Source organism: Pyrus communis, chromosome 10, assembly GCF_963583255.1.
Source record: "Pyrus communis chromosome 10, drPyrComm1.1, whole genome shotgun sequence".
NCBI lineage: Eukaryota > Viridiplantae > Streptophyta > Magnoliopsida > Rosales > Rosaceae > Pyrus > Pyrus communis.
Window position 1 is genome coordinate 7,328,328 of NC_084812.1, and position 139,189 is coordinate 7,467,516.

The 139,189-nt window shown below is 38.8% G+C and overlaps 17 protein-coding genes, 1 non-coding gene and 1 pseudogene across 21 annotated transcripts in view; 8 read left to right on the top strand and 11 right to left on the bottom strand.

The window, feature by feature from the left end:
- Positions 1-14,421: 14,421 nt before the first annotated feature.
- Positions 14,422-16,807, top strand: LOC137748267 (GDSL esterase/lipase EXL3-like). Its single transcript, XM_068488394.1, has 5 exons — positions 14,422-14,710; positions 14,924-15,054; positions 15,127-15,360; positions 15,876-16,131; positions 16,403-16,807. The coding sequence occupies exons 1-5, from the start codon at positions 14,422-14,424 to the stop codon at positions 16,594-16,596; spliced, it is 1,104 nt and encodes a 367-aa protein (XP_068344495.1). The 3' UTR covers positions 16,597-16,807.
- A 3,786-nt stretch (positions 16,808-20,593) lies between these two features.
- Positions 20,594-22,755, top strand: LOC137746526 (GDSL esterase/lipase EXL3-like; annotated as a pseudogene).
- A 2,092-nt stretch (positions 22,756-24,847) lies between these two features.
- LOC137747635 (translation factor GUF1 homolog, chloroplastic) lies at positions 24,848-27,145 on the top strand. The gene has a single exon (XM_068487778.1). It carries the CDS (start codon positions 24,871-24,873, stop codon positions 26,917-26,919), a length of 2,049 nt encoding a protein of 682 aa, XP_068343879.1. The 5' UTR covers positions 24,848-24,870; the 3' UTR covers positions 26,920-27,145.
- A 116-nt stretch (positions 27,146-27,261) lies between these two features.
- On the bottom strand, positions 27,262-29,906 carry LOC137748923 (F-box protein At4g35930-like). Its single transcript, XM_068489115.1, has 5 exons — positions 29,774-29,906; positions 28,992-29,465; positions 28,076-28,150; positions 27,868-27,977; positions 27,262-27,783 (listed from the first exon to the last, which is right to left on the bottom strand). Exons 2-5 carry the CDS (start codon positions 29,340-29,342, stop codon positions 27,534-27,536), a joined length of 786 nt encoding a protein of 261 aa, XP_068345216.1. The 5' UTR covers positions 29,343-29,465; positions 29,774-29,906; the 3' UTR covers positions 27,262-27,533.
- A 10,728-nt stretch (positions 29,907-40,634) lies between these two features.
- LOC137747708 (protein MID1-COMPLEMENTING ACTIVITY 1-like) lies at positions 40,635-45,909 on the top strand. Of its 2 annotated transcripts, none has more exons than XM_068487868.1 (8): positions 40,635-40,857; positions 40,973-41,438; positions 42,301-42,701; positions 42,980-43,089; positions 43,824-43,895; positions 44,795-44,901; positions 45,126-45,222; positions 45,523-45,909. In XM_068487868.1, the coding sequence occupies exons 2-8, from the start codon at positions 41,040-41,042 to the stop codon at positions 45,573-45,575; spliced, it is 1,239 nt and encodes a 412-aa protein (XP_068343969.1). In that variant the 5' UTR covers positions 40,635-40,857; positions 40,973-41,039; the 3' UTR covers positions 45,576-45,909. The 2 variants fall into 2 exon arrangements, with proteins under 2 accessions (XP_068343969.1, XP_068343968.1); XM_068487867.1 differs by having other exon boundaries at positions 40,636-40,884.
- A 1,656-nt stretch (positions 45,910-47,565) lies between these two features.
- On the bottom strand, positions 47,566-50,024 carry LOC137747709 (oleoyl-acyl carrier protein thioesterase 1, chloroplastic-like). Its single transcript, XM_068487869.1, has 7 exons — positions 49,414-50,024; positions 49,020-49,153; positions 48,825-48,938; positions 48,509-48,604; positions 48,318-48,405; positions 48,175-48,243; positions 47,566-48,079 (listed from the first exon to the last, which is right to left on the bottom strand). The coding sequence occupies exons 1-7, from the start codon at positions 49,774-49,776 to the stop codon at positions 47,804-47,806; spliced, it is 1,140 nt and encodes a 379-aa protein (XP_068343970.1). The 5' UTR covers positions 49,777-50,024; the 3' UTR covers positions 47,566-47,803.
- A 14,330-nt stretch (positions 50,025-64,354) lies between these two features.
- Positions 64,355-67,175, bottom strand: LOC137748423 (transcription termination factor MTERF5, chloroplastic-like). Its single transcript, XM_068488571.1, has 2 exons — positions 67,081-67,175; positions 64,355-66,195 (listed from the first exon to the last, which is right to left on the bottom strand). Exon 2 carries the CDS (start codon positions 65,871-65,873, stop codon positions 64,686-64,688), a length of 1,188 nt encoding a protein of 395 aa, XP_068344672.1. The 5' UTR covers positions 65,874-66,195; positions 67,081-67,175; the 3' UTR covers positions 64,355-64,685.
- Positions 67,176-69,977: 2,802 nt separating this feature from the next.
- On the top strand, positions 69,978-71,963 carry LOC137748368 (L10-interacting MYB domain-containing protein-like). The gene is made up of 3 exons (XM_068488515.1): positions 69,978-70,071; positions 70,887-71,243; positions 71,321-71,963. The coding sequence occupies exons 1-3, from the start codon at positions 70,069-70,071 to the stop codon at positions 71,843-71,845; spliced, it is 885 nt and encodes a 294-aa protein (XP_068344616.1). The 5' UTR covers positions 69,978-70,068; the 3' UTR covers positions 71,846-71,963.
- Positions 71,964-72,031: 68 nt separating this feature from the next.
- Positions 72,032-76,128, bottom strand: LOC137748367 (protein ALTERED PHOSPHATE STARVATION RESPONSE 1-like). Of its 2 annotated transcripts, none has more exons than XM_068488514.1 (4): positions 74,959-76,128; positions 74,312-74,529; positions 73,612-73,835; positions 72,032-73,221 (listed from the first exon to the last, which is right to left on the bottom strand). In XM_068488514.1, the coding sequence occupies exons 1-4, from the start codon at positions 75,677-75,679 to the stop codon at positions 72,441-72,443; spliced, it is 1,944 nt and encodes a 647-aa protein (XP_068344615.1). In that variant the 5' UTR covers positions 75,680-76,128; the 3' UTR covers positions 72,032-72,440. The 2 variants fall into 2 exon arrangements, with proteins under 2 accessions (XP_068344615.1, XP_068344614.1); XM_068488513.1 differs by having other exon boundaries at positions 74,312-74,523; positions 74,953-76,128.
- A 4,857-nt stretch (positions 76,129-80,985) lies between these two features.
- Positions 80,986-82,776, top strand: LOC137748283 (L-ascorbate peroxidase 3-like). The gene is made up of 9 exons (XM_068488411.1): positions 80,986-81,121; positions 81,249-81,382; positions 81,460-81,509; positions 81,651-81,716; positions 81,793-81,841; positions 81,922-82,004; positions 82,105-82,181; positions 82,282-82,384; positions 82,487-82,776. The coding sequence occupies exons 1-9, from the start codon at positions 81,009-81,011 to the stop codon at positions 82,664-82,666; spliced, it is 855 nt and encodes a 284-aa protein (XP_068344512.1). The 5' UTR covers positions 80,986-81,008; the 3' UTR covers positions 82,667-82,776.
- Positions 82,777-82,986: 210 nt separating this feature from the next.
- Positions 82,987-85,116, bottom strand: LOC137748729 (protein POLLENLESS 3-LIKE 2-like). 2 transcript variants are annotated; one of them, XM_068488904.1, is made up of 4 exons: positions 84,803-85,116; positions 84,472-84,684; positions 84,229-84,384; positions 82,987-84,106 (listed from the first exon to the last, which is right to left on the bottom strand). In XM_068488904.1, the coding sequence occupies exons 1-4, from the start codon at positions 84,977-84,979 to the stop codon at positions 83,219-83,221; spliced, it is 1,434 nt and encodes a 477-aa protein (XP_068345005.1). In that variant the 5' UTR covers positions 84,980-85,116; the 3' UTR covers positions 82,987-83,218. The 2 variants fall into 2 exon arrangements, with proteins under 2 accessions (XP_068345005.1, XP_068345004.1); XM_068488903.1 differs by having other exon boundaries at positions 82,987-84,133.
- Positions 85,117-87,865: 2,749 nt separating this feature from the next.
- LOC137748790 (uncharacterized) lies at positions 87,866-89,346 on the bottom strand. The gene is made up of 3 exons (XM_068488976.1): positions 89,212-89,346; positions 88,378-88,491; positions 87,866-88,153 (listed from the first exon to the last, which is right to left on the bottom strand). Exons 1-3 carry the CDS (start codon positions 89,227-89,229, stop codon positions 88,016-88,018), a joined length of 270 nt encoding a protein of 89 aa, XP_068345077.1. The 5' UTR covers positions 89,230-89,346; the 3' UTR covers positions 87,866-88,015.
- An 18-nt stretch (positions 89,347-89,364) lies between these two features.
- TRNAI-AAU (transfer RNA isoleucine (anticodon AAU)) lies at positions 89,365-89,438 on the top strand. Its single transcript has one exon. It is a non-coding gene; the product is annotated as a tRNA-Ile (tRNA).
- Positions 89,439-89,923: 485 nt separating this feature from the next.
- On the bottom strand, positions 89,924-92,448 carry LOC137747077 (proteasome subunit alpha type-7). The gene is made up of 3 exons (XM_068487085.1): positions 92,179-92,448; positions 91,036-91,450; positions 89,924-90,305 (listed from the first exon to the last, which is right to left on the bottom strand). Exons 1-3 carry the CDS (start codon positions 92,349-92,351, stop codon positions 90,144-90,146), a joined length of 750 nt encoding a protein of 249 aa, XP_068343186.1. The 5' UTR covers positions 92,352-92,448; the 3' UTR covers positions 89,924-90,143.
- A 2,160-nt stretch (positions 92,449-94,608) lies between these two features.
- On the bottom strand, positions 94,609-100,363 carry LOC137747593 (histidine kinase 1-like). Its single transcript, XM_068487728.1, has 13 exons — positions 100,047-100,363; positions 99,543-99,785; positions 98,647-99,444; positions 98,200-98,447; positions 97,802-97,961; positions 97,600-97,726; positions 97,419-97,508; positions 97,128-97,322; positions 96,952-97,021; positions 96,836-96,878; positions 96,450-96,590; positions 95,170-96,336; positions 94,609-94,933 (listed from the first exon to the last, which is right to left on the bottom strand). The coding sequence occupies exons 1-13, from the start codon at positions 100,236-100,238 to the stop codon at positions 94,718-94,720; spliced, it is 3,690 nt and encodes a 1,229-aa protein (XP_068343829.1). The 5' UTR covers positions 100,239-100,363; the 3' UTR covers positions 94,609-94,717.
- Positions 100,364-106,961: 6,598 nt separating this feature from the next.
- LOC137748822 (protein EARLY-RESPONSIVE TO DEHYDRATION 7, chloroplastic-like) lies at positions 106,962-114,947 on the bottom strand. Its single transcript, XM_068489011.1, has 4 exons — positions 113,989-114,947; positions 108,310-108,476; positions 107,736-107,820; positions 106,962-107,405 (listed from the first exon to the last, which is right to left on the bottom strand). The coding sequence occupies exons 1-4, from the start codon at positions 114,945-114,947 to the stop codon at positions 107,216-107,218; spliced, it is 1,401 nt and encodes a 466-aa protein (XP_068345112.1). The 3' UTR covers positions 106,962-107,215.
- Positions 114,948-117,176: 2,229 nt separating this feature from the next.
- Positions 117,177-123,767, bottom strand: LOC137747783 (alpha-mannosidase-like). The gene is made up of 29 exons (XM_068487928.1): positions 123,543-123,767; positions 123,233-123,316; positions 123,055-123,143; positions 122,784-122,958; positions 122,536-122,655; positions 122,340-122,423; positions 122,166-122,237; positions 121,910-122,023; positions 121,728-121,828; positions 121,547-121,640; positions 121,265-121,432; positions 121,050-121,139; positions 120,891-120,956; positions 120,747-120,803; positions 120,447-120,666; positions 120,188-120,324; positions 119,991-120,056; positions 119,828-119,890; positions 119,620-119,691; positions 119,343-119,390; positions 119,053-119,172; positions 118,848-118,913; positions 118,608-118,720; positions 118,420-118,507; positions 118,221-118,331; positions 118,044-118,139; positions 117,907-117,954; positions 117,736-117,804; positions 117,177-117,643 (listed from the first exon to the last, which is right to left on the bottom strand). The coding sequence occupies exons 1-29, from the start codon at positions 123,765-123,767 to the stop codon at positions 117,455-117,457; spliced, it is 3,045 nt and encodes a 1,014-aa protein (XP_068344029.1). The 3' UTR covers positions 117,177-117,454.
- Positions 123,768-126,580: 2,813 nt separating this feature from the next.
- Positions 126,581-133,947, top strand: LOC137747784 (probable alpha-mannosidase At5g66150). The gene is made up of 11 exons (XM_068487929.1): positions 126,581-126,646; positions 126,732-126,788; positions 126,911-127,045; positions 128,530-128,724; positions 128,862-128,973; positions 132,728-132,786; positions 132,908-133,015; positions 133,328-133,393; positions 133,479-133,591; positions 133,665-133,716; positions 133,831-133,947. The coding sequence occupies exons 1-11, from the start codon at positions 126,581-126,583 to the stop codon at positions 133,945-133,947; spliced, it is 1,080 nt and encodes a 359-aa protein (XP_068344030.1).
- An 835-nt stretch (positions 133,948-134,782) lies between these two features.
- LOC137747785 (alpha-mannosidase-like) overlaps positions 134,783-139,189 on the bottom strand; it is a 6,349-nt gene continuing 1,942 nt past the window's right edge. The window contains exons 9-29 of the mRNA XM_068487930.1: positions 139,067-139,167; positions 138,886-138,979; positions 138,604-138,771; positions 138,388-138,477; positions 138,226-138,291; positions 138,083-138,139; positions 137,783-138,002; positions 137,507-137,643; positions 137,312-137,377; positions 137,149-137,211; positions 136,941-137,012; positions 136,664-136,711; positions 136,377-136,496; positions 136,166-136,231; positions 135,928-136,040; positions 135,741-135,828; positions 135,542-135,652; positions 135,366-135,461; positions 135,231-135,278; positions 135,062-135,130; positions 134,783-134,968 (exon numbers count right to left, since the gene is read on the bottom strand). Coding sequence (XP_068344031.1) covers positions 134,783-134,968; positions 135,062-135,130; positions 135,231-135,278; positions 135,366-135,461; positions 135,542-135,652; positions 135,741-135,828; positions 135,928-136,040; positions 136,166-136,231; positions 136,377-136,496; positions 136,664-136,711; positions 136,941-137,012; positions 137,149-137,211; positions 137,312-137,377; positions 137,507-137,643; positions 137,783-138,002; positions 138,083-138,139; positions 138,226-138,291; positions 138,388-138,477; positions 138,604-138,771; positions 138,886-138,979; positions 139,067-139,167 — 2,079 coding nt within the window. The remainder of the gene's footprint in view (positions 134,969-135,061; positions 135,131-135,230; positions 135,279-135,365; positions 135,462-135,541; positions 135,653-135,740; positions 135,829-135,927; positions 136,041-136,165; positions 136,232-136,376; positions 136,497-136,663; positions 136,712-136,940; positions 137,013-137,148; positions 137,212-137,311; positions 137,378-137,506; positions 137,644-137,782; positions 138,003-138,082; positions 138,140-138,225; positions 138,292-138,387; positions 138,478-138,603; positions 138,772-138,885; positions 138,980-139,066; positions 139,168-139,189) is intronic.

Here is a 139,189-nt window from a genome sequence, read left to right on the forward strand (position 1 = left end):
GGCCGAGTAACTAATAAGCTAACTACGTCCTTCGGTCGAATGCGGGGCGTGCCAACTCGTCGGCCGAGCCTGGCCGAGGAGTAAAATCTGTTGATGTAGCTTTGAGCGCGTTGCTGACTTCTTTAACTTGCGATTGCGACCGAGGAAGGAACACTCTCGGTCTCTGGGTTCTACAGCCTGAAGACAAGGCTGCTACTTCTGCGGAGTTCACAAATCGTCCGAGCCCGATTCGGTCACTGTGATTATATTCGTGAGAGTATAAGCACGTCGAATCGAGACCAAGGTGTATGGGCACAGGTACTCGAACGTGATATATGTCTTGATGGTAAACGTAGTTCGGCCGTCGGAATGCCGAACCCTGAAACTCGCCTGTGAGTATCCAATCATAAAACCACTCGGCAACCAGTACGCCGAGCAATGTAATTCGTAACACCTAACTATGCCGAGAAAGCTTAGTAAGGTGACCTCTGCCAACAAAGGTTCGAAAACCTTCCTCGACCGAGACTTGGATAGATAATCGGTCGGCCTCGACGCAGTGCTGTTTATCCAAACTGAAGATGCTTCTTGGTCGGCTGATTCTGCGGCAGCAGTGCTGTTTATCCAAACTGAAGGTGCTCGCCGGTTGCTTCCACAGTGCTGTTTATCCAAACTGAAGGTGTGTCGGCAGGAAAAAGAAAAGGAAAAATCTCAAGGTGATTGAGAGGTTTTGCGCAGGGCAATTGTATGCTGAGTTGAAGGTCCCTTGAATGTTGCATGATCTCGTGTATTTATAGTACCCCATTCCTTGAAACCTCCTCTGATTTGGATTGGGAGTCCTTGTCCCATTTCGATTCTGGTTCGAACAAACCTACTCCCACTGGGATTCTGAATCTTCCTCCCTTTGAGGCTTTATTTCTTGCTGGTCGAGAATCCTGGTCGCACCAGGATTTCCTCAATCCTTCCTATTTATCTGGACCTCTTGAGATAGGATTCGGCTGACCCTGCCAGCTGGCCCGGGTTTTATTATCCGGCCCATAGCATCTGTTATTACCTTGGGCCGAACACATATGACTGCCCGGCCTGCCCAAGATATTTTGGGCCCAAACATTGCCCCCTCGCTTCTGAGGTCGCCGACTGTCACCTCTTGGTCGGGCCTCGACCTTGAAGAAGCGAAGACATTTATTGCTTTTTTAACTTTACTCCCTTAATGATCATTATTCCTGCATATTTATGAGACATGATTGCACTTTCCTCGTCGCCCCCAACGCGTGGCCACGTGTCGATTCTCCGCCGTTCTTAAAAGCTTCACTCATGGGCCTCGAAACCATGAACTAATTGAACCGTCTCATCCTTATTAAATGCATTGAACCTGTCGCCACACGCCATCGTGCGTCCTGGATTTTCGACTCCTCGATCCCATTTTCGCAGGTTCCCAAAATATCCGAAATGATTGCAGACTTTCCCGGTTACATTTCCCCCCAATCTGAACCAGCGCTTTTGAATTCCAGACGTTTGATATTCATTCTGAAAAGCCTATAAATACCCACATTTCTGCTATTCGCCTCTTACGCCCTCAGAAACTCCAGAATCTCTAATTTCTCATCTTTGTTTGCTCAAATCAAACCTTCCAGACCTTCTGCAATTTTTTAGTTCTTCCTTCTGCAAATGGCCTCCTTTATTTCGAAGCTTTCCGATGAGATCAATAAGTGCAAGTCATTCATCGATCGCAGTGCCGTCAAGACGCTGCGATTTCAAGAGGATATGGCCACCACCCACCAGATTCTGGGTCCCCTCTTCAAAGACGCAGTGCCGTCGTCTGTCACCAACTTGCTCAAGGAGCAATGTCTAACCCCCCTTCTTCAAGGGTTTGACTGGTCGAAATGGTGCTTGGCTCGTCCTCAAGGAGCTTGGCCCTCGACCACCACGGCCTGGGCCGCCTGGGTCGACCGAATGAGCTCCTTCTTCTCCAAGGAGTGGAAGGCTCTCGGCATCTACGATGCCATTATTCTGTCAACCATGGAGATTGCCATGGATAAGGAGCTGCTCATGGCGGCCCTGAGTTTATGGTGTTCGGCCACCAACACCATGGTCCTGCCTTTCGGCCCTCTCGGCCCCACCATCCTCGACGTCTCGGCCATCCTTGGGACTTCCTCGATCGGCCTTCCTATTGACGCCGCCCTTTCCGGATACCCTTCTCCTCTCGACCTGAAGGCACTATTCGACGAAAGGGCTGTCGAGACGCTAAGCCGGGGTGATCGGGAGCCCTCAAGGGAAGAAGTTCAAAAGCTCCACAAGAACTTCTTCAACTATAACACTCTCATTCTTCATTTCGCCGGCCGAGGCGAGGAAAGCCTTAGGAAGGGAGAGCACGAGGCCTTCCTCTTCTACTGGTACAACAAATTCATTTGTTGTACTCGGTCGAACAAATGCCTGGTGGAGAACATGCCGGTGGCCCAGGCACTGGCTAATGGTCGCTTGCTGGCGCTCAGTCCAGCCATACTCGCCAATCTCTACCGTTGCCTGGCCGAGGCGACCATTGGCAAGATCGACCCGCATCAGAACGGACCCCTCTGGGTGTTCCAACTCTGGTTGCAGGTTTACTTCTCTACTCTTCGACCGGAGGTCCCTGCCTTCCAGCGAACGGCCGCCCTCGGTCTTCAACTGGCATCTCGACCGGCACCACCTCACCGGGCCGACGAGGTTTTCAAACACTTCCTCGGCCTAGATGTCCTCTCGGATGACGAGTTCCTGGTGTGCCGGCGCCAGGAGTACCCTTCCTCGCTCAAGCTTCCTACGGCCGCGTGGGCCGCGTCCGAGGATGCGGACATTCGTCAGCGCTGGGGGTCGTTGGTTTTGGCTCGCGACCTTCCACTGGGTTGCGATGCCCGCCGAGCTGGCTGGGAGGTCTACCACCCCCATTTTGTCGCCCGGCAGCTCGGCTATATTCAAGGCAGCCCCGTCCCCCTGCTCGCTTCTCGGTCACTCCTAAGTCGGGGGCGTCTTACCGGTTCCTCTGAGAGGGAGTGCAAGACGTCCGACCAGGAGTTCCTAGAGAAGTGCAGGAAATTCAGGATTCGGCCGGCGGTCCCTGAATCTCTGGGAACTGATACCTTCGGGGACTGGTGGGAGGAGTACACCGGCAACTTCTTCGGCGCCCCGGCCGAAGAGCTGGCGATGAAGATCTTCGGCGACCGCCCTAGGTCAACATCCTCGACACAGCCTAAGGAGTCGACCCAAGGTAGTCTTTTCGTTCTTCTTTCCTCCTTTGTTTTACAACTTGATCCTCGTTGCTAATTACTTCTTTTCAGGGGTTCGCGTGCCGAGGACGGTGGAGGTGGTCGCCGCGGTGGCAAAGGCGAAGAAAGCGCCTATGAAGAGGACCCTTGTCACCGAGCGGTCGATCCCTGCCAAACGCCCCCACCAAGGGGCCGAGCCGGCGGAAGAGGCCCCTCGTCCTTCTAAGCGCGTCAAGAAATTGGCGAAGAAAGGCGACCGGGAGATTCATGTCGTCCCCAGTGACACTACTGGGACGCCCGCTCCTGCCGGCTCTCCATCTGTGCCGGCTGCCCAGGCACCTCCAACCTCGAATCCTCCAGCCGTCTCTCAAGCCGACCCAATCGTCGCACCCGCATCTGCTCATACTTCAGAGCCGGTCGTGGCGCCCAAAATGGGGAAATCGGCTGCTCCTGCCGAAACACCCCCGACTCCAACGGTCGTTTTGGAGGTATAATTCTGCTTCTACTCTTGTTCCTTCAGGTTTCTTGGTCGTAAAATAATCTCTTTTTGTCCAGGATGTCGAGAGCGAGAGCGAAGAGGTCCCCCTGGAACGCCGTCGCCGACCAGTCAGTTCTCCTCCCGTCTGTCCTTCTCCGGTTGTGGAGGCGGCCACTCGACCGACTCCTCCAGTGGCGGATCGTGGCAAGAGACCCATGGTCGACCCTGAGGCCACGGCCGAGTCGCCGATTCATCCGCAGGATGCAGATCTCCCCATTCCTCCGCAGGAAGTCTCTTCGGCCTTTGTAAGTCTTTCTTCTTTTGTGTTGATTCTCTTTTGATACATGTTTTTAAGACCATTACATGTCAGGTGCCCGAACTTTCATTTCACCGGCAATTTTATGCGCCGAGGGGCGTTGTTTATATTTCCTGGCCGCCATCGTGGCCATCAAATGTAGATGACCTCCATCGGCCGCGTGAATTGCGTAGCGGTCTGAGGCACTGGGCTCGGCCATTAAGTTCCCTGGGTTCGAGCAATGACCCAGAGGGCATGGCCGAAGTCTCTTCTCGGCAGGTCTCAAACATTCTCCTTTTTCCTTTATGCACTACATCACGTCTTTACTGTTCTTCACCAAATTTTCCTCTTATGTGCAGCCGTCCTGGGAAATGGAGCTTGACGCTCTACTCCAGAGCACGACCGGTGAGGCCGGCTCTTCTGCTGCTCCGGCCGAATCGGTGGGAGCCACGCCCGCCGAAGTCTTCGTGAAGCTGCACGAAGTCTTGTCTCTGACTGCTTCTCAAGCTCTCCGGTGCAAAGGCATCGACTCTGTTGGAGAGTGTCTCAATGACCTCGCCAGCGGTGGTCATCTGAGCCCGGAGGGTATCTCTTTCCTTACCGACCTCTTGGAGCGAACTCGGCAACACTTTCTTGTCTTCGAGCGAGCCTTGCAGGCCGAGGACGACTTGAAGGTGGCCAAGGTCGCGCATGAGGCCGGCCGAGTGGAGATGGAGGCACTCAAGGCGAAGAAAGCCAAGCTGTCCGAGTTCGATCGCCAGATCTCTGACCTCCAACGTCAGATTTCTGACCTTCAACGGCAAAGGTCGGCCGCTGCCTCTGAGCTTGAGAAGGACTTTGAGGCCAACAAGACTCGGCTAACGGCCTTCGCTGCCGGTGCACGGCGTATCCAGCAACTGCAATGCAACAAGAAGACCCGGCAGGCTGAGATAATTTTGAGCGAAGCCAAGTGGCTGGAGCTAAAAGCTGCCCTCGAGACCTTCCTCCCTTCGACCCCTTAGGAATTTAATCATTGTATTTGTTCTCTTGTAATGAATCTTTTGTTATCAATACAATGGTTATTTTGCCATTAATACAATGGTCGTTTTGCTGTCAGTATAATGGACTTACTCTTGCATTTCCCATGTAATTGGGTAGTACTTCTTTAAAAACTTTCCATTAATCGGCAATTTGTGAACTGAACCCGTCCGATCTCGTAAATGATATGCCCCCTTGCCGAGGACTTTGTGAACGATGAATGGCCCTTCCCAATTTGGCGACCACTTACCAAACCTGGGGTCTTTGATTCCAATAGGCAACACAGTTTGCCAAACCAATTCTCCTTCGCCGAACGTTTTTTGTCTTACACGCTGGTTATATGCTCGTTCGACAATTTTCTTTTGCGCAATCAACAAGTTACCTGCGTCGATTCGACTTTCTTCTAAGTCTTCCAACTCTTGTCGCATCGCTTGACTGTATTCAATACTGCACAAATCATTCTGCTTGATTACTCGCAACGAGCTTATACTCAACTCGACCGGTAACATAGCATCGTGTCCATAAGTTAACGCATAAGGAGTGGTTCCAGTGGCCGACCGGGGTGAAGTTCGGTATGCCCATAATGCTTCATATAACTTTAAATGCCACAAACCAAGTTTCTCTTTTACCATTTTTTCAAGGATGCCGATCAACACTTTGTTGCTTGCCTCGGCCTGTCCGTTTGCCTGTGGGTAGTACGGCGTAGATTGCTCGAGTCGGATATTCAAACTTGCCGCGTATTCCCTAAATCTATCGGCCGTGAATATAGTGCCATTATCAGTTATGATTGTTTCTGGCACGCCGAATCTAGTCACAATATTCTCCTCTACGAAGTTGCATACCTCTTTAGCAGTTAATTCGGCGTATGACCTTGCCTCGACCCACTTAGTGAAATAGTCGGTTGCTACAATTATCCATGCGTGCTTCGCTGCCCCTGATGACGGCGTGATTTTGCCAATTACATCCATTGCCCAACCCCTGAACGGCCATGGTTTAGTAACCGAGTGTAGCAATACGGCCGGGGCTCTTTGCACGGGTCCATGAATTTGGCATGATACGCATCTCCGTGCATATTCGATGCAATCCTTTAATATATTGGGCCAAAAATAACCGTGTCGTCGGAGCAACCAGCGCATCTTTCGTCCAGATTGGTGTGCTCCGCAAATTCCTTCATGTACCTCGGCCATTACTTGGGCAGCCTCGTGTGGGCCGAGGCACAATAGTAGTAAACCATCCTCGCCCTTGCGATATAATTCATTTTGATACGACACATAATTCGTGGTGAGCACCTTCGTTCTTCGTTCGTGTTTCCCATTGGGGTTATCGAGGTACCGTAACATCGTCTTTCTCCAATCATCTGGTTCTACTTCGACGGCACATACTTCCATGGGATCTCCTCGTTCTAGTAGGGATGGGAGCGACATTACCCTTGTACGTATTACGTGCGCGCGTTGGAGAGTTTGCTGATTGATCAAGGCGGGGTACGATCGTTGACCCGTGGTCGCAATTCCCACAATTCGACCTAGCTTGCCCCCCATGAGTTGTGCTCCGGAGGCGATCTGGGCGAGTTCGTCGGCGTCAGTATTGTGAATACGTGAAATGTGTTCAAATGTGATTCGTTCGAATGACTCGGCCAGGTAGGTGGCGACCATGTGATAGGGAGCTAAAGTACAACTCATGCAGCGAAACACGCCGTTCAGCTGGTTAATCACAAGTTCAGAATCACCAAGGACGAGAATGCGGGGGGCCCGCAGATCGTGTAAAACATGGAGGCCGATAATGAGGGCTTCATACTCGGCCTGATTATTGGTGCAGCTGAAATCTAACTTGAGAGAAAAATACCATCGGCAGTGGTCCGGCGACTGAATTGCGATACCGACCCCGGCCGAGGTCGAAGTACTGGAACCATCAAAATGCATAGTCCAATGGTTATCGCGTGTGGTGACGAAACCGATGTCGACGTCGTCCCCCTCAAAACCATAAGGGGATGGGTGTTGTGCCAGGAAGTCGGCGAGGGCTTGTCCCTTGACGGCCTTTTGTGGTACATACTGAAGGCTGAACTCGGATAAGGCGAGTGTCCATTTCCCGATTCGGCCTTTGACCATAGGCCGAGTCAGCATGTATCGAATTACGTCGGTTTGGGCGATGACCTGCGTAACTGTGGGGAGCATGTAATGCCGAAGTTTGGATGCGGCAAAAAACAGCGCTAAGCAAAGTTTTTCGACAGGTGCATAATTAATCTCTGGGGAATTCAGGTTTCGGCTAAGGTAAAAGATAGCTTGTTCACGCCCGACATTATTATCTTGCGCGAGGAGGCAACCAATGGATTCGTCGGCTGCCGAAATGTATAACTTAAGGGGTTTGTTGCGACAAGGTGGAACGAGCACTGGTGGAGTGGAAAGGGCCACCTTGATCTGCGTAAACGCAGTTTGATGCTCTTCGCGCCATTCAAATCGGTCGGTCTCCTTCAGTTTAAGGAGCGTAGAGAATGCCTTCATTTTACCGGCCGAATTGGCGATGAAACGCCGGAGGAAATTTATCTGCCCGAGTAACGACTGGAGCTGTTTCTTTGTCGTCGGAGGTGGGGCGCTGATGATGGCGCGGGCTTTATTTTTATCGACCTCGATGCCACGATGGTGTACCAAAAATCCTAGGAAATTACCGGCCGAAACACCGAAAGCACACTTGGCCGGGTTCATCTTGAGGTTGTTTTTGCGCATGCGAAGGAACGCTTGCCTTAGGTCGTCCAGGTGTGTTTGACGACGTTTGGATTTTACGACCACATCATCGATATAAACTTCGACGATTGTACCGATTAAGTCGTGGAAGATCATATTCATGGCTCGTTGGTATGTGGCGCCGGCATTCTTGAGGCCGAAAGGCATGACTACCCATTCGTAAGTACCAAGTGCCCCCGGGCAATGGAAAGCCGTCTTGTGGACGTCAGCTTCGGCGATGAAAATCTGGTTGTAACCCGCATGACCGTCCATAAAAGATAGCAGTTCATGATTAGCTGCGGCATCAATTAATAAATCTGAAATCGGCATCGTATATTCATCCTTGGGAGTAGCCAGATTTAGATTACGGAAATCGATGCAAATGCGAAGGGCACCGTTTTTCTTTAAAACGGGGACGATATTGGCCAACCATTCGACATACCGAGCGGTCCTAATAAACCCGGCTTTCAGAAGCCGAACTAATTCTTCCTTAATGCCGAGTTGTACTTCGTTTGAAAATCGGCGAGGAGGTTGTCGAAAAGGCTTACACCCCTCCTTGATGCGTAGCTCATGTTCTACAAGGTTTCGGTCGAGGCCAGGCATTTCATGATAACTCCACGCAAAGCAATCTTTAAACTCATGGAGTAGCTTACGGAGTTCGACCTTCATGGACGGTGGGAGTAACGCACTAATAAATAATGTTCGAGGATCCTCGGCCGTGCCTACGTTAACTTCCTCTAACGGGTCCTTGACTTGAGGTCGATGGTCTTCGAGTTCGGCCGGCGCAGCCTGAACTTTATCGAACGATAGAACGGGGCCGTTATCTGCTTCGGCCAGAAATTCGATCAAATTGATGCCAGAATGTGGTTGCTTGGTAATGGCGTACCAATGGGCCAGCAGACGTTCCATTGTAGACGAAACCGCGGCCTGACGCCGTTCTTGCGTGGTGTGCTCAATCATCGGCACTGATGACCAAGTTCGCCAAGCCAAGTCTCGCCGAATCCTGTTGGACAGTCTCGGCGCCGACCTCAATCACTTTTTGTACCGAAATTCTCGTCGGCCGCCCATCCTCGTTAAGGCCTTGGAGGGTGATGTAGCCGACGTGATCATCATAATAGCGAGCCTGAATCATGTTGGTTTCAAATGGTTGGTTATCGGCTGGGTGGACTACGACCGATTTGCCATCCCAAAAGATGAGGACTTGGTATAGTGAGGAAGGAATGCAACTGGTTTGGTGGATCCAGTCGCGGCCAAGTAATGCGTTATAATCGGTCTTGGAATCAATGATAAAGAATGCCGTCATGTGTTGACGGCCGGCAATGCTAACTTCCAACGGGAGCACCCCTTTGGTCTGAGATTTGTCACCAACAAAGCTGCTCATAGTGATTCCTGATGGAATGAGTTCATTATCAGAACGACGTAAAGCCTTCATGACGGATATCGGCATAATGTTGACTGTGGCTCCACAGTCGACAAACACTTTAGAAATGGGAAATCCTTCGATGTGAGCTGTGACGTACAACGGCTTCAGGTGTTGGAGATTAACCGAGGGGGAGCGGGGAAATAGCTCGGCCAAAACGGCTTTAAGGTTGTCCCCGCTCTGGTTTTCTCTATCGTCGTCGTTTGCGACGAAGTCTACTTGTGTTGCTTCCTCGGCAACTACGTCCCCGTCCAAGAAACTTGACTGGTGGGTACTCGGTTGGAATTCAGCCGGTAGGACGTGGACCATACTGATCTCCATATGTTCGAGGACCGAAGGGCCCATGGGGTCATGGTCGTCGTCTTCCGGAGAACTATCCTCTGTAGCAGTCGTCGGAAAATCTTCGATCAAACTTTTGAGTTCCTCGGTAAAAGCCGGTATCCGAGACGTGGGAACCAAATCGAGTGCGGGTGAGCCATTTCCTTCGGCGATGTGTACTGCCGAAGATTTTCGTTGGTCCTTTGTTACACGGGCTCGTTCTTCATATGCAATACGGGCGTTTCTTGTGTCTAAATAGGTATCCAATCGTGCTATCCGTTTTTCCTCGTCGGCCGTGAGGCCGAAGAGCGATACAGCCGAGAAGACTTCGAAATGATATCGTAAGTGCTGAAGGTCTTCGAGCGAAAAGGGTAATTCGGCGGCGTCGATATCTGTATAAGGATCGACCTCAAAACCAAGGACCCGAGCCTCCCGGATATGTTGAAACCTAGCTTTAATGGCTGGATCAGAAGTTTTCTGGATAATTTGCTCGGCATCAGGGCAAGTTAGCGCCAAGTCGAGGGCTTCCTGACATGCCTTGGGGAGTCCGTACAAGTCATTTGCGGAGTACTTCTTATGAAATTCTCGCATGTATTCCATGGATGCACCGAGGAACGGAGGGTGTAAGTTGCGCCGTATTTTGATAAGCGGCTCGCGCGGTGGTAACGGAGAAAGTTTCCTTTCGGCCTCTTTTGTAAAGTACTCTAGACGAGCTCTCGTTTCCCCAGGCCGGAGAAGGATCTTAATACGTTTCTCAGCCTCCTCAATGGTGGTTTCGAAATCAGCCTCCGCTACTTTCTTCCCTTCGGCTAACTCGGTCATGATAGTCGGGGTTGGTCGTTCGCTACTATCTTCCACGGCCTGTTTTGGTTGCCATTGATTGGCCGGGCTGGCCTGCGCTCCTCGTCGCCGAGCCATGCAATCTATCCGTTGACGACGACGTTTTTGGGATTTGGACAGTGCCGTATACAAACCAGTCGGAGAATTGTAACTGTACCAGCGTTGATCCGATGTCCTTGGTGGTTTGAAAGTTTTGCGATTGGCCGGTGAGGCCGAACTATTAGCATTGCGCGAGTAATAATCCTCATTGTAGAAAGGTGCGTCGAAATCCAGACGCCGCCTGACCGAGGTCTGGTCTTTCGGCCGTACTTGTGGGCCGAGTCGATCAAACACTTGATGCCGTGGACTTAACCCTGTCGACGATGTTGTAGGGGCCGCAGGTGGTGTTGAAGATATCTTCCTTCCAGGCTCCACTGGTGTTTTACAATGGTCACATAACACCTTCGATCCACAAGTTCCGTCGGATTTTGACCTTGTCATCGGCTCATCGGCGGGTTGCGCCGATTGTTCCGTTGGTGGTGCATTTGAAAAGATATCAAGCTTTAGTCTTGTTTGACCATTTGGTCGACGGATATGCTGCACCGGGACATATTCGGCCTTCCCTTTGTTTTTGGGAAGGTGAGCATCCACCATACCAATCGTTGTTGAAGGGAAAGGATTAACGTCGACCGCCATCTTTTCCGGAAATTTCAACTTTCCTTTTTCAATCCAGCTTTGAATTGTGTCCCGGAACACAACACAATTATTGGTTGCATGCTTATTAGAATTATGATATTTGCAGTATATCTTTCCTTTTAATTCATCGGCCTTAGGGATAGTATGCCCCGGCCGAAGCTTGATGATTTTTGCTGCCAATAATTGATCGAAAATTGCGTCAGCTTTGGTGATATCAAAAGTGTATACTTTTGATGACTTAGCCGTTTCCTCGGCGGTCAAACGTGTTTTGGCGTCTTTGGTATTTACTTGTGCCAAAGCCTTGCAAACATAGGGTTTGTCTATTATTATCTCGGCTGCATCCACGCTAGCGTACTGAGGGTCTTCACTTTCGGCCGATGCATAGCTCACCGTGGGGTTCTTATACAACGTCCCCCGGGATGGTGACTTTGATATCTTCTCTTCTCGGAGCAGATACTCATATTGTTCGACGTGTTGAGCAAGTTCGTACATATCTCGAATATTTGCCCCCAGAAACTTCTTTTTGTATTCCACGTCTAATCCGTTGAGGGCGATCCTGACGAATTCGACTTCGGGGAGTGGCACTCGGCACCAATTCCTGGCCGATTTAAACCTTGTTAGGTATTCCATTGGAGATTCATCAGATGCTTGAGCCATCCTGGCCAAGGAGGATACGGACATCTCCATCCCTGGCCGATAAAATTGTTCATGGAACTTTTCGACCAACTCTTCCCAACTCTGCACGGAGTTGGGTGGAAGATTAATGTACCAGGCGAAAGCTGAGCCTGTCAGTGAAAAGTTAAACAGTCGTAGTTTGTAAAAATCACTATTGACGTCCCCACACTGCGCTGTGAACCGAGCCACATGTTCTAGTGAGGATAATGATGATTCCCCGGCGAAGAGGCTGAAATCGGGGATCTTAAATCCTCGTGGGTATTCAAACCTTTCCACATAAGCCGGGTACGGGTGAATGAATTTTGGAAACTTCGGCCCTTTTTTTAGGGCCGAATCAATCATTCTCTGGACTTCGATCACGTTTATGGAGGCGACTTCTTCTCCCTGGCTTGGTCCCTCGGCTCTATTCCCTGGTCCTCTTCTTTCTAAGGGGACTGGTTGTGGCCGAGCGGACCCTCTCTCGGCTGGTATGGGCACATTCGTCGGGAGCTGCCGCGGTTGGCCGACCTGGCCATCTTCGAAAGCTTTACTGACTAGTAGTTCAAGCATTCTGGTCTGTGTATCGCTATTACTACGTATTGCGTCTAGCAAATCATTCATCTTCTGACCAATCGACTGCTCGACCTGACGATATTGTTCATCCAGTCGTCTCCGAAGGAATGTCCTAGTTGGTGGATCGGAACCTTCTCCACCATCGTCATCACAATCTTCTACAATCCCTTCCATGAACATTCCAGCTGTTTGATTCGGGACTGTGGGGTTGTAAGGTTGTCCGCCGAGACAGACTTCACTCTCCCGGCGTGTTATACTAGTGGCCTCGGGCGGCGCAATTATGATCGGATTTTTTGTAGAATGCAAATCCTGCCCAAGGCCTTGCACTGGCAAGTCAGTTGTTGACTTTCCCATGGTTGTTTTCTGCTTCGTAGACCGTGTCTCAATGGTCATGAACTCCGAAGGTTTAGCACAATGGTCCCACTGGGCGTGCCAAAATGTTGATCCTAAAAATTACAAAAACCTACGTGGCGCGCAGGCCGAGTAACTAATAAGCTAACTACGTCCTTCGGTCGAATGCGGGGCGTGCCAACTCGTCGGCCGAGCCTGGCCGAGGAGTAAAATCTGTTGATGTAGCTTTGAGCGCGTTGCTGACTTCTTTAACTTGCGATTGCGACCGAGGAAGGAACACTCTCGGTCTCTGGGTTCTACAGCCTGAAGACAAGGCTGCTACTTCTGCGGAGTTCACAAATCGTCCGAGCCCGATTCGGTCACTGTGATTATATTCGTGAGAGTATAAGCACGTCGAATCGAGACCAAGGTGTATGGGCACAGGTACTCGAACGTGATATATGTCTTGATGGTAAACGTAGTTCGGCCGTCGGAATGCCGAACCCTGAAACTCGCCTGTGAGTATCCAATCATAAAACCACTCGGCAACCAGTACGCCGAGCAATGTAATTCGTAACACCTAACTATGCCGAGAAAGCTTAGTAAGGTGACCTCTGCCAACAAAGGTTCGAAAACCTTCCTCGACCGAGACTTGGATAGATAATCGGTCGGCCTCGACGCAGTGCTGTTTATCCAAACTGAAGATGCTTCTTGGTCGGCTGATTCTGCGGCAGCAGTGCTGTTTATCCAAACTGAAGGTGCTCGCCGGTTGCTTCCACAGTGCTGTTTATCCAAACTGAAGGTGTGTCGGCAGGAAAAAGAAAAGGAAAAATCTCAAGGTGATTGAGAGGTTTTGCGCAGGGCAATTGTATGCTGAGTTGAAGGTCCCTTGAATGTTGCATGATCTCGTGTATTTATAGTACCCCATTCCTTGAAACCTCCTCTGATTTGGATTGGGAGTCCTTGTCCCATTTCGATTCTGGTTCGAACAAACCTACTCCCACTGGGATTCTGAATCTTCCTCCCTTTGAGGCTTTATTTCTTGCTGGTCGAGAATCCTGGTCGCACCAGGATTTCCTCAATCCTTCCTATTTATCTGGACCTCTTGAGATAGGATTCGGCTGACCCTGCCAGCTGGCCCGGGTTTTATTATCCGGCCCATAGCATCTGTTATTACCTTGGGCCGAACACATATGACTGCCCGGCCTGCCCAAGATATTTTGGGCCCAAACAATTACATAACATTAAGTAACATGAAACAACATTAAACAATATTAAATAATATTAAATAACATTAAATAACATTAAACAACATAAAAATTATGTTTTACCCTATGGCCGTTGGAGATGATTTTTTATGACAAGGCTAAAACGAGCCCTTTGGCCCTCGGTTAGAGATGGTAAAAAATATGGTCTTCCATTGTTCATTAAAATATTAATTTCTTGTAGGACCAGAGGGTTAAAATGAGTCATCTAGCTAGCCTTTGGTTGAAGATGACCTTATTTCTTTCTTTTTGGACCATCTGAAGCCTTGACTTTGAAAATGCGAGTTATACAGCAGACGCGTTTGCAACATGAAAGAAGTTTATAACTATTAGTCTAGTAATATTTCACGGAATTTCTCTTTTGAATTATCAGACTCTTAGTTTGCAATGCCGTGAGGAAATTTTGCATCTGTTGCCTATGAGACAACAGTTGAAAGAAGTAGATTTCTAGCTCACCCAATTAATACGTCCCCTCGAATTAAACCGAACCCTAACTAACAACTACTAAAAGCTAAAATGTACATCTTTTGAGCCAATTATTGCGCTAGCCACATACTTACACAAATGCTTAAAAACACCTATGAAAACTTAAACATGCAGAGTATATTTTCACCCACCAAGGCAATGAACTTCCTCTCCCCAAAACTTCTTCCTTCATCATCTAAATCTTCTCTCGAACTTATAACAATCACCATAGTCTTATTCTTGTACCGCAATGCAGCTGCTGTAGACCTACCAAACAACGAAAAGATTCCGGCAGTGATTGTTTTTGGAGATTCAATAGTGGATCCGGGAAACAACAACAATATTGGCACGATAGTCAAATGCAATTTCCCACCTTATGGGAGGGACTTTGTAGGAAAAAGGCCTACTGGAAGGTTTAGCAATGGCAGAGTCCCCTCAGACTTGATAGGTAATCTAACTATTGTCGCTGTTGTTTCTTACTTTTTACTAGCTCTACTGGCTCAACCAACAACAACAACAACCAGCCGTATCCCACTAAATGGGGTCGGCTGTATGAATCCTAAAATGCGATTGTGCACGGTTTTGTGCTAAGTCTTCAGTTAGATCCAAGTATTGGCTCAACAAAACTGTGAAAATGATTAACCCTTCAAAAATATTTCAGCTGAATCAGTTGGAGTGAAGAAGATTTTGCCAGCTTATTTGGACTCAAATCTGAAGATTCAAGACCTACTTACTGGTGTAAGTTTTGCCTCAGGTGGCTCAGGATATGATCCCCTCACTCCCAAAATCGTGGTAAATAAATATAACCCCCTCTTTTCTATTTACTATTTCATCCTTTCTTTCTGTTAATTTTGTTTCTATCAGTCTGTCTTATCTCTATCAGATCAACTAGACTTGTTCAAAAAATACATAAGCAAGATAAATGCAGCCGTTGGGAAGGAGAGAACGGCGACTATAGTATCGAAAAGCATATACATTGTGTGCACAGGGAGTAACGACATTGCGAATACTTATTTATCTACACCACTAAGAAGACCTCACTATGACATTCCAGCGTATACCGATCTCATGGTTAAATCGGCTTCAAGTTTCTTTCAGGTAAACATCGAACAATTGCAATTCGTGAATGTCAGCACTAGAAAAATAAGTGGTTTGGTAGTCGTGCATTACCACTTATGTAGCCATGAAGTACTAAATTTGCAATGCCCTGCATCCTGAGATGCACATAAGCTTGGGATCCATCAGAATTTCAGACCTAGCTAAACGTAGTCCAGTTTGTTAGAGCAAAGTGCTTACCCCTTTTGCACCCAAGTTTGAATCCCCCTCCCTGTAGTGTAGATTAGACTAGAATATTGCTCAAACAAAAATACAAAATTTTCATCAGAACTAGCCACCTCAGAAGAGTAACAATTGTCAATCTGCCGCATATTTCGGTATCCCAAGTTCCATAGATGAGCTCACCCATGCGTATCTTTTCCATTCTTGAATCTTGGGTGCCAAGTAATTGGGATTGTATGAAGAAGCTGCTCTGAGTTGTAGCAGAGATGGTTAAAGCGTGACACACTACGTCGTACCTTGCTATTTTTTAATGTGGGGAAAAAATGGAACTGCAGGAACTATATGGACTCGGAGCAAGAAGAATTGGAGTTGTAAGTCTGCCAGCCATCGGGTGTGTACCGTCACAGAGAACACTGAGTGGAGGCATAGACAGAGGGTGCTCGGAGACTGCCAACCAAGCAGCAAGTCTCTTCAACTCCAAGCTCTCTGCCCAAATAGATGCCTTCAATAGGAGGCTGCCAGAAGCAAGGCTTGTCTACCTCGATATCTACAACACATTGCTTTCCCTCATCCAAAACCCTACTCAATATGGTAAATCACCATCTTGGTCAATTTCGGAAATAGTAATTTGCAAAAATACATCAATTTCTCATATATGAGTTACCAACAATATTCTCTTACCACGCAAAGATTTAAGTTGTCATACTGTGAATCTAAGACCAAACATTTTGAATGTGAACCAAACAAGATCGATAGTCTAAAATTCACTTTTTTAGTCATCGTCATAGTCTCGGAAAAAACAAAAATTCCATAACGCATATGGATCATAAGGTTGGTACAATGATTTTCTATATGGTTTCAGGATTTGAAGTGATCAATCGAGGATGCTGTGGGACGGGAAACGTTGAGGTTAGCATTCTGTGTACACGTTACTCTCCGGGAACCTGCAATGATTCGTCGAAATACATATTCTGGGACAGCTACCATCCTTCAGAGAAAGGATATGAAGTCATCACCCCTCTGGCTTTCGATTCGCAATTTCATAAGTTTTTCTGAAGCCCCTCTCTCTCTCAAGTCTCAACAATCAATAAATTTCCAAGCCAGTTTTGATGTATTTCTCTTTCAGAAGTTTGAGCCTCAAATTGTTAGAAATTGATGTCTGTCACTTTTTAACTTTTTATCACTATTTTGTATTTTTTTTTAAAGGAATAGCTGGTGTCAAACCACGGTTATCTACTATTTTTGAGCTCAGAGATGCTATGGTGAATTTCACCCCTTTGAAAAATCAATGTGACATGAAATTAACTATTTATGCTTCATCCTAAACAAAGTATAAACTTTGATGGTTTCATATCAGTTGTTTTCAATAGAAATTATGAGAATTTGCACACACATCATAAAAGGGGAAAAACAAGTTGCAAAGCACCAAAAGCAATATGTAGAACAATAATATTTGGATAGTTTGTTCCACTAATAGATGCTTAGAGACTAAAGTTAAAAATCACACATTTCTTTATAATTATATGACAAAATTGGATCACTAATTTCTAAACTTTAGTCGAACTTGAGCTTTAGTTCTTGAACTAAAAATGCATGAGTATTGAATATGGAGAGAGGATCCTCGCCGAATCCTCAAATTACATTCGTTCATTGATTATCGTACGGTCAGAAATCATTGTAATTTTTTTATTTAAAATTGATTATAAACAGTACCTGACGAAAACTGGTTGCACGATGTATGATGAACGAATGCGATTGGAGGATTTCGGAATCCTCCCAAAGAGAATCCGGCGAGGATCCTCTCTCTTGAATATGGATGGATGCAAAACATTGCAGCAGTACTATGTGCTGATGGTAAAAAAGCAGTTGGATATATACATTGTTCAAAAAGTGATTAAGCACTAAACACTAATTAGCCAAACCATATACATAATATACAATGAAGGTTAGATGATTTCTGATCACAATACGGTGTGAAAATTTGACTGCAAACCGGCGAAGTAGGAAATGAGAAGCATCATTTTTTCTTCTTCTGATAAGATAGAATTTATGCAGCTGCGGGAACTTTTGACTGTTTTATTTCTTTCTTTTTGGGCTTCTGAAGCCCTGACTTTGAAAATGCGATTTACACAAAAGAAGCGTTTGCAATATGAAAGAAGTTTATAGCTAGCTATTAGTCAAGAACCAATCAGGATACAAATTTGGGGTCTTCCTGGATGGATTAACCTACGACTGATTTACTCAGGCCCTTTCCCACCGACTTCTTCCTTCATTTGGAGAAGTCATCAGGAATGGGACCAGTGGAAAGTTGTATGCAAGAGAAGTGCAAAATGGGCAAAGACAAAGACTTTGGAAGCGAAGGACGCACTGATTGACGCTCTTCCAGCCCAGCTGCTGTTTATAGAGCTCAGTAATAATTTCACGGAATTTCTCTTTTGAATTATCAAACTCTTAGTTTGCAATGCCGTGCCATGAGGAAATTTTGCATGTGCTGCATATGAGACAACAGTTGAAAGAAGTTGATTTCCAGCTCACCCAATTAATACGTCCCTTCGAATTAAACCGAACCCTAACTAACAACTACTAAAAGCTAAAATGTACATCTCTTGAGCCAATTATTGAGCTAGGGTTTTTTTTAACTTTAATTCTTTAAGAAGATTAAAATTTAAAATAAACCTAATGTTAGGTTACATATTGATTATAATCCCTTAATATATCCTTAATCGAAATAATTAATGTGCATTTTATTTAATCTCACATTAAATATTTAAATTTGTTAATACACAAATTTTAATTTATTTTTTTACCAAAAAAAAGTTTTTTAATTTATTAATTTTATTTAGCATTCTTCAAACTTGAAAGACTCAATTAATGTACCTAAATGTGTGTACCGAAATGGATTATATTGAACTAATGTATTGAAATGTTAGTACCGAAATAAATGCACCGAAATGTATTATATTAAATTAATGTACCTAAATATGTGTACCGAAATGTATGCACCAAAATGTATTATATTGAATTAATGTACCTAAATGTTTGTATCGAAATGTTTTTACCAAAATGTGTGTACCTAAATGTGTGCACTGAAATGCCTTATAATGAATTTAATGTACCTAAATAAAGAAGATAAAGTGCATCGAAATATATTGTATAACAAAAATTAATTTATCTAAATGTTTACAACAAAATATATTACGATAAATGAAATGAAAATGAAAATTATAATGAAATAAAATTAATACATTAAAAATTAGGAAGAAAAAGAGAAATAATTAAAAAATTAAAATATAATTAATAAATGAGGTTATTAATGTATCAAGGAACTGAAATTAGATTTTGATCTTACTTATGGTTTTAATCTAAAGGGTTCTTTAGAGAAAGACCCTTGAAATTGTATTTTTCAAACAAAAACCCAACTAATATTGAACAAAAACCCAATTATTACAACATATTTACAACTTATGCCACAAAACCCTAATTATGTTAATAAATATTATTGCTCATCCTAATTATGGTTAGCAATTAACCCCAAATGGAAATTTTACCCTTTTTGTTTTATAAATATTATTAATATATATATATATATATATATATATATTAATTTACCCATATTCATAAACAATTATAGGCACATTTTTTCGTATGAAAATAAGGATTCTTTGTAAAATCAGTTATTTTGCATCAAATAATATTGTTTGATAAAAAAAAAAAAACAAGAATCAATTGATATTCTTTTATTTTGTAGGTAAATTGTTTTACACATATTATTGCATACATTAGCCATTTTGATTTGTTATTATATATGCGTGCCAAAAATAACTTATCTATTTTTATATGTAAAGTATAAGTAAATTAATTTTTTATAAGAATTAAACAATAGGTAAATTATAAGTACATTATTTACTTATAAGAATTAAACAATAGGTAAATTATATTGTAGGTACATTATGTTTCTAAAAAAAAAAGGAAAATTGAAATTCATAAACAAAAAGTAGTAGATATATTATCTTTTCAATCAAATTACATTCCTTTATTTTGTAGGTAAATTTTTTTAAAGCATTATTACATATACCGGGCACATTTTACTACTAATATATATATATATATATATATGTGTGTGTGTGTGTGTGTGTGTGTGTGTGTGTGTGTGCAAATGTATATTAGTTTTAGTAGGAATTATGTATTGTAGGTACATTATGTTTGTACAAAGAAAAAACAATAGGTAAATTAAAATTCATAACCAAAAAGTAGTAGATATATTAATTTTTAATCAACTTACAGACCTTTATTTTGTAGGTAAATAATTTTACATGCATTAGTACATATATTGGACACATTTTATATATGTGCAATTATATTTTATTATACCAAATGTAGCTAAATTAATATTCAATCAAATAACATTTTTTTATTTTGTAGGTAAATTATTTTGCATGTATTATTACATATACTACGAATATTTTATTACTAACACATATGTCCAAATAATTTACCTATGTTTTTATGTAAATTACTCCATAGTTCCCTTTCAGTTTCCATGTTTGGTAAGAAAATGGCAAGATTAAATTAAAATTGTCTAATTTTATGCAAATTTGGAAAACAATTACGAAATCTGAAGGAAAGTATAACATTAATATTTATTTTTTATTTTTTTTCCAGAAGCATTAACATACAATTTGTTATGATATATTAATATGCAATGAATTTAAACATTAATACATTTTTTTTTCATTAATCCCTCCCTTTAATCTGCATAGAATTAACTGTATAAATTAAAATTGTAATTAGGGGTATTTTAGGCATCTGAACATTGCAGAATGTGTAAAGTCAAACAGAATAAATAAATTTGCTTACGTGGAGCCTAGTCATTGGGTTTTATTCAAGTAAAAAAACTATGTCAGGTTTTATGTAAAGAAACTTGAGTTTCAAAGACTAAAATCATATTTTCAGTAATCTAAAAATCATCTTTACTAAGAATTAAAATGAAGTTTCCTATTGAGCTAGCCACATACTTGCACAAATGCTTAAAAACACCTATGAAAACTTAAACATGCAGTGTATATTTTCACCCACCAAGGCAATGAACTTCCTCTCCCCAAAACTTCTTCCTTCATAATCTAAATCTTCTCTCAAACTTATAACGATCGCCATAGTCTTGTTCTTGTACCGCAATGCTGTTGCTGTAGAGCTACCAAACAACGAAAAGATTCCGGCAGTGATTGTTTTTGGAGATTCAATAGTGGATCCGGGAAACAACAACAATATTGGCACGATAGTCAAATGCAATTTCCCACCTTATGGGAGGGACTTCGTAGGAAAAAGGCCTACTGGAAGGTTTAGCAATGGCAGAGTCCCCTCGGACTTGATAGGTAATCTACCTATTGTCGCTGTTGTTTCTTACTTTTTACTAGCTCTACTGGCTCAACCAACAACAACAACCATCCAACCGTATCCCACTAAATGGAGTCGGCTGCATGAATTCTAAAACACCATTACGCACAGTTTTATGCTAAGTCTTCAGTTAGATTCAAGTACTGGCTCAACAAAACTGTGAAAATGATTAACCCTTTACAAATATTTCAGCTGAATCAGTTGGAGTGAAGAAGATTTTGCCAGCTTATATGGACTCAAATCTGAAGATTCAAGACCTACTTACTGGTGTAAGTTTTGCCTCAGGTGGCTCAGGATATGATCCCCTCACTCCCAAAATAGTGGTAAATAAATATAACCCCCTCTTTTCTATTTACTATTTCATCCTTTCTTTCTGTTAATTTTGTTTCTATCAGTCTGTCTTATCTCTATCAGATCAACTAGACTTGTTCAAAAAATACATAAGCAAGATAAATGCAGCCGTTGGGAAATAGAGAACGGTGACTTTAGTATCGAAAAGCATATACATTGTGTGCACAGGGAGTAACGACATTGCGAATACTTATTTATCTACACCAGCGTATACCGATCTCATGGTTAAATCGGCTTCAAGTTTCTTTCAGGTAAACATCGAACAATTGCAATTCGTGAATGTCAGCACTAGAAAAATAAATGGTTTAGTAGTCGTGCATTACCACTTATGTAGCCATGAAGTACTAAATTTGCAATGCCCATAAGCTTGGGATCCATCAGAATTTCAGACCTAGCTAAACGTAGTCCGGTTTGTTAGAGCAATGTGCTTCCCCCTTTTGCACCCAAGTTTGAATCCCCCTCCCCCCGTAGTGTAGATTAGACTAGAATATTGCTCAAACAAAAATACAAAACTTTCATCAGAACTAGCCACCTCAGAAGAGTAACAATTGTCAATCTGCCGCATATTTCGGTATCCCAAGTTCCATAGATGAGCTCACCCATGCGTATCTTTTTCATTCTTGAATATTGGGTGCCAAGTAATTGGGATTGTATGAAGAAGCTGCTCTGAGTGGTAGCAGAGATGGTTAAAGCGTGACACACTACGTCGTACCTTGCTATTTTTTAATGTGGGGAAAAAATGGAACTGCAGGAACTATATGGACTCGGAGCAAGAAGAATTGGAGTTGTAAGTCTGCCAGCCATCGGGTGTGTACCGTCACAGAGAACGCTGAGCGGAGGCATAGACAGAGGGTGCTCGGAGACTGCCAACCAAGCAGCAAGTCTCTTCAACTCCAAGCTCTCTGCCCAAATAGATGCCTTCAATAGGAGGCTGCCAGAAGCAAGGCTTGTCTACCTCGATATCTATACCACATTGCTTTCCCTCGTCCAAAACCCTACTCAATATGGTAAATCACCATCTTGGTTAATTTCGGAATAGTAATTTGCAAAAATACATCAATTTCTCATATATGAGTTACCAACAATGTTCTCTTACCACGCAAAGATTTAAGTTGTCATACTGTGAATCTAAGACCAAACATTTTGAATGTGAACCAAACAAGATCGATAGTCTAAATTCACTTTTTTAGTCATCGTCATAGTCTCGGAAAAAACAAAAATTCCACAACGCATATGGATCATAAGGTTGGTACAATGATTTTCTATATGGTTTCAGGATTTGAAGTGATCAATCGAGGATGCTGTGGGACGGGAAAATTTGAGGTTAGCATTCTGTGTACACGTTACTCTCCGTGAACCTGCAATGATTCTTCGAAATACATATTCTGGGACAGCTACCATCCTTCAGAGAAAGGATATGAAGTCATCACCTCTCTGGTTTTCGATTCGCAAGTTCATAAGTTCTTCTGAAGCCTCTCTCTCTCTCAAGTATCAGTAATCAATAAATTTCCAAACCAGTTTTGGTGTATTTCCCTTTCAAAAGTCTGAGCCTCAAATTGTTAGAAATTGATGTCTGTCACCTTTTGACCCTTGTTACGCTTTTGTATTTATTTATTTTTTAAATGGACAACTAATGGCTAATCATGGTTGTCCATTCTTTTTGTGTCCGGAGAGGCTATGGGGATTTCACCCCATTGAAAAATCAATGTGACATGAAATTAACTAATTATACTTCATCCTAAACAAAGTATAGAAGTGATGTCTTCATATCGGTTGTTTTCGATAGAAATGATAGAAATTTGTTCAAAAACGTGAAAATTTAGAATGAAACATTGGGGAATGTCAAACATGATTTAAACAAAATATGAGAGTTTCTCTGATGTTTAACTGATATATCAGAAATATAGAAGAAGCCTGTCAATTTTAATCGAAATTTAAGTGTTTTTCTGATATGGGTGAAGTCTAAACCAAGTGCCATAATACAATTTTTCCAAGCTTCTAGCCAATTGTATTATGACACTTGTTGTACCGGGCCATGAACCAAGATAGAGGTGGCATATCAATCCATTGTGTTATCAAAGAGTACCTATCATGACTCATTTAGTTTGTTTTCACCTTACACCTTTATCACCAATACCAATCTCATCCCAATATTATAGTGATATTAAATCAAACGGGTTTTAACGTGTACCCACTAATAACCAATGGGTTGATTTATCACCTCTATTCCCAACACAATGAAAAATTTCTTGTGTCCGTGATGGCTTTATATTAGTCATGACTTCTTTTTTAACTTGATAACCAAGTCCAAGTTGAGAACATTGTCCAAAGTTTACAAGGCATTACTAAATATTACCCTTTAATTTTTAATTTATTAGTCGAAATGCCCATTGAAGCTGCCATTGAGTCTCAGTTTACCCTCTAAAACTAATTTTATCTCACTTTGCCCCTTGAAACTGACATTTTCAACTCTTTTGTCTTACTTTACCCACTTCCGTCAATGAATTGTTAAATTTAAGGGTATTTTAAACACTTCAATTTTTACACATTTATTTACCTCTAGCCCCACACTAAACAAGTCTCAATTTTATTTTTGACAACTCTAATTCAAATGCATAAATTTTGGACATCTTAAAAATAAATTATTCAATCAACAGAAAAAATTTCGAGCAACAAAATCATTGTATCAACCAAAATAAAGGTTACATTTGTTCGTGGAGTCATTTCACTTGTAAAGCATTCATGTATTGGCTCGAAACTTTGCAATTGAAAAACATTCATTACAACAAAATCATTATACCATTAAGCTATACTATCCAAATTAAATACTTCCCAAACCCAAAAAAATCATTTAAACCAAATGTGCACAGTTTGAACAAGCTCATGCCTCGTGGAATCAGTGCTCAACAATGTGAAATTTTTTGTTTCAAACTGTGCACATTTGCTTTAAATGATTTTTTTTTTTTTTTGGTTCGGGAGGTATTTTGGGCAGGATAGTTTAATGGTATAATGATTTTGTTGCAATGAATATTTTTCAATTGCAAAGTTTTGAGCCAATACATGGATGTCTTGCAAGTGAAAAGACTCTATGAACAAATAACCCTTACTTTTGGTTGATAAAATGATTTTGTTGCTTGAAAATTTTCTATTGATTGAATAATCTATTTTCAAAAATGCCCAAAATTGATGTGTTTGAATTAGATTTGTCAAAAATAAAATTGAGACTTATTTAGTGTAAGGGCTAAAGGTAAATAAATGTGTAAAAACTGAAATGTCTAAAATAACCTTAAATTTAACAGTCCATTAACGAAAGTGGGTAAAGTGAGACAAAAGAATTGAAAATGTTAGTTTCAATGGGTAAAGTAAGACAAAACTTGTTTTATGGGGTAAAATGAGACTCAATGACAGTATTAAAGGACATTTCAATTAATAAGCCTTAATTTTTTTTATTTATTTCTCATTAAAAAAATAAAAAATAAAATAGTTTTTACATGGGCCACACCATTGGTCAAAAAATCCAATCCAAAACAAGCTCTTAGCCCAAGGCATTCATACAATTCAATCCAACGCCATAGCTTCTCCGCCATGGCTGCAGACCTCTCTGCTCAAACCTTCCTCCTATCCACAACCACCACCACACCCCAACGCTCCCAGCCCAGGACCACCACCTCGTTCTTGCCTTCCTCCTCTCTCTACTCTCACTCCAAACCCCTCCTCCACCTCTCCAAAACCTCCCGCCCCCGCCGTCACAGCCTCCACCAAGTGCTCTGCCAGTCCACCGGCACCCAACCCATTTTCCAGCTCGGCCATGACCGCCTCTCTAAGGTCCCCATTTCCCACATCAGGAACTTCTGCATCATCGCCCACATAGACCATGGCAAGTCGACTTTGGCCGATAAGCTGCTCGAAACCACCGGCACTGTGCAGAAGCGCGAGATGAAGGAGCAGTTTCTCGACAACATGGACTTGGAGAGAGAAAGGGGCATCACCATCAAGCTCCAGATTGCCCGAATGCGATATGGGTTCAAAAATGGTGAGCCCTATTGTTTGAATTTGATTGACACTCCTGGGCATGTCGATTTTTCTTATGAGGTTTCTAGATCGCTTGCTGCTTGTGAAGGCGCTCTGCTTGTCGTCGATGCTTCGCAGGGTGTCGAAGCGCAGACTTTGGCGAATGTGTACCTGGCATTGGAGAACAACTTGGAGATTATCCCTGTATTGAATAAAATTGACCTCCCGGGGGCTGACCCGGATAGTGTGATCAAGGAGATTGAGGAGGTTATTGGGTTGGATTGCAGCAATGCCATACTCTGTTCTGCCAAGGAGGGAATTGGGATCACTGAGATTCTCGATGCGATCGTCGAAAGAGTTCCTCCTCCGGCAGAGAATGCTGATAAGCCATTGCGGGCTCTGATTTTTGATAGTTATTATGACCCTTATAGGGGTGTTATTGTGTATTTTAGGGTGATTGATGGGAGGATTAAGAAGGGGGATAGGGTTTATTTCATGGCTAGTGGCAAGGATTATTTTGCTGATGAGATTGGGGTTTTGTCTCCAACTCAGCAGCAAGTTGAGGAACTTTATGCCGGCGAGGTGGGTTATCTTTCGGCTTCTATAAGATCAGTGGCTGATGCTAGGGTTGGGGATACAATCACTCATCATAGTCGAAAGGCGGAAAGTTCATTGCCCGGTTATGAGGAAGCTACCCCAATGGTGTTCTGTGGCATGTTTCCTGTGGATGCAGACCAGTTTCCTGAGCTGAGGGATGCACTTGAGAAACTGCAGCTTAATGATGCTGCTCTGAAGTTTGAGCCCGAGACTTCTAGCGCTATGGGTTTTGGGTTTAGGTGTGGATTCTTGGGGCTCCTCCACATGGAAATTGTTCAGGAGAGGCTGGAGAGGGAGTACAATCTGAGTCTGATAACTACTGCCCCGAGCGTTGTGTATAAAGTGAATTGTGTAAGTGGTGAGGTTGTTGAATGCTCAAATCCATCTGCTCTTCCCGAGCCTGGAAAAAGGAAGTCGATTGAGGAGCCTCTTGTGAAAATTGAGATGCTTACGCCGAAGGAGTACATTGGTCCTCTTATGGAGTTGGCACAGGACAGAAGAGCAGTGTTTAAAGAAATGAAGTTTATTGCTGAGAATAGAGCATCACTCACATATGAATTACCCTTGGCTGAGATGGTAGGCGACTTTTTCGACCAGCTCAAGTCCAGAAGCAAAGGTTATGCAAGCATGGAATACACTTTTATCGGATACCAAGAAAGCGATCTAATAAGACTCGATATTCAGATTAACGGCGAACCTGTAGAACCGTTGGCAACCATTGTACACAAGGACAAGGCATATGGTGTAGGGAGGGCTTTGACACAAAAGCTGAAGGAGCTCATACCAAGGCAGATGTTTAAAGTGCCCATTCAAGCATGCATAGGATCAAAAGTGATTGCTAGTGAAGCTTTATCAGCAATCCGAAAGGATGTTTTAGCGAAATGCTACGGCGGAGATATCACAAGGAAGAAGAAGCTGCTCAAAAAACAGGCTGAGGGAAAGAAACGAATGAAGGCAATCGGTAAAGTCGATGTGCCTCAAGAAGCCTTCATGGCCGTGTTGAAACTCGAAAAGGAGGTATTGTGATACAAGAAGCATTTAAGGCTTCTAACATTGTTGTGTAAATGATAACTGTTTTTGTCGAATGTATGAAAAACTTGTGCATTTTCCATCTTATCTTCGCAAAGTTGGTTTCCGACAACATTTAGGGTTTTCAAAAAGAAAGAATGACAATCACAGACTCCAAATCAAATGTAAACATATGTAATGACAGTAATAAATCTGATGTTTCGTGTTAAATGTTGGACTTCAATATGTTGCTTCCCAAGAAATGAGCATGCTCACAGTGTTGTCTTTAGATTTACAGATTTAGGAGCATCCAAATGTTCATAAAACGTACGAGAAATAATGAAGCTCTTTGCACAGAAATCAAATTTAGCATAAAATAGAAACAATATTTTGCTCGGAATACAACTAGCCATTGTTCCGAAACATGGAAATATACAAGTGACCAGTTTTAAAACTACTACTCTCACACCGTAATCTGAATTCTTTCGACTCCTGATTCAAATATGAGGTTCCATATCTCCTGAATTTCCCCCAGCAAACTCTACAAAATTGCATACTCCCTACCCTGATCACGCCACCTATAGATACGAGAAAGAAACTATATATACATATGGAAACATGAGGCAACGAGTTCAAAGAAGTTTGTTCTGAGCAACAGCCTGGCATAACTCGTCCTCGTAGAACAGAACTCGATTTTTGCACAGGGGCTTTGGTATGGCAGATGGCACCATGCATCTTGAGGGGAAATTTGACTCCTGGAAGAGAACTGCAGCAACCTGCCTCATTTCAGAGACTTTGAGGCGGGATGGTGGTCGGGGACCATGCTTCGGTGCTTTTGGAGTGTGGGGGCTCCGAATCCATACACCATTCCCATCTCCCTTGCTGCAAAAACCATGTAAAACTCAGAAAAAGAAGAAACATATTGGACAGAATAAACAGTGACAAAACATAGTTTAGAACACGTACTTTAGAAAAGGCCAGTGCTCTGCGGGATGGGGTGTCATTGTATTCAACATCTCCTGTCTAGAGCGATCTGGAGTTGTATAATTAAAGTAGAACTGCCTCGCAATTACAACCTGTATCCAATAGTATAAACATTTTATTGTGTTGATATGCATATATAAATATATGTAAGTATATACATAAATATATGGACAGAGAGAGAGGGCCTTACAGCTTTTCTAACCCGCTGAGAAACGTGAAAAAGTGCCTTCAGTTGGTCATGGTGCAGGTGACACAATAACTTAACCTTGAATTGCAAAAAGAGGAATCAGTACAAAAAGTACATGGATATATCAAACTGAAAAAATCCAAACCTACGTCTGTGAGCGCACAAAAGAAGCAAGCAGTTACACATCCTGATCTATAACATGGAGAGTAGTCATGCAATGTCTTTTGTATATCTAAGCAACACCATAACATGTATCAGACTTAATATCCAGTTTCAAGTCAAAACTTAAGCACTGCACAAATTTGGTCCAAAATACTCATCAAAAGGAGAAAAAAGTAGAATCTATCTCAAGAAGGGATTAAAGGCTACGACAACTAATAATTTAGAGTCATAGATCAAAGACCTAACAGCTCTACTAGACATTCCAAAGCAATTTTGCGTAACTAATCAATATCCAAAACAAAAACAAAAAAAATCAATTTCTTTCGGCAAAAATGTTAACACCAATATGAAAAGCAAGAAACAAAGCAGAAACATTACAGATCTCAATTCAACTAAAACACAAGTACGCTCGAACACATTAAAATTAAAAACCCCAACCTACTACAATATTGTCTACGTTCATGGATAGTTTTTCCTCAAACCAATACCCTGATCAAAAAGTGGCACAACAAGATGTTGGTAAACCCAAGTAAACACAAATAAATCACAAAACAACCACCCTCTCCTAGACTCTGACTGCCGAATGTTCAGAAGTTGTGGGATGTCACGCTTACAAAGAGAAGTGATTTATGATTTATACCAACATACAAAACATTTCTACAAGCACAAATGATGCTATCATATTTAACACAAACAAAAACATAGTCAACATAAAAACTGAACACTGGAACAAAGGTTTAGTGATAGTAAACAATACCAGCAAATCCATGGGAAGGGACTCAAGCCGGGACTCTGACTTGCAGTCTTCAAAGCGAGGAGTCCTCGGAGTTTTCAACAAACTATTCTGCCGAGCCAAATTCACAAGGGATAACATCAATGGGCTCTTATCAATAGCCTTATCTTCGAGCACCATGTCACCCTCAACCTTCTTGCTCTCAAACACAGCCACCCTTTTCCTCCCCAGATCAGTACAAGACTTACCTGAAGACACCTTATTGTACTTAAGCTGGGCAAGAGCACCCGGCTTCAGATACTTACTGCTGGAACCCCGCCGCTTCTTCTGTTTCGGATTCTTCGAATTCCTCTCCTTTGGAGACACTTTCCCCATCTTCCCCTCTTCTTGTTTCACCCCCAAATTATTTTGACCCAAATGCGCAATTTTTACCCAATAAATAAATCTTCAATCTCTCAATTCAATCAGAAAAACCTAAGCAGCCACAAACTATCAAATCTGAAACATAAGAATTCAATCTTTAGCTTCCGAAACATGGCAGACATTAAAGCTGAAAAAAAAAACAGTAAAACAGAAAAAAATTGCTAAACAATTATCGAATTCTAACTAACTATACATTTTTACGGTTTGAAATCACCTCCAGCCCTTTTCTAATTGCAATCCGGAAAAACCAAAATCACAAACAGAAAACTCGTCAGAAACCCTAGATTATTCAAATTCGAACAGACTCATAGTCCCTAGCTCGTCCAATCCACCAAAAAAAAAAAAAATCATAAAACAAGCAAAAAATTAAAGAAATTTCATACCTTCCATAAAAAATCAAACCGAAACCCAGAGCAGCGCGAGCATCGTGGCCACAGAATTTGGGAGAAAATCCAAAAATAAAAAATAAATCATAGGTAGCAGAGCAAACGCAGAGGCGGGGGAGGGAGGGAGGGAGAGGGAAAATGGGGCCGCTAGGGTTTACTCGATTTGAAATTGATGCAAATGCCCGCGAAAGTTTCACAGCAGCAGTTTTTTTACAAAATAAAAGCCGTAGAAAGTGAATTGTGTAATAATCTAGGTTACTATTACGTGGCTCTCTGTTATTGGTCGTGGTTAACTGCAGAGAGTTGTCGGACGGCGCAGATTGCGTGTTAGATACTAAGAATCCGGATCTTTGACGTGATAATCTCATGATTCATAAATCATGTATATTCATCGTATATCGTACGATTAAAAATTATTTTAAATTATTTTATTTAAAATTAAACACAAATAATACCTGATAAAAACTGATCATATGATATACGATTAACGAACACGATTCATGAATTCTCTGAATCCTCACGAAAAAGATCCAAAGAGGATTCTGTTGGAGATACTAACACTTTGGCTTATTTCCTACTAACACATCATTGTTACCGCCATTGCTACTACCACTACTAGCACATTTCATACTATTACCACACATCATCGTTACCGCCATTGCTACTACCACTACTAGCACATTTCATACTATTATCTTTCATTTATATATTAATGTATCTACACATACATTAAATTTTGTATTTAAAATTCATTGTCCTTTTCGAGTTAACTAAACACAAAAATCATATATTCTAAAAAATAGAATTCCGTCATTTTATTTTTGCTATTTTAAAATATCTTGGTGATTTTAAATTTTCTCGTTATTTTGAAATTTATTATTGAATTTAAGTTTTCTCATCTAAACACAGTTGCACAGTTTAAAAGTTTGAGATGGAAAGCGAAATATTTTTTGTGTTGACTAATATGCCCTTGGAATTTTTTCTTGACGGAGGCCGTTATGGGAAACTTGGTTTGTGAGAACGTCGATGCTTTTGGTATTTAGATTGTTTCGAGAGCTGGAGAGTAGTGGAAAAATGTTGAGCTCTTACATAAGGGCGTTGGTTTGAACCACGTTGGTGATGTACTAATCTCACATCCAATCTTACAAAATTCATTGTTTGACAAAAATAAAAAATAAAAACACTGGGGAGTGAGCCTGGATCAAATGCTGAAGGGGAGAGATTTTTTAATGTTCTGAAATACGGAGTGGAACACCAATGTTAATATACAAGTATATAGAAATTTTTTTTTTTTCAAGTATTCCTCTACTTGTATAATGTATATGACATATTTGTCAGTGTTCCAGACATATTGAAAAATCTCACTCTGAAAAGTACATAATCGACCCTTAATGGTAGCATTAACCACGCGTGACTGCCGCTTCTATGTAGAGGGCATTGCAGTCAATGCACGTTCAAATTTTTCGTTGATTTAACCATGCTCAAAATCAGTTAGTTTTATTTTCAACGTCAAAATTAACTTGTTTGGGCTGGACCGGGTGGACCGGCCGAATTTAGCAATTTGAATTTCTGAAAAATTTATGGGCCCAGGTATATAGCTCTGGGATAGCCTTATCAAAGGTGACCCAACGCACGATGATTTAGAACTTTCTGAATTGGGCTTCATTCCATATCCGGCCAGTTCTAGAATCCGGTCACGTGAGTCGGGAGCGGGAATGGGTCGTCTTGTGCCGGGGTTTGGGTTATTTCGGTTCGAGGTATTAATTATTAAACAGGTCATGAATTGCCATGCAAGTACGATCTATTTATAAAAGAATAAGACGAAGGGTGACACAATTTCAGACATAATATGTTACACAATTAAAAATATATACAAATTTATGACCCAATTTGTATACGATTTACATCGTTCGACTTATATTAATGAAATTTGAATTTTCTATACGTGGTATGCGTTACTGTATTATTATATTAGCATTTAATATATATATATATATATATATATATATATATATTTGTGCATAGATTAAATCATGAGTTGACACAAATATGACACGAACCGTGTAACCCGTTTATTAAGTGAATTGGGTTGAATTGTTGGTCAATCGGGATAAGTTTTATGAATGGTGATGTTGGCATGCAATGATGGCCTTCCAAAATTTTCCTTTCATGCTTTTACCCCAAACTCCTCCCCACTCAATCACTTTGAACAGGCCGATAAAGCGTATATAACTATATATCCCCTCTAATTGTTAAAGTGGTATAAGAGGAAAAGGTTGAAGGAAGACCTTGAATGAATTGTCAAAAAAAAAAAAAAAAAAAAAAACATTAAAATATCATAATCTCACTTTAACTAATATTAAAGTTATTTGTGATAAAATTTCACACATGTCGTATTATGTATGTGGTAATTAACAATTTGAGGAGAATATTGTTCTTAACCGTGTTATTGGAAGTGGGCATTTGACCCGTCTCTCTGGTAATGTGAAATGGTATCAGAGCCATGAAGTAGGCTTGTACTGCCATGTAATGGGTGGGTCCCTTAGCCTCATGCGATGATGATGGATCCCTTGGGGACGTGGTGAAATGTCTCACATCAAACAGAGACAGAGAAAAGGAAGAATTTAAATATCTTAACTCCACTTCAACTAAGAGCACTTCCAGTATGTAAAGGCTCCCCTTGGCATTAGGCAATTAAATCCCTCAAGTGAATAGTAACTACCTTTTATGAATAGTATATTAAATAACTCTGGCAATTCGTATGAAAATATTAGTATTTTTAATTTTATAAAGTAATAAAAAATAATTTTACTTTTAATTTCATATAGGTTTTTAACCGATTTTGTCATGCTATGTGTCGTTATGTGAAAATACAAATTTTGTGGATAGATTTCGATAAGATTTTTAACCAATTTCATCGCGTGACGTGTCCTTAATTGTTTAGAATCGTTGAAAATATTGAAATGTGGCGTATGGTGGGAGAAAATGGTAAGGTATTTATATAAATAAATAAAATTATAATTTTTTGAATTTTTTAAATTTTTTAAATTTTTTATAACTTAATTAATATGAACCATTGGATTACAAAAAGTTGAAAATCCAATAGTCCAAATTGTGACACGTGGCCCACCGTAACAATTATGATTTTTTTTCTAAAAAAAGTTTAAATCAGAAAAAAAATTGGACCATTGATTTGGAAATCAAACAGTTCAGAATCAACGTAACTAAGTGAGGTTGACATGTGAGCCCCACCGTCTGAAAATGTGTCGGAGACGCGCCTAATGCAAATATTTTTGACGTCACTTCCCCTCTGACACTCGAGCCTTGGACTTCAGCCTGACCTCTCACATGGCTCCCCCTCAGCCCAATTACCTTGTTGGGCTGGTGCAACTTTGGGGAGCAAATAGATTGGATTTGTTGCCAATCCACATGGCAATATCCCACAATAGAGTTGCTCTAATAATGAGGTATTTTGTGATAAAACTTCATAGCTCCAAATTAAAGAAAAAATCGGTGTTTTTGTCTCAATCCAAAATCAAATGTCCAAAGACATGTTGGCGTATTCTCAACCGTATTGTTTCTTTCATTGCGGGCTACTTAAATTTGTTATTTTCAATGTTTAATTAGCAATATTTGTCCTTAATTGCTTTTTGCTAAAGGAAAAAAACAAGTTAGAAGAATGAAAGAGATTGATTCAGATATTAGGAATGGAATTGGATAAACATAGCTTGTAGGACAATGCAACAGCATAAATGAAAGGCATGGGCTACCAGAAAGGACCACCTATACGAAGTGGTTTAGATTGAATGAGAGTACTGAGTATAAACAAATTGAGTAGGCATTGACATTGTTACTTTTAGGAGAAATTTTTAGTGTGTTAGGAATACAGTTTGGTACACCAAATGTCATAATAAGTTGTTTGTTATTTTTGTTTTTCTTTTTTCTTCAGGTATCCAACCGCTTATATTATAACACGTGATGTATCAGACTGTGTTCTTAACACACTGAAAAATTTATCCGCTTTTAAGTACTCACCAACTAAGGCCCGTATCAATGATGTTTATTTGGCATCGGGCCCTTTTGGGCACATAATTGTCAATGGTTGTGACTAGGCAGCCAGAAATGTGACAAGGCAACCAGAAATGTGGCACAAGAAAATTATGAATGAAAAGGTAGCCGATCACATTTTACTAGTGACGGTTGTCTATGTGCGAGTTATCGACTTTAATAATTATATTCCATCATAAGAACTTCACCATGCATCCTAACTTTAAGGTTGCCTTCGTCCTTGTTCACTCCGTTGTAACATATATATCCCCACCACAAGAACGTCACAACCCACCCCTAAAGTTTTAAGATTGGCTCCGTTCATGTTCACATATGATGATTGAGATATGTAAATTAGCACCTAATGAGTGAGATTGGAAGATTAAAAATATAAATCATGAGTAAGTTATTCTCCAATTAGCACATTGTTTTCCAAACATCTAGACTAAATTTTGCTAATGGGTCCACATCATTGGGTAAATCATTGATTTTCTCTTCCATTTTTTAATTTTATTTTTACACTTTCGTCCCCCATTATTCAACGAGAAAGTATTCTTGGGGGCAATTTGGAAAACTCAAATGAGATAGTACATAGATTCTTCATCTATATTGTATTATATGTAAAGCAAGAGTGCCACCAAAAGGAAGTGGTTACAAAACTTATGTCACTATCTTTGAGTAGCAAAAAGTAATCAATTATTGAAACCTAAGTAGTGTGAACTAATTAGAAAATAATTTATTAAACGCAATTCGTTGTTCTTGATGAACTGTAATGAACGGTATCATGAATCTCATATGGTCAAAATTATGACTAGGGCGAACTGATAATTTAATCTCTAAATTATCGTTTGAGTAAAAACTAGGTTTGTAAATTGTTTTTTTTTTAAGAAAAATCAATCCTTAAATTACAAATATCTGCCAATTACATCCCTGATATTAGATTCGAAGTTATTATATCCAATTTTTCATCAATTTAATTAAGTCACGTTACTTGCATGTGATACACATTGAAATGTAGATTGATAATATTTAATAAAGAAATAGTGTATGGGGTTAACTTTGGAGGGTAAATTAGAAGTTAGATTTGTAACCTATATAAAATGTTAAAGGCTTATAGGAGAGAAAATGACGGTATTACACTCTAAGTGTGTCAATTGACTTAAGTTGACAAAAAATTAGATAAAATAGTTTTGAATATGTATGGATGAAATTATCAAATTTTAATGAATTTAGAGACTCATTTTACGGAAAAAAAAAATAATTCAAAGACTTAATTTTCATTGGAGTGATAATTCATAGACCTAAGAGCTCGTTTGGATGTGTTTTTAAAATGACTAAAAGCGTTTTTGGTGAAAATGTTTTTGGAACAAATTCTTGGTAAAAATGCAAGTAAATTATGGAAAAGCACTTAAAGTGCTTCCTGGAAGAAGCACATAACTGGTGTTTCTTGCAGAAAACACTTTGTTTATTGCAGAAAACACTTTGTTTCTTGCAGAAAGCACTTTAAATGCTCTTGGAACTAAAAAACATTTTCTCTAAAAGCGCTTTTAGTCATTTTAAAAATACATCCAAACGAGTTTTAAATTATTTATATTTGTCTTATGTTCAGCCGATGGAAGTTTTATCGCAACAACTAGTAGTTTTCTTTCACAAATTTGTTTGGTAATTTTTTAAAATCCACGTGATCAAACATATAGACAAGACAACTAGTAATTAGGTCAAGGCAAGCTGTACCTCCATTTGCCCTTGCAAATTGCAATCTCCTACCTCCACAAAATTAAAACATATAAAAGCACACAAATAAAACCATAAAAAATTCGTCACATTGGCAGCACTCAAAAGGGTCCAAACTTTTGCAGTTATATCACATAAATTTATACTCCCAAAGGCCAAAGGCAGAGAAATATACATTTTCTGATATGGTTTGCTGCAACAGCCAGTGCTCTAGTGCCAGCCAAACTCTTGCACCTTGTTTTTGGGATCTTTTGATATATGTCCAAAGTAATTAAAAATTGGACCTATTTCAAAAGTTAATGGTCACTAAAAATTGGACATATTTCAAAATTTTCCTTATTTTTATTGGAAAGGGATCCAGACCTAATTCTCTTCATCAAATAATATGGACTATTGAAATTTGATTAAATGGCTACAAACACAGGCCCACTCTAAAAGTTATAATAACTTTAGCCGTTAAATCAAGTTTCAAGAATTCAGATTATTTGATGAGGAGGATTAAGTGGAAATGATCCGAAGAGGATCCCTTTTCGTTTTGACCAGGGACACTTAATTTTGGGCTCACCTATTTGCTAAATTGCTAATACAATTTTAATGTTAATCGTGCATTATTTTCATGCCTTTAAGCATGGTAGGCAGCACCCGAGTTGTATTTTGAGTGGAAGTATTGGTCCCAACCCATTCGGCACTGAATTGGTTTGCTGCTAGCCTAATTTACCTAATTCGCACTATTAAGTCTTTTTGGGTAGAAGGCCTTGTATGACTTGAGTAAATCGTCACATTAGTGTTCAGTACCAATAATACAAGAATATATGTTTGTTTTGTTTTTGTTTTTTTTTTTCTTCTTCTTTCTACTTGTTCTTATGGAGTTGGTACAAAATACTATTGTGATAGTTACACAAATTATATTTTTTTTGTGAGTCCTTGCAACTTTTAGCTCTTATTTTTTGCCCATCATATCACATGTACACCACTAAACCACCAATGGGTATAGATTATATTATAGTTTGTATGAGATAAGACTAGGGTTTTGCTATTGCGTTTCCAAGATTACAAATGAAGGGGAGTGTATTCAATTAGGATTTTGAGGGATTTTAATTTTTTTAATGAATCTAAGAGTATTCAATTAGAATTTTAAGTGATTCTTTAAAATTTAATGTGTATTCAATCAAGATTTTAAGATAGTTTATTAAAATCCTTAGAAATTTGGGTGTATTCAATTAGAATTTTAAAGAAGTTTATGACATTCCAGGTGTATTCAATTAAAATTTGATTTTAAAGAATTTGAAAACGTTGATGAATTAAAGGGAATTGGAGAGATTTTGTAGTGTATTAAGCATCCACAAATCTCATCTCTCCCTATGAGATTTCGAAGGAATTGAATAAAAAATTTACATGAAATCTCTACAAATCAATTAGACTTCATAAAAATCCATTTGAAATCTCTCAAATTCCCAATGTCTAGGTTTAAAATATGCATCAAAGTATTGGGTAAAAATAGGTTTCTTTCACAATGTTTTCATGCCAAATTATGTTCAAACATTGTTTTTATTTATAAGCTGTTTGATAACTATTTTATTTTTAGTTTTTAATATTTACTTTTTTGAAAACTAAAACCTTGTTTGTAGTAACTACTTTTTGAAAACTGCAAATAAAAAACTAAAAACTAGTTTTCAATTTTCACTTAAAGTAGTTACCAAGTTTAAAAATAAATAAAACTGAAATGATTATCAAATAGGCCCTTAGTTTTTCAAACTAATTGGACGTTAAATCAGTTAGTTATACTTTGTTTATAGTGAATGGATTTTTTTTTATTTTTTTTATAATGATGAAACAGAGTATTGAGTTAAGTCATACAATAAATCAATCATAATTAAGTATCAAAGTCAAACCTCAGTGCTAGTGGTGTGAATGACATACAATTTTTTATACAAAGATATTCTACTCTAAGGGCACTAGGACACGGGAGGTTTTACTTTAAGAAGAGAAGAATTTTGTTAAGCCACGCAATGGATACCACTAAATAAATATCAAATCCAACACACATATAATATGTCGTTAGCTAAATATGTAGTTGTATATATTACAATTCTGACACGCTGATGTTAGTAACATTTTATGCATGAATTTATCAGAACTTACAATATCAACTGATATTGCACATAAGGTAGCATTTGCTTACGTTAATGTTATAATTTCATTACTTCTCACTATAGTGAGCCCTATTGACATTGATATTAGGCCTTGTTTGGCATGCCGTATAAAATGTCACATCTCGGTCCGGAACAAATCACTTTCTGGACCCGTTCCACCACTGTAGTACGATATTATCCGTTTTGGGCTTAACTAGCATGATATTGTCCGATTTGGGCCCCGCCACGCCCTTACGGTTTTGTTTTTGGGAACTCACACGAGAACTTCCCGATGGGTCACCCATCTTGGGAATGCTCTCGCGCGTTACTCGCTTAACTTCGGAGTTCCGATGGAACCCAAAACCAGTGAGCTCCCAAAAGACCTCGTGCTAGATAGGGATGAGAATATACATATAAGGATCACTCCCCTAAGCGATATAGGATGTCACATAAAAGGCCAGACAATAATACTAATACAATATTAGTTATTTGGTGCTAATATATACTAATTAAGCATTGGATAAATTAAATCAGTTCCACTACTTCTGTACAGTTTGAGCCGCCAAATAAGGCCCTATTTAATATTTGTTGTGAAAGCAATATCATATTCCTCACAAACTACACTATCATACCACCACCTAATTTGGATTAGGAGTTGAATTAACGTGGAATATTTTAGTGCTGAATACCATTTCCCATGTTTTTCGCTTAATTGGGGATTATGGAGTTAACGTGAATTTGGGAGACAGAGGAGAGCTATCCGCTATCAGCGGGGGTTATGCTGGAAAACAAAAATGAGGATTCTCGTCCCATACTTTTTGTGAGAATCTGGAAGATTTTCAAATTATATCCGTTTATTGCATATTATGTACTCAAAAAATATTATAAATTTTTTTATTTAAAATTGAATATAAACTATATTTGATGAAAATTAACCATACGATATGTAATGAACATATATAATAAGAAGATTTCTATGATCCTCACAAAGAATTCGACTCTCTCGGAAAACAAAGGTTACAGTCGTCGGACATTAGGTCCACATGGCAGTTGCCAGAGAATGGATGTTGAGCTTTTTTTAGTATTGGAATATGCGGTTCGTCCGGTTTATAGTTGACAACAGTTAAATGACGCTTTTGACCTTTTCCCCTTCTCAATTACCTTGTCGGTTGAGCTTCATTTATTCCTCTACCGTCCCAGCCTGTCACCTTGTTTTCATCGATAAAACTTTTTCTAAATATCTACTTTTACTGTTTTTTTCTCTTTGACTAAAATGTACATAGGGTAACAATTAGTGGAGTAAGGCGTTAATTTCCCATTTGTTTCTATTTGGTTCAGTTTTATCGGTTTCACGGCTTTTATGCTCATTCCGAATTATCTTGTGCTTTCCAATGAAAAATACCCTAATAACAGTAGCACCAAAAAACAAAAAATAATAAAGATGAGCTGGTAGAATGTTAAATCCGTGCACAACTAAATAAGAGAACAACGCTTGAACAACTTAGCTAAGACTACATTTTGTGGTAAGTTTGCGTTGTTTTATATGTACAACATTTACAAAGGTTATTAAAATTAAGGAGCCCCAAAAAATTAGGGATCCTGTGTTTTCGCACGCCTCGTCCACCTTTAGGGCCGGCCCTGCATAGCCCATGGCCATAAGGTTTTCCATTTTAACCAAAAAGCTAGCCGAATTGGGATTGCGGTCATCACTACTTTAGGTTAATTATCTAAACTACATACTAATAAAACACTCATTGTCAACCAAAATTCTATGAAATTACCACTTTAACCCTCTAACTAAAACTAAACATGAATAAGAAATATTAGCAGAAATGTAATTTCACATAATCAAAATTTTGCTTTTTTTTTTTTAAAGCCTCACCTACATGTAATTCTAACATATCTCTAATTAAAAACTAAAAAAAAAAAAAATTAAAAAAAAAAAAAAGCCTCTCCACATTCTCACATTTTCTATCACTCTCTTCCTCTCTACTTCTACTTCAAAAACAAAAATAAAAAAATTTCATACACACTTTGTGAGTGCCGATATGCTAGTTGTAACTGACGTAATATTATATTTAAAAATTAGCAAGAAAATATGTTTAAGAACTAGAGTGAAATTAATACGAATACCGTGGGTAAATGTCAAATAACTCCCAAAAGAAAATTTGGGGCTAGTATTAAACCGCCACCTGGCGAACCTCGCCGGTACGCTCAGGCGGAGGTCTTTGACACTTGGCCAGCTTCGTAAAATCGATGGCGGAGTATGGACAAATTCGTCTTTCAACACCAGCACCACTAAATCCTAGGCTGGCGTGGTGTGGTGGGTGCGATTGAGATAGAGAGAGAATGAAGAGATAGAGAGAGAGAGAGATTGGTTTTGCTCAAACAATGCACGGACAAACAACACCGAAGCAGTGAGAGAGAGAGAGTAGAGAGAGTGAGTGGGAGTTTCCATCAGAGCTCTCTTTCTGTCTATCTATTTGTCTCTCTGCTCAAAATCTTCCAAAATCCACACAACCAGAGGAGAGATAGGAGAGAGAGAGAGAGGAGGAAGAAGGAAGAATCAGCTCGTTCCCGCAAAGCAATGCCTGCACTTTTTCTCCTTGTCCCAGATTTTTGACGTTTCTTTTCCGTTTCTTTGCCGTTTCATGCAATAAGTACGCCGACAAAAGCCCTCAAAGTTCCTAGAAATTACACCACCAACCTGCTCGCTGAGAGGTGAAACATACGCTCATAGCCTCCTCACTCTCGTTTGCATTTTCGGTTTTCTCACATATCTCTGATTCTGGAGCTTTAAAGCTTTTGTTGCAAGGTTTGTTTTGTTTGGCAAATTAGAAAAAAGAAAAACGCCGTCGTCTTCCACCGACCGGAAGCTGAAGAACAGTGAGTTGACGGCGATATATTTATATATATTTTTTTCAGTATCTTTTAGTTTTTATTTTTTATTTGTTTTTGTATATTTTTGGTCGCTTTTGTTTATTTGAGCTTTGAGAAAGCGAGTCAAGAAGCGTAAAGGTGAAAGTTGGAGACTTCGTTATCTGATTTTTTGGTTCTTTTTGGCTGTAGTTGAGATGCACTTTCATTTTTAGCTCTCGAGCTCCGAAACCTGAAGATCTCCAATCGAAATGCGATTTCATTGCTGAAAATCCTGCAAATTTCGCCGAGGTTTTGATTTTTCGGCAATTTTTCAGAGTAATTACTGCTTTAGAACTTCAATTTTCGTAGTTATGTCCTTGATTAGAGTGAAACAGAAGTGATTATATTGAAATGCAATCTGTAGCTGTGGGCCTGTGCTAAGTTTACAAAAAGCCGAAAATCCGGAGTTTGCTGCATTGGGAGAGGTGAAAATGGCGTCGTTCGGAGAACTTGCAAATGTGGCTCAGTTGACAGGCGTAGATGCGGTGAGGCTGATCGGAATGATTGTGAAGGCGGCGAGCACAGCGCGAATGCACAAGAAAAATTGCAGGCAATTTGCGCAGCATTTGAAGCTGATCGGGAACTTGTTGGAGCAACTGAAGATCTCGGAGCTTAAGAGGTATCCGGAGACGAGGGAGCCTCTGGAGCAGCTAGAGGAGGCTCTGAGAAGGTCTTACATTTTGGTGAGTAGCTGCCAAGACCGGAGCTACCTGTATTTGCTTGCAATGGGGTGGAACATTGTGTATCAGTTCAGGAAGGCTCAGAACGAAATCGATAGATACTTGAAGCTCGTCCCTCTGATTACTCTTGTGGACAACGCTCGAGTCAGGGTATTGAATTTTTCGGATTATTGTTTGTTCTTTTTTCGTTTTTCATGTTATTGTCATTGGTTTAATAATTATTATTATATTTTTGGTTTCCTTGTTTTCTTTGTGGTCTAATTGATGTGTGTGTGTTGCAAGAAAAAATTGCGATCTTCTTTGAAATTGGATAATAGTTTGATTGTCTTTGTTTTGGTGATTACGTGGCATCTAACGTTCGTTAAGTTTCTTCTAGGGTTGTTATGCAAGAAAAGGTTCTGATTGAAGTTTAAACTAGTGTTTTTCGCTTTGATTCTTTGTCGGAAGTTTAATTTACTCAATCCTTAGGTAAGCTATCTGATGTTGAAGTGATAAAGACGGCTCACTTTGAGCAGCTGGGATGTCTACTCTACTTGGTCCTTTAGTTAGATTATCAGAGGTTTAAGTTATGGAGGTGGTTTATTTTGAGTAGGTTAGGTATATCAGCAACTTGATGGAAGAATTTAGCAAACGGAAGTAGTTTGTACAAAGCTTTTTGTTGTTCATGATTTATTTTATTAACTACGATTTACTTTTGTTTTCCGATGATATATAAAATGACACGGATTGGGCAATGAACCTTGATAGGCAGTTTCTGACATATAGGATTATCTCATCTAGATTTTAAACTAAAGTCTAAGAATTTGTAATTATGAAATACAATTAGCATTATATTTGCTCATTAACAAGCACGTAAACTCCTTTAACTTTGCTTTGCCTCCGGATTTACTGTAATTTACATTTGACCCATTTGAAAGTAGATTAAATTAATTGCCTAAGATTGTATTTAACTATTCCTGCTTTTCTATAACTATTCCTGATTTAAGTTCATTCATTTTCCTCTCAACTACAGGAAAGATTGGAATACATTGAAATGGATCAATGTGAATACACATTGGATGATGAGGACAGAAAGGTACAGGATGTGATCCTTAAACCAGACCCCTCAATACATGACACTGTAGTACTGAAGAAAACACTTTCATGTTCCTACCCAAAATTAGCTTTTAACGAGGCACTCCAAAAGGAAAATGAAAAGCTTCAACTTGAACTACAACGGTCACAAGCTGCTTATGATGTGAGTCAATGTGAAGTAATTCAGCGTTTGCTAGAAGTAACAGAAACAGTCGCTGCAGAGTCTTCCCCTGAAAAAAATATTGAGAAAGTGGACCACAGTCATTCAGATGCCAATAACGAGAAAGAACATTCATCTAAAGAAAGCTATAAAAAAAGTGAATCTCGCAAAACTTCAAGGTTAGTTTTCTGCATTTTTATTGCATCTGTAATTTCTGTCTAGTAACAGTACAGTTCAAATTTGCAATTAGTAAATGTAAGAATGGATTGGTGATGCATAAGCTAGTTTCAATCTTGGAACTTCTCAATGTTGATTGATCGCCCTCAGTCAGATATGTCTGACGAGCAGAGATAGATATCATTATGCTAGGGATTTGATTTTCCCATTTCTGTATGCACTCACATCCTTGTCTTTCTTGGGGTCTTTGCGTATCTGACATCATAATTTGTATATGCAGAAACACGTCTTCAGTTTCTTCTAGACATGATTTGTTGTCAACGAGAGGTTCACATCGGCATGAAGAATGGAAAACTGATCTACTTGGATGTTGCTCAGAACCAGCTCTGTGTAAATTCTTTATTCTTTTAGACTATTCATGACTTGAATTTATAATCAAAGTGTTATTGGATTAGGGTGCCTTTAATTCTCCTTTCTTGCTCCACATGCTTCTGTACGCTGCACGATATCTAGCAGTAAGACTTTGCCCTTTTTTTCTTTTCTCGTCGTGTATCTCATACAGTGCGTCGGTTTTTGAACCTTGCCACATGCAATGAAGGCATGGGATAGGTCTAATATTTTTATAATCAAATTATACCATTCAACCGAAACGGGAAGGAAATGTAAAAAAATAGGGCTTCAACCATTTTCGTTAAGAATATTTATTATTCTCAGTATTACTACAGTTTTATTAGTATTTCAATTAACTTGACTAAAAATTTGGATAGATCGGAGTTTATTACAAATTGGTCTATTGACTGATCCTGCTGGGTTGAGTTCAATCTTCCAAATCTATCGTCTCTGCTGATGATAACTCCATCTACTCATGCACATGCTATGCATGTTTTTAGATGATTTTTATTTTGGATGTCATTTTTTTCATGAGTCTAGGGTGCATCACAAATTAAGTTCTGTGATACGTATGGTATTTCTTTCATATAAATGTTCTGGCATAAGATCAAGGTATGGGTGGTCAAACATTACAGTCATTAGACACAGAAGATGTACATCATCCCATATATCAAATGATTCAAAGGCAAACCATGCTGTGTATGCTAAAGTTTTGCCGATTATTTTCTTTGCAGGTATAAAGACATTCTTCTACCCTTGTGGGACGTTTTCAAAAATTGCTTCTGCGGCAACTAACAGGCCTATGTGTGAGTTTTCTCTGGATTATCTAAACCTAGTTCAGTTTTTGCATGTTAAACTATTAATATACCTGAAAAGCTTAGGCATGGCTATACAATGTATATCAACCTTACACACTCCTCACGTGCGTCCTCATTATGCATGTGGAGTGGGAGACAGAAAACATAGGTGTGCAGCCCCATTCGGCCTCACTTTCAGCTAAAATGTTACTGAGGAATGGGGGATGAGGGACTTTGAACCCAAAACAGCTTATTTCAAAGCTCTAATGTTAATTTAGAGAGATTGATAGCCTATTTGATTAGGCTATATCTGAATGCTCTTTGGCATTTGTTTTTAAGTCTTTTGTACTTTCACAGTACGGAGTTTAAGTGACTTATGTCTTTAGCCTTCAGTTTTTATATTCCAGAAAAGCAGCGGATGTTCAATAGGATTGCTGACTTTTACTTTGTGGAAAAAAAACTGGGCGATCGACTTGTGATGCCATCTTTGGTATAGTTTATAATAAATCCCTGTATGGACCCAGAGCAAATGCCAATTGTACATTGATGTTGATTTTGTGCTAAAATCTTGATCGTAATGTTTCCTGATTGATGATTCGAACAAGGCCTAAAAGAAAGATTGCATGAATTAGCTGAAGAAATTTTCATTTTCTCATGCTAAGTTGATTTTGAATGTTAAGTTGATTTGATTTAGGGGAGATATCTTTTATGGCTTGTTGAGTACATACATAGATTGTCCCGTTAATCCTAGCTATGCCCCATTTTTTTACATTTTTACTCACTTTCTATGGTTAAATAAAGTTGCAACTGGGCGTTTCTGTTTTGGCCGCTGTGATATTGACGTTCTACACATACCCTTTCTTGTATTGTTGGAAACTCATACAGAAATTCTTTTCATTGATTATCAGCTTCATCAGAAGCATGTAATGAATTGATGGCTTATTCGCTAGTATTGTCGTGCTGTTGCTATACGAGCTGCATTAGAAGGAAACTTCGCAAGACGTTGAATATCTCGGTAATTCCTTTCCCATTTTCCTCACTTAAGTAAAATCATAGTATCTTTGCGACTGCATGGTTTGATCTTGTAGGTTCTGGGAGGCATATTGAGACATGAAACAAAAATTATGATCATTTTACTGTGATGGTTATGACTTTGGTTCGATAGCTCCACATTCTAATATGTTATAATCCAACATGAAGAACCAACATTTACCGTGATAAACCTCCATTCTTCGACAGGGGGGCTTTATTGATGACTTCCTTTCTCATTTTATGTGCTGCTGCTGTGCCCTTGTCCAAGAATGGCGAGAAGTTGAAATACGCGGGGTTCATTATGGTAAGTGCCCCCCTATGCTTCAAACTTTATATCTTTACTCACCTCTCATCGTAATCTTACAGTCTCTAATATCACTCAGTATTATGGTCCGGTGATATTTCTCTTCACTTGGAAGTGAGAGGTCTTAGGTTCGAATCTCGTGGATGGCGAATTCGATACCAAATTAGGCTGCTCATTGTGTGGCTTAGCTGAACTCTCCCGTCCTTAGTGTAAAAATATTGATGTACTCAAAAAAAATATCAGGCCGATCGCTACTTCTAAGCCAATATGCAAATTGTTTGATATCAAACCAACTTGCAGGTGCCGAGAAGACAAAAGTAAGCCCCCCAGCCTCACAGTACATGGAAACCTGAATGACAAAGAAAGCACGGCCCCGTGTTTTCGAGATTTATCTCCCTTGAAAGACATACGTAGAGGTAATGGCTAGTTGCCAGGTTACAGGAACCCTCATTAATTTTCCCATATGTAAATTAGCTTTTTTTCTCTATTTTTTTTTATTTTTAAAATTTTTAGATTCAGCACATTCTGTATCATAGATACCTGGTTCCCTTTTTTTTTCTTTTCCCTTCTTTCATATACAAAGTAGCTTTTTCTATACTTTATTGGGGTTTGATGGGTCCACCACGCATGCGTGTTATTGTATGGGGAAATTTTATTTGAACTAATACAATCTCTTTCTACACTGAACTTACGCTCTATATCTATATTACTTTTAATTAAATTATCATTATCTTCTTAAACTTAAATTTATTACCTAAACTACCCTTACAAACTAATTTAATATATAAATTTATCTTTACACGTCCCTGGCCTTTCACGGGGGGTGGTGGCGGGGGGTTGGTTTTTGGTTGGGGGTGCGGTTGTGTGTTTCGTAGATCATCAGTCGGTTCCTGGCCATTCACGTCCCTCAGATCAACGATGATCTTAGTCATGCTTTTTGTTCTTCTAATCTGAAGGCGTGGACGCTTTCCTAACATTTATTAAATAATGTAATTTCTTCCGAATGTTTCTTCAGTATGTGTTTAATTAATCCTTTATATGCTAATTTTTCTTAATCTCATATAGATAATTAAAAAAGGTGAATTTTTTTTAATCTTATATATGTTTTTACTAGTAATAATGCTTTGAAAAGGTGCTGATTTTGTTCCTAAATTCTAAAAAAAATTGAAATCAAATGAAAAAAAAAACTTGAATAAATTGATCATACTTTAGTTGGAAGATTCAAAACTTCAAAATCATCATCCGTCGGCAAAATAAGCTTGTTTTCTCTGTAAAAGTGTCTTAGGGTTTTAGCTAGAATAAACATACAATAAAAATTATGTGATGGTAGGGTTTGATGTCATGTTTGGATTTGATTATTGGTTGTGGGTTTATTAATAAATTCTAGTTTTATTATTAATTTTATCTTATACTTGATGGTAATTATACCATAAGATAAAAAAAAAACAATTCACAATTAAAATTTAAGTTGGATGTAGAAAAATGTTACACGGTCCAAATAAAATTTCCTTGTTGTACGTGGGTTGCTTAAATGTCTGTCTCACTGTTAACTTTAAAGCAGCACGTCCTTTTTTCCCAAAACGTTAAGTGTACCTTTGCAGGTTGTTAGTGGAGCCAAGCACGCTACAACAACTCCACCAATTTCATTTTCATCGGAAAATATATTGCGGGTGTGTACGGAGAGGCTAGTTGCATTATTTGGTGCTATTTTCGTTGGCACACAAGTAGGCTTCTGTGGGTTTGTACTGTTGGTTCGAAATTAGGTTGATCTAAGTTCATTGATAAGCTTTAATGGCCATGGATTTTCATGGTTTCGTGACGATAAGGGTTTCTGAATCTGAAGCAGCATTTAAGTTTGAAGGTTGATGGTTTTGGAATTGATACAACTTTAACTCTATTGAGAAGAGGAGTAGCATTTTATGGCACTTGGAATTTCAATTCCTCCTAAGCATTTGGATTTTGTCTTTGGGAATGGACTTTCCATCAATATTCCTACGGACTGGGACCATTGGGTGCTCATAAGATGATACTATTTTCATGTTTGGATTGCGTAGCGTTAGAAATTTGTCAAAAATGACCATTTTTCAATCTCAATTGTGTCTTCCGTATTTCATTTTTGACTCGTTTTGTGTCAATCTTTGATTGTTATGTCGTCGGTTTTTGATTTTGGATCAGTTCAACAATTGAGTTAGTATGGGATAAACCCAAAGGGCAATGAGGAAGACGCAATCGAAAGAGTGCAAGATGACTTTTTTAAAGTCGTAATAACATCTTTACCTATCAAACTCGTTATTCACTTAAGTTATTGGCCAAATACGACTAACAAATCAAAGGAAACCAGAATGGTAACATAAGTGTTACATTTTGCAACTAAAATCCAAACCTTACATTTCCACTCTAACATGACAGAAACAATTTGGAAGAAGGGGAGGACTGGAAATAATAAAAAAACTGAGATAAGAAAATATGGCAGATGACATCAACTAGGAAACAACCTTCGCATACAAGGGACAAAAACAAAGGGAAACAGAAACAAAAATCAACCCTAAAACCGGCGAAACCAAGAGAGAAGATCATTTCCTCATCTTGCAGGTTTTTCTCTCCAGATGGTTCGTCCTCGGTTTATTTCTGAACCATCGCCTGCTGATCTTAGTAGATGCAGATACTGACGGTAGTCCTTATCATCTTCTGTTGCAGGAAGGGATCCGTTTGTTCCGTTACCTGAAAGAGCTGGAGCATCGTCGAAGGGTTCAACGCTAGTAAGGGAATCGACTATGTCATCCCGTTGACACTCCCGCCTGTAATCTAAGGTGATTGCTTCCAGTTCATGGCTATCGATGAGTTCTTGAGGCATGCTCTGTAAAAGAAAGATAACATCTCCTATGTGACCAAAGATAACTTAAGGCCATAGAACCCATGAAACAAAATTATAAATTAAACATATACACCAACCTCAAGAACCCATCCGATGTAAGCAACATTATTAACATGTTGATTCATGTCAAGATCAGCTCTCCTCGGCTGCGAAATTAAAGCATACTGAGAATACTTGAAATAATATCGAGAACTTAAAAAGGATTTGAAGAAACACTAACCACAACTCCCAGTCTGGAATACTGTGCAGGATCTTCCAGTTTGGGAATTTTCCTCAAGCTATTATTGTTAGGTTCTGGAAACGCTAATCTATCGATTTCAAGACAAGAAACCAATCAAAAGATTGTCCAAGAGGGCTAACCTTATCACATATATACGATGAAGTCATCCAAATAGAAAAAAGGGCCTTTACCTCAGCTCTCGCGGAGCAAAAACTAAGTGCTCTTCCCTAACATCGTCGCTGACTTTCTGAAGTCGCCTAGTGTCTTGGTTCATCATCACCCACTTGCTGAAACCATGAATCACACACAGACAAGTTTTAAATTGTATCTCAGAATTGCAGAAAACATTCAACAACTTCTTCAAAAGCGATCTTCAATGCAATAACATGTTTCTCCAACGTAAATTTCAATGTCGCGTGAAAAAAGATTAGTATATTCCATACTTATACCATGTTTTCATAGGCGTCTTAAAAGCTCAGAATATCAAAACTCAGAAATAATACACACCTTGTCGCTCTTCCAATGACTTCACCGGTGGCATAGTCCTTGAGTATCCAATCACGTCTAGTGCCGATTCTCCCTTCCCCTTGGCACCATGTTTCTATTTCAACAACATCACTCCTGTACCACAAACCCACAGTTTAAGTTACGCTTTCGAGTTTAGAAATCAAAACCCGAACAGTAATATAAAAGAACACCCACCAAGCTGGATATTTGTAGATTTCAATATGCATGCGAGCAGTAACCCATATGAGATGCATTTCCCTCATGGTGGTGGTGGTCGCAAATCCATCGGTCGAAAAGCCAACATATTGAGCATGGTTGCATCCTACCTCCTGCATCACAAATGTTCACATAAAAACGAAAATCATCAGAAGAAGACCAATTGTTTCCCCAATGAAAAAACTCGATTAGTCGATCCATAACGATCATAGAAGGGCTAATTGCCCCAAACAAAATCCAATCAACCAAATCGATACATTTCTACAAACCACAAAAATCGAATCCAAAAGAATGAACATTGCCCACAAAAATTCAAATCAAACCCAACAAATACACATTGAATCGAAACTAAAAATTTCAACTTTCAACTCACCTGGATGAAATTAGCAATCGTCTCGACAGTGGCAGTCTTGTTAATCCCGACCTCATAGGACCTCACTATAAAGCACTCCTTGTACGATTTCCCGTCACCCGCCATGCTCCCCTTCCTCAGCCGGTTTGCCAGGGTAACCGACCCGGATTTCGTCTCGACCCGTCCCGCCACGCTTCCGGCCCCCCGGTCCGATACGACGGCGAGAACAGGTGTTTTGGAAGGGGAAGCAGCGCAGGGGGCAAGAAAGGCGCCGTCTTTCCGGCGGGGGAAAATTGGGTTGGGCTTGGGCGGGCCCAGGAAGCGGCATTGGACCGCCACGCAGTGAATTTGGTCCACTCCATTGTACGCCGAGAGCTTCAACATTTTCTCTCCCTTTCCTCACCCTCTCTCTCTGATTTTAAGGAAAAGATCTAAACTGAAGGAACAGATTGTGTGGCCGATGGGGCCGAGGAGGAGGAGCCCCGGGGACGGGAAACGCCACCGGGTCTGGAGGAATTTACTGGATTGCCACTGGATTCGGTGACGGTGATAACGATGGTGTGGAAACGACGACCTTTTGAAAACTCCAGCGGGGTTATAGAGAGAGAGAGAGAGAGAGAGAGAGTTTTTGGTTTCTGGTTGTAGTCAGAGATTTTTTTATTTCGCACGTGAAGTGAAGGGGTTGAGAGCTACGTCACGCTATTTATAGTAATACGAACTTGAGAAATTATGGGGCTTGATTTATGGGACTTGACGCCAATTATATTATTTTAACAGCTTGATTTTTTATGAACTGTTTATGATAAGCATTGTTCAAAAAATATAAGCTGGTAAAGAATTTATAGAGAATTATCGTATTGAAAAAATTTCGTTAGCATTTCTCTTGTTACTAAATGTCCAAAAATAAAGCATAAAAAAGAGTAATTGAAACTTGAAAAATCATCGAAAAGAGACATAAAATTATCTTTTAGTCTCCACCGATTTACAGAGGAATCTATTAAAACTACAATTCACTTCATAAGACTCAACTCACTAACGTTGTTTATTAAGTAATTATAAATATATGTCAAAAGATTCGCTAAGTAATTTACTTGTCGATTAATATGAGGGCAGGAACTCACATCTAGGCTATATAAGATATCGAGAATCCGAATAATAAGGGATCTTCAACATTTTATTCCCTTTTTTTGTTTTCCAATATTGAGACCAAATCCAAGTCTTATAAGAAACATCGATTTTAACTAAATTAATGGAGGTACATAAACAAGCCAGAATGTTATTGTGCGGTTTGGTTTGGTAGGATTTGGCCTTAAACCTAAATATAATGCTAGGAAGATTAAATTTTTAAACTAAATTGTAAACTAAATGATGTATCACTTATAAAAAATAAACACGTTAACTAACACTTAAGTAATAATTCAATCATTAACATCCACATCAGTTGGTAGTAGGGATGGACAACGGTTATGGTAGGCGGGTAACCGCGATTATTTACCCATAACCGTTTAAGCTTTTACCCACATAACCGTTTACCCGTTGGGTATTTACATAAACAGGTATACCCATACCCATATCCATACCCGTTTATAAACGGTTAACCTTACACATAACCGCATACCCATTTACCCATAACCGCGTACCCGTTTACTTTTTTTTTTTTACCTGTCTACCTATTTTTTTAACAACTTGAAAATTAAAAAGAAATTTGTCATAATTTTCTTTTTTCTAACTATTAAATACCGTTATAAGTACATTTAACATGTATTTTTATATTAACGGCAATATTATTTATGAATATAAGCGATGTCTTCCAATTATTTGACGGTCAATCTATTACAAGAATCATGCATGGTTGTAGATTAATTAATATTCTTGTATACATATACATATACATACATATATATATATATATATATATATATATATGTAAGTACGCATCAGTCTGCTAAAAGGCTAATTTGATAAATATTTGGATTTTTATTTAGAAACATATGTTCATCGATCCAAGCCATTTAATCGATTTCTAATTTTGGGGTTAAATATTTATTGAAAACTCAAGGCCAATTAAACACACACACACACACACACACAATCTAATAATAACATGTTTTTAAATGCTCAAGGTAATCATTATCTTGAATTGATCAAAACTCCAAAAGACTCCAAAATAAAACAGTCGAACGCTAATGCTTTAGCACATTCAATTACATATATTAAACATTAGCCCATTCTATCAACTATATTTTTCTCTCAAGTGAGGCATATATATATATATATATATATATATATATTATAGCCCTTTATAACCAAATATATATCGGGATACTAAACCTAGTTAGAAACTAATTTTATTTTATTTTATTTTTACATATATTAAAATAAACGGTTAAATGGGTACCTGTTTATAACCGCAGGTAATACCCATAACCGCTCATTTAAATTTCACGGGTAAACGGTTATACCCATAACCAATGGGTATTTGCCCATCCCTAGTGAGGATCCTCCTGACCAAGCCCATCGGGCCGTTGAAATTTTATCCAACGGTTACAATTATTATAACTTTTAGAGAGACTCCCTGTTTGTAGCCGTTAGATAAAATTTCAACGGCCCGATGAGCTTGGTTAGGAGGATCCTCACCCTTTGCTCAGGAGAGGATCCTGATCCGTATGTTTTGATATGGATCTAATGTATTGCACAATCATAGGTAGGGTCTAATAAGTAGAGCAATTAAAGTGTCCATAATTTGAAAACAAAATTGCACTGACTATCGTTAAATGTTTTATCTTGACTCTTCCAGAATTAACATAGAACTTTAAGTTACATATCAAATCTCATCATTTCATAAAAAAAAACTCTCATATTTTTTAGTGTAAAATATATCGTTGTATTAAAAAAAAAAAAGTTACTCATCAAATCTCGTTGTTTTATCAAAAACTTTATCCGACTCCTGTTTTGAACTTTCCTCGCGATTCCTACAGATTAGTATCCAAATTTGAATTTGAATTTGCATGAAGCTATGAGAACTACAAGTAATTTTACATGTTTTCGTTGAGTCGTTTACAATATTAAGCTTCATTTTTACTGGTATTTGTTACATGATTCGTGAGCATTATACATTGATTGTCTTATGTAAGTAATTGCTCAAGAGGCTTTTGACATTGTGTTTGGACCCAAATCAAGGTCGTTGAGTATGCATAGTTTTCAACCGTCGGATGAAAAAGTAGAGATAATTTTTGTTATTGTTTGAGGATAATATTATGATTTTTATCATAATAATTATCTTTGAATATAAATTATCTGCGTTTTTTTAAACCATGCGAATTATATCCCAAACAAGCAGTGCAATTTGAATTGATTTGGGATGTCTGATGGCACTTGGAAGCTAAAAATGAATTTGAAATTCATTTGATCAGGATGCATGCATGCATGGGATAAATGTGAAATTGTGAGATGGTGATGTGATGTGATTAGGATGGTTATATCTAGATAAAAAAAAAAAAAAAAAAAAAAAAGGGAGTAGGTTTCAGCCTATGGACATGATGGAAAAGCTAATTATCAGAAGATAATGATGTGGTAATTTCTTGACCATTGATCACATAACGATGGGATAAAGTCATCACTATTTCGTCAGATTTGGTGTATTTAAATATTGAAGATTTGTGGCATAAGAAGACTCAGGGATTGCTTTAGCTTGGTAGTCGTGATACATCAGAAGTCTTAAGAGATTATTTTCTAGTAGCCGTGACGCATCAGGAGACTCAGTGATTTATGGCTTTGCCAAGCAAAATACATCAGCCCTATAAATACAGGTGCAATGGCAATGGGAAAAGGACCTTCAATTCAACATACAATTGCCCTGCTCAAAACCTCTCAAACACCTTGAGATTTTTCTTTTTCTTTTCCCGCCGACATACCTTCAGTTTGGATAAACAGCAATGTGGAGGCAACCGGCGGACACCTTCAGTTTGGATAAACAGCATTGTTGCCGTAGAATCAGCCGACCGAGGAGCACCTTCAGTTTGGATAAATAGCACTGCGTCGAGGCCGACTGGTTACCTATCCAAGTCTCGACCGAGAAGGGTTTTCGAATCCTTATTGGCAGGGGTCATCTTATTAGCCTTCGCAGCGAAATAAGGTGTTACGAGTTACAGCATTCGACGTGTTGAGTGCCAAGTGATTTTGTGATTGGATACTCACAAGTGAGTTTCAGAGTTCGGCATTCTGACGGCCGAACCACGTTTACCACCAAGACATACATCACCTTTAAATACTTGTGTCCGTACAGTCTGGTGTCGATTCGACGTGCTTATACTCTCACAAATATAATCACTGTGATCGAATCTGGCACCGACGATTTGTGAACTTCGCAGAACTAGCAGCTTTGTCTTCAGGCTCTAGAACCCAAAGACCGACAGTGTTCCTTTCTCAGTCGCAGTCGCAAGATAAAAAAGTCAGCAACGCGCTCAACGCGACAACAACGAATTTTACTCCTCGGCCGAGCTCGACTGACGAGTTGGCACACCCCGCATTCAACCGAATGACTTAGTTAGCTTATTAGTTATTCAACCTACGCGCCGCGTAGGCTTTGTAATTTTTAGGGTCAACATTTTGGCACGCCCGGTGGGACCCAGTGCTAAAACTACGAAGTTCATATGATATATCAAGATTCCAATTCGGCTCCACGTAGCCGATTACACGAGCTCCTAGAGGAATTGAAAAAATACAATGAGGAACGAAAAAGATATTTGGAAGTGGAAAAAATTCTTCGTGGCCATACAGAGATGCAAAAGTCATTCGCTTACATGTTGAGAATAAAAGCTCCTGTTACCCTGTAAGAGCAATGGGTAAATGAAGACAAGGATCGATTTAATACCTGGCTAGATGGAAAATATTTTCCTTACGTTTTCGACTACAAATCGATTCCATTTGAGGAATGGTTGGTTGAAAAGACTGGGGGACAATTTTCCGCCTCGGCCATAATCAGACATCAGCCTAAGAAAATTGTTAATTTGGCCGAAGAACAAAGGCCACCTATTTTTTCGGTCGAGATTGAAAATATGGTCGGCCAAGAAGAAAAACCTAGGCCACCTATTTTTTTGGTCGAGACTGAAAATGTGGTAGGCCTAGAAGAAAATGTTCAAGTTTCTGAGCCAAAAATTGACTCAAAAAATGATTCATCAGAGGAGTGTTACAATGACAAACAAAACCAATACACGACTTCAGATGATAAAACCACATCAATTGATATGGTAATTGGAGACATGGTTTTAGACGACAAAACTACGCCAATCGATATGATTGTTGGTGATAAAGCCGATATGGAGAAATCTCGTTCGGCTAAGTTGTTTGAGGTGAAAGCCGAAATTGGCGAAGTAATTATGCCTGGGGGGCATAATAATTGTTCAACACATTCGGCGGCCGAAAATGAAAAATATTACATCAAGTCAAAAATATTTGGAGAAAATTCTTTATCTGGCTTAGTGCGAAATCAATTTGAGAATTTTGATATTAAAAGATCTCAGCTAGGAATAAAGCATCGTTGGCCTTCTCCTGTTTATGGTTCGACCACTTTTTTTTCTATTTGCTGAATTATTTTCTTAACCATTTAGCCTCTCGGCCGATACTTAAGAAAATAAGGGGCAATGAGCATTGAGCCCTTGTACAAAAAAAAAAAAAAAGGAAAGGAAGAAAGATTGGCCGAATAAAGTCCGCAGATTTGGACCACTTTTTTTTCTATTTGCTGAATTATTTTCTTAACCATTCGGCCTCTCAATTGATACTTAAGAAAATAGGGGGCAACGAGCATTGAGCCCTTGTACAAAAAAAAAAGGGAAGGAAGAAAGATTGGCCGAATAAAGTCTGCAGATTTGATAGTAGCTTTGGAGTCTATACCTTTGAAATATTGATTTGGATGCCTTATGCTTTGGATGGAGTTGACTGTTCAGAGGTTGGTTTTCCAAAGATTGGTGTGTGTGTGTGTGTGTGTGTGTGTGTGTGTAGGCAGGCCGAGCTCGGCCGACGTCTGATTATCATGCCAAGCCAATATAATATATGATGCCTCGGCTTAGTTTATAATATCTAAAAGGTAGGCTACTTTTTGGTGGCCATTCGACGCCATGCTGCATCCTTTCTTGGGGGAGGTAAGCAGAGAGATTTGATGTGACTTATTCGGCCTACATGTCGAACCGATGCACAACACTCATTCGGCCAGTGCTTGTGAAATAAAGAATGATGCTGACAATGATTTAAGTGGGGAATATGCATATAAAAACGCATACATAAATAGGTGGTAGGCCAGCCTATGGACATGAGGCGTGAGGAATCATGATTTGCTACCAGGCTAGTGAGGTGTATTCAGCCAGTTATTGATGTGACTTCGACTGGTTATGGAGACACTTCAAGCAGTTTGTTTTGTTGGTTCTCGGTGGTTATAGCTTAGTTTTGATGATGTTGAAATAAAATAATGCATGTGAGATAAAATGCATTCGGCTGGCAATTACGCATGGCCATAAAGCATGCCACTTCGGCAAATCATTTCGACTGACGCTGGATCATGTTCGACGACCTTGACAATGTTTCACCCATGCTAGCTTGGTGAGATGTTTGGTAAAAAACATGGTTTATCCAAATTCCATCAATAGCATTAAATATTGATTTTGGTCTGAAGTCTTCGACCAAAGGTTTTCCACCATAGATTTTGATTCATGGGAGATCAAGTATGCTTTTGCCGAATCAGTGTGTATTTGGTGGAGTTATTTGGTAGCTGCATAAGTTCAAATACAAGCATAAATTTCCTTAACCATTCGGCTTACGAGCCGAAGTTTAAGCTTTTACCGAATCAGTATGTATTCGGTGGAGTTATTTGGCAGCTGCATAAGTTCAAATACAAGCATAAATTTCCTTAACCATTCGGCTTACGAGCTGAAGTTTAAGGAAACTGAGGGGCAATGTTTGGACCCAAATCCAGGCCGTTGAGTATGCATAGTCTTCAATCGTCGGATGAAAAAGTGGAGATAATTTTTGTTATTGTTTGAGGATAATATTATGATTTTTATCATAATAATTATCTCTGAATATAAATTATCTACGTTTTGTTAAACCATGCAAATTATATCCCAAACAAGCAGTGCAGTTTGAATTGATTTGGGATGTCTGATGGCACTTGGAAGCTAAAAATGAATTTGAAATTCATTTGATCAGGATGCATGCATGCATAGGATAAAGGTGAAATTGTGAGATGGTGATGTGATGTGATTAGGATGGTTATATCTAGATTAAAAAAAAAAAAGGAGTAGGCTTTAGCCTATGGACATGATGGAAAAGCTAATTATCAGAAGATAATGATGTGGTAATTTCTTGACCATTGATCACATAATGATGGGATAAAGTCATCACTATTTCGTCAGATTTGGTGTATTTAAATATTGAAGATTTGTGGCATAAGAAGACTCAGGGATTGCTTCAGCTTGGTAGTCGTGATACATCAGAAGTCTTAAGAGATTATTTTCTAGTAGCCGTGACACATCAGGAGACTCAATGATTTACAGCTTGGCCAAGCAAAGTACATCAGCCCTATAAATATAGGTGCAATGTCAATAGGAAAAGGACATTCAATTCAACATACAATTGCCCTGCGTAAAACCTCTCAAACACCTTGAGATTTTTCTTTTTCTTTTTCTTTTCCCGCCAACACACCTTTAGTTTGGATAAACAGCACTGTGGAGGCAACCGGCGGACACCTTCAGTTTGGATAAACAGTACTGTTGCCGTAGAATCAGCCGACCGAGGAGCACCTTTAGTTTGGATAAACAGCACTGCATCGAGGCTGACTGGTTACCTATCCAAGTCTCGGCCGAGAAGGGTTTTCGAATCCTTATTGGCAGGGGTCATCTTATTAGCATTCGCGGCGAAATAAGATGTTACGAGTTACGAAATTCGGCGTGTTGAGCGCTGAGTGATTTTATTATTGGATACTCACAAGTGAGTTTCAGAGTTCGGCATTCTGACGGCCGAACCACGTTTACCATCAAGACATACATCACCTTTGAATACTTGTGTCCGTACAATCTGGTGTCGATTCGACGTGCTTATACTCTCACAAATATAATCGCTGTGACCGAATCTGGCACCGATGATTTGTGAACTTCGCAGAACTAGCAGCCTTGTCTTTAGGCTCTAGAACCCAAAGACCGAGAGTGTTCCTTCCTCGATCGCAGTCGCAAGATAAAGAAGTCAGCAACGCGCTTAACGCGACAACAACGAATTTTACTCCTCGGCCGACGAGTTGGCACGCCCCGCATTCAACCGAAGGACTTAGTTAGTTTATTAGTTATTCGGCCTGCGCGCCGCGTAGGCTTTGTAATTTTTAAGGTCAACACATTGATTATGTTAGCTTCGGGGTCTTTTAACATTACCAAGATGAAGGACTACATCTTACTGTTAGAATCATGTAAAATTACTTATTCCACCATGATAGGTAGTTACAATATGATAGGTAGTTAGCTTGTACAAGTACTTATATGGCAGGTAGTTCAGACTGTAAAAGTACTTATATAATAAGTAGTTTAAATTATAAAAGATCAGTTGAAATCTAAGTTTATGCTGACTAATATTATAATATAATAGGTAGTTTAGCTTGTACAAGTACTTATATGACATATAGTTTAGACTGTAAAAGTACTTATTTGATAGATAGTTTAGATTGTAAAAGATCAGCTGAAATAGGGGTTTATGCCGACTAATAGGGTACATGAGTTGAAAAAAAAAAAAATAATAATAATATAACTAATAGCGAGGCTCCCCAAGAGATTTATAGGTGTCCGAAATTTTGAAAATATCCTAAATTAATTTTAGGAAATATGTGGTGCAAATAGAATGATTCTAACTTTGGCTTATAGAACACAATTTTTTGTCAAAATTTTTTTTTGAAATTTTTAGCTTTAAGAAATATTTTGCGCTGGAGTTAAGGAAAATATTGCAAAACTTTTGGATGTGATCCTACCGATTATTAAGTCCTGAACTATTTTTTTAATTGATTCTTAAAGTGAGAAAATAGAAAAATATCTTTAAATTTGGGTTTTAAATCATTGATTACAAGTGTTTAAAAATGAATTATAATATATTTTGCACGGAAAATATATATTTTAAAAAACCTGAATATGATAGTTTGTTGTTATGGTAAGAGAAATAAAAGAAACATTAACAAAAATAAAAAATAAAAAAATAACAAACTAAAAAAACAAAAAAAATGAAAAGAGAGGATCGGTATAAAGATAGCGACTTATCTTCCAAATAGTCGCTAATTTTTAGCGATTATGCTCATGGAGAGTAGCTAGCAAAGTACCGATCGTATCGTTTTCTACTTTTTTTTCTTTTTTTTTTTCTTTTTCCATTGAATAGCTATAGTAGAGTAAAATAGTAATCACAATGCAAAGTATCAACCTAACAACAAAAAATGATGACACATGGAGTCCTATTCATTGACCTAAATAAAAAAAATAACTAAAAAGTGGACTAATCTAATTGTTAGGCCATAAAATTGGGAAAAGGATCCTTTCCGGATCTCTTCCACCAAATCCACCCAATCACCTAATTCGGACCCTTGAAATTTAGTCCAACGGCTAAAGTTATTATAACTTTTAAAGGGGCCCCTGTTTGTAGCCGTTGGATCAAATTTCAAAGGCCTGGATTGATTGATTGGGTGGATTTGGTGGAAGTGATCCGAAGAGGATCTCCTTCCATAAAATTGGACATATTTCAAGTTAGTTTATTTACACATAACAAATTTGTAAGGAGGAAGTTAATTTAAACCACATATTAATGAAACTCTTTTTGTCAACTATAAGAGGGTGAAAAAACATTTTTGTCTTCTATCACAAAATAAAATTATGGACAATAAAGTAATTTGCACAAACTAAATATTACAGTTGTTTTTAAAAGCATCATCTACATGTAATCCTAACAAATCACCTACAAGAACTCCGGATTTTTACGGGTGTATTGTTTTATGAAACTTTGAATTTCTATGGCACTTATTTTCAAAACTTCAAGTTTAAGTTTAAGTACGAACTCTATGTTCATAATACCTACAAACAAACACAATATACATATGTAGTGAATGGGGATAGCTTTAGGACCTATGTGTGAAAAGAATGAGTGACGACCCAAAATATGGGGCTGTCGTGGCTTGTAGGCCTAAAAGAGTGGTTGTTGGGTTGCTGACCAACAAAGGAGAAGTAAATGGGTTAACTGATTATATACCTAATTATTGGGCTAAGGAGGAAAAGTGAAAAACAAGGCCTAACCCATGGGCTTGTTATTTCATGCGAGCCAAATATAAAACAAGGCCCAAAAGAAAAAAATAACAAGTGGGACAGTTTGGTGCAAATGCCCAGTTGGGTTGCGAGTCGACTTCAGGTAGCCCAGGTCTGTAAGAACGGTGATGAAAAACGGCTTTGTTTTGGACCTTATAGTTTTGAAGCAGGAACGACTTGGTGGCTCGGGAAACACGGCTTCAAGCTGCGGCTCCCATGCGTGTAGCGTTTGAAAAATCCCTTTTTTTTGCTTCTCTTATTCACGCATATTCAATTCATCACAATTATAACAACAATAAATTTAACCTGAATCTATAATTTGAAAAAAAAAAAACGTAAAATTAGAGTTCATGCTTTATGGTGAATGTTTCGTGCAATCATTGCTGAAAAAATATCCAAATTGAAACCATGTTTTATAGATTACTGGGATTGCTTGATGAATATTGTGAATGACTTTGTAGTAAACAAGCATTCAGTTCCTTAGCTCAGTGTCAGGAGCATGTTTAACAATGCGTTGTGACCTAAATTTAACTGAAGGAGAGAGAGGGGTGCAGCTGCATAAAGAGAAAAGATAGACTTGGGAATTACTGTGATGATATTTCTCTGTACCTTGTGCCTTTTTTAAGAAAAATAATGGGGTTACTTGCCCTACAAGTAATACAAAGTTGTGCCATTTTGTTTTTTGTAATTAATTCTTGAATTGTTTCTCACTAACATTTGTAGTTGTTGAGACTATAAATACTCAAATAATGATTTCTGTTGTGAAATTGGTGTGAATGCCCACATAAAGAAAACAACCACATATGGGTGGAAAGTGGAAGAATAGAAGTCAAAATTATATTGCTTAAATAGTAGAAGTTTGGTTTTTATTGTTTTGGTGTGTAAGCCTTTTACGTGCATTAAAAGAGACGTATGCTTGTATCGTATGGGTAGTACAAAAAGATGAAAAACGGAAAGTAATAATCATGTTTTCCTCATTTGTCCCTCTCTACGTTTATTTCTCTTATCTGATAGTAGTGAAGAAAATAAACAGATAATATATGGCTCCCGTTTCACTTCAATCTCTAACAACTCTGATAATATATATAGGTACGCATCATCCGATAATAACATGTTTCTAAATGTTCAAGGTAATCATTATCTTGAATTGGTCAAAGCTCCAAAAGACTCCAAAACAAAACTATCGAATACTCTAATGCTTTAGTACATTCAATCACATATATTAAATATTAATTAATTCTATCAATTATATTTTTCTCTCAAGTGAGGCATAAAAAAAAAAAAATAAATAAAAAAATAAATAAATAAATATATATATATATATATATATATATATATATATATATATTATATGGCCCTTTATAACCAATTGTATCTCGGGATACTAAACCTAATTAGAAACTAATTTTTTTTTTTTTTACATATATTAAAATAAACAGTTAAATGAGTACCCGTTTATAACTACGGGTAATACTTATAACCGCTCATTTAAATTTCACGGGTATATGGTTATACCTATAACCATTTATTTATCTAAACAGTTACTCATAACCGTAACCGTCAAATTTAAATGGGCGGATAACCGCAGTCATCCATAACCAATAGGTATTTGCCCATCCCTAGTTGGTAGCCTTATACTAGTACTCTACTACACCGTGTAGTACTTTGATAGTTGTACTGCGGCGTATGAATACTGGAATCTCTGCAACTGAGTGTTGTTTATCAGTTCCTGAAAATCTCCGTTTTTCATCATCAAGATGTTGGTTCATTAAATTAGGTAACATCTTGGAGTTCCAATGTCAGTCAGCTTTCATGTAAGGAGTTATTTCATGAAGATGAAAACATTTCTTGCATTCTTGTCCGTGCAAAGTTGACACAAATTTTGGGTAATAATCTTTGAGATGAGTCCGAACGAATGTTGATGTGATTTATTTCAATTCGGTTGGACTTGATATGTGATTTCTTTGAATTCGTAGCTGCTTTCTAGTCTATAAGTGAAGTGACTGTTGGGCATCGTATTTTGAGGCGCTTAGGACATTCAGAACATATATTGCTCGTTGTAGATGGCAAGCGACGGTACTTTGGCTTGTAATGTTCCACATGTCGGTCATCACGCCTTGATTTTAGTGTTCATTTGGATATCCGAGACGAGATGTATTGACTGCAGCGATAAATCCGTGGAATGTAAGTCATTGTCCTACTGTAGGAAGTGTTAATGAATTGAGTCGAGCAAAATAGAATAACAAGGTGTTCAAGTTGGGCTGAGATAACTTAAAGTGTGTAATCAACCAGATGAGGATTTTGGATTATTACACCAAGGGGTCATAGTCTAAAGTCTAAACTCTAAAGTGTTGAAAATTTTTAGACGAAAAGTGAAATAATAGTATTTTCATCTATAAAGCATGGTAATACTAATAAACAAGAAGCAACAACTGTCCATCTTGTTCAGTCAAGTATGCAGAATACTTACACTGACTGCATTATTACTTGAACTTGAACGAACCGGACCGGAATACTTGAACAATTTGATTTAGTTCAACTTGAATTAGTCGTGTTTGCCGGAAAGGGATCCTCTTCGGATCCCTTCCACCAAGTTCACCAAGTCCACTCATCCGAGCCATTGAAATTTGATTCAACGGTTAAAGTTATTATAACTTTTAAAAGGATCCCCTGTTTGTAGCCGTTGGATCAAATGGCCCGGATAAGTGGACTTGGTGGATACTTGGTGGAAGGGATCCTTAAAGGATCCCTTTCCGTGTTTGCCTTTGGAATGTGGGATTTTTGCATACGTGTTTAGTTTGGTATTAACAATATTATCTACGCAGAGAAGGGAGTGTGTTAAGTCTCATTATGGTTTAGCAATAATGTGTTTAAGTTTGTCTTTGGTGGAAATCGAACCTAAAACCTCTCACTTACAAGTGAAGAAGAATATTACTAGACCGTAGTACAAAGTTCTGGAAGTCAAAGGATCACGATTCAGACGACCAAGGGGCATAGGGGCGAGGGCAGTGATTTAATGGTCCTCCCTTCAAAACCGTCAAAGAATATTGGTGGTGTGTTTGAGTGGAACTCTGCCATAAGAGAATGTGTGAAGCAAATACGATGAACTTAGATGAAACATAGCAAGGGTCAAGTCCTTTAAATGTAAATATTAATTTTCATTTGTAGAAGCAAATACGATGAACTTAGATGACAGATAGCAAGGGTCAAGTCCTTTAAATGTAAATATTAATTTTCATTTGTAGAATATTTCCTAGCCTCTCTCTACTGCAAATCACACCTCACGCACCATCATTTATCTATTATTTTAAATTATATTTTGTTTTTTTTCAAAATTTTATTAACCAAATAGGGGTTTAAAAGTTTTCTTTTAAAAGGATAAATCTCATTAACATTTTTATTAAATGATGGGTGAGAAAAAAAACATGAGAACATTAGTACTCTTTATAATTTATTATCTATTTTTTCTTGTCAATCGTAGATTTTTTTTTTTGTTTTATGGACATTTTTGTTCAATTGTTTTTGTCGAAACCTATTTCACCCAATCCGGCTCTGGCTTTATAACAACACAGATATAGATATAGAGTCAGCCAAATTGATCAGAGCAATAGTGTAGATGTCTTTAGGCCTCCCGCAAAATCCTCTCAATGAGTCCCTAAAATCTTATAATTTGTCAAAGAAATTATTTTCTTTTTGGGTTATTTCTTTAGCAAGTGCACCAATTTGCATGGGACAACTAACTCGCCAAGTAGTATTTATTTATTTTTTTTTTTAACCAAGAAGTTAGGCCATGGAAATAGCTTCTATGTTTACCAAGTACACTATTCCTTTATATTAAAGAAGCAAAAATTGCATCACGCTCCAAAGTATAATATGCTCTGGATTTTTTAATGATTAGATGCTGATTTATTTATTTATTTATTTATTTTAATTTTGAATAAAGATCTAACAGTTAAAATTTTGAAGTATCTCATACTTCGGAACACCATAAAAAATCCAGATTAGTGTCATAATCTACATTTTAAAATTAAATAAGTCGTTATTCATTACTAGACTTTTTGCAAGCGACGTAAAGACGTTTTATTTTTCAATTAACTTTTTGTACTATCATCCAATTTTCCACAGGTAAAAGCCACATAGTCAAGCCATGGCAGCTTTGCAAGAACAAGGAAATTACCAACTCTCCCACTTTGTGCAAGCTACCAGACTGCAGCCAGTCGTGTGCAAAGTCGCATCCCGGAGCTGGAGGGTTTGGGTTCTGCATTGCTGAATTTTGCCTGTGTGTGCATTCCTGCCACGGAGACCGCCAACCTCCCAGAGATGCAGAGGCAGATCAACTTCCCAGCCTGCCATTTCTTTCTTCTAAAACTATCACGCCGTAGCATCACTTACTATTTAATTAAGCTCGTATAATGTAGCTCCAAAAGAAACGAAAAGAAGCAGCAATAGGTACCTGTGTCAATAAGTCTTCTCGTGCTAAACCTTGCAATAAGGAAGTTGTTTTAATTTCTTTCCTCCTCAACCTTTCGGTATTTTTGGTATTTATTTCCTCCTCATCACAGTACTAGCAAAACAATGGAGACTAGATAACGCCAACAAGCATCAAAGATGATAAAATCCGCTCTGGTGTACATGCAACGCAATGCAACTAAGCTGAAACAACATAATATTCAGAGACCTCCGGTAGACAATCAGCATACTGGTGAAGGGAAAAATATACCTTTGGATATGATATTTTTCTTGTTTTCGCAATGCAGCATAAAAGAGTAAACGATACAGAAATAGAATATCCAAAACTTAACTACGACATGGTGATCCAGTTTCAGAACATGGAAAGTTAGTCTTAACACTGTCGCCTTTTCACTCAACTTCAAGCTGAGCTCACACCCCATTCTCCAGACAAGGCGCAAACGAGTTTTTCAGATCTGGCTGGGCAGCGGGCACAAAACCACCACCTGGGAAGACAAAATTTGGATTGAACTAAGAATCTTCTTCGTCAGTAGAATCCAGGAGACGAGCCTTGTAAATAACCAACAACTCCTCTGCATCACCTCTAAATCTTGATATAAACTTGTCCAAAAATTCATTCTCCGGCAAAATAAGTGCATCATAAAAACTCGGATCTCTCTTCAATAACCGTTTTGACTTTATAACCTCTAAAATCCTGTATCGAGCACTCACTCGGTTCTCCATGCTATACATCAAAATCCAAGGGGTATGAATTAATACCGACTTTTTGAACTTGACTGTATTCAAGAAAAAATCAATTCCAAACTTTAACTTCTCCTCTGAGGTCCTAAGCAAACCTGGCGTTCTTCTAAACATATCCATACATTCATCCTCTGAGAAACCAAAACCACAAAGCAAGTCCAATTTTCTACTAATTGTCCCATTCCGTAAACAGCTAACTGTATATAAACCATGAACCAACATCCCAGAATTCAATGAGAAACCCATTTCCACAACCTGTGCAACAAGGCTTCTAAGTACAGATTCCTGAACAATGAAAAGCCATGGCTGCCTCTTCAATAGCGTGGAAAGCTGAGAACCAACAATTCCGCAACTCTCCATAAAGGCAATATTTCCTAACAACCTTGATTTTGGGTCCCTTGTAACTACCCAATTACATCTATGTAAAACCCGAATCAAATCTTTAGCATTCTCATCATTCCCCAAAATTTTCTTCAGAATTTCAATACAGGGTACTAATTTTCTATCCAAACTAGCAGTCAACAGTGTGGAATTTTTGGCAATGAACCTAGCGAGATCAGAACCAAAAAGACCCAGTTGTTGAAAGAACTCAAGCTTAGGCCTCAGGGTTTTGTCAATATTAGAAAACAAAATTTGGGGTGAGACACGCACAGCGGATTGGATATGGGTATCAGAGAATCCAAGTTCTTGAAGAAAGCTATACACAGATTGAGGCTTTTCAGGGGATGTGACCCATGAGAATCGACTTGAGATTGAGAAGGCTTGGGTTTTGGTGAATTTGAAGGTATTGACAAGGTAATCAGCGAGGTGGGAGTTTCCATTTGGTTTTAGAATTTGGGTGGGTGAAGATAGAGATGAGAAAAGAGAGATGGAAAGTTTGGCTGCATTAGGGGAAAGGTACTGGAAATATAGAGGTGAGCGCGAGAACATAAGCGGTTTCAAAGCTTGCATTTGCATCTATAGCCATATGCAAGTACATCTATACATACATTGTGTGCGTAAGACAGAGAGAGAGAGAGAGATGTTCTGTGCAACTATGAAAGAACAAAAAAGTGATTGAGATGAAATCTAAGGTATACGAAAGATCTAAAGGAACAGCTAAATGATGTTTCTAATAAAGAAAAGAAACACTGTACATTGGACAAGGAAGATGTTTGTTTCTCACTTGTATTGATTCTTATCTCAGTCATGTCGTGGTTTGCTAGTACTGGTACCTGGTATCCATCCTTAGACCAAGTAATGTTGCCTTGCTTGTACCAGGCGGAGGCTGGGATATATTCTGTAAACAAGCAGGAAAGATGGTTTTATTAATTTACTACACATAACCAACTTCAAAAAGAGTAGGAAGAAAGAATATAAAGTTTGGGGAGAAGGTGAAGAGCCAATCCAAGAGCATGACCGCGTATGCTTCCTCTTAAACATGGAAAATGCATACTTTTTGTAAAGTTGAAGTTCAAACATGCAACTAAGCTGAAATAACAAATAAATTCAATCCAATTCCAATACCCACATTCCACAGTCACTCCATATTTTCCAATAACAACCAGGACCGTCCCTCCAAAACATTACATGTACAACATGATTGCTGATTCTCGTAAGAACACACAACTTACTGAAATAACAAATCAATTCAATTACACTCTAAGACTTGGATTTAAGTATCAGATATATATATATATATATATATATATATATGTGTGTGTGTGTGTGTTTATACTTTATATGCAATGTTTTTTTGACAAATAAGCTATACATCAAACATATGACTAGGACGCCCTAGCAAAATGTTGATCTACCAATTTGCAGTCAGTATGATCCTGTCAAAATCTATCATGTCAATTAAGTAACAGTATACCCGAGCTCGACACACAAATTATACCAGTAAAAAAAATTGAATGGAATTGAACTCTGATTCCCCAATCCATGAAAAAATTGAATGGAATTGAACTCTGATTCCACCAATCCATAAATAGTACCCAGCTACATCCCCACCCCACAGAAGGTAAAACAATTGCAGATGAGAGAATTAGAAGGGGAAGAACCCACAATAAACTCGCAAAAGAATCGAAAAAGAAAAATGAAAATCCAAAGAGAATTACACAGAAAACTGATGGGTTTATCCATCAGAAACGTAAATTGAAGACCACAATTAGGAGGGAAAAACCTTTTTTAGCTTTGACTTTGGCGATGGTTTCGATTTCCAACGGAAGGAGGCTGTCGGTCTGTCTATGCAGCGACGGAGGTGGAGACTGGAGAGGGAGTGTGGACTGTGGACGGAGAGAGATTACCGCCTTGGTGCGCTTAATTCTTAATTTTTTTTCGAACTCCGCGCATACTTTTAATTTGTTAAATAGTGTTTCCCTAAGTTTAGAATTGCGAGTGACATGGTACATTCAAATAGCACTAGCTAGCAATTCGTGCAATTAAATTTTGTCTTGATCTATAATTTTAATAGAGGGTTCTGATTCGATTTTTGTAATTAACGACGGTTGGATTATCAATTACAAAAATCATACGACGGTACAATTATCAGAATAATTGAATAATTGGACCATTGTATCGAATTTCAACGAACGGATATTAGATATGAGCTCAGGACATCGAGAATATCTCTCTATCCAAAATCCATAAATTTTGACTATTCCCCACTTGTTGCCACATGCACAGCTGTGCGGTGGTTTGCGGCGATCGCAAACCCACTTTTTTTACTAACTCCAAATTTTACCAAAATTTACAGAAAGATATAGCTTAACAAGATGAACACGTTTTACACTTACCACAAAGTCTAAAAGTGGACGGAAAGGGTGCCTAAAGCTTCTCGGCATCGATTAGCCGCCTACGGTGGTCAAACGGGGTCAAGTCTGGTCGAGATTTACTCCTTGGATGATGGGCTACAAGTTCCAAGTGGTAGCATCGCCCATCACTTTGCCGATTCACCAGAAAAATGAAAGGGTGGCCGAAGCACTATTGGTTTTCGTCGGATTTTGTGACCTCGCACCGCCACGTACTGTGGTTAGAGGGGTTGCTTCTTGGGTGCGGTTTGTAGAGGGAAGTGAGAGCTTTAATTTGGTGGTGGTGGCGTCAAAAAATTCCATCGGAGTTGGCCAGAATCGGCATCGGAAAGTCATGGGTCACGGTGGGTTGGGTTTCTGGGTACAGCTTCCTGAAATGGAAACCTCCAAGAATTTGGGTATCCACTTGTGGAAGCCCACTATTTATGGTCAGGTTTAAATAACCAAAATATCTCCCACCTTAAATGTTTCTAACTTCTTCGTTATAACTCGGAATATTTTTGGCCCTCTGGCCCTCTGGACTCTTCGGTTGGAGATGGCCTAAGATCCGTTTGCTCTTACGTGCTCATGGGTTCAAGCTCTACCTAAACAACTCAAGAGTTGATCGGAAAGGTCGAATAAAATTGGAAATAACTAAAGTACCCCCACTTCACCGTTCTCAAAACCGGAGAATTAACGAACTAACTTCAATTAAATCTCCGAAATATGTTTAAAAATAAATAAAATACTAATTTTGGGACGGGATATCACATGAAATGTCAGCATCTGATTTGCATAGATCGTGCTCAGCTTTGACAAGTGTCCCTTGTCCTTATCTGACCATAAACAAGCAACTTCCTTTTTAAAACCCTAATTGTCTTTCATTTGCTCCTTGGCTAGGATATTTGCATTTCAGAAAAGAGTGTCTTTAGTTTAGAGTTACCTCTTGTGTTCTTGTTAAAAGCCATAGCTGCAAAACCGACTTCATGCATTAATCAGGGTTGCATTCTACCTCCCGCATCACAAATGTTCGCAGAAAACGAAAATCTTTAGAAGAAGACCAATTGTTTCCTCAATTAGTCAATCCATGATAATCATTGAAGGGCTATTTGCCCCAAACAAAACCCAATCAACCAAATTGATACATATCTACGAACCACAAAAATCGAATCCAAAAGAATGAACATTGCCCACAAAAATTCAAATCAAACCCGACAAACACACATTGAATCAAAATCAAATCTAGTTTTCAATGTATCTGGAGCACAAAGTAGAACATCACATGTTATTATACAATTAGAGGCATTTGAAAAGAAAAAATCTCCTTTAATTACATAACAACATGTAGTATTCCGCTCCATATTCCGAACATACTGAAAAATATTTTCTTAATTTCGTATATAAAGCAACGTTGCATTCAAAATTTTGAATATCTAACATGATGACCCTCATCTTTCTGTCAATTACTTTTCAACCCAATAAATTACCAAAATTTTAATTATATACAAACTTTAGTGAAGTTTACATTTTACTCCTCATTTACCCTTATATACAAATCGATCAAAATGGATTATAATCGGAAAAGAAACAAAATTAACCCAAGTCAGAGAAATATTTATTTATGGATGCGATTATAAATTTGTAATAATAAAAACTAAACCCTAAGAACTTTTTTTAGAACAAACGATGTTATCTATACTAAGAGAGAAGCCTCACAATGGTTAGCAATAATATGGTTCAAACTTATCTTTGGAGATAATCAAACCTAAAACCTCTCACTTACATGTGAAGAAAAATACCAATAGACTATAGCAGTACTAAGTGACAAGCCCTAAAAATATTAAGGGCTGGTTTGGTATTACTGTGCTTTGAAAAAAAAACTGATTCTGATGTGTTGTGAGAATAAGCTCATTTTTGTTGCTTTACATTTTCATTTTTTTTTTAATCCAAAATTGTGAAAATAAGCTGTTTTTAAGTGTTTATCAAACATCTTTTGGAATTCAGCTTTTTTTATACTCACTTTTTATAAAAGCACATCAGTACCAAACCAATCCTAAGACCTCAATAACTAATGATCAGATGATATTTTACAACACATGTTTTATTTAGCATTGTAAGTGTGATTAAAAGTTTATAACCGGTTTTTTTCATATTTATTTTCGGCTACAGCCGACTTAGTAAAATGTTTGACCAAAGATTTTTTTTTTTTTTTTTTTTGGCGTAAAATGACTCTTCTGTACTGAACATACGACCGCAAAGCCTTTAGATTTTGTTTTTGGACCGAGAGAGAGAGCGCCTTGTTTCGGAGCGCGAAATTCTTCCGCCGGAAAAACGCGGAATCATATATATATAGCAGCAGTCTTTTCCTCAACGTAGAGTTAATGGTATCTCTCTCTCTCTCTCTCTATATATATATAAATATGGTTTTAATCTTACTTCCTCTTGTTTTAACAGTTGCAATTTGTTTTTTGGGTGGAATTATGATTTTTTTTCTTCACTTTCAATAGAAATTGTATCGGAGAAACTAATTAAATTAGTGCACAAACCAATTATAATTTGTGACTGATAGAATTTGAATTCGGATCGTTATTCCATTTGGGTGTGCATTTTGATGTATGAAATTGTAGTGAACCTTCTGAGTTTACTTGTTCAATTCAAGTGAACTTGTAAGAAGAAATGGCTGGTAGCCTTATACTAGTACTCTACTACACTGTCTAGTACTTTGATAGTTGTACCGCGACGTAGGAACACCGGAATCTCTGCAACTGAGTGTTGTTTATCGGTTCCAGAAAATCTCCGTTTTTCGTCATCAAGATGTTAGTTCATTAAATTAGGTAACATCTTGGAGCTCCAATGTCAGTCAGCTTTCATGTAAGGAGTTATTTCATGAAGATGAACAACATTTCCTGCATTCTTGTCTGTGCAAAGTTGGCACAAATTTAGGGTAATATTCTTTGAGATGAGTCCGAACGAATGTTGATGTGATTTATTTCGATTGGGTTGGACTTGATATGTGATTTCTTTGAATTCGTAGCTGCTTTCTAGTCTATAAGTGACTGTTGGACATCGTATTTTGAGGCGCTTTGGACATTCAGAACATATATTGCTCGTTGTAGATGGCAAGCGAGGGTACTTCGGCTTGTAATGTTCTACGCGTATATGTTTGTTTCTTTGTAACCGGTCTCTTTTGTGGGTTTAGATGGCGAACTGCTCTGCTCGGTCAAGGGGACGAACGCTGCAGCATCAGGGGCACCAGTTGAGGGCTAAATGGACAATGCAGCTTACTAAGATACTGGTGAACTTAATGGTGGATCAAGTACACAGAGGGAATAGACAAAATGGTCATATGGGAAAGAAAGCATGGAAGTCTGTATGCGATGAATTCCATAAGAGAACGGGTCTGAAATGGGACAAGGAACAACTGAAGAACCGATGCACTGTTTTGAGGAGGATGTATGTTACGGTCAAGTCGCTGCTTGATCGAAGTGACTTCAGTTGGGATGAATACACCGGGGTTATTGCAGCCAGCAATGCAGTGTGGGCTGAACACATTAGGGTATGTTCGTTTAATATCTGTTGCTTGTAAACTACAATTCGAAACCTACCTGATGCGGACGAATCTTCTTGGAGCAGGAACATCCTGATGCTGAGACTCTAAAAACCAGTGGCTGCCCAATTTTCAAAGAGCTATGCACTATATTTTCAAAACCGCCAACGAACGGGAAACATGACCATCCAGCTGAACATGAGGGTGGGGATCCAAATTCACGTCCATCGGAGCCCTTGTCCTTGAACCAAGAAGAGTCCTCATCAGATTCTGAGGAAGGAGATGATGCTGTAAATGGTCAGGAAACAATTCAACCTGCCATCCGCAAAAGAGGACGCAAGGGCACTGATGATGCTATTGCGGGTGCTATATTGGAGATGGCGGCTGCGTCAAGGCTGAGGGCGGCTGCTACACAGCAACGTGATGCTAGATATACAATAGCTAGTTGTATCGAGGAATTGGATAAAATGCAAGGTGTTGATGAACACGTCTATTTCGCTGCTCTCGATCTGTTCAACAAACCAGTTGCAAGGGAGATGTTCTTGTCTCTCAAAGGCGAAAAACGCTTGATTTGGTTGCGTAGCAAGTGTACAGCAGCTCCTGCTCTCTAGATTGATAACTTTATGTAGTTTTGATGTTATCTAATCTGTATCATGTGACTCTTGGCTTGTGTATATCCAACTCCGCCAGCCTGGTTTTACCCTATTTTGTCGAAGTTGCGTTTTGTCCGAACTCCGAACCCGAAATCTTCATGGTTCATAACAATTGTCATAAAAATTCATACAAACTGGTAAACAGACCAAAAAACACCTCATTAAGAATAATTAAGTAAACCAAACAGTCACCCTGAAAGAAGAAAAAGGAAACTATCAAGCTTAAACAAGCGAGAAGTTCCGAACGCCTTTCGCGCAACAAAACAGAACAAAGATGTGAAAAGTTGAAAACTAACTAGAATCCTCTTGCTCTGTTGCATTCCGAGTACTCAATCTCTTCGGTATCCATTCTTTTCCCAATCTGCGTAAACTGTCAAGTTTATCTTCGAAGGGGGGATCCTGTCACTGCTAGTCCCCACCGCTACGGTTAATGGTTACTGAAAGGATGTGAATCTATCTATACATGAAAACTGATCTTACTGAAGGGATGCGCAATATACAGAAAAAAACTGATTACCGTGTTTCCAATCTTCTTGAATTTGAACTTTTTCCCTCAAGGTAGTAACATCTTAACATCAAGCTCCTGATCAGCACTTTTCGATTGGTTATATAGTTGCTCGAAAGCCTGCATACACACACTTGAAAACCCGACCATCGCCTCAAAGACATGCGGAAACCCCATCTGCAAGTTACTTATTGTCACGGTCCTCGTCACATTCACTAACTTTTCATGCTTGCTTTTCTCCTCCTCCGCTTTTGCTCTCAGGACCTCTATTTTTGCTCGCTTCTCAGCAACTGGGTTCCTTTTAGTATTGCCCGAGGAATCAGGCATCGAGTATGGCCCATACTTGGACTCGAGCGATCTAAGCACAGTTGCTTTCTTCTCAAGCTCTTTAAATGTAGATTCTGACTTCCGTTTTTGCTTGTATTCTTCTGCTTGTTGAACTACAATAGCATGAACTACGGTTAAAAAGCTTTTGATTCCTTCAGATGCTACTTTGTCAGGAATCCGGTCAATTGCATGATGCCATTCTTCGCAAAGTGTGTAAATTCTTGATTCTTGACTTGTCTTTGGTATTGGATGTCTCCGAAACTGAAAAAGGCTAAGACGGAGCCATCCTGTGAGAGACTGGATATAGTCACGCTGAGCCTTGACCAGGCTGCAAAATGATAAATGCCATTGCTGGACTTGAAGCTCAAGCTGGAGTGCTGCTTGCCGGTGAATCTCAGACGTGGGTTCGGTAGATGGTATGGTGTTGAGGTATTTGAGCTGCTGAACAATATGCTTTTGGACCTGGTGGCACTCATACATGCTTCTCCACATGCACATCAATCTGTAAAGCAAATATATTCCGTCAACAGTAAAAATTGCTTCTTTTGGGAAGTGTTGTATGATTGTTCTACAACAATAGCTACTCAACAAAAGTTTACACGGCTCTTTAAAAATCAGTACATCGTTCGAAAGAAAAGCAAACAAAGGACGCAAAAACAACAAATAAAAAGCAGTCAAAAGAAAATAGCCATATATTCAATATCTTTTCGCTATTCATTCAAAAAAAGATATTTAACGAAAAAAGAAGTAACAGAAAAGAAAATATTCGACAAAAAAAAAGAAAGAAAAGAAAATAAGATACGGTATTTTTTTTATTTTGGTTCCAACTTCTAAGTAAGATAGGAATGAAAAGAAATTGTAGCAATATCAATTCGATGAGTGCAAGACTAACCCTTTAACAAGCTCGATGAGTTGAGGGTAGAGCTCAGTCTCACGAAGGTTGATGATTTCAGCAGACGTTGTCTCAATGGTCTGTGAAGAAACCATCATTTGCGACTCCAACTTTTCCACCTCTTTCTTCGTCTTCTCTGTCTTCACATAGTCTCCCCTCTTCATCTCTAGCTTCTTCAGTGTTGACACCCTCTTCTCATGCTCTACCTTTAGTGTCTCCGAATCCTAAAACCACACCAGAAAAACATATGTAAACCGAATTATAAAACTCATGGATGCGCACAATGTCATTAAATAACTTCAAATTCCAAAACATTCGTATGTTATGCTTGGGCCCAAAGAACAACTTCCATTCAACGGTGATGACTTTGTGGCGGTATCACATGTCAGTGCATAATCTCATTGAAAAACATTAAAACCCCCAACGTTCAAAAGTTATTCTTGGGATATAATGCTACAGGTACCAATTTTTGGATACCAACTGATGTGACAATTTCTTATTTTTGTGAATAGATAAGGTCCACCGCCGGCGTACACATAAAACTAATGAAACACCACCACATAAATTGGTATCCAAAGTCGTTTTAATAAGTTGGCAACTCTAGCGTTACTCTGGGACACTAAAGTAAGAAGGATAAAATGTTTTTATGGACAAAAGCTCAACCAGGAGCCCACAAAATACATGATAACCAAAAGTTTACCTTGACCTCCTGGTATAATTTTTTTTCCCAAGCGTAAAGCCTCTCCACAGTAGAACAATGGCTACTGTTCGCCACACCTTCATCTCCAACCCCACCACCTACTTGATTAAGCACCATCTCATCACAACCCATTTTTCCAAATCCTCCAAACTTTTGACTTGAACTTCCCCATGTCCACAGCGACTGACTCAAATTACACCCATGATCATAAACTTTACCTGCCAAAAAAATCCATCTACTACATCAAAACACACGAGTAAAGGGAACTGTTCCTGGCACCCCAAAAAATCGCCCTTCACTTGTCGTTAATAAACACAATTTGGAGAAATTGCACTTCGAGCGGTGCATGATGACTATTTTGTTGTGATGGTTTCAAATTACACTTGTAATTATAAACATAACGAAAATATTGAGAAATTGTTATTGACACTCCAAAAAGGTTGTCGTCACATGATGGAGCAAAATGCATTTCCAGCAGTGCACGATGACTATTTTCGATTGCAAAAACAGTTCTCAAAAGTAAAGTTCTCTTTCCTCTCATTTTTTTCCCTCAATTCCTCATCAATCAAGCAAACAAACATGGTTAAAAAAAGTAAAAATATTAAAACTTTATCCTCTAAACAACAGTAAAACTAAAAAACTTTTACCTCCTTTGGTCTGAGAAGAAGAGAATCTGGGAACTTCCAAGAGCAAAGAGAGCATTCCGCCGGCATCAGCAGCATTGAGAAAATACTCATCCAGCTCTTTTATAATCTCAACCAGATCCTTAGCATTTCTCGACACCACCATCGCCAGCTCACTTGTCGTCGTCCCGCTCTCTTTCGAAAATCCGCTCACCACCGACGGCGGTTCCGCCGTGCTCGCCGCAGTGACGGTGACCACCGCCTCCGAAGCGGTAGTCGCAGATTCCCACTCTTCTTCCGTCACTGGCCTTGAAGAGGAAGCCACAAATGGGTCCCAGAAATCCCACGTGGACGAAGGTGGCGGTGGCGGCGGAGGTGGGCGAGCTGTTGAGGGTGTGGTGGAAGTTGTCCACGAATCGGAGCTTGAGCTGAGTGGAGGTGGTGGCGGTTGTGGGGTTGGCGGGGTTTGCAGCGGCGGCGGCTGTGACTGGTAGTTGTCGTGGTGGTGGTGATTGTAGTTGTGGGGGTGGTTGTGGTTGTAGTTGTGGTGGTGGTGATGGAGGGTAGTTTCGGCATTCGAAAACTGGAGCAGAGCAGAGCCCGTGCAGCGGAGAGAGCGCAGGTACATGGTGTGAGCAGCCGACCAAGCTTGCCGTGCTTTCACCAGCTGCTTCATGTACCGCTTTCTCGATTTGCATCTCGACACCATTTCTTCCCGTTCTACCCTCGAATAGCAGCATCCCATTTTTGGTCCTGGTCAGCTCGATTTGCTACTAAAGAAAAGCAGAGAAAAAAAAGAAGAAAAATTCAGAAGAAGAAGAGGGGCTTTTTGGGAACAGAAATAACATGGGTTCTTTTGCCTGCTTATGAAGCTTGCTATGCCTCCATGAATGGAGGCCGTAAAAACTCAAAAGTGCTTCTTTCCCCCGCACATTTTGAACTTACCTAAAAAAATTTCAGTGTTTTAGCAGCTACAAATTGACTTCTTCTTGTAGGGTCTTCTGGGTTGGTAAAGTAACATTTACAAACTTTGATTTGAATTTTGATGTCAACTCTGGAGCTTTTGATCTCTGTGCGTGCTCCTCTCTCTCTCTCTCCTCTGTGTGTATTGTTTCTCTCTCTAGAGAGTAGAGAGATGGTGGAGTTTGGGAGTTTATCCTGATGTGGTGAAGGCACAAAAGGACGGACACTGAGCTGCAGCAGGGGCAATGTCGCTTTGGGCAGAGAGCCAGTGGGTGCCTTGTTTATATTTGAATTTAGTGACTAAATTGCCCTCACCATATGTCTGGATTTGCACTGATTCGTCTGTGTCAGTCTCTGGAACTGAAACAGTCAGCATCCAAATGTTTGAGTTTATGAGTATTGTACTTTACAAAAGCTTATTTTGTTGAAAAAATTAATGAAAATTATTTAAAAATTTTGTTTAAAGGAAATAATAAAATGAATAATACAATGATTGATTTTTAATATAAAAATATGATTTTTCGTTAAAATAAACAATACCATAAACTTTACATTAAAATTCTCTATTTTATTTACTTTTTGTTACTTTTACCATTGTTGGGGTTGCTATGGTAACAATAATACTCACCGATACTTTTTGTTGCAAAATAAATTCAAAGGTTATGAATTATTTCTCGTTTACAAAAAATAATTTCCACATATTCATGTCTCATCTGCTGTGCTAGGCTATAAAGAATTTTTTGAGTCCAGACCAAACAGATGAGGTGGTTCGGATGTTGGACATAAGACTTTCTCTTGGCCAATTAATCTACTCATGTCTCATCTACTTAGCTTCGTTTCGATTTTTAAAAGGATAGAACTTCAATGCTGAAAGAATCAACAGCACCCCTGCTGATCACCAATTACGGTTGGACATGTGTTCAAGGTGTGCTTAAAAAATCAATAACTTGGACATATGCCCAACCATAATTGGTTATCAGCAAGGGTTGCTGTTGATTATTCAGCAGTCAAGTCCCGTTCTTTAAAATTATTGGGCCATATTAATGAGATTTTCTACCCATTTCAAGGGTGTGAATCATGTGATGTCCTTTGGAAATTTAGACATAAACATAAAGTAAATTCCTTTTTCTTTCCTTTCTATTTTTTAGAAGAGATCCTCTCCGGATCTCTCCCACTAAGTCCACGAAATTCAGTGATCCGAGTCTTTAAAATTTGATTCAACGACTAAAAACAAGAGGTCTCTTTAAAAGTTATAATAATTTTAGGCATCAGATCAAATTTCAAGGGTCCAGATCACTGAATTTGATGGACTTAGTAGGAGAGATGCGGAGATGATCTCTTCCCTCTATTTTTGGTCACTAGATTTTGAGAGCACGCTGACAGATTTAGGCACGAGGCCCTGAATTTCAACATTCGAATTCTATTGCATATTTGATGATTTGAGTCATCAACAATGTGGTGTGTAAACTATTGTATTTTCATGATTTATATGAACAAAATGGTATACACGTCATGTCATCTAAGTTTTTCTTTTCTTTTTATTTGAGAAATTTTTGTGGGAATAACTAGATCTCGTGACTGTTTAGCTTCGCACACAAAACACCTCACATAATATTTTAATCTCACTTGCTCACTCTCCGTTTTCATCTCGTGTTTGGTGACTTTATACGAATGTCTAAGATGATGAAGTTTTTCTTATTTCACTCGTAATATATCTTATCACGTGATGAGTGACAGAGAGACAATAACAACCTCTTTGACGGCTCAGTCAAAATAATCAAATCATGCAGTCATGTTGTGTGATTTTATGCAACCGGGTTTGAATACAGAACTTTTTCTCACCGTCTGATTTGATCAAGCAACTGACATTGAGTGATTTGGTGACCCGCTAAGTACTATTAAATCTTGCCCAAATAATGAAAATCGCAACGTGGGCAGAGCGAGAGTTAGGTTAGATTAATAGAAAATGTAAGTCACTTATTAAAAGGTATGCATGAACAATAATGTGTTGATCAAAGTACACTTCCACTTCTTAAAAATAAATTTCAATTGCTTGTTTGAAGTTATAAACAATGTACTATTGTATGAGTGGAGACGTTATATTTCAGTATAATCAAACCATATATTTGGTGACAGATGTAAATTGAGATTAAGGTGGTCCCAAGACCACTCGAAGTTTGAGATATATACATGTACAGGTCTTCTGAAGACTTTTTGAAGGTTTTCTGAGGACCCATTGATGTAATGCATGTTAGGCATATCTGAACAACACTTTGTATGATACATTGAGAACACTCGTCGATAATTGTTGACTTGTGCACAAATAATTCGGTTGACTACAAAAAACTCACCAAAATGTTAGATGAAATTCCTCAGCGAATAAAATAAAAATAATTTGCTCTCTTCTCGCACTGTTTCTATTAAAAAACTTAAATCTTTAATACGATATCCTCATTGTTCAAATTCTAAATCCTTCACCATATATGTTAAAATTTAATAAATTAAACACCACATGACAATATTATTACCCCATCGTAAGAATTTCTTGCATGTGTGGAGCATTGTAGTGAACAAAAACTCAGGTTAATATAATGTTCTTTTATTGTTACTTTATAGACCTAGTGCTTTCCAAAGCTGAATTCTCTGATTTGCTCAGATGCAATGCAAATTATGCATCTTCGCGATCCTCCTGTACCAGAAAGTAATTAAGCAAGGAGATCTGAGCTTAAACCTGTTGCCACGTTTGGGTTTTCGTTTGGTACCGACTAGTACAGTGTAGATTCCATGTGTAACAGAATTTTTTGAAACATATGCAGCAGACCAACGGCATAAAAAATTGTACGAACTCACTTGGAACGAAGCAGTACTAGGTCTTTGGCTTCCATGAGTACTCCATACGTTCACCCCATACCAATACAATTGAGAAAAGATAATTTTAACGAAAAGTTTCTGGTACTATTTATTTTAAGGAAAAATCATATTTTTACACTAAAAAGTCAATTAGATTACTATTCATTTTACCATTTATTTTATACTTATCGTTAAAACTCAAAGTTTTCAAATTCTTTTCATTAGTTTTTCTTTGAGAAAATCTCAAGTACGTGTATATTAAGAAGGGTAGTGACGAATTTACGAATTTTTCTTTTTGGAGCACGACGAAGAAGTTTTAAGATTTATTATATAAACCACGAAGGTCCAAGCTAACCAATTTAAATGCTTTTTGCTTAGTAAGCTAAGATAAACTTGTATTGTCACACAAAGTTCAGTAGGGCACTGAGTTTGTTATTCTGCATTTACAAAGTCTCTCACAAATACCGTGAGCCTCTCACATTTTAGTTAATCCAGCCTCGTTTGTGGAATTGTGGCAATTTTTTATTGAATGACCCTGAAAGTTTAGTTTGCTTTCGTTTGATCGACGTATTGGCTAGTGTTATCAGGAGCTACTGAAAGGGGAATCAGAGGGGCTATTGAAACTTCCCGAAGATAAGGCTTTACTGGACGATCTTGAGTTCCGCCGCGAAGTTGAACTTTATGCAAGGTACTTAATTCAGTTCATCTGTGGAAAATTGGTATATTCTGGGAACTTTAAGATCGATGAAATGTTCATTGACGAAATAAAGCTTCATCTTTCTGCTCATGCAGGATGAGGATGCATTTTTCAAAGACTACGCAGCGTCACACAAGAAACTATCCAAGCTTACTGGCCGGTCCTGAGAATTTGGGGACCCTAGGCAGGCCTTTGAAGTGGGGCCCTAGAGTTCTCTAACTCTCGACCCTTTGTATATTGACATGTGCAAAAAGAAAAATCACTATATACATGAAAAGTCTATTTGTACATCAAATATCATTAAAATTTAATATAAAAAAAAAGATATATAAACATTACTCAAATATTATCCATCTCGCATTTTTAGATGCAAATGCACTTATTAAGTTTACATAATCTGATTTTTCAACCAATTCAAACCGAAAGAGAAGTCCTTACCCAGTACGCCAAATTCCAATCATTTTTCTATTGTTACAATGTTACTTATTACATTCAATAAATGAATGAATGGATTAAATAGACAACATCTTAGAGCTAGGGAAAATACTAGAGTGAAGAGGATAGTAAATTTCATATACGAACCTAGACAAATGAGGTGGATTTGAATACTTTATTATAAATTATATAAACTAATTAATTTGAACATTAAATAATGTCATTTTTCAAAAAGGTGAGTTTTAACCTTTTAGGTACATAATAAAGATATATGTGGTGTGATATTAAAATAGGGTAATAAAACCCCATAAAAATAAACATAAAGGTGATATTTAAGAGACAATAAAAAAAAAGTAAAAATAAGATGATGAAAACTATTTAAAAGGGAGAAGACGTGCATCTATAAAAAAAGATGGTGGGACCATCTTAAGTAAAATCGTGCAATTAAAATGATGTTGGGAACATATTTGTCTTCTTCCTCGCGCGAGGCTGACCCTGCAACAAAAGATTTATAGATTCCAGCCTTTACGTATAAGCCTGCATAGCTTCCTCCTATCTCCGTCCAAATCTACCTAGTTCCGCCTAAAAATTGGGGGCCCTTCCGAAGTGGGAGCCCTAGGCGGGCGCCTACTTCGGCTACCCTCAGGGCCGGCCTTCCATCTTCCAGTGTGAAGGCAGCTGTGAAGACCAATACCATATTGGCACAAGTGTAGTGGGAGTTGCTGTTACTGCTGCGGTGGTGACCCTGAGTTACTTATACGAAGTTTGTAAAAATGTTGTCATTCTAATAATTTCATCATTAGAAGTCGGTCATGTATATTTGATTCAGCGTACATATTCATACTTCTTGTAAGCGAACATATTCATACTTCCGATATTCATGATCACGTTTCTTGATTTTTCTTAACTTGACGAAGAAATATGAATATCATGAGAAAGAAGGTGCAAGATGCTTCCTTGCCCTCTCAAAACAGCAAACTAATTCTTTCTTGTTTACTTGGGAAACACTCTTGTTATCATTTCCCTTTATTCTGATTCTTCTTCTAAGCCCCTATATACATACACGGCAGCAAAAACTTTGTCATCTAGAATTGCAAATTCAGCATTCCTTTTACGTTTACACGCTCTCATGGCTGCGCCAATTGTAAACAAAGAGTACCTCCAGGAAATTGAGAAGGCTCGCCGAGACCTTCGTGCTCTTATCTACAGCAAGAACTGCGCTCCTATTATGCTTCGCATAGCGTAAATGTTTATCCTTGATTCTTCCTTAACATGTTTCCCCCATTAAATTTCCTTTGCTTGCTCGAGAAAGTTGGCTATTTCAGTGTACCGAACTTCTGATACGCTTACAACCTTTGTATTTTAATAGGTGGCATGATGCTGGAACGTACGACGCTAGAACAAGGAATGGAATACCTGGAGGGCCTAACGGCTCTATCAGGAACAAGGAAGAGTTAAACCACAGTGCAAATAAGGGATTGGAAACTGCAGTTCAGTTATGTGGTAAGCTTTCGATTTCATATGCTTAATCTCTCAATTAAACTCTCTAATTTGTTTCTGATTCTGCTTTTGACTTGCAGAAGAAGTGAAGGCCAAACACCCTAAAATCACATATGCTGACCTCTACCAGGTTTTCACTTTCAAATGTTTTTATTGGTTTAGGGGTCTATTATGAAGTGCTTTTAATGGCTAAAAGTGCTTTCAGACCAACAAAAGTGATGCAATTTGATAAAACCCTCAATTTGACTAACTTTAATGGCTTGTCTTCCAGCTTGCAGGGGTTGTTGCTGTAGAGATCACCGGAGGTCCATCCATTAACTTTGTTCCAGGTAGAAAGGTATGTGCGTCGGAAAAGTTTTGTATCACCTACCTAACTTGATCTTGTTCAATACCGTTCTTTACCTCTCAATCAGGACTCTAATCAATCCCCACCTGAAGGCCGCCTTCCAGATGCCAAAATTGGTATGTCATCAACCGTGTTCATCTGAGTTTTGTATCGTGAAATGGTTTCGAAATCTGCAGTTGTTTGATTTTGTTAATAGGTGCATCACATTTAAGAGAAGTTTTCTACCGCATGGGCCTGTCCGACAAAGACATTGTGGTATTATCGGGAGGCCATACATTGGTAAGTTGCTCTCCATCCGTAGTAAAAGTAGAAAATGTTCTTCATTTTACTCAACAGAGCGTTAAAATTTAGAAATCATCTTTTTCTGTTGGTTGTGTAGGGAAAGGCAAATATGAGATCTGGCTTTGAAGGCCCCTGGACAAAGGAGCCTTGGAAATTCGACAACTCATACTTCGTGTAAGACATTTGTGAAAAGGTTTATCTACTTTTGTATGCAGTAATCAATGGATATCTCAATCGAATAAAACCGTACCCTTGATGTAAATTCTGTCATCAGGGAACTACTGAAAGGGAAAACGGAGGGACTCCTGCAACTTCCGACGGACAGGGAGTTGGTGGAGGATCCAGTGTTCCGTCGCTATGTTGAGCTATATGCTAAGGTAGAAAAGATGAAGCTATTTCGAAAATGTAAATAGTTTCACACAGTTGTGGTGGGAAAGTTCATACAATATATAATTGATTATATTACCATATCTGTGCAGGACAACGATGCATTCTTCAGGGATTATGCAGTATCACACAAGAAACTATCAGAATTAGGCTTCACCCAACCTTCTTCGGCTCCGAAAGTCCTAGTTACTCTTACAATTGCTGTAATAATCGCTGCATTGGTGTACGATAAATGCAAAAGTCTCGTCCAAGACATGAAGACTCTCGTTTAGGGCAGTAACGTACCTATCCCTCGTTTGTATATACCCGTCTCTCTCAGTCTTTCTCGTTACATGACTATTTAAAGTGAAAACTTGGTCACCACAGCATGTATATGTATTATGTTCAACACTTCATTATATAATCTAGAATGGTTTTATTGTTCAAAACTTCGAACTCGCTCATGAATATTTCCATAATTTCCCTCAAACGGTTATCTTCAACCAGGGAGGCCAACCGCGCTGGTCTCAGCAAAGGCCCCGGGAGTTCTGGCCGTCATGAAAAAACAGCAAAGGGAAGCATGAGAACTTAAAACAAAAATTAAAGAGGTTTTCTTATTCTGTTGAAAGACTTAGCTTACATGATGAATACATAGAATCATCAGCTTCCGTAGAGTGGATTAAACTGACAAATTACAACTTCAACTACAATGCCAGAAGATAATTAAAGGGGAGAACAAGTTCATCTCCAGCCGAAAAACACTATTTAACTCCTCGAATTAAACGAATTAAGGTAATATTTAACTCCTTGAATTAAACGAATTAAGGTAAGCAATTATAGTTAGTTTAGGCCCTTGGACTTAGAGACAGTGTAATATCCTGAAAAACCCTGAGCCTCTTCTCAACCTTCTTCGGAAACATCCCGGAACTGTTGCTGATTCCAATTGCGTTCCCAGCCTCATTTGTCGGGTCAATGACCGCGGCGATGATAGCCTCTTCGAAGTCCTTGTTGTCGGGCAACAACCCTGTCAACTCATTCCTTGGTTCTTCAAGAGAGAGCCTTCTTCTGGTCTTGTTCTCTGGTACGCCCAAATCCACAGCAGGTTTCGTGATCTCAATCGCCTCGGTCACTCTCATTGAATTAGCAGCATTCCCAGACCTTGTCCTCTTAAGGGTCTCAGCAAATTGAGAGGCGGTTGGGGGAGCCGGAATGAACTTTGAGAAGTAGGGCTTTGCAGCCACATTCAATGCGTTTGGTTGAGGGACTTGGTTTATACTTTTATTCTGAGGAAATCCTATTTTCCGGTTCGCGAAAATGTTTGAAGAATTGACATTCTCATCAGCAAACTCATCGGGCTGAGATTTCACAGACTCGGCTGTTGCCGGCAGGCTTGCATGGTTGTGGTCTCTGCAAGGCTGAGGCTGCCAAATCGACGAAGAACCCAGGAAGGCATCGAAAAGTCTGCTCTGCTCAACGCGGTCTCCACCCTTGTTCATCATCTCAGACTCAAGATCCTTGAGCATCTGCTGAGCCCTCTCATAGGCCTTGAGATGGGAATCTGTCCCTCTTGGACCATCCGCAACTGCCGGCTTAACACGGCGGAGATTCTCCTTAGCCTCGGAGATTCTTCCTTGCTTCATTAGGCAGATTCCGAGGTTGCACATCTTGTTGTTATCCGGCGCAATTGTGAGTGCTCGGCGATAAGCATCTTCTGCTTCAATGTAGTTGTTCTGCTGCATCAAAGCCCACCCCAGGTTCCCCTGAGACGCACATAAAGTTACTTAGTACTAATTTTCAGTGATTTCGGAGTTGAATTAAACAAATATTTGGTATTGGTTTTGGATTCCAATCTCACCAGTAATCTAGTGGCTTCTTGTTCCACAGAGACCTGAAATTTCTTCCCCTGAGATCTGGCGGTTTTCGTGCGCTTTCCGTTGAAAGCCATCCCTTGCTGAATCAGGTACAACTTGTGCCTCAAAAGTGCTATTTGGTCATCCAATCTCCCACATCTCTATAAAAATTAAAAGTCACCCAAAATTATCAGTAAATTGTAAACATTCAACTTTATGAAATTCTTTTCGGGGTTTTCAAAAAGTACCTTGTAAAGATCCAAAAGGATGTTGTCAAGGGACTCCTGGGCTTGATCCGAACACCGGTGTCTCAACGACTTGATGGCTTCGATAGCTTCTTCCGCCCGGTTCTGCTGCTTCATCACAATCGCCATGTCCTTCAAAGCACTATCCACTCTGTCCCCAGAATTAATGGCTGCCCAAAACAGCGGGATTGCTTTCTCCGGATCCTTCTCCACCAGCTATTCAAATTTCGAAACCCATTAATCAAATAATGAATTAAAAAAAACCATAAATCAAAACCAGAAAAATTCAAGTTCTGAGAACCAAATTTTGAAAGGACCCAGAAGATTTATTTACCTGAACATTCTTGGCTCTGACATAAGGACTGTCGCCTACCGGGACTTTGTGAGTCACGTGAAACAACTCCGTCCCGACAGAGCGAGTCCTCGAAACTCCGAGAGGCTTGGCCGGAGAGGAAGGAGCAGACTTGGTGGGTCTGAAACCAGGCGGAGCATTCCACATATCCTGCAACATCTTTGAAAAATATGAATGATTTGATCTCACAAAGGAAGCGAAATCTAACGATGAAGAAGAAGATATGTGGAAGGCTTTGGATTGAAGAGAAAGAAAGTCTCTGAGGAGAGAAGAAGAGTGGAGGAGAGGGAGAGGGAGAGAGAGAGAGAGAGAGAGAGAGAGAGAGAGAGAGAGAGAGAGAGAGGGAAGGGAAGGGAAGGGAAGGGAAGAGGATGAAGGAATCTGTGTGACTTGTGGGGTAATATGAGTAAAATATAGGGATTCGAATTTTTGACCGTTGGGGGTTACCGTTCTACAACTAGCCGTTAGGGTGTGTGTTTGTATGATGTTGCGGAAAATGATCCTATGCGATCATCCGCACCGTTGTAATGTATGGTCATACATTCATACATGATTGGTCTGATTCTTTGAGGGTATATATGCAACATGACAGATGATAATAAAAGTGCGAAAAATCATAAAGAAATAAAATTTGGAAAAGACATGCTTTAGATCAGAATTGTTTATATTATAAATCACTGTGTAAAAATATATTTGTAAAAAAAAAGAATATATATATAAATCTAGGGTTTAGTCATCGAATAATATAAATATAAATTGATTAGTATCAGGAAAAGTATCGCGTACCGTCTATCTATTTTAATAATTGACTAACTAAACGAATTTAGCTTTAACTAATTTTTTTCATAAACAATCTTTATAGAATGGTTATTAGGGCAAAGAATTTCTATGTTTTGCTTCAAACATTTTTCTTTAAGGAACAAATGTTTAGCTACACATTTTGATGAGTTGAGGGACCAATGGTAATGAATTTTTAGTTGAGGGATCATTGCTCCAATTTGATTAAAGTTGAGAGACCATTGATACAATTTACTCTTTGATAAAATGTTGCCCCAAATCGACCCGCAAAAAAATTCTACCTAGTTATAAGACCAAATCAATCTCTACCAGATGGACACTGAGCCCAGTTTCCCAGAAAGAGAGAAAAAAGTTGGGAAAACTTGATATAAGTCCAATTTTTTGAGCCAATAGTAGGAATAGTCCAGTTTATTAATTATCAATAGTTATCTGTTCAATGATAAGATTTATTATAAAAATGAAATTTCTTCCTAATTATCTCTTTGCTTATTTCTTTTTATTTATCTTTTTGTTATTTCTCGTTCTTCCTCCTGCTTTAAACCCCATTTATAGATTTTATTTTTAGTTTTTACAATCAACTTATATCACAGGTTAATTATATTTATCTACCTATATGACATATTCTTTTTTTATAATCAACCTGTCACAGATTAATGTGTCTTGCTTGTAGGTATGTTATGTTTTTTCTACCTTTTAATTAGGTTTCATATCTCACGTATAGGTATTATATACATTCATATATTTGTTACTTGAGTTAGGGTAGAATGTTTTGCAGATAAATTTATGTTAGTATATTAGTTTTTTTGTTATAAGATATTACATATATTTTTTTGGAGTTGGAAAATGCATAATATTAGAAGATTTTAATTGATTTTTAATATTTTTAGAAAATATAAAATGAGTATAAAAGAAATAAAAACATATAATTAGATAACTGGACTCATTCCTAAAAACACTTTACGTTTTTGGACCTGGATCTAAAAGCCCCAAAAAATTTCACCCAAGCCCAACATTATGATCAGCACACCCAGCAGCTCAAATTTCTGAAAATTTCAATTAAATAAATTAGAATTAGATGCCTTATTTTAGATTTTTCTAGATTAAATATTTGTTACTTTTCAACTTTTGATTAAAGTGCTTTTACTTAAATATTTGTTACTTTTCAATTTTTGATTAAAGTGCTTTTACTTTTAATTAAACTTTATATTCCATGTATATTCTTAATTTAAGTATTTTATAAATTCTTTTAAATCCATTTCTATGTAAAAGAAAAAATACACTCAATAATATTCATTAATTTATTGCTATTTTTATGGAATCTCATCCCTTCCTCAATTTAAGGATTCAATTATATCTACTGGGTTCAAGATTAATTGGATGAAGTATAGTTTTCCAATTTCCAACTCAACATTTTATATAGATTATAAAAAAACAAGAGTTTGTTTATAATTAATTGAGATGTAGACTAGACTGCCTAATTTCATGCAATTGAAAATAAATTTGAAATTTTTAACAACTACTTATAGTAGAAACGTGAACTAAGGGTTTTCACATTTTTATTTTTATTTAAAATGAGTCCTTATTCCAATAATTATTTATTAAGAGTTGACAAAATATTTTTTAGTGCAATGTTTTAATGTGAAAAGTTATCTTTTTTTTTGGTTTACACAACTTACACATAATGTACCATAAGTTTTGTACGTACCAAAATAAGGCTAATACAACGTACTAATAACTTGGTATGTACTAAATAAAGAATTGCATAACGTACCAAAAGAAATATTTTATAATGTACCAAAATACTAATACGTACCCAGATTAAATTTATATAACGTATCAAATGATTGGTACGTTATATTTAATATATCTGTTTGGTATGTCATATTTAATATATGTGCATGTTATATTTCATAATTGTATGTTAATAGGATGTTTATGTGTTTTTAGAATTTAAAACAACAAATTATTTGAATAAGAAAAATTCATTTTGAACGAATTATGATGAGATAAGATAGGATGTTTGTGCTGATTTTAGAATATTTGTGATATTATTTTCTGAACTAGTTGGTTAATTAAATACAATAAAAATCATAATTTTTAATTAAAAATTAGTAGAAGAGTGTTTGATCAAAAGTTTAAAAGTTATAGATGTTTGATTAAAAAAATTCAAATTTGAGGCATCTATATCAAAATGCCCCTAATGCCTTTGTGAACTACAAGTCATGGCATATTGCATCCTAAAAAGGCAAAAGAGAAAGTACAAGGATAGATGAACTTCTGCATCACATTACAAATGTCCCACAAACGAGATCACTACATACAACCGGATACGAGAGGGCGGTAGCCATGGCAGCCAAAGGCCTTGACTGTCAAACAACTAACGGCCACCACTTCGGACTACAGCAACCGGTCCCGAAAACTGTCTGTTTTGTCAAGTCTAGCTGTACCCGAGCTTGATGATTCGCCCATTGCATCTGGGGAAGCTGCTCTCTGGGATGCATCTTTCTTCAGAGAAGTTGGTATACCTGAAATTTCCTGAAGAATAAGAGGAGAGTATCAGTTAACATAATCTATACACGGGGCAAGAATCCGACAGGGCAAGCCTATCCTCTCTTGAGATAACCTTTGTTCACCGTCACCTCAAATGGAGCAATAGACCTCATTTTATATGCGTTCCTCATTACATCGTTGTCAAAACAATATAGAAGTAAATGGTAGTATTGCAAACGAGTAACGTAAAACAATCAATTCCAGATTACCTTCATCAGATGCAACCTCAGGTCACAAGGTCGAACTTGATTTCCAATGCATGCCATCACAAATTTTGAATAGTTATACAAAACATCAGCAGCGGCTTGCTTTTTCTCGTCAATCTACATAAACAAAGCCAATGGAGAGCAAATTAGAGTAACCAAAAACCAGTTGATTTAAAACATAAACGAAAGTAACAAATTCAAACAATAAAAACCTCTTTCCGCCAGCAGTACACAAACTATTCAAGACATTCGAACTTGAAAAGGTACCAATGGTTCCATCACCAAATTTAAGCATATCAGTCAACAAAAGCAATGACAAGTGAAATCTACCATATATCAATAGAACAGACTATACGTTCATGGAGTTTCCAAACTCGATCATAATAGCCGGACCTAATCTAAACAGTTTCTGGCTATCACTTCACCATAGCCCTCTAGTTCCTTAGCTAATCGTGAAAAAAGTGAAGATGGAGGGTGGAAAGGGGTCTACAAAATTTCATCCTTGAGAGTTGAGAGTGATTCACTCCAGATCACTTGGGTTCCTGAATTTGACGACTGTTGGTCCTAATTTCCCGATCAAACCCAATTTTTATGAATTGGGACGTTTGAGAGTTTGATTTGGGTTGGTTTATACGCAAAATTCTCACACAAATTCGAAGCTTTAGAGGCTTGAAATTAATGAATTCCCAGATAAACCAAGCTCTAGAGGTTGATTTGGGTTGAAAGAGAGAAGAGATTAAGGTCGTGATAATAATATCAGAATTAAAACTGAAATTAATTTCTTCCAAATAAAAGGAAAAATGAAATTAAGTTGGGAGTATGGAGAGACAAGAGTACCTCGTAATCTTCTTTCATGGCGGAAGCTCTGGGTCTCCGTGGGGGTTTCCAATGTCGGGGAACAGAGAAGGAACTACAAAGTAGAAAGAAACCCGCAAAAGAGTTTCAGAAATTAATTCTTTAAATATATCATTAGAAATACACGAACAAATTGGCCTATTAGCTCAGCTGGTTAGAGCGTCGTGCTAATAACGCGAAGGTCGCAGGTTCGAGACCTGCATGGGCCATTTTTATCAGTCCTTTTTTTTTTAAATTTAAATTTAAATTTTTTTAGTGGCCAACCAAAACGAAGCCCTCACGATCGATATCCGCTGATAACTTTTTAAGTGAGACTGATGGTAGTATCAAATCCGGATTTAGTTTCGAATTTTCAAGTGATGATAAGAAGGTTGGCAAGAAATGTTATTGAAGACTGTAGAGAGAGTTATCAAGAATGTTGTTATGGAACTAGACAGCGTGTCACGCTCAATATGTAAATGTGTCTGGTTCGCTTGTAATGACGGTCTTGATAACTCTCTCTTGGTAATGGAGGGGTGGCAAGCTCTCTAGTCCTTCATCTTGATGCACCAATGTGCTACATTTCCAATTTCGTTACAATTGGAAACGAGAGTTTAAGCGGTAGACACTGGAGAGCCTGCCCAACAGGCCATTCTTGGCCGTAAACGGTACGGTTGAATTCATATAGATGCCGTAAGCAATCGCAAAGTTAAAGGACAACAATTCGAGCAGGCTTCGATTAAAACTTGTATAAGCAAATCTCAATCCATTTGAAGATATAAGCTGTAATAACTAGTAATTTTGAAGCTCATGAGCATACAGAATGCAGGAGGTAGAGATCAGTTTCAGCCAAATCAAGTGCAAAGTACAACTCCAAAAGAACAGCAAGGTGGAGTTCATCGTAAATTAAAGTTGCAAAAGGAAAATACGTAAGATCATGTCTCCCTGGGAGGTCCCTTCTTTGCGGCCTCGGCAGCTGCTTTCTCTGCTTCTATGTCAGCAACAATGGCATCAATTTCAGCTTCTTCAAGTTGCTTCAGACCGTGATCCTTCGTCATCACAGCAACTTCTATGTTTTTCCCTCCACTCTCAACAACCTACAAAATGAGATTTTAGACAATTTGAAGTTTATACTTCTCGGGGAACAAAATATGTAACATATAGCATACAATAACACAAGTACAAATGACGTGCTCTCTTCCCTAGTCTCAAGGTAAATAGTGATAGTGATGCAAAAAATCTAGACTCTAATGCCTTAATGGTGCGCTAGATTTTCTCTGGTTATTTGGACCCGCAAGCAATTTGAGCAGAAGATGTGGCACGGTTTTAGTTCATCATAACTTACAATTTCACATGCTATGCCACTGTGTCGTTTCTAGTGCTGGCAATAAGCCAGTAGTGGCAGTTCTAAAATGATCAAGCTTTAAGGTCTACGAAAAAAAACTTAACAAACTTGTCATTTACCATGTCAGAGCCAAGTATAAATCCGTTCCTTTTCAAAATGAATGCACTATTACTGCATCTATGAACAAAGGCACTGAACAAGTATCTAAAATTGCTATGCATTTTGATTTGCATATCCTATTCACCATTATGTCACATTTCAAATCATCGTGTGGCCTCAGATGGACAAAATTTATTGCCTTCCCAGTATTATCATTTAGAAACTTTCCCAACTAACATATAGTTTGAAACACAGAATAAGATGATGGGTCCTAAATTAATTCGTTGAATCGAATCTGGGTTTGGGAATCAAGAATGTTCTGAGATCAGTCACAGAGAACAGAAAATTACGTGCAACAAATAAAGGAAGCCCAAACAACTTACCTCAAGCAAAGCCCGGATTGCAAGCTTTACAGTTTCTTGCCCAGAAGTTTCTTTGTAGTTCTTCTCCAGAAACTCCCTTATCGAATTGGAGTTTCTTCCAGTTGCATTGGCTTTCCATGCTGAAAAAGTCCCAGAAGGATCTGTCTGATATAGTGATGGTGAATCTGTGTATGGATCAAATCCGACAATCAAAGTTGAAAGACCAAATGGTCTCACACCACCACTCTGTGTGTACTTTTGCTGAAGACCAGCAATGTATCGCGTTATGTACTCAACAGTCACTGGATCCTCAACAGTAAGCCTGTGGCTTTGACATTCAATCCGTGCCTTGTTTATCAACACACGAGCATCTGCTTTGAGCCCAGCGCAGGCTAGAGCAATGTGATTGTCCAGGTTCACAATCTTCCTCACCGATCTGCACAGCAGAAGAAAGATATGGTTAGAAAGACAGTCCACAAGCACAATCTCTTTTTCTTTTCCTTAACAACTACTCATAATGTTCAAAGGAAATTGATTTATGACATATATTGCATCCAAAATGAGCAACTAATGTGTGGTTTGTGCTCCAGTCGAAGGGTAGGTCTGCAAGGTGCATCATAGATCCATACAACCCTATCGACACCAATGTACATATAGACCGCGCATAACCTAGATAGTGTTTTGATAACTTCTTCAGTAACGATCTTAATTCAATCGCAGTAGAGAAAGCAAAGCACCAAATCAGATATTTGTATCAGAAATCTACGGGGCTTAGTTAATGCAGTCTACTGAAAGAATCTACAACAATTTAATAACTTTTCGGATTCAATTAGGACTTCCAAGCATGATTACCAATATTTTAAACAAATGGGCTGTCGAATACTTCAGAAATAAGTAAAAAGTATATTTTTTTCACTGATTAGACTAGAATTTCCACCTTAAAATTGACATATTGTTCGTCTTAAAATTGCAACGACCCAATTGAAATCTTACCCATTACTTTCAACTGCAATTTAAGCCACCATTCAAACCAATTGCAGCGATTAAAACCCAAAAGAATCAGAAATCGATGCGATTCAAAAACCCTATCCATAAACCCAACTTCAATTTTCCTCAGTTAGATCAAGGCAAAGAAAACAAAATATGTACGTGTGATCTCGATACCTGGAGTCTTGGAGCTTAGCAGTGGACTTCTTCTCGACGCCGAGAACAATGGTGTCGGTGCCACGGACGCCGACGGCGGCGTTACCCTTACGGACCGCCTCGAGCGCGTACTCGACCTGGAAGAGATGACCGTCTGGAGAGAAAACCGTAATGGCTCTGTCGTACCTCGCCATCTTTCTGCTGCCTCGTCTTCTTCTTCTTTCTTGTGATCTGGGTTTTCCGGGGAGCTGGTGCCTTTTTCGGTTTTGGGAGTTCTCTTTCGCAGTGACAATTATATTTTGCTATTCTCGACTTAGGCCACAAGTCACTTGTTAATTTTCTCTTCGCACCATGGGGCAAAATGGTCATTTAAGATTTTTGGTTTTTATGTAATTTTATAGAAATTACTATTGGCACCCAAGAATTTTGATTGTGCACTTTAAAATTTTTACATTTGGAAAAGAGATGATATGTCTAATGAAAATTTTGGACTGACAATAATTGTTTCTATGTTTAATTTTTTTTCTTTTGTTTAAGCGAACGTTTACTACAAATTACAACGGATTTGTACCTCAAATTCAATTGATTAAAAAGTGTTTACTAGATTTATTGTTTGATTCCCCTATTATCACGGTTCTACCGAGCAATCAAATCTTGTCATATGTTCTGTCCAATTTATAAAAGGTCTTATGGTGTTAAAAATAATAATAAGTCACGTAATATTACGGTTTATGGTGTACTTAAAAATAAAAAATAAAAAAACTACGGTCTATGATGTTCCTCATCACTTGTAAGTGAGGGGGAGTATTTATCAATAATTGCCAAAATTTAACACCTTATTTTATAAATGTCACATTTTATAAAAACTTTCAAATATAGCCAAAAAACTCATGTGAATGGACCTAAATACGCTCAAAATCTAAAAAATCATTTACACAGAAAACCCAAAGCACTTGAATAGATCTCCTCTACATTATTGTTCAAAGTGCGAGGTCGTGAGGACAGTTGGTAAACGTCGTTGAGCAGTTGCGGGTGTTGTCCAACTGTCAACTAATTGAGTACCAACTTGAAAATTTGTTGCTCATGTCTAAAACTCAATTGTTACTGTTAATACAATATCGTCACGGCAAAATATTATTTGTACAATCATTTCGCAGACGTGATATTAGTTGAGGATTATAACTCATTGAAACCAAATTCCAATCCGACTGTGCTTACGAATTTTCCTTAAATTTGTTGGATGACATGGATTTAAAACCATAACAGTTTTCATAAGAGGATCATTTCAATTAAATTCGTGCTTCTCTTCCCCGCAAATCTAATTAATCTATAATCCCTATTAGCAAGTTCAAAATTGTAGCCGATCTCACAAACCAATCAAAACTAAACAATGGAGTGAGGGTGTGCGAAAATGCTGCTCTCAACGGGCTAAAAATATTAATCCATGTGCAGAAAGTTTTAAATTTTTAGACATGAAAATGATTGGGAAGTTTAGCAATGTTGCTGCTTGGATGTATAGTTGTGGGGGTGAGAGTTTTGCCACTAATTTTGATTTGGTTTTAATTTTGAAGGTATTTAGGTCTATTTAAGTAACTTTTCTGTTATATTTGAAAGATTTTATAAAATGTGACATTTATGAAATTGAGTGTTAAATTTTGGTTATTATTGATAAAAACTCAGTGAGAGGTCATAAATTCAATTCTTGTCAAAGGTGAATTTGAATCACATTATTGCCAGCTTATTGTGAGACTATGCACATCCCCTCTCCCTTTAATGTAGATAATATCGTTCGTAAAAAAAAAAAAAAAAAAAAAAGATCTTATGGTCGTTTAATAACTATTTTTATTCTATATTTAAAAATGAAATTAAAATATTTTTTGATAGTTGTTTTATTTTCCACTTTTTAAAAATTGAAATAATTGTTTTATTTTCCACTCTTTTCAAAATCGAACACCATAACTTAAAAGCTACATTTGTGCGTTACATCCCGGTCCGGGGTCTACCACATTTCAGACCCGCTCTATCACCGTAACACGATATTGTTCACTTTGGGCCCCGACCACACCCTTACGATTTTGTTTCTGGGAAAGGATGATGTGGGATGTTACATGATCCACTTCCCTGGATGATGTGAGATGTTATATGTGAGTTTTCAAAATTTAGCTCGATTTCGAAATCAGTTTCATTTATTTAAAAGTGAAAATATTTTTTAAAAAGCGAAAACAAACGCTGAAAATATGATATCATGTTTAATAGGAAAAGGATGGTCTTGTAGACTTGTACCCTCTCCCCTGCCAATAGTGAAAGGAACCAGCAGATTTGCTTGCCCAAATTTGGATTAACCTTGATTTGGCCTAGTTAGCCTGCAAAATACTTTTTGGTGGGAATTAGCAAAAGAACACCCTGCTCTTCCCATATTTTCAGAGCCAAACAAGCAAAACACAAGAAGCTATATGTTTTATTTTCCAAGTATTATTCCCTAATTATACATCAAAAAGGCTTCCTAAGCAAACTTTGTTAAATTTGCTTACATTTTTTGCCTGATAAGTTGGAAAGTTAATTAGGTTGTTGTTCTAGTGAGTGAAAGAATGGTAGACACCATCAACTTGTAGTCAATTGGCTTTGTCAGATAAGCATCCATCCCCACCTCCAAGCACTTTGCTTCATCTGATAACATTGCATGAGCTGTTAGGGCAACGATCGGAACGTGCAAATCGGTCCCCTCCTCCGATTTCCTGATTGCTTTTGTTGCTTCATAACCGTCCATCTTCGGCATCTGATTCACATAAACACGCGCAAGTTCATCAACTTCACGAGTCATGACACGACGCGATGCATGTATAAGAAACAAATTGTTACATTTACAATGCGGCCAGATTTGTATAGGGTTTAGGGGTTCTTTAGTACTAAGTAGTAGGGTTTAATTCTTCCATCATGAATAATGTAATGCTGACGAGATTTTAAGAGCTAAAGCAAATGGATATGAATTGTTTTTCGAGTTTTGATTCTTACCTGACAGTCCATTAGAATCAAGTCGAATGGACGGAAACCCCATATTTGATTATCCAAGTTCGTATCTCCATCTTTCGAGTGAAATTCCTTTCTACAATCTTCTGATTTGTTCATACAGTTGAGAGCTTCTACTGCCTGCAGTCCATCAGCCACAGCAATCACAGTAGCCCCCATTTTTTCGAGCATTATAGTTGCAACTCTCTGCAGCACCGGTGTATCTTCTGCGAGTAGAATGCGCACGCCTTCGAGAGATTTCTGTTGATTTGTAGTTCTATTTTTATATGAACTACCATTCTCTTTCGGACTGCTGGTGATTGAATGATGTTCTTGAACTTTCGAGTTTTCACATTGTGATTTTGTTGCATGGGATGCTTGATTGTTGCTCATTGCTTTATATTCGTTATCTTCTGTGTCTTCTTTCCTTGAATTATTGTCTTTCGAGCACACGCGTGTGAGTTCAACTAAGCAGCTGTTAACCGCCTGGTACTGCGGGGAACTAGGTTTCATGATCCCGTCTCTTTGCTTTTCTTCGACATGAGATGTGTTTTCAGAATTAGAGTCGTTCTTTTCAGATATATCAGAATCATCAGAGCTGCAGCCAACATAAAAATGAGTAGAATCGATCTCAAGGCATTCATGCAAGTCACCTTCATTTGTGCTATTTGTCAAACAGGTTGCGGATCTCCTCTGGGTGTCAAGATCTCTCTCTGTCATGACAGTTTCCAAAATATGAACCATTTTCGCCTTGTACATCGGTTTATTAACCATCAAAACATACCCTTTTCTTCGGAGCTCCATCTTTACGGCGTTGGATGTATCATGATTCAGCATCCATGCAAAGTTTGCTTTCCCAGAGTATTGATCAAGGAAGTTAAGCTGCTCCTTCCATATATCCGTGCTCAGGTCAAGCAGCCCTATATCGACAACCATGACGAAAGCTGGGTTTCTCATGTCAAATGTGTTTCGTATTTCATCTCTCAAAGATTCACTCAGCGAATACTGTTTTTCGAAACTGTTTTTATGAGATGAATTCCTGCTATGAAAGAGTTCTCGAAGAATTTGTGTCAGTTCATTCCACTCGGATGTTGCCAGAGTGAACACTCCTTTTTTTCGCAACCACTGGGACATAATCAGTCTCCCCATGCTGCCGTGTAGTGCAAGCAGCACCTGCATTCACATTCAATCGTTAGTAGTATTTAGTAGCTAAGTACAAGAAATCCACATCACGTCTCAGTTTCTAGTTTCGGATAACCTGAAAATCGAAAAGAAAGTTAACTTACAACTACATTTTTCTTTGCAAAATCTACTTGACAATGTTGCTCCATGCCATCTGCAGGCGTATTGAGAACCAAGTAAAATTGCATTAAAGTACCCTGCCCGTCCTTCTTTACAACCTTGATTTCACCACCCATCTTGTTAACCTGTCATCACCGCTATACAATTATTTGAAGTGTAAAAGCAAGCATGGAGAAGATGCACAATAACATAACATTGTTGCAGATCAGGGCGAAAACTGATTAGAATTGGCGAAGCTTTCAAGCATGCAGCTGATTGTTCAAAGGTCATAACTTACACGAAACTCAGATAATCTTCGTGTTTAGGTGTTTGTGGAATGTGATTTACTTTGACATGCATGACTACTCTACATAAGAAATTGTTAACTCACCAATGTTCGTACAATGCAAAGTCCAAGTCCAGTTCCCCCATGCCTGTAAAAAAGATAACAGAGATAAGCATGCTGGGAAAAACCACAGGACAGTGGAAGTTGCTTGATTTACTTACGTTCGAGTTGTTGAGGGATCAGCTTGCTCAAAGCTTTCAAAAACAGACTCCCATTTACTCGGATCAATTCCTGCAAAATATAGTAAAAAGATAAAACGACACAAGTTATCATGGGAAAAACTTTTTCCGAGTGAGTTTTTGTGCGTGTGCTTGAAATAAGGTTCTCCGTTGCATACCGCAACCAGTGTCATCAACTTCGAACCAAAGAATCATTTTGTTGTCGTCCTTGTTGGAAGCCTTTTTTACATGGTTGCCTTGCTTCAGCTTTGCCTTATGAGACGGCCACAAATTTTTCTGATCAAGAAGGATTCTCCTGGTGTCACCAGAAACGTTGAAGTTCTCGCACGATCCTCTAAGTATAACGTGACCCGCTGCAAACATTTGTCACAATTCGTCATACAAAATACAACAAAGGTTGTATAAAACAGAGCTTAGCGAAATCGTTATAGTATGGAAGTTTTACTTACATGTAGTGAACTTGATAGAGTTGCTGATTAGATTAGCAAATATTTGAACAACTCTTGCAGAGTCCCCTCGAACTAATTTCGGAATATCATCTGAAGAAAAAAAGATCGATCAAATAAATTTTCATGAAAAAAATAGAATGACTTCTAAATGAAATACTAATAATTTCTGTTTAAGTAATACCAGAGAGATCTAAAACAGTCTCCACATTGTGGTTAATGCACTGCACGGAGAACATGTCGAAGAGCCCCTCAAGTTCTCTTCCCAGATCAAACTCGGCTTCTTCCAACACCATTTTTCCAGATTCAACCTGCAAAACATATTCCAACATAACCAATCGTTAGTTTCTTTTTCGGATAAACGGTGCAATGTCCCCATGTCTAACCTTGCTGAGATCCAATATGTTGTTGAGAAGCCGAAGTAGAGCGGTCGAGCATTTTCTGATCTGAGTAACTGTGGAGTATTGTTCATTTGTAAGGCAATCATCACTAATCATAATGTCCAGCAGCCCAATCACCGCCGCCATTGGTGTCCTCAGTTCATGACTGAAATGCAACAAAGTTACATACGCTTGGATTAGATCACAAGGCGTGTTTTAAACTAATCTACGAGCAAAACCCGTATCTTCACAAGTATCTTCACAAAGAGATTAAGTATACGTGATAATGGTCATAATAACTAAGTGTCGAAAATGGTTAGCCTGGTAGCGTAGGTTTGTAAGTGAAGAGGGCATTAAAGAGATTAGCTATATATCGAACTCTCGGAAATGCTGGATTTTTCTACCTCATATTGGCTAGAAATTGGCTTTTGTAGTTACTAGAGGCCTCAGCCCTTCTTCTTGCATCTAGGTGACTTATCAGTTCTGCCCGCAGCTTCATCTCCTTTGAAACTCCGTTCGTGAGTATGAAAATGCAAACACATCCAATCACCAGAATGCAAAAGGATGCAGATATCAGTATAACCAAAGTTTTGAACGCTCTTTCGTCTACCTTCCCCATGATATATTTTCGCGGAATGATGATAACCCCTACCTGCACAAACCGTAGCTTGATTTAGTTTCCTTCTTAAATGGTTTAGAGAAAGCCTATTCTTCATAGTCGGAAGCTTGACAAAATAAAATACGACACTACTAATTAAACCGATGCCTTTTATGATGAAACATCACACTTACTGCGCCAGCACGATGTTAAGTACGAGTTGGGAACAATACTGATGTTAGAGAAAGCTTACCAGAGGAAGTTTCTTTAAATTTAGAAAAAACGAGTCGATGTAATACTGCTGGTTTCCAAGCCTGGCATTCTCAACATGAACCTCATGACTAGGAGGAAACTTGTCACCATAGGCTCGCTGCAACCACTCTGCCCCTGAGTGTATTATGCGATCCTCAGAATCCACAGCCATCATGAGCTTAGGCCCTCTCGTTGAATTCGTCAAAAGTGGAGCATTTGTTGACGTAGCAAGCAAGTAACCTTCTCGAGAAGTTAAGTAAATATGTCCGCTATGAAACTCAACAAGCTCTTTCATCAGTTGCCCTACACTGTACAGAGCTGTTGTAACACCCACAACCGCCACTTTACTTTTATTTGAAGGGTCGGAAACCGCCAGTGCAGCCGAAAGAAGTGGTGAATCCGAATACTTGCTCACCCCCACGTGCCAAGTGGCCACACCATCCGGTACTTGTGAAAGCCCTGCAATGTTGATCAGATCATCCGGTTGAATTTGGGTTGCTTTCCCTGTCTTCTCCCCTGTGACGGGATCAAGTGGCTCGCGGTACCATTTCGCAGAAATGTTGCCATGTATGGACTGATCACTCCACGCCTGATGTGTTGTCACTACATTAGCATCATACGCACCACTTGCGCTGATCGAATAGTTTGAGAGATCAGAGTAGATGTAGTATGTATTGTTGCTCCTGTGATCTCTGTGGAATGCCTGGACAAAACCATTTCTGTAGTTTATAGTGATTGCATTGAGAGCCTTACGGCTCGCGAACATTGCCCACGTCACAGCCCTCATTGATTCATATAGCTGCTAAGAGGTCAAAAATGCATCAAATCAAGAACATAGGTAAAACAGTCTCAAATCAAATTAACAAGAACACGAAAAAGGTGTAACAATTAATCAACCTCCACTTGTTCTGCTTGACTGGTAGGGTTGCTGTTCCGTTTGATCACATACTCCGAAAGCTTAACCTGCGCTGCTGTTATTTCAGCCGTGGAATTTAAGATGTTCCACATCCTTAACACAGGGCGTTGGAGAAGTTCGTATCGAAGCCCGTATGCTAAGTTGCTCAGCGATTTTGCAGTGTAGATCCTTGTGAAATGCCATGTCAGTATGGTAAGTAGCCCTATTAAAATTGCTAGCATAACCTGCACACAAAAAACCATCAATATAACAAGGCTATTTGTAATCAGTACGCTAAGTTTCTCCGTCCCGCATATCACAGTTATACATATGCAAAATTAACTAGTCAAAAGCACGAACAGAACAATTATGAACACATTCAGCTGTAAGTTGCTGGTAAGCAGGGTTTCTCAACGAGGCGAAAAATCGAGTGCCCTTTCAAGCTTAACATATTGATCATGTAGAACAAACTTTCAAATTTAGGAGATGCATGAACTTGTACTAACCATGATGGCGAGGCGGGCGACGAAGACGCTGTAGTAGGAGGAGAGGCAATGAGCATTTCCATACTGGAACTGGTCTCTTTCAACATCCCTATGAAAGATTCTTCTTCCCAGAGGAGTTGTAGTGTTGCTCCTTCTCCAAGGTGTGGCAAAACTTGAAATTTTATTAAACACTTTTCCTAGAGGAGTTGCCATTGGTGAACATTCATGAGAACTCTCACAAGGGACTTAAACAAATCCTGCAACTTAGAGAGAGAGAGAGAGAGAGGTGTTGGAGAGGGTGGGATTATAAAATATACTGGTTTCCTGAGTCACAGCTCATTCTGCTTAATGCAATTGTGTTGTGAGTGGGAAGTGCTTGTGGGTGGTTTTTATTCCTTCTATCAATCCAAAGCATCAATGCCACATCTCTCTAAAACCTGCTTTTTTCAATAGTGTTTTTGCCCAAATTCTGACTGCTGGCTCTCTGGTGGTGCTTTTTGGATTTTAGGGCAACCCGACCAGTTGTTTAATGCAGAAGCCGACATTGAAGTGAACACATTTTTGGTGCTTCCATTACAGCCATTTGAGAATTGCATGATGTGGGTTAGCCAGGGCCCACCAGGATCATGCTACTAAAGAAACCTTATCAACTGGATATAATATTTGTTTTGTTTTATTTTGATACGAGCGATAACGGAGAAAGGATAATCGAACGTAAAATTTCGGTTGCAGGGTGAGTAAAAGTAGATCAACGCAAGTGGATCATAGTTTTAAACTCATACTACATTTATCAACTGGATTTAGTTGATTCGATTTTAATACGTTGGATGTCTACCAATGAAATTCACCAAATGGAAGATAATCTGAGTGAGTAAAAAGTTTAGCACCAAATGAAAGATGCTTATGTTTAGATATTGTGATAAGAGGGAATGGAGAATCGAACATAGGAACCCGGTTGCAGATTTGATTAATTGATGTCTTTTTATCTAGAATTCAACATCTGAGATTCGTAAAATTTGAACTCAAAACCTCTTTCAACATAATAAAAAGATGAAGTTAGCGACGAGGATTCAATTTTTATATTTTGTATGTCTCTGCAACCAAAGGTCGAGATAATCTGAGGGAGTGAGGGTTAAAAACTGAGGACAATTTTACTGGACATGTATAAGTGATCTTAGAAATTTCCTCCTAGAATTGCATAGTGGACCAACGATCTTTCAGTTTTGTCAACTGTCATCATGTTTCTTATTTAGTTGGTAGGTTGAAATGATTCGGAATTAAGCTTTGTAAATGTAACCTAGCTGGGGTCAAAGTCCTTAATTAAAGTTACTTAAGGGGAAATAGTGTCCTACAACACCGTCATTTAACCCTATCTTCGAACTCTTGGTTTTAAACTTCTCCATCTTTCAATATCTTGTCAAGTGCTCTAAAAGAGTGATTAATTCAAATATAAATCATTTAACCCTGCATCTAAAGTATCAATTCTCCTAATTCAACCTCCAATTCTCTTTTGATGGTAAATAAAACCTCACATCCAATGATAATCCAATGGTAATTAGACTCTAATCACCATTTAGATCACTAGGTGACATTAAAATATTGTAAGTTGCAACCCAACTTGTAGGGAGATTAAAACAAGAGGTATTTTTTGATTTGTTCCCTGAATTTGTAAGTCAGTGCCAATTTTCTTCCTAAATTTTTACTTTGTCAATTACCCCATAAACTTGTATAATTAGTCAAATTTCCCTACCGTTAGATTTTGAATTTTTCATAAAAAATTTGTTGTGCTGTGAGAATAAACAAATTTTTTTTTCTTTCCAAAACTACTTTTGATGTGCTGTGAGTATAAACAGCTGTGAAAAAAAAAAAAAAACAAGTGAGTGTTTGGTAAACTATAGTGCTAAAAACGCTTTTAAGAAGAAAAAAAACACTAAATAGAATTGCCCATCTCCTATAAAAAAAATATTTAAAAAAAAAAAGGTTTTTTTTGAGAAACATGAATAGAGTTGTTTCTACTTTTTGTTATTTTACACTCATAACACCTTTTTTTTTTTTTTTTTTTTCATTTACTAAATATATTTTAGCCCCAATTTTTTTTTTCTTTCTGAAAAACTGCTTTTAAAAAAATTTAGTGGGGGTAGCTGCTGCTGATAACATTTCTTTTACAATGAGATGATGGTGTCGAAGGTGGCAATAATAATTAATTGGATGTACGGACTAATGCAAAATAGATAAATGGGCGTGCACATTTAATTTGACTTTGATAATTCATCATCTAGAACGTAGGATTTGTGATCCAACTCACCATTCACTAGTTATCACTTATCATGTATGTTTGGAGTATTTTTTTTATTTTTTATCTAAACTACACGCTCTACTGCTAATAAGATTGTGCGTTTAAAAGCACTCTATTCCTTACGTACGAGGAATAATTTATCTTTATAAACAAATATCAATTTCATATACATGCATAAACTTTTCATTTAGTTGTTTTTATGTATGTATGTTTCTGGTTTAGGTTCAAGATTCTCTTATAAATCACTTTTGTACGTATTATTTTTTTTAAAGGGGACTTGTTAGTGGCTTTGTTACGACAATTTACTCTTTCGGAAGCTGAAAGGACTCACAAAGACATTTCAGCCTACTTCGAGCCACCAATGTGTGATTTACTAGTGCCAGAATTCGAATCTAAAACGTGCCTTTTGGAATACAGGCTTGAAATCTATCACCAACCACTAAGTCACCCCATAGTGATTTGTAGTATCATTTTTTTATTTATAGGAAAAAAATAATTAACTGTAAGAAATCAAGTAGGGTTTATGTGATTTTATTCTTAGATGACCTAATAAAAGGTTAGGAAATGATATTATTATGGATAGTGGCACATCCTCTTTCTCCAGAGATGTTGACTAAATATTTGATTAATAGGATAATTTTTATGTACTCGATTTATAATTTTCTTGTTATATGGCTTCCAGCACGAAGTCCATTTGATATATGGATTAACGGATCCGAGTTAAAAAAAATATGCAGGCTAAAAGGTGAAAAGACGGGGGTCTACTTAAACACCAGCATTAGATAAATGTTAAGGAAATTGTCTCAAAGTAAGTATCTTTGTGGAGCCTCTCTGCCACTTTACAATTTTTCGTTAATTGTCGTACTAATATTATAAAACATTGTGTCAAAATATGAGTTGGTAGAGAGTCCATAAAGAGTCGTATTTTTAAGAGAGGCTCCTTAGCATTTCTCCCAGCATTATCAAGGACACTAGCCTTCATGCATGCGCTTACGTGCGTGCAAAGGGCATTTTTTGAATTACAGTGTACTATGCACGACTATGCATTTTTTGAATCACGTTATTGTTAATTTATTGTGAGGTTAAGCCCAACCCTTACAGGCCTCCCCCTTAGTGTAGATAATATCGTTTGTTAAAAAAAAAATTTATTTGACAACTAATTGAATCACATTATAATGTGCGTGCGAAAGATCTTTTTTTATAACCAGCACTCACCTCTTAAGATGTTTTGAACATGTTTAAAAATAGAAAAAATAATATTTAATAAACAAATGATTAAATCATATTATTGCTAGCCCATTATGAGGTACTAATTATAAATAAAAAATAAAAAATTGCACAAAAAATTAACTATAAAAAACACTATTTATATGACGAAAATACCCTTACATTATTTTATGTATTATTTTAAGCTGCTTTTGAACATTTTTATTTGGAGGGCATTTTTATCCCATTTATTTTGGTGAATTCTGTGATCCCAAATAAGGTTGCTGGCTTTATATAGTAGTATAGATAATTACATGCTTTTCCTAGTTAAACGACAGCATTTTGCTTTGAAATCTCATTGAGATCTACTCCGATCATAAAGTGTCACACCCAAATTATCTAAAGTTACATTTATGGGGTACAACCTGTATGTTTGCGGTACAATGTACTAGCATTGTACTAAATCATTGAGTATGAATAGGATATGATATATAAGCTTCTCAACGTTATTCTCAACAAACTTATCATGCAAATCATAAATTGATATATTTAATAATTAATTAAAGGGGCTGAAATGTCTCGACAAGCTTGTCATGCAAATCACAAATTGATATATTTAATCTCTACTAGTTAATAAAACACTCACTATCAACCAAAATCATATGAAATTACCAATTTAACCATCTAATTAAAACAGAATATGAATAAAAAATATGGGGCAGAAATGTAATTTCACAAAACCAAATTTTGCAGTTTTTTTTTCAAAGTCTCACCCACATGTAATTCTAACATATCTCTAATTAAAATAAAAAAAAAACAAAAACAAAAAAAAATTTCTCATACACTTTGTGTGTGCCCATATACTAGTAGTTAATTAAAAGGACTAAAATGTCTATGTGAGTTTTTCCACCTCCAGTTGGTCTCTTTTTTTTTTCTTTTTTTTTTAAATAACAATAATAATTAAAGAGTTAAGTATAAAAACTACCCAATTTTTTAGGATGATTCTAAATTAGTCTCAACTGTTTTAAATATTTCAAATAACTACCTAACATTTTGAAAATTAGACATCTGGTAGTTATTGAGGATTTTACCAGCATTAAGTGATGACGTTACTAGCAAAATGATGAGGTAGACAAATGCTAAAGTTGATTTTCACTCATCGACGTATTTGGAGTTCCAATCCCCAACCCATTTTAGTAGAGTTAAACCATAAATTTGCTTAGCTAATGGTGTCAATTTGGAGATTTAAATCTCCATAGATGACTTGAAGATTAAAACTCGCTTACTATTTGTCAATGTCATCATTGAACACTAGTGAACCTAATAGATATTCATTTTTCAAAACTTCAGGTAATTATTTGGAATGTTTTAAAAAGCTACAATTTGGAATCACCTCTAAATGTTTGGTAGTTATCTGGAATTGATCCTTAATCAAAAGCACAAATAATCAGTTTATGCATATGTCAAACTGTAATTTTTCTGTAAAGAATAATGAGTCATTCTATGCGAAAAACCGAAAAATGGATGTTTTCAATTTTGTCAAGGCAAGTCATTGTATCATGATCATGACTCGTCCTTGCACTTTAAGCAGTAATGATGAAAAATCTTAGGTAAGATTGTCAATGTCAATTATTTGAATTCCAATTCGTGGGAAAAAGGACATTGTCGGAGAGGATTATTGATGCCAATTATATTATTATCCCGTAATTTGCAGAGATAACAACAATCTCTCAAATTAATCACAAAAAAAAAAAAAAAAAAAAAAATTAGAGGGTGAGAAAACTTCGTAATTTAGAATCAGACAAGCAAATCAAGTGGAGAGACTTTGATGCATAAATCGGCTTTGGGCAAGAATATCGCACGTGAGAGGATTTACACTAAAGAGAGATTTGATTCGTTGCTAATGACTTGAAAATGTCCTTGAGGTCATGAGGAACTGGTGGCCTAAAATTAAAGCCAATTCTCAAGTGCAGCTGTCTTGTCGCACACGACAATACATTCAACAAATAATAAAAATGTATTTGATTTCATTCAATCTTGTTTAATTTGAATGTGTTGTCTGTCTTGTTACACACGACAACACATTCAACAAATAATAAAGATGTATTTGATTTCATTCAATCTCGTTTAATTTGAATGTGTTCTCGATAGAATCGCACTTCGTTGAATGTACAAAGAAATGTGTACAATATTTTGTTTTTTTGTTGTTCGTAGCAACGAAGGTTGGACGTGACGGTGACGGGATTGCAGGATTGAGAAAATGGGGTGTAAACTGTAGCGTGTACGCTTTGCAAGTTCCAAGAGGTGTTTGGGTCCACCGATCAATCACTCACACTTGTGTTGGATTATATTATTGGGTTCATATTATTGGTACATGTAACATGATCGGTTATAGAATTGGACACACCGATGGTGGGTGCACTGGTGGCAGCTGCAACATTAGTATGGTTAGGGATGTAAATTGGTTCGAAAAGTTTGAGCTTGCATCAGGTTCGGCTCTTGTTTGGTTTGTTAAAATTTGGTACGTGAAAGATTTAAGTTAAATTTAATTCGTCTCAACTAAGAAACAAATCAAACTTGAATATTGGTATATTTGATTCGTAAAACACGTGAGGAGCTTGAAATTTTTCATGAGACAGTTCAAGAAAAACTTTAGCTCAGCTTGATTCTTCAAGCTTGAGAAATAATAATATAAATCATAGTTAGTGTACCAAGACCAACTAATTAACTAAATTAATAATAAAAAGTTAAAAAGCTTAATATGGTTTTATTATTTCTTGTGTGATTCAGTGGAAATAGGACTTCAAATTGCCGCTCAGAAAAACCTAAATCATACAAAAGCTAAACCAAAATTTAACTTTCAAATTGTTCACTATTCCAGGTGCTAATATCTGTTTCAGAACTTTTTACAGGTAACATTTTGCTATAAATTGTATGGTGATTTATGCAAACATAGTGAAAAATGCTACGGAGACCACATTTTTATACCACATTAGCATATGATTTGATTTGACAAATGTTGTGTACATGACATGTCAATTAATTCATCTTATTGGCTGATAATTGTATGAATCATTTGTCACATCATGTGGAATACCAATGTGATATGAATACGTGGTCAAATTTTTAAGACTTCATTTATACATCATCTTTGCAAAAAATAAATTTAATGTAAAATCATTTACTCATTTGATTGTCATGATGAAATTTTAATGTTTACTAGAACATAGTGTTTACCATCTTTTTTAAACTCAATTATATACTTTAAATATTTTCGTTTTGACTAATATTTTTGCAAGAATAATATACAAAGTACAACTTAGAAAAATAAACGGTTTGAATCGTTGAATTTCGATGACATGAAGTGGGCTCCACAAAAATAGGGATCCCTCTAGACAAAGGACCTGGAGCAGTGAGTGTTGTGATGTTCCATTTTGAAGCGATACAGGGCTACAACAAATCAAGCAACGTAAACAATTGTGAAGGAGGAAAGTTCCCATTCCAAATACGAGTCATGACCATCTTCAATAAATATACAAAACAGTTACAATGAAAACATGTATCCATGGTTTCGACTGTAGTACAACAGCAACACGAAGAACTTGACGTTCCATGCAAGTACGAAACCCTTTGGGGAAAATGCGGGATGAAAACTTGGAAGGGCTTAAATGAAGATTCCCAGAACAAGTTATTTGGATTTTTTAGTCCTTACCTCCTCAGCTGCTGCCTTGGCAGCAGATTTGGCTAGGGTGGAGGATTTGAAAGCGCTTTTCGGGTTGAGTGCCTTTCGGATCTTAAAAACAGTCCATGCAGTTCCTATAGCATGTCCTGCTGCATCAAGCCCGTCGTTTGCAGCCTTACCTGCTTGTTCACCGTACCTGCAGGACAGTCATACTCAAACGTTTACACCCTATCACAGAAGCATACCACTCGTCTGATGAATTTTGAAAAGCGTGAAGTAGGCCATCAACTATTGCTACCGGCAATAGTTGATACCGGCAACAAACATATAGGGTTTGAAACCGAGGGTTAACTTGTTGATCCGAAACCAACACAAATGTTAATAACCTCTTGCAATGCATCCCCTAAGTTATAGTGAACCAAAATAGCAGGTCTACTGGCCACATGAATCGTGCATATCTTTTCAGTCTTTATTTGTTTCATTTACTGTTACATTACTCTAGCATCAAGCATCTGGTGAACATTACCTGTGGGAGACGAGCTCGGTTGTCACAGTAGACGACGTTGACATGACATTTTTCCCGGCCACTTCAACAGCATCACACACTTTGCCTAGTTACAGGAACATGTAAACATTAAAATTCAACCATCTGATTGGAAACAGTCATATAAGATCACAGAAACACAAAAGGCAAAAGCAATTAATACATCATCTATGATGGCATGTTTAGATCTACCTAATAGTCAAATATAGTTATATATCTAAAGGCTTTTGGCTAAGTACACGGTCACTCGCAGTGATAGCGGTAAGAAAAATCTCTTTAGCTGCAAGAAAATCTACCCTTCTACAGTTAAAGGTCAAAAATAGAACTTTTGTTCGGGAACTATCTGCACCACTCTTGTAATTTATAAACGAGCTCACCGGAGTTCCACTACAAGCAGCAATGAAATGACACATTTATACGGACAGTTTGTGTATCATTCAGAGCGAGGTATTAATGAATTATGACAGAACAGCAAGATAGAGGTTTTAATTGAAAGATTTAGCAAGCCTGTTATTAAGAAAGCATCGACATTAAGGTTCTGAGATGATCAACATACAAAATCTATCCAGCGATGCTAGCAAAATTTCCCCAGGCAGAAGACGGAAGAATTTCTTTCCCACTTTGGAGTTTACCACCGAACTTGTGAAGAATCCAGAAACTTTCAAGACCCCAGAAAGGACACCGGCTGCAACTTTCTGTGTCGTTTTGCTCACCTTCTTAACCCTGCAGAACAAGTAAACGTTAGATTCCTGATCAAAACCATTCTATCGACCCCAGAAAGCAAAAGGGCAAAAACCCAAACACTCGACTAGAAGATGACACCCTTGTCTTTGTTAGACAAATAAGGAATATGGTTGGAGTCCTTGTGTAATTGTATATAATATTATTATTGGAAGAATAAGTTGACCTACAGCCGTCAAGCCGTCCTACCTTGTCCTACCTACACACTAGCCGTCCTACAGCCGTCCTACCTTGTCCTACCTACATACTAGGACGGCTACCTTGTCCTACCTACACATTTGTATCATGTATATATATCCTTGTAATCTTGTAGAGAAACATAATGAGAAAAAAAGCATTCTCTTCCATTTTTCCACATTCACGTATCAATAACAAATATATTTTTTAGCCTACATACCTTTTTCTACATGGTATACAGAGCAGGTTTATAACCCTAGCCCTAATTTTTTTTTCGGCAGCTTTCTCTGCCGTTCCCATGGCTGACTCTTCTTCTTCCGATGGTGTTTTTTCCCTTCATCATTCCGACCACCCGAATCTTGTCCTTGTATCCAAGAAGTTGAATGGTGATAACTACACATCCTGGGCCCGTGGCATGCAGCTTTCCTTGAGTGCCAAGAATAAACTTGGTTTCATCACTGGCGATATCCAAGAACCTTCTTCCTCCGACGACCCTGATGCTCACGCGGCTTGGTGTCGTTGTAATGACATGATTCTCTCTTGGCTTCTGCATTCCTTGGAACCTGACCTTCAAGAATTTGTGATTTTTTCCACCTCTGTCCAAGCTGTATGGGATGATCTTCGCAAACGCTTCTCTCAGAGTAATGTTCCACGCATCTTCCAACTCAACCGGGAACTTGCTACAATTTCTCAAGGTTCTTCTTCTATCTCCGCCTATTTTACTCGCCTGAAAGCTCTCTCGGATGAGCTTGCTTCTTATAATGATGGCTGCACGTGCTCTTGCAACGCCAAGCATGACCGTCAACAACTCATGCAATTTTTAATGGGCCTCAACGAATCCTTTGCTGTTGTTCGTGACCAGATTCTTTTAATGAATCCCCTTCCCACTGTTCGTCAGGCCTGTTCCTCGGTGTCTCACGCTGAAAAACAACGCTCCCTGGGCGTCCTCCGCTCTGTCGATCAACCTGCTGCCATGGCTGTTCGTGCCCCGTCCCGTCCCTCCTTTGCTCGTCCTCCTCTCCACTGCACCTACTGCAATTTTGATTATCATACCCGAGACACCTGCCATAAACTTCATGGTTATCCCGTTGGCCATCCCCTCCATGACCAACCGTGGCGACCACCGCGCCGTGCCACTGCTTCCAGTTCTTCCTGCAGCCATGCACCTTCCAGTCCTCCCCGGCAGCCACGGTTTTCTGCTTCCCGGCCCCATAATTTCACCCAGGCCCATCACGTGCAAGGCACCCAGGCCCCCGCCTCCTCTTCTACTCCAGCGACCCACCAAGTGCACGGGGCCCAGCCCACTTTGCATGACTTGCAGCTTGCCATGCCTGACCTCTCTGCCGAGCAGCACTCCCGTGTTCTAGCTGCTCTACGTGACACCACCACCCCTCCTCAGGCCAATGCCGTGCTCACTACTGATTTTGCCCAAGGTTTGTTACTTGTCACCTCTCGACATGGTCAATGGATTCTTGACAGTGGTGCTACGGATCATATTACTTCTTCCGCTTCATGTTTGGTTAATCGTTCTCCTTCACATTTGCCGCCTGTTTCTTTGTCTAGTGGTGCTTCCGCTCCCATTACTTTTACCGGCACTCTTCCTTTAAATTCATCAGTTACTTTGAAGGATGTTTTATGTGTCCCTAATTTCCGAGTGGACCTTTTATCGGTTGGTAAACTTACAGTGGATTATCGTGTTCCATAACCTTCTTTCCTTCTTGGTGTGTTTTGCAGGACTTGGTTTCGAAGGCGATGATTGGTGTGGGTAAGCGACGTGGCGATCTGTATTACCTTGTGGCCCTTACCTCTTCTCTCCCCACCCGTCAACCTCTCTGCAACATCATTACCATCCCCTCCTCCCTCTGGCATAGGCGTCTTGGTCACCCCTCCTCCACTCGTTTGCAAGCTTTAGCATCTAGCTCTCTTAATTGTACTTTTGATTCTAGTCATATTTGTGATGTTTGTCCGTTGGCAAAACAAACTCGTCAACCTTTTCTTTTGAGTTCAATTTCATCAACTTTCCCTTTTGCTTTAATTCATTGTGATATTTGGGGCCCGAATCGTCAATCTTCTCTTTCTGGTGCTCATTATTTCTTAACCATTGTGGATGATTTTTCTCGCTTTACGTGGGTCTTCCTCATGAAACATAAATCCGACACTCAACAATTAATTAAGGATTTTTTTGCTTATGTCATTACCCAATTCCGCACTACCATCCAATGCATTCGTACTGACAATGGTGGTGAATTTTTATCTCTTCGTAGTTTTTTCTCTGATCATGGGGTGCTTTTACAAACTTCTTGTGTTTATACCCCCCAACAAAATGGCGTTGTTGAAAGAAAACATCGCTATCTTCTTGAAACCGCTCACGCCCTTCGTTTTCAATCCCATCTTCCTATCAAGTTTTGGGGGGAATGTGTTCTTACCGCTACTTATCTCATCAATCGTCTCCCTACCCGTCTTCTCCATCATAAATCCCCATTTGAGGTTCTCTTTTCGAAAACCCCATCTTATGACCACTTCCGCGTCTTTGGTTGTCTGGCATATGCCACCTCTGTCACTCCCACCACCAAATTTTCCCCTCGGGCTTATCGTTGCATTTTTCTCGGTTATCCTCATGGACAAAAGGCCTATACCCTTTACGATCTCGACAATCACCGCATTTTCACTAGTCGAGACGTCATCTTTCACGAAACTACTTTCCCTTATGCCGTTTCTCACCCTCCTATCCCATCCTTTTCGCCTACCCTACCCATCCCACCCCCTCTGGACTTTACATATAACCCACCCCTTCCTGCTCTGACGCCTCACCCTCCTCCACCTTCCTCCCCTTCCACACCTCCCACAGATTCCCTTGCTGCCCCATTACCCGTTCCTCCCCATGCCCTTGCCCTCTCGGCATCCCCTCCTCCCCCGCTACTTCCTTACCTTTCACCCTTTTACCCACGGACATCCCTACCCCCCCACTACCTACCAATCCTCCCTTTCCCCGCACCTCTTCCCGTGCCCATAAACCTCCATCCTATTTAAAAGACTACGTTTGCTCACAGGTGATTCTGCCATCCCACCCATCTTCGACTTCGCAACCCGGTTCTACACAAGGTACGCGATATCCACTTTGTAATTTTCTCTCTTATTACCGTTACTCTCCCAGACATTTTTCTTACATTAACTCTGTCAGTCGGACTGTGGAGCCTTCCTCCTTTGCCGAGGCTGCCACTGACCCCAATTGGCAACGTGCTATGACTGAGGAGCTTCAAGCTTTACATGCTAATGGTACTTGGACTTTAACTTCCTTGCCCCCTGGCAAAATTCCCATTGGTTGTAAGTGGGTGTACAAACTCAAGCACAATTCTGACGGCTCTATTGACCGCTACAAAGCTCGTTTGGTTGCTAAAGGCTTCACTCAGGCTGAAGGTATTGATTATCATGACACTTTTTCTCCTATTGCTAAGATGATTACGGTGCGTTGTCTTCTTGCTCTTGCTGCTAGTCAGTCTTGGTCTCTTCATCAGCTTGATGTTAATAATGCTTTCTTACATGGTGACTTACATGAAGAAATCTATATGTCTCCTCCTCCTGGTCTTCGGCGACAGGGGGAGAATCTTGTGTGTCGCCTTCACAAGTCACTTTATGGTCTTAAGCAGGCTTGTCACCAATGGTTTGCCAAATTCACTAGTGCCATCATTTCTGCCGGTTTTCAACAATCCAAAGCTGACTATTCATTGTTCACTAAAAAGTCTGGTATTTCTTTCACAGCTTTGCTCATTTATGTGGATGATATTGTGATTACAGGCAATGATGCTAGTGCCATTAATTCTCTGAAGTCTTTTCTCCGTGATCATTTTTGGATAAAAGACCTTGGTGATTTAAAATATTTTTTGGGTATTGAGGTTTCTCGTTCCAAACAAGGGATTTATATTTCTCAACGCAAGTATGCATTAGAGATTCTCAAGGACTATGGTTTTTTGGGAGCACGACCCATTGCTTTTCCTATGGATGACACAAAATTATCTGATAAAGGAGAACTTCTCAAGGATCCTGAAAAGTATCGACGATTAGTAGGTCGGTTAATATATCTCACTATCACTCGGCCGGATATCACCTATTCTGTGCATGTTCTAAGCCGTTTTATGCACGAGCCAAGGATATCTCATATGGATGCTGCGCTTCGTATTGTTCGTTATTTGAAGGTTACTCCAGGTCAAGGTTTATTATTTCGTTCTGACAACCAGACCAAGTTAACTGCGTTTTGTGATTCTGATTGGGCAGGTTGCCCTATCACTCGCCGTTCGACTACTGGGTATTGTGTATTCTTGGGCGGTTCTTTGATTTCTTGGTGGACGAAACGACAGAAAACCGTTTCGCTCTCTTCAGCAGAGGCGGAATATAGGGCCATGGCAGGTGCTTGTTGCGAGATAGTTTGGCTTCGTTTTTTGTTGAAAGATTTGAACATTCCTTTGGATGGTCCTTCCATTTTATTTTGTGATAATCAAGCAGCGTTACATATAGCTGCCAATCCTGTTTTTCATGAACGAACTCGTCACATTGAGATGGATTGTCACTTTATACGAGATAAGATTGTAGATGGCACAATAGAGACCAAGCATGTGGGTACGGCACAACAGTTGGCAGACTTGTTTACCAAACCTCTTGGGAAAGAAAAGTTTTCGGGTATGTTACGCAAGTTGGGAGTTCTTGACATCCACTCTCCAACTTGAGGGGGAGTGTTAGACAAATAAGGAATATGGTTGGAGTCCTTGTGTAATTGTATATAATATTATTATTGGAAGAATAAGCCGTCCTACAGCCGTCCTACCTTGTCTTACCTACACACTAGGACGGCTACCTTATCCTCTACAGCCGTCCTACCTTGTCCTACCTACACACTAGGACGGCTACCTTGTCCTACCTACACATTTGTATCATGCATATATATCCTTGTAATCTTGTAGAGAAACATAATGAGACAAAAAGGCATTCTCTTCCATTTTTCCACATTCACGTATCAATAATAAATATATTTTTTAGCCTACATACCTTTTTCTACAGTCTTCAAACTAATGTTCATAGACAGAGCTGTAGAACAATAAGGCAATGTCCATATACTTGCAACTAATGTCTTCCCTGGATCCTAGGAGAACATATGAAGACAAAGGACCAAACTCCAAATACGAAAATTGGTCTCGGGCATCAATCTAAGAACGAAAGATTCATAATTTTCCATAATTAATTTGTCTTAAAATTTGACAAGTTTCAATAGACAACCGGGACTAATGCATCCATCAAAGACACAAACAACACACAAATTTTGTACCTTTTAATCCTTCTCATGGTTTGGGGACTGACTTCCTTATTCGAACGCGGGTCCATCCGCTTCTTCATAACCTCATTCCCCAATTTCAATCTCTCCACCGTCACATCCCCACACCACAAGATGCCCTTGATCAGCTGGCCTGAACTCGCCGCAATCAATTTGGCAGCCATTCCATTGTAATCCTCCACATTCGGTGCCAATGTGGTCCAATATGCGGCGCTCCGCTCCTCCAACTCCTTCTTCTTCTCCGAGCTCAACTCCTCCGGCGAGGTCTCCAATGCCAGGGTATCGTCCAACGCCTCCCCCTTCCTCTTCGCCTTGTCCGAAACCTTCTGTGCCGAAAAACTGCTGTAACTCTTCAAAATCCCATCCAATTCCTTCACCAATCCCTCCTGCCCTTTCGACGCGATCGTCAATCCGTAGTTCAAAAAACTGTCCGGATCGGTCGTCTTTGATTTCGGGTCCGACCCGGACCCGGAATCGGAATCCGGCGGAGCGTAGAGTGAGAAGAAGTAATGCGAGTCGTCGAGCTTGACGGTGCCTTCGTTCTTCGCCAGAGGCCACTGGATCTCGTCGCCGACTCGGGCGAGGACGGCGACTATGTCGTCACCATGGACGAGGCGTATGATCGTGAAGTCGCCGGAGGCCAGCTCGACACTGTAGTGCGTGTCGATTAAATTCACAATGGTGCCGGGGATTTTGATGAGAACCTCTTCGGTGGCCACCGGTGGAGCTGACGGCGGAGCCTCGGGTGGAGCCGACTCCTCGGGCGGAGCGGAGGGTGGGTATTGGTAGGTAGGGTTAAGGTATTCCGGGAAAAGATTTTCGTAGAGGTCTTTCATGTCGAGGGAAGGGTAGAGATTTGGGGCTGAGGAGGTAGGGATTGAAGGTGCTTCTGGGTTCGATTGGATGATCTCCGGGTAGAGGGGCTGTTTGGGAACGGGGTTTGGGTTCGCCATGGCTGTGAGTGACTTCTCCTGTTTGGCTCTGAAGATTGGAGAAGATTAGGGTTTCAGACTAAGCGAAATGACGGAGAAGAAGATGGATGGGACCACGGCGCTCGGACATTCTCGAGATGGTGACCGGAGTCTGCATGACACGTGGCGGTTGTTCGGTAATGCCAAGTAGGATTAGGAGGAGACGCAGCTTTAAAGGAAGGTTAGCTCAACTGTCTCGGCGCCTTGCCGCGCGAGTAACTGTTAACGATTTTTTGTGTTTATCTTTTTCTATTTTTGGAGGGAAAAAACGAAAAGGAAGTTTAACCGATGACCACGACGTTGAAAGGTTAACTCAATTTGTTTGTGTCATTCTTTTGGTCATATTTAGGATGAAATTTTAGATTTGACAACTGAATAAGTCTCTTTGAATTTAGATATCGTTTGGTCTCGTCTTATGTCAGTACAACTACAAACATATTAAATGAGTCGGTCAGTTTATCCGATTGTCAAACATATTTAGTTCTCTGTTTTTTATTTCACTTCCACGTATAAGAGCAGGTAATGTAGAAACCCTTGTTCTACAATAGGGCTCTTTCACCCTCATTTCAGGGATCCTTTTTTTTCATTTGGGGACTCCCTTATTTTTCATTGTCAGAGTCTCTCTAAACCATCAAGTCTCTAGGTACATTTTACATTGTTCTTAAAATTTCCGTCTAAAAGAAAGGGCACCTAAAAGAAATGGCGCTTTACCTAAGCGCCTACCTAACCAATTTAGACCCGCCTAGCCCACCTAGGTTGTGACTCTCACTCAGACAAAAAATAGATTTTAATTTTGCATTTCAGTTTTTTCAATGAATTGTAAGAGACTTGTTAAATATTTGAATGAATATGCATTATATGCTTATTCCTTATGTTTTCAATATGTTTTAATACTTTATTATATATATATCATTTAATTTTGCAATTTATATATCTCAATCACTTATAATTTTTTAAGTATAAATAGATATTTATTTATATGTTATATAATAAACTCACTTATACTTAAAATATAGGGCCTAGGCGTTAGGCACTTGACTGCCGCCTAATGCCTTTTTGATTAGGAAACATGTGTAAAAACTGATCAAGTGAACTTTTTACATTGAAAACATGTTTAAAACTCATTAGATAAGGGAGGTGATTTAGCAACTTGATTGGTGGTGTGTTTGAAACTTTCAGATAAGGGAGGTGAAGGAAGTGAGCTTGTCTACAAACCAAGAGAAGTCAGAGATGAAGAGGAAGGCATGGAAGGTCGAGGGAGATGGCGCAGAAGAACCTACACCGGTTAGAGGAGGTCCTGTGAATAATTCAAGTCTTCTTGTTGAGCTCGGACCCATGGAGATTCACACTTTCTTGTTGAAATTTTAGAGACGGTTTGGTATCGTTCTTTAAACCAATTTTTTTTTTTTTTTTTTTTTTTGTTTTTAAACCAATCTTTAGATATCAAAATGTGAAGAAAAAAAAAAAGAGCATTGCGATGCAAACTAAAATTGAGATTTGCACAATTGGTTTCTCAAGTTAGCTAGAGTAGTGTGTTCTACAGGGAAATGTGGGGACGTGCAAAGGAAGCCAAAGGGGTTCGACGAAATGTGTTTCTTACAATGCAGTTTTGGGTGCTATGGAGAGTGTTTCAGTTTTGTTTGAAGCTGAGTTACAAAATCGCTATACAACCTAATTGATTTCGTAGTGATCAACATCCCAAATCCAATTTATCTAACATGTCGAAGTCTAGGTACACGTCTTGTTCTTCTTCTTCTTTTGCGCTCTTTCTTTTCTTGCTTGACACGCAGGTCCAAGTTGGGGGCCGGTAGATGTTACCACTCGTATGATACATGAGCGGCATGCTTGTTCAAAATCTAAGCTGTACACTCCAATTTCGTGCCCCACGATCAGTATGTGGTCATTGATACGATCAACCTCAACCCATTGCTTCTTGTCTGCATTCAATGTGGAAACCTTGCGTTTGATATCAATATCACGCCACACATCCACATAATCTTCATAACGTCTCATTTTTTTGACAATATATCTCTATTAAAAGCAAATCCCCCGATGATTCAAGCTAATAGTGCCCGCGAAGCCTGCGCCTCCTACTCCGCCGTTATCATGTTAAGGCTAGAATCGATCATTACAGTTTTTCGATCTCAACACAAAGCATAATAAGTTTCCTTGATAGAAAACAACGTCTTGCAAATCTCTGTGGTCGGTACACAACTCAGAGACTTTGATGATGCCCATTTATTTTCAATGTCGCTGCAGTACACCACAACCTACTTGTCCACGGTATAACATTCCTCTATAGATAAATATGAGCCCTTCTCTCTCCCGTCCTCACTCACACCCACTTTTATAATTAGTTTCACAATACTCATTAATTTACTACCTTAATACAATCGAATTATATGTCATTCATATAGTTCTGACATAATTTTCATGCCACACCTATTGCTTGCGCTGCAAGTTATAACAAAAATAAAAAAACACAGCATCTAAAATTTCAACACGAAGGTGCGGATCTCCATGGTTCCAAGCTCAACAACAAGAGCTGAGCTATCGACGGGCCCCCCTCTAACCGGTGCAGGTTCATCTCCCCCGTCACCCTCGACTTTCCATGTCATCTTCTTCATCTCCGACTTCTCTTGGTTTGCAGACAAGCTCACTTCCTTCACCTCTTTTATCTGAAACGTACAATCACCAACAAGCACATTATGGCAACCGCCAATAATCCCGAAAACATATGTCGGGCGAAATAATGTAACATAAAACCTACCGTTTTTCCTGTAAACATCTTCTTCAGTTCAACTTTGGCCAGTGTTGAATATTGAGGATCTTCGGCTGCCTGTTAGAATCAACAGCATAAAAGACGCAAACACAAACTAAATTAATTGCATTATCAAATCAATTATGTCACTGTAGCATGTTCTTTTGCTTATCTTTTTACCTCATATAGATGAGCTAACCGAAGGAGCACAGTACCGTCATCCAGTTCCTGCAAAACTAGAATGTTAGAGAGAGAGAGAGAGAGAGAGAGAGAGAATTAGCGAGCACTTGTGTCATTGTTCAGTGGTTTACTGTCACCTGAAGAGTAATCAAAGCAACATTGAGAGGCAAGCTGTAATTAGAATCCATGGTAGATGATTTTGTCAAATGTGATGCAGTCCAATCCTCCATTTTCTGAAATATTAAAATCATATATTATAAGGTCAACAGCAATGAAGCTTTACAAACTCTTCTGTAATTATGGTGAAGTCATACCTCGTGGGCGAATGCTAGAAGAAGCGGAGAGTATACTTCCTGGCCAGTTGTGCGGCGCCAGGGGGCACCTGACCCTGCCTGGTTTACGCTCATATAATAGTTCCCTCGAACCTGCAAAAAATATAAAATGTGCAAGAAATAAGCGTTTTTACTCTCATTGCATAAAAATAGAAACTACTATTGTTGTATAGCATGATACCGTTAGTCCTTCGCATGTATTTTCTTCGATGCACACTGTTTCATCAAGTGCTTCACCCACTCCTCTCGAATCATCCTCAAGTATACGCCTTGTGTTTCAAGCACGGAAGAATTAGGTCAACATATCCATATCCACAATAAAGCAATTATTTGACCTAGATGCCGAAAATTTGTCTGTCAGAATCAAACCTGTGAAGCATCATCTCTATTTGTCCATCTTCAATGCTTGATCCTCCAGTGGCACGATCAACCAAGACTGAGAACTCGGATTTGTTATCCGAAGTAAACATTCCAAGATTTAGCTGAAAAACAGAAGGAAGATAGCTACCGTGAACAAAATTACTATTAACTGATCACACCATTTATTAAATGAAATTAGCTAGTTGTGGTGTATGTGCGTATATCATGGAAGAAAATTGAAGAAATTACAGGATAATAGTTTCCTGCCACAGGTTGATTAACCACAAGGGGCCAGTCTGGTCTATAATCTCGTACCTGCAAAAACCATGACTCATGTGTTACTTCACTTTTCCAAATTAAGAATTCACGAGACAATGATAAACCAGCAAACTTCATCTGTTAAAATTTTCGGTGGAGAATACTAATTTGTATGAGAAACTCATAATGGAGTTACCCGTTTAATGAAATCCCTTCCGTTAGAATCGGTGTAGAACTCCTTGTTTGTGTCCATGTTTGCTGTCATTCTTGTGATCACCTCCTTTCCAACACCGTCGTCTGTGGGAATAGGACCGATCTTCAAAACAAAAATATGTCAGAACTACATGATTTGAGTCTACCAAGTACTTTACTGCTTTTGCTTTGCCTAAAGAAAGGATTCATCGGCCCAGATGAATACGGTGGACATTCAAAGTAAAGGCAATTATGTTTCCATTGTCCAAATAAAATGGAAGGTGCATGACTCACCGTATATTCAACTTCGGCATGCTCTTTGTCTCTGTAAAGTCTAGTAACCTAATAACAAATGAAATCTCTCGTTCAGAAAAATACGGTTGGTAACAACATAAGACAATGTCAACTTCAATTTCACTTCTGTATTATGTTTTATTAGGGTCCAAAATGATGTGTATAGCTCGCTAATGGACGTAAACCCTCATATGAACAAATTCAGTGAACTATTTAAGCATTTCCGATACAAAAGACGTTTCAACCAGAGAAGGCAATTTGACAAAGTGTCAATAACCTGATAGATCCATGGACTGAACTGTTGATGAATCTCATCAACTATCGGTCCACGAAAGACCTTCAAAGGAACCTGTAGAATAAAATAAAAACTTTAAGAATTTATAGTGAAGAACCAGATATTATCTCTCAATCCTTATTTTATAAAGTGAAATTCCATGTAATTCAAAGCATGGAAAGTGCATGATAATACGCAAAATAAGGCTTACTGATCTTGACACAACAGTTGGAGGGGCGCCATTAGGCCGGAATATGTATGCACCAGACGCTTGCTGGATAGATCACATAAACTGCATGTTAGTTCAGCAGGCACTTCATCAACCGGAATTACGTGCTAATGTAAATCAAAGTCCTAGCAGAAATATTCGACACCTGGGAATCGGCATCTCCTGTGCTTGAACCATACCAGAGGTAGCTCTGCTGTATCGGTACATCAACCTGGTGAACATGATTGTTAATTAAAATTGCTTTAAACTTCCACCAGTCTAAATAAATAACGTAAACCGGCTCTTCGTTTTTGAGGGCTGTAAATCAAAACCTATGTCACTTGCACATGTGAAACAACTTACTCCTGTTTTAGAATTATACATCCGATTGAGTTGTCCCGAAGCTAAAGAAAACGACATTTTCAGATCTCCAGGTCCGATTTCAATTGTCTCATTCTGTGGACTGTCCATCGCCGAAAGAAATCCATTTCCGCTTTTCACTACAGAAGTAAGGGCAAAGAAATGCAGATAGTACATAATTTATTCAAGTATACTTTGAGCACATGAGCTTCATAACAAATAACACTTGAGAATTCCCTAGGGGAAAGATGCGTACATCTACGTTTGGTAGCTCTTCTTGAAACGAAGTATGTGTTCCAACCAAGTGCCGGCACGGAGACTTGAAAGATTAGCCAGTACTTTGGAACTTGGTCCGGTGGCTGTCCCAAGTAGGCTTTTACATAGAAGTTTCTTAAATTCGCTGTTACATTGTCCAAACTTACATATTGTACCTCAAGAATATTTCCCGAAGAATCTTGAACAGAAAGAGTGGCATCATTAACCTGGTTGAACAGAAAAGTTGAGCAAACCTACACTATGACTGTATAACAGCATAAACTAAATGCGAATAACATATGCTCACAGGAATCCGAACAATCTCAGTCCGATTCCATCCGAGAGGATTATATGCCACAACAACCTGAAATTTAAGAGAACGAACGATTTACAAAAGGTTTCATCACCGAAATGTCCACAAGTAAATTAGAAGAAAAAGGAGATAAATTACCAAGCTCTTCCCTTGTGGAATATCTTCCTCTGTTGGAGGGCAGTAACTGATATTGAGTAATTGACACTGTTTAACAATGCAAAATTAGCAAATTGTAAGTATATCCAGAAAATTAGCATCAATGATCCAAACGCAACGAATGACAATGAATTGAAGCACCTGGCTAAAAGTCGGTGTTGAGTTAGTACATTGATCTCCTGTTTTATTTGTAGTTAGACACAAAAGATCGGAATTGACAACAGCTTCTGCCTATAAAATGTCATATGCTACATAAGATATCTAAGGCATATTTTAGCACAGACGATGAATAACAGTGTCGGAGACAAATGCAAAAACTCAAAGGACCAAAATGTGTAGAGATACTAGCTGGAGACCTCAGAAGCTCCGATGAAAAGGCGCTTTGCGTAGTCATCTGTAGTATGTTGTTTTGCAGTGCCGGTGACTGCATCATGGTGCTGTGCGATTCCTAAAGCATCTGCAAGGCCATCGGTATTGGAACCATTTGCTTTCCTTCCAGCCAGAAATTCTAGTTCTCGTGCCGCCTATTTTGCAAAAATAGAAGTTCACACCAAAGTATCACTTGGATTGCACTTAAAACTGACAGAATGCATCAGATAATATAGATGATTACTATAAGGACTAATTTGATTTTATACCAAATAATATCCGCTTAGCAAGCGGATATATCCCTTCAAACCCGGGCGACTAGTGAAAAATCCAGTCCAATAAGCATCTACCACATCTGCATACCTGTTGGCAATCATTGGTATGCAATAGATTAAGTCAGTAAGTCCTGTTCTGTAGACAAAAGAGGGAAAATGAGAGAATAATACTCACGGAAAATAATCCTCAGTTTTCAGCGGCCATGACTGATTTGCTGCATTTTTAGCATCGGTATAGATAGATGGTGTAGAATACAAGGCATTAACTCGACCGTCCTGAAAACAAAAATAAGCTCAATGATGCAACTTCGAACTTGAAATCCGCATAATAGTATGATGTTGGTGATTAAACTCCACCTTATTAACATAGTGAATAAACTTGTCCATTTGTTTGAACCATGATTCTGCATATTGGTACTGGAAATCATCTCCCATCGTCCACATAATGTGATTCGTCCTTGTCACATTTGCCTGCACAGAATGATCATCCAATCATTTCTCATATACATGCTTCAGCTTTCACCATAAGATAGAACAAAAGTTTATAAGAAAATTTAAAGAAGCATTAGGAACATTAAAACTTCATTATATACTCAAGGGATAAGGTGATTACTTGGGTAAGTGAAGCGTTGATGAAATCACTGACACGCTGTTCAACATTGTAGTCGAACAGAAGAGGATTATCCTGCAGTTTTATCATTCAACAGATTAGTTGATACCTCATTACATCCACCCTGAAAGAACATCGAGTACTTGATGGGAAAAGTTTCTCTGTTGAAACTAGAACCTGGACAGGCTCGAAGTTGTCAAATACTTCGAAATGGAAACCGGGAGGTGGACTATAGTGAACCGGAAAAGCATTGGCAAAAATCTGCAAAGGGCCAGGGTAGCTGTATATAAGCATTAGATTACATTTTTGAAATAAGGGAAAGTTAAAGTTTTGTAATTAAAATGGTAACAGTGCAGCAGTTGTAGTTCTAAACCTGAGATGAAGAACCGAAAGTTTTGGATCCACGCCATATAACCTCGAGAGACTTATCCACCTTGCGCTTCGCTCTGTCCTGATAATCGATCCTTGCAAAATGCACAGAATCAAACCCGAGCTGCAAGAACATTGTAAGAATCAACTCCATGAGAATTATACGATACCAAATAAAGTTAAGATTCAATCATGTGACTAAACCAACATAGAAAAATGATGAAGCATTGAGGACTCAAATAACAAAATGACCTCAGCGGTGAGTAAGTAAGCTTGCACGGCAGAGTGTCCAAAGGGATCAATCTGCCATCCAGCACGAGGCGTCTTGTTGAACTGCGCCTTTATTGCACGGTGACCTAGCGTCGTTTGATCAATCATGTCTATGTAATGGGTTGTTGCTTCATCATGCATACACCAACCACCATTTCTATATATACAATAGAATTTCTTAAAACAGATTACAAGATGCAAACCAAACACATTTCCTTACGCAAATCAAAGATTCAAGTTGATAGAAGCATACACAAACTCTAACTGCCCGGCATCTACTAGTTTTCGCACGAGAGCTTGAATTTCCGGACTTTGTGTTAACCACCATCTTTGGAAGAATGCCTAAAATTCATGCTAAACAAATCAGAAAACAAAAGGACCTAAAAATTGAAAAACTTTATCATGTTGTGGAGCTTAATTACTGGCCTTACCATCTCAGCAAACACAAACTTCCTGTTCGGATCACGAGCCAACGATTCAACAACAGAATCCAACGTATTCTCAACACAAGCACCCTAATCAAAACGAGCAAATTCATTAACTAGTTAATGAATAAAGTAATTAGCACATTAAGACAATCAATAGCACTTTTGGCAAAAAACTTATATGGTGTTTTTGCATCATAAAAACTACTTTTTAGTTATAAAAAACATTTCTAGCAAAAACGCTTATTAGGTGCATAAACCTTATCAAACGAACTCATATATTATATACAAACTTGATTGTCTATTATTGTATGACCTGAATGCTGTTGTTTGATCCAACATAGTACTGATCAACCGTCTTCAACCACCCGACATCATCGTGCGAATGCGCCACCAAATGAACATTCAGTTTCCCCTCCACCACGCCACTCCCCGTCTCATACTTCACATAACCGCCGCCAACAGCCTCCCTACACAAACAACCCACAACCAAAACAACCACAAGCCGAAAACCCAACTCCAAAGTTTCCGCCTTTCCCATTTTCGAAGTGCAAAAATGGGTTTTCGCTCTGCCGGGTTATATCGAAAACAGACTTCGTGAGTCTGTGACCTGTTGCCACGGTTGTTAACCTTGTGATTGGGAATTTCGGGTAGGACAGGACAAAAGAGGCCTCGGTTTCTCCATTGAAACAAAATGGCCGGCCTAAATATATAGAGGGTGAGACGGGACTGGATAATGAAGGGGGACAGTCTGTACGAGGGCGTGTAGTGGGGATGGGGCTCCATTTGTCCGAGTTTGACAAAGCTTGTGGCCTTTTGAGATATCAAATTTAATGGCGGAATCTGGGGACAGAGGAGCTGTTATTAAATTCTTCAAACCCCTGGGCGGGGGGGAATTGTAAACGGATGGGTTAAATTACCGTTAAATTACCGCCACTTTTTTGGCCGTTGGATATGGATTTTTTGTTTTCTCAAACGATAAATTTTATTAGATTAGCCACCACATAATGATTCAACTCTTTTCCACTACTATGGTAAAAAGTCACTTGCATATAATCGCAAACTATAGTAATATTTGTCACACCCCACATTTACTTTGTCAATCAAAATTTATCTTAGTACACCCAACATACTTTCCTATACTACCCTCACATCCCAAACTTTCTACATACATCCCACATTTTTCACATACATTCAACATTCTCTCATTGTTCATTCTCACCACATCTCCAAATTTCAAGACTCTCGCTAAACATGTAAATGCTAATTATGAGGTCAATTACATGACATTCGATTGTTGGTTTATTTTATTGGTAGAGCACAAATCCAAAATTTGTATCCCTATCTATTACTCCTCTAGAGTCAATCTCACAAAATTTTGACCCAAAAAAACCGTTTATTTTGTCCTTATCGTTAAAACTCAAAGTTTTCAAGCATTTTTCATTAATTTTCCTTTCTTTTTATGGTACAAAACTTAAAAAGAAAGTAGTGCCAACTGTCAAACTTCCCACTTAGAGAAAAATTTGTTTGTGTTATAATGGATTTATTCTTTTTTTTTTTTTTTTTTGAGATATCGAAAATTTGTTTTGGAGTAGTTATAGATTTTGATAACAAAAAAAAATGTTGTAGCTCTTACAAAATCCATAATGTACGTCTGGTTCCGAATTCGTAACATTTTTTTATTTTTAGGGTTTAGGTTTCTATCAATTTGGGGGTTTTTGTCAATTAGGGGTTTTAGGATTTTAGGGTTTGGGTTTAGACAACCAATTTAAAGTTAGGGTTCATATTAGTAAATAATTTGTGTATTCAACTTCTTTTAATTTTTTTGGGGCTAAATAGTCATTTCATGTGTATATGAGTTACTTAATAATACATATTTATGTGGACTGTGTATTCAATATTATGTGGGGTACTAATGAAAAAACCTTAATATTAAATATGACGTGCCAACAAGTGTGTTAGATTTGTACATTTAAATGATATTTCTCAATTGCAAACTACGTGTATGATCAAAATTTAAGGGGTGTGCCATCTACGTTTAAATGAAAATTGTTAACCCAAAAAACATCAAATGTGACAGATAATTAACAGGAGGGAACATCGATTAAAAATATAATAACATGCTTGTTTAATTAATACCATTACCAATGTTTCAATTTTTTAATCCCTTTGAAATTTGGAGCGATGCTTGAATCCAACGTGACATATAATAGCATACATGTGTGCCAAAATAGACAGCATCCGAATATTTGTATGACTAGTAATCCTCGTTACCATACGATTTTGATATCCCAACAATCAAGACGAAGACCAAATCACCAATACATGCATACTGCCGAACAGAGACCATATTAAAAAATTGTGTTTTGTTTGAATGTGTTTGTCGTGTAGATTTATTATCGGGAGGACTGCTTATACCAATCGTTGATGCAGATGAGACCTACAATCCAATAGCGGTTTATGTAGCATATTTCTTGTTGCTAGTTGTTGAACAACGACATTACTGGAGACAGATGTTTTACCTGCTAGACTTATTGGCAAGTTGAACACGAGTTTATGGCATCGCACAATTATTTATCACCATCATGAACAAAGCGAGAAGGATGTTACTTAGTAGTTACCGAAGTAATCACCAACAAAGAACACAAAGTAAAAACATCGGCGTTGGGAACAATGTAAATATTAATTCAATGCAGAGATGCATATCAATGTTGCAAGTCTTTTGCTCGAACGCCATCAGTTTATCTGAAGCCGTATGAAGCGAATGTGATAAAGATGTACTGGTGTAGAAACGGAGCTTTCTGACCAGGCGAACAAACATTGATCCAAATTTCAATCTACAAGCTTAAAGGTCATAATCTGAGTTGAGAGACGATCACTAAAGGTTGGCGAGATTTGCTGCCAAGTAGAAGCATCTTTCAGCACAAGTTGGCAACGGACATGAACTGGGTGATTTCAGCAAAAGTTACGCTGAGCTCAACCAGCTGAGGCATTCCAAGTTTTCCTATCCTATCTCGAACTACCCAGCAACCAAACAAAGAATAACAGGAACATATAACAATAAAGAATCAGAAGTTAGAAATCTCCGCAGATCAGATTGACAGCATCGGCCTGGGCTTGAAACCTCGACGGAGTGTAATCGCTCGTTCCACATCCACTCCGAATTATCAATGCAGATCATTGTCGCCTGTCCAGCAATGCAAACCGACCAATTAAACAAACAAAATTTCCTTAAATTTAAACCCTAATTCCCAAGAAAGACGATGAATTTGGGGGTATTTGAACTTGCAGTGCGGAAATTAATCGAGGGCGTGAAGAGGAAATTAGGGTTTCGGGACTCTTACCTCGAGAACCATGGTTGCAGACTGTGAAGAGAGATCGAGAGAGATTGATCGAGAAGAAAATATAAGTAGAGGATTGGTAATTCTTCTTCTATTTTCTGAACTTATGGACAAGTTTCCTGTGCGATTTCTTTCTATCATTCTCTTTTAATTGTAAACTTCAGGTTGTGGTGGCATATAATTCGCTTGGATGGAATCGAACTGAGATTGTCAGGATACCAGTGAGTTTTTCTGAAGTTAGCAAGTTTCCCTTCTTGTTTGTTAACAAACTTGCCTTCCTTTTCAATATAACTTGAGAGTGACAATTTCAACCAGGTTAACGACGCGAATCTTGTTCTTCAAGATTCCTCCAGGAATTTCCTCCGCTGTGATGGAAAGTCCGCAGAATGAGACTGTTGAAATCGGACCTGGAGATCTGAACATTTCCTTTTCTTCCGCTTCAGGAACTCTCGAATCGATGTATAATATGAAAACACGAGTAAGTTGTCTAACATTTCTCAAACATTAGCCTTGCACAATCATTTTTACTTACTTCCATAGTTTTCTTTACATGCAAGAAAGAGTGATTTATATGTATCATAATGTTGGAAATTCAAATAAAAACAGGCTGTAAAAGGTTGCTTCTAGTTGTTAGTTTCTTTACAGGTTGTATCCACACATGCTGCAACTACAAAGACTAAAGTTTCCTCCATGTGCTAGCTGAAATGGTGATGAAAGACAGCAAGTGTGCTGCCATGTGATGTGCTAACAGGAAGACAGCAGTGTGCTGCTGTGTATTAGCCGAAAGAGTGTTGATTGCAAGCTGGAAAGATAGCTGCATATGTGTGCTAGACTGTCCAAAGTTCTTGCATGTGTTTTAAAGGGTGTAAAGATGTTAAACACCCCATTCATTGCATGTGTTGTTGCATTGTTTATCAATTTCTGTTTTGTATAAATAGGCCATCTTGCTAAGCTTTATAGCATCCCATCCAAATCCCATTTCCATTCTCATTTTCAGCTTGTAAGCTTTAAGAGTTGTAAACTCTTCTAATATTTCAAAGTGTTTGTTATCACCAAGCTTGCTACTTCTTTCATATATCAAAGTCCAAGTGTTTTACCAAAGCTTGTTGCTTCCCTCCTTTCTCTATTTCTTTGTCCAATTTTATTGAGAGTGAAAGTGAGAGGTGTGATAGAGTTTGTAAACTTATCACCCACATATTTTGGTATTGAGTTAGTAAACTCTTGTGAATACCAACAATTGGTATCAGAGCCAGAATACCATTTTGGCAAGTGCAGTAGCTATGGCGTCCAATTTAGTGCAACTCCAAGTTCCCACATTGAAGAAAGAAAATTATGAAAGATGGTGCATCCAATTCAAAGCATTGTTTGGATCACAGGAGCTATGGGAAGTTGTCAGTAGTGGGTATGTTGTACCCACTGCCGAGCAAGAAGCCGTATATACTGCGGATCAAAAGAACACTCTCAAGGACTTACGAAAGAAGGACCAAAAGGCGCTGTATCTTCTATACCAGGGTTTGGAAGATTCAACGTTCAAGAAGGTTGCAGAAGCAACAACGAGCAAGCAAGTATGGGATACACTCAGTACAATCTACAAAGGAGTAGATCGAGTCAAGAAAGTGAGGTTACAGTCACTTCGAGCAGATTTTGAAACTGCTCATATGAATGAAGGGGAGAGCATCTCCGACTATCACTCAAGGCTCATTGTGATAGTAAATCAGATGAGGAGAAATGGCGAGAGACTCGATGAAGTACGAGTTGTGGAGAAGATACTCCGGTCACTCACATCTAAGTTTGAGCATGTGGTGACTGCCATTGAGGAATCCAAGGATTTGGAGGTGATGAGCGCAGAGGAGCTACTAGGATCCCTCCTAGTTCACGAGCAATGCATTCAGAAGAATGCAAACCCCACAACGCTAAAGCAAGCTTTGGAGTCAAAGTTGAATATTGACAAACCAAATGAAGGTCGTGGGCAGTGGAACTCACGTCGTGGGAGTTCATCTAACCGTAGCCGAGGACGAGCTCGAAGAAGAGGTCGAGGCTATGCACAAAATCGAGGTCAGTCTCAAGAGTGGAGATCTACTCGAGGAAAGGCGCATATCCAATGTCACAATTGCAAGCAATATGGACATTATGCCAATGAATGTTCACATAAAAATGGTGAGCATGTCAACATGGCAGAATCAAGTGGAAATATTGATGAAGAACTTACAGTCTTGCTAGCACACCATGATTCTAGTAGCCAACAAGATGTTTGGTATTTGGACTCTGGTGCAAGCAATCACATGTGTGGAAAGAATGAGTTTTTTGCTGAGCTCAAAGATGGGGCCTATGGATTTGTAAGTCTTGGTGACTCCTCAAAGTTGCCAGTTGAAGGCAAAGGGAAGATCAAGATCATCCAGAAGGATGGTAGAGAAGAATACATCTCCGATACCTACTACATACCAGGTATGAAGAGCAACATTCTGAGCATTGGTCAACTGCTCCAGAAAGGGTACATTATACATATGGAGAACATGCTTCTCACTCTCAGGAATGCAAGGAAAAAGCTTATTGCACGTGTTCGAATGTCAAAGAACCGGATGTTTCCGTTGAATTTGAACACAAAGATTGGAAGCTGCAACATCTGTGTAATGGAAGATGAGTCATGGAAATGGCATCTTCGATTTGGCCATCTTCATTTCAATGGCCTAAAGTTGCTGTCAAGTGGAGGTATGGTTCGTGGTCTACCCCAAATTGAAGCCACGCACCAAGTATGTGAAGGTTGTGTGCTTGGCAAGCAAGCACGACTATCGTTCCCTGTTGGTGATACATGGAGAGCAAAGGCACCACTGCAGTTGGTGCACACAGATATATGTGGTCCATTGGATCCCATGTCTTATGGAGGTAATAGGTATTTTATTACCTTCATTGATGATTTCAGTAGAAAGACTTGGGTCTATTTTCTCAAGGAGAAGTCAGCTGCCCTAAAAATTTTCAAGGAGTTCAAGGCACTCACAGAGGCTGAAAGTAACCACAAGCTTGTGGCTGTGAGATCAGATAGAGGTGGAGAGTACACTTCCAATGCTTTCCTAGCATACTGTAATGAGCAAGGAATTAGGCATCAACTTACTGCTGCCTATACCCCAACAGCAAAATGGGATAGTCGAAAGAAAGAATCGAACCATCCTTGACATGACAAGGTCCATGCTTAAGGAGAAGAATTTGCCAAAAGAGTTATGGGCAGAAGTTGTAGCTTGTTCGATTTATTTGTTGAATCGATGTCCAACAAAGGGTGTCAAGAGGATGACACCATAAGAGGCTTGGAGTGGATACAAGCCGAATGTTACACACCTAAGAATTTTTGGGTGTGTTGTATATGCTCAAGTTCCAGAAGCCAAGAGGAGGAAACTTGATGATAGAGGTGAGAAGTGTGTGTTTGTGGGCTATAGTGAAGAGTCCAAGGCATACAAGCTCTACAACCCACTAACTGGCAAACTAGTGGTTAGTAGAGATGTCATCTTCAGTGAGGAAGAGACATGGAAGTGGAACAACAAAGAAGTCAGTAAAGAGAATATCGTCTCCACTGATTTTGAAGAACCAGAAGTTGTACCACCTATTGAGCAACAGCCTGCTCAAACAATCACAACAACTCCAGTGCACAGAATTGCAAGGAGTGGTCCTACATCTAGTGAGGAAAGCAGCTCCTCAACTCCAGTGAGGTTAAGGAGTCTCACAGAGATTTATGGACAAGAAGAAGAAGAAACCAAATTTTTCTCCTTCTATGCAGACCATGAGCCTCTCTCATTCAATGAAGCTGTGGAAGAAGATTGTTGGAAGAAAGCCATGGAAGAAGAGATCCATGCCATCGAGAAGAATGACACTTGGGAGTTGACAAAGCTTCCACCAAATCAAAAGGCTATTGGTGTTAAGTGGGTGTACAAGATCAAACGCACTGCAGATGGGAGTGTAGATCGGTACAAATCAAGGCTTGTAGCAAAGGGCTTCAAACAGAAGTATGGAGTGGACTATGATGAAGTCTATGCTCCAGTTGCAAGACTTGACACGGTAAGATTACTAATCTCTCTTGTCGCTCAGCATAAATGGAAAATTTATCAATTAGATGTCAAGTCAGCCTTCCTTAATGGAGTTCTTGAGGAAGAAGTGTACGTGGAACAACCGGAAGGCTTCCAAGTACAAGGAGAAGAAGAAAAGGTGTATCGTTTGAAGAAGGCTTTGTATGGCCTCAAGCAAGCACCACGAGCTTGGAACTCAAGGATTGATAACTACCTTCACCAAAATGGATTTCAGAAATGTCCATACGAGCATTCAGTTTACATGAAGAATGGTGCAAAATGGGAGTTCTTAATTATTTGTCTCTATGTAGATGACTTGTTGTTTACAGGAAACAATGAAGTAATGTTCTGTGAGTTCAAGCAATCCATGTTCAGTGAATTCGAGATGACTGACAATGGATTAATGTCATACTTTCTTGGCATAGAAGTGAAGCAAGGAAGTGACGGTATCTACATCTCTCAACAAAAGTACATGAGAGATATATTGGAGAAATTCAATATGGACAAGTGCAATATTGTCAACACTCCAGTTGCAACTGGATTGAAGCTGTCCAAGGAAGGAGAAGGTGAGTTTGTAAACTCAACCGTGTACAAAAGCTTGGTTGGAAGCCTAAGGTACCTTACAATCACAAGACCTGATATAGTTTATGGTGTTGGACTTGTGAGTCGATACATGGAAACACCAAGGGAGTCTCATTGGCTGGCCGCCAAGAGAATTTTGAGGTACATAAGAGGTACTTTAAACTATGGTCTATTTTATAATTTTGGTGAAGATGCAAAATTATTTGGTTATTCAGATAGTGATTGGGGAGGTGACCAAGATGAAAGGAAAAGCACAACTGGCTATGTGTTTTTTCTAGGATCAACAACTTTCTCATGGACTTCAAAGAAGCAATCAATTGTTGCTTTGTCAACATGTGAAGCCGAGTATGTTGCTGTAGCCTCAACCGTGTGTGAGGCAATTTGGTTAAGAAATCTGTTGAAGTCAGTGTGTCATCCACAAGTGGAATCGACTGTGATTCATGTGGATAACGTGTCTGCAATCAAACTTGCAAAGAATCCTGTTCAACATGGAAGAAGCAAGCACATTGATACCAGGTTCCATTTTCTAAGGGACCATGTGAAGCAAAAGACAATTGAGTTTGTCTATTGTCACACAAAGGAACAAGTGGCTGACATCTTCACTAAGCCACTACCAGTTGAATCATTCCGGTTATTGCGTGAAATGCTAGGCATGAAGGCGTTTTGATTTGAGGGGGCGTGTTGGAAATTCAAATAAAAACAGGCTGTAAAAGGTTGCTTCTAGTTGTTAGTTTCTTTACAGGTTGTATCCACACATGCTGCAACTACAAAGACTAAAGTTTCCTCCATGTGATAGCTGAAATGGTGATGAAAGACAGCAAGTGTGCTGCCATGTGATGTGCTAACAGGAAGACAGCAGTGTGCTGCTGTGTATTAGCCGAAAGAGTGTTGATTGCAAGCTGGAAAGATAGCTGCATATGTGTGCTAGACTGTCCAAAGTTCTTGCATGTGTTTTAAAGGGTGTAAAGATGTTAAACACCCCATTCATTGCATGTGTTGTTGCATTGTTTATCAATTTCTGTTTTGTATAAATAGGCCATCTTGCTAAGCTTTATAGCATCCCATCCAAATCCCATTTCCATTCTCATTTTCAGCTTGTAAGCTTTAAGAGTTGTAAACTCTTCTAATATTTCAAAGTGTTTGTTATCACCAAGCTTGCTACTTCTTTCATATATCAAAGTCCAAGTGTTTTACCAAAGCTTGTTGCTTCCCTCCTTTCTCTATTTCTTTGTCCAATTTTATTGAGAGTGAAAGTGAGAGGTGTGATAGAGTTTGTAAACTTATCACCCACATATTTTGGTATTGAGTTAGTAAACTCTTGTGAATACCAACACATAAATCACTAGGTTGATGTACCAATTCAGCAGAGCCACTTCTGGTATAATGCAAGGGGAGGTGGTTTACTGTTCTCGAGTGTCAAATCTCTGTGCTAGGGTTGCGATTTACCTAATTACAGAACTCAAGCCAGTCTTTGGAATACCTTGTGTCTTTTGTACTAACATAAAGTTGTATGATCTATTGAGCAGAATCTGGTGCGTACATATTCCGGCCTTGCGACTCCCTTCCAAATGCTGTGTCAAAATCAGTATGCCATCTTTCCATGTCACTATGTATTTGCGAAGCCTCATTATATTCGTTACATGTGTTTATCTTTGTACGTTTTAGCTTGATATACATCGTTGGCCATTCTAAAGGTACAATTGAAGGTTGTCCGCGGACCTCTGTTAGATGAGATTCACCAAAAGTTCATCTCATGGATCTATCAGGTCACCAGACTATACAAAGATAAAGAGTATGCTGAATTTGAATACACTGTGAGCGATATATACTTACAATTTTACTCTCATGAAAAACAGACATTACGCTTTATTCTGAAATCAACCGTGTTTGTCGTTCTGATATACTTTTATTTTTAAAATCGGTCCAATTCCAGTAGAAGATCTTGTGGGAAAAGACGTCATCATGCGAATAACAAAGAATATGACCACAAACAAGTGTTTTACACTGATTCAAACGGGAGGGATTTCATAAAACGGGTATTTCTTGATGAAGAGACGAAAATTTGTCTCGAGTGTTTTTAATTCATAAGGGTTATATAAATGCTGACTCGAGTCATAGTTTCATAGGTTCGAGACCATAGATCAGACTGGTCCCTTTTGGTTAATGAACCTGTAGCAGGAAACTACTATCCAGTAATTTTCTCAGCACTAGTTCACATGAAAAATGGTTTGAACTGTTTAAGGTTCTTATTGACTCCGGTATGATGTTGTTTTTCAGCTAAATCTTGGGATGTTTACATCGGATAACAAATCTGAATTCTCCATCTTGGTTGATCGCGCCACTGGAGGATCCAGCATTGAAGATGGAGAAGTAAAGCTGATGCTTCACAGGTTTATTTTAGACATACTATCATAATCTTGATGTGTCCACATGTTAACCTGATTTTCGTTGTTCAAACGCAAGGCATCTGATGTATGACGACTCTAAAGGAGTGAATGAAGCCCTTGACGAAATTGTCTGCATCAACAAAATTAAATGCGATGGACTAACGGTACAATCTTACACCAAAACAGATTCATTATGCGCCTGATCACGTTATCTTTATCTTGGTTCATATTTTTCATTTCAGATGCGAGGAAATTATTATGTGAGCATAAACCGAGTAGGGGATGGAGCTCGCTGGCATGGAACAACTGGACAAGAAGTTTACTCTCCACTTGTTCTGGCTTTTACTCATGAAGTATGACTCGACTGCTACATTAAGCGTCTGTTTGGATTGAAGGATGTCGATTTGGATTTCATAACTAGCTCTTGATCTTGTAATATATTTGGTATTGTTTAGAAATTGGAGGACTGGACTGCATCTCATGTGACAAAAACATCTTCCATGGATCGAAATTAAAATTTGCCTCTCAATGTTGCTCTAATTACTCTTCCGGACACTTTAAAATGTGAATTTACTGTTGAACGAATATATAGAGCGTCTGTTACTCTCACTTTTTCACTCACCCTTGTTTTACAGGAATTGCAAGATGGAAGTGTACTGCTTCGTCTAGCGCATCTATATGAGGTAAGAAGATAATTTTTACACTCCCCCTCCGTGTTTGTTCCGGAATGAACTGGGTACTAATGTGTCACTCACTTCCTCCATGTTTGTTGCGTGTTTTGGCAGCCAAAGTTCCTGAGTTTTCGACATTGGCCAAAGTTGAACTGAAGAAGATGTTTACAGGAAAAATGGTAAGTATAGCGTTGTTCCAGTCTATGATACATTGTTTTATCTGAAATAGAAACTTAAGTCAACGCATCTAATCGGGCACTGTTTCGCTCCTTATAGTTAAGTAGCTATAGTCCTTCGTACCTGTCAATCACAGTTTGGCACATATACAAAAAATAATTCACTAATAGCATGCCATGTCGGTGATTTAGTAACTTGATTGGTGGTGTGTTCAACATTCCTCTATAGATTAACATGAGGCTTCTCTCTCTCACCCAACCTGAGTTACCTCAGTCCAATCGAATTATATATCATTTATATAGTTCTGACATAATTTTCATGCCATACCTATTGCTTGCGCTGCAAGTTATCTCAACACGAAGGTGCGTATCTCCATGGGTCCAAGCTCAACAACAAGAGTTGAGCCATCGACGGGCCCCCCTCTAACCGGTGTAGGTACATCTCCACCGTCACCCTCGACTTTCCATGCCATCTTCTTCATCTCCGACTTCTCTTGATTTGCAGACAAGCTCATTTCCTTCAACTCCTTTATCTGAAAAGTACAATCACCAACATGCACATTATGGCAATCGTCAATTGTACTGTAAAACGTATGTCGGGCAAAACAATGTACAATAAAATGTACCGCTTTTCCTGTAAGCATCTTCTTCAGTTCAACTTTGGCCAGTGTTGAATATCGAGGATCTTCGTCTGCCTGGTAGAATCAACAGCGTAAAAGAAGCGAAAACAAACTAAATTAACTGCATTATCAAATCAATTATGTCGCTAGCGCGTTCTTTTGCGTATCTTTTTACCTCATATAGATGAGCTAACCGAAGGAGCACACTACCGTCATCCAGTTCCTGCAAAACTAGAATGTTAGAAAGAGAGCCAGAGAGAGAGTGAAAATTAATGAGCACTCGCCTCGTTGTTCAGTGGTTTACAGTTACCTGAAGAGTAATTAAAGCAACATTGAGAGGCAAGCTGTAATTAGAATCCATGGTAGATGATTTTGTCAAATGTGATGCAGTCCAATCCTCCATTTTCTGAAAATTAAAATCGTATATTATAAGATCAACAGCAATGAAGCTTTACTAAGTCTTCTGTAATTATGGTGAAGTCATACCTCGTGGGCGAATGCTAGCAGAAGCGGAGAGTAAACTTCCTGGCCAGTTGTGCGGCGCCAGGGGGCACCCGACCCTGCCTGGTTTACGCTCATATAATAGTTCCCTCGAACCTACGAAAAATATAAAACGTACAAGAAATAAGCGTTTTTACTCTAAGTGCATAGAAATAGAAACTACCATTGTTGTATAACATGATACCGTTAGTCCTTCGCATGTATTTTCTTCGATGCACACTATTTCATCAAGTGCTTCACCCAGTCCACTCGGATCGTCCTCAAGTAGACGCCTTGTGTTTCAAGCACAGAGAATTAGGTCAACATATCCATATCCACAATAAAGCAATTATTTGACCTAGATACTGAAAATTAGTCTGTCGGAATCACACCTATGAAGCATCAGCTCTACTTGTCCATCTTCAATGCTTGATCCTCCAAGGGCACGATCAACCAAGACTGAGAACTCCGATTTGTTATCCGAAGTAAACATTCCAAGATTTAGCTGAGAAAACAAGAAGATAACTACCGTTAACAAAATTACTATTAACTGATCACACCATATATACAATGAGATTAGCTAGTTGTGGTGTATGTGCGTATATCACGTAAGAAAATTGAAGAAATTACTGGATAATAGTTTCCTGCCACAGGTTGATTAACCACAAGGGGCCAGTCTGGTCTATAATCTCGTACCTGCAAAACCATGACTTAAGTGTTACTTAACTTTTCCAAATTTCAGAATTCACAAGACAAATCAATGATAAACCAGCAAACTTCATCCTTTAAAATTTTCCATGTAGAATACTAATTTGTATGAGAAATTCGTATGTGGAGTTACCCGTTTAATGAAATCCCTTCCGTTAGAATCGGTGTAGAACTCCTTGTTTGTTTCCATGTTTGCTGTCATTCTTGTGATGACCTCCTTTCCCACACTGTCGTCTGTGGGAATAGGACCGATCTTCAAAACAAAAATATGTCAGAACTACATGATTTCAGTCTAGCAAGATAATACTTTACTGCTTTGTGTAAAGAGAGGATTCATCGGCCCGGATGAATACGGTGGACATTCAAAGTAAAGGCAATTATGCTTCCATTGTCCAAATAAATGGAAGGTGCGTGACTCACCGTATATTCAACTTCGGCATGCTCTTTGTCTCTGTAGAGTCTAGTGACCTAATAGCAAATGAAATCTTTCGTTTAGCAAAATGCAGTTGGTAACAACATAAGACAACGTCAACTTCAATTTCACTTCTGTATTACGTTTTATTAGGGTCCAAAATGATGTGTATAGCTCGCTAATGGACGTAGAACCTCATACAAACAAATTCAGTGAGCTATTTAAGCATTTCCGATACAAAAGACGTTTCAACCAGAGAAAGCAATTTGACAAAGTGCCAATAACCTGATAGATCCATGGACTGAACTGTTGGTGAATCTCATCAACTATCGGTCCACGAAAGACCTTCAAAGGAACCTGTAGAATAAAATAAAAACTTTAAGAATTTATAGTGAAGAACCAAATATTATCTCTCAATCCTAATTTTATAAACTGAAATTCTATGTAATTCATAGCGTGGAAAGTGCATGACAATACGCAAAATAAGGCTTACTGATCTTGACACAACAGTTGGAGGGGCACCATTAGGCCGGAATACGTATGCACCAGAAGCTTGCTGGATAGATAACATAAACTGCATATTAGTTCAGCAGGCACTTCATCGACTGAAATTACGTGCTAAAGTAAATCAAAGTCCTAGCAGAAATTTTCGACACCTGGGAATCGGCATCGCCTCTGCTTGAACCATACCAGAGGTAGCTCTGCTGTATCGGTACATCAACCTGGTGAACATGATTGTTAATTAAAATTGCTTTAAACTTCCACCAGTCTAAATAAATAAAGTAAATCGGCTCTTCGTTTTGAGGGCTGTAAATCTAAACTATGTCACTTGCACATGTGAAACAACTTACTCCTGTTTTAGAATTATACATCCGATTGAGTTGTCCCGAAGCTAAAGAAAACGACATTTTCAGATCTCCAGGTCCGATTTCAATTGTCCCATTCCGTGGACTGTCCATCTCAGAAAGAAATCCATTTCCGCTCTTCACTACAGAAGTAAGGGGCACAAAGAAATGCAGATAGCACATAATTTATTCTAGTATACTTTGAGCACATGAGCTTCACAATGAATAACAACTGGGAATTCCCAAGGTCCTGAAGGAAGGAGGAAAGATGCGTACATCTACGTTTGGTAGTACTTCTTGAAACGAAGTATGTGTTCCAACCAAGTGGCGGCACGGAGACTTGAAAGATTAGCCAGTACTTTGGAACTTGGTCTGGTGGCTGTCCCAAGTAGGCTTTTACGTAGAAGTTTCTTAAATTCGCTGTTACATTGTCCAAACTTACATATTGTACCTCAAGAATATTTCCTGAAGAATCTTGAACAGAAAGAGTTGCATCATTAACCTGGTTGAACAGAAAAAGTGAGCAAACCTACACTATGACTGTATGACAGCATAAACTAGATGCGAATAACATATGCTCACAGGAATCCGAACAATCTCAGTCCGATTCCATCCAAGAGGATTATACGCCACAACGACCTGAAATTGAAGAGAACAAACGATAAACAAAAAATTTCATCCACGAATTATCCACAAGTAAATTAGAAGAAAAGGAGATAAAATACCAAGCTCTTCCCTTGTGGAATATCTTCCTCTGTTGGAGGGCAGTAACTGATATTGAGTGATTGACACTGTTTAACAATGCAACATTAGCAAATTATAAGTATATCCAGAATATTAGCATTAATGATCCAAACGCAACAGATGACAATGAACTGAAGTATCACCTGGCCAAAAGTCGGTGTTGAGTTTGTACATTGATCTCCTGTTTTATTTGTAGTTAGACACAAAAGAGCGGAACTGACAACAGCTTCTGCCTATAAAATGTCATTATGCTACATAAGATATCTTAGGCAGATTTTAGCACAGACGATGAATAACAGTGTCCGAGACAAATGCAAAAAATCCAAGGATCAAAATGTGTGGAGATACTAGCTGGAGACCTCAGAAGCTCCGATGAAAAGGCGCTTTGCGTAGTCATTTGTAGTATGTTGTTTGGCAGTGCCGGTGACTGCATCATGGTGCTGTGCGGTTCCTAAAGCATCTGCCAGGCCATCAGTATTGGAACCATTTGCTCTCCGTCCAGCCAGAAATTCTAGTTCTCGTGCCGCCTATTTTGCAAAAATAGAAGTTCACACCAGAGTACCACTTGGATTGCACTTAAAACTGACGGAACGCATCAGATGCTATAGATGATTACCATAAGGACTAATTTAATTTCATACCAAATAATATCCGCTTAGCAAGCGGATATATCCCTTCAAACCTGGGCGACTAGTGAAAAATCCAGTCCAATAAGCATCTACCGCATCTGCATACCTGTTGGCAATCATTGGTATGCAATAGATTAAGTCAGTAAGTCCTGTTCTGCAGATAAAAGAGGGAAAATGAGAGAATAATACTCACGGAAAATAATCCTCAGTTTTCAGTGGCCATGACTGGTTTGCTGCATTTTTAGCATCGGTATAGATAGATGGTGTAGAATACAAGGCATTAACTCGACCGTCCTGAAAACAAAAATAAGCTCAA

Coding starts and splice junctions, on each gene's coding strand:
- LOC137748267 (XM_068488394.1), top strand. CDS start 14,422: ATGAACTTCCTCTCCCCAAAACTTCTTCCTTCATCATCTAAATCTTCT. Junction 14,711..14,923: donor AGTCCCCTCAGACTTGATAG/GTAATCTAACTA, acceptor AAAATATTTCAG/CTGAATCAGTTGGAGTGAAG. Junction 15,361..15,875: donor CGGCTTCAAGTTTCTTTCAG/GTAAACATCGAA, acceptor ATGGAACTGCAG/GAACTATATGGACTCGGAGC.
- LOC137747635 (XM_068487778.1), top strand. CDS start 24,871: ATGGCTGCAGACCTCTCTGCTCAAACCTTCCTCCTATCCACAACCACC.
- LOC137748923 (XM_068489115.1), bottom strand. CDS start 29,342: ATGGGGAAAGTGTCTCCAAAGGAGAGGAATTCGAAGAATCCGAAACAG. Junction 28,151..28,991: donor CCCTTCCCATGGATTTGCTG/GTATTGTTTACT, acceptor TTGCAATTCAAG/GTTAAGTTATTGTGTCACCT. Junction 27,978..28,075: donor CTCAGCGGGTTAGAAAAGCT/GTAAGGCCCTCT, acceptor TATTGGATACAG/GTTGTAATTGCGAGGCAGTT.
- LOC137747708 (XM_068487868.1), top strand. CDS start 41,040: ATGGCGTCGTTCGGAGAACTTGCAAATGTGGCTCAGTTGACAGGCGTA. Junction 41,439..42,300: donor TGGACAACGCTCGAGTCAGG/GTATTGAATTTT, acceptor TCTCAACTACAG/GAAAGATTGGAATACATTGA. Junction 44,902..45,125: donor GCAAGACGTTGAATATCTCG/GTAATTCCTTTC, acceptor ATTCTTCGACAG/GGGGGCTTTATTGATGACTT.
- LOC137747709 (XM_068487869.1), bottom strand. CDS start 49,776: ATGTTGAAGCTCTCGGCGTACAATGGAGTGGACCAAATTCACTGCGTG. Junction 49,154..49,413: donor CGATTGCTAATTTCATCCAG/GTGAGTTGAAAG, acceptor TTTGTGATGCAG/GAGGTAGGATGCAACCATGC. Junction 48,406..48,508: donor TTTGCTCCGCGAGAGCTGAG/GTAAAGGCCCTT, acceptor TGAAATCGATAG/ATTAGCGTTTCCAGAACCTA.
- LOC137748423 (XM_068488571.1), bottom strand. CDS start 65,873: ATGCAAATGCAAGCTTTGAAACCGCTTATGTTCTCGCGCTCACCTCTA.
- LOC137748368 (XM_068488515.1), top strand. Junction 71,244..71,320: donor TGTGGGCTGAACACATTAGG/GTATGTTCGTTT, acceptor TTCTTGGAGCAG/GAACATCCTGATGCTGAGAC.
- LOC137748367 (XM_068488514.1), bottom strand. CDS start 75,679: ATGGGATGCTGCTATTCGAGGGTAGAACGGGAAGAAATGGTGTCGAGA. Junction 73,836..74,311: donor AATTATACCAGGAGGTCAAG/GTAAACTTTTGG, acceptor GTGTGGTTTTAG/GATTCGGAGACACTAAAGGT. Junction 73,222..73,611: donor CTCATCGAGCTTGTTAAAGG/GTTAGTCTTGCA, acceptor TTTGCTTTACAG/ATTGATGTGCATGTGGAGAA.
- LOC137748283 (XM_068488411.1), top strand. CDS start 81,009: ATGGCTGCGCCAATTGTAAACAAAGAGTACCTCCAGGAAATTGAGAAG. Junction 81,383..81,459: donor AACTGCAGTTCAGTTATGTG/GTAAGCTTTCGA, acceptor TTTGACTTGCAG/AAGAAGTGAAGGCCAAACAC. Junction 81,842..81,921: donor CCTTCCAGATGCCAAAATTG/GTATGTCATCAA, acceptor TTTTGTTAATAG/GTGCATCACATTTAAGAGAA.
- LOC137748729 (XM_068488903.1), bottom strand. CDS start 84,979: ATGTTGCAGGATATGTGGAATGCTCCGCCTGGTTTCAGACCCACCAAG. Junction 84,385..84,471: donor TCCTTTTGGATCTTTACAAG/GTACTTTTTGAA, acceptor TAATTTTTATAG/AGATGTGGGAGATTGGATGA. Junction 84,134..84,228: donor AAGAAGCCACTAGATTACTG/GTGAGATTGGAA, acceptor TGTGCGTCTCAG/GGGAACCTGGGGTGGGCTTT.
- LOC137748790 (XM_068488976.1), bottom strand. Junction 88,154..88,377: donor TGAGGTTGCATCTGATGAAG/GTAATCTGGAAT, acceptor CTTATTCTTCAG/GAAATTTCAGGTATACCAAC.
- LOC137747077 (XM_068487085.1), bottom strand. CDS start 92,351: ATGGCGAGGTACGACAGAGCCATTACGGTTTTCTCTCCAGACGGTCAT. Junction 91,451..92,178: donor GCTAAGCTCCAAGACTCCAG/GTATCGAGATCA, acceptor TCTGCTGTGCAG/ATCGGTGAGGAAGATTGTGA. Junction 90,306..91,035: donor CAATCCGGGCTTTGCTTGAG/GTAAGTTGTTTG, acceptor CTCATTTTGTAG/GTTGTTGAGAGTGGAGGGAA.
- LOC137747593 (XM_068487728.1), bottom strand. CDS start 100,238: ATGGCAACTCCTCTAGGAAAAGTGTTTAATAAAATTTCAAGTTTTGCC. Junction 97,727..97,801: donor ACATATTGGATCTCAGCAAG/GTTAGACATGGG, acceptor TATGTTTTGCAG/GTTGAATCTGGAAAAATGGT. Junction 96,337..96,449: donor TTGCAAAGAAAAATGTAGTT/GTAAGTTAACTT, acceptor ATGTGAATGCAG/GTGCTGCTTGCACTACACGG.
- LOC137748822 (XM_068489011.1), bottom strand. CDS start 114,947: ATGGCGAACCCAAACCCCGTTCCCAAACAGCCCCTCTACCCGGAGATC. Junction 108,477..113,988: donor ACCATGAGAAGGATTAAAAG/GTACAAAATTTG, acceptor CTTGTTCTGCAG/GGTTAAGAAGGTGAGCAAAA. Junction 107,406..107,735: donor ACCGAGCTCGTCTCCCACAG/GTAATGTTCACC, acceptor ACTGTCCTGCAG/GTACGGTGAACAAGCAGGTA.
- LOC137747783 (XM_068487928.1), bottom strand. CDS start 123,767: ATGGGAAAGGCGGAAACTTTGGAGTTGGGTTTTCGGCTTGTGGTTGTT. Junction 120,057..120,187: donor TGTATAATTCTAAAACAGGA/GTAAGTTGTTTC, acceptor CATGTTCACCAG/GTTGATGTACCGATACAGCA. Junction 118,508..118,607: donor ATAGAGATGATGCTTCACAG/GTTTGATTCTGA, acceptor TTGAAACACAAG/GCGTATACTTGAGGATGATT.
- LOC137747784 (XM_068487929.1), top strand. CDS start 126,581: ATGGTTGCAGACTGTGAAGAGAGATCGAGAGAGATTGATCGAGAAGAA. Junction 126,789..126,910: donor CTGAGATTGTCAGGATACCA/GTGAGTTTTTCT, acceptor TTGTTCTTCAAG/ATTCCTCCAGGAATTTCCTC. Junction 132,787..132,907: donor CAAATGCTGTGTCAAAATCA/GTATGCCATCTT, acceptor GTACAATTGAAG/GTTGTCCGCGGACCTCTGTT.